The sequence below is a fragment of the Sebastes umbrosus genome, chromosome 1 (assembly GCF_015220745.1).
Source record: "Sebastes umbrosus isolate fSebUmb1 chromosome 1, fSebUmb1.pri, whole genome shotgun sequence".
In the NCBI taxonomy this organism is placed as follows: domain Eukaryota; kingdom Metazoa; phylum Chordata; class Actinopteri; order Perciformes; family Sebastidae; genus Sebastes; species Sebastes umbrosus.
Window position 1 is genome coordinate 16,521,927 of NC_051269.1, and position 144,179 is coordinate 16,666,105.

A 144,179-nucleotide genomic window follows, 5' to 3' on the forward strand; every position below is an offset into this window, starting at 1 on the left:
ATGGGATTTTCTTAACAGAGCCTGAAATTTGAATGAGCGAGGGAGGCTGGAAGTTACCCCGTACTACTGCAGTGATGTCATCTCAATGATGTGTGTGTGTGTGTGTGTGTGTGTGTGTGTGTGTGTGTGTGTGTGTGTGTGTGCGTGTGTGTGCGTGTGTGTGTGTGTGTGTGTGTGTGCATATGCATATGCAAGATTTTTATGGGAAGGCAGGAGATGGGACCTCTGCTGTATTTTCTATCCAAAGGCAGCACTGTATCTTTCTTCTACCAGAACATTTGTCAGACTAAACCACCAAACTGTTTGTGGTTTGGAAACTTGGTTTGGCTGAAAGGAAACTCCTTAGGGCTTGTTTTGTTTTTCTTTTTTTTACAGTCTATAGGAACATTCTTCCTAAAGTCATATGAAGAGGTTGTGTATTTTATGGTCCTAGTTCAGAGAAGGCTACAGAAAGTCAAACAACAGCTAAAATGTTACACGTGATACAGTGGATCATGTGGACAGCTTCTCCTATTTTTGCTTTGCCTTTGTAGGAACTCCCTAAAAACTTGGTGTTTCACCCGGATGGGCATGGTTTCACAGCACGTAGCAGTGCATGCTTCGGTGAGCCTCGGCCTTCAGCCCGTGCTCCGAGTGCACGTCCATGAGTTAGTTAGTTTTATATAAATGAAGTAGATTACTACTTCTAATTTGCAATATCCACTCATGCTCACATTGATGTCATAACATGTGCCCCATATCACGTGTCATGAAGATATTGGATGAAATGTGCTGGCTAGTTAGCTAACTGTTAACAAGCTCACATTAACAGGTTTCCTTTGTAAATAAGCCTCACATGCGGAGCGCTTGGTAATGTTAATATTTGCCCCATGGAGGAATGAAGTCACTCTAGTAGGCCTGTATTGTTAACATTAAATTAGTTAACCCTAACGTTAAATTATACAGTCACCAGTTTGTCGACAAATTATCTGCAAGTGTAGGAGAGTTGAGTCGTGTGTGAGAGTGAGTCAAGTAAAATCAGTGTGATCGGACAGTAACGTTAATCTCTGCTCTTCGGATTAACGTCTATCCTGGGCTGCCCTCATCTTTATTTTCCAGTAATGTTAAAACATTACAGTATGATAGTCAATTTGAGAATGTATCAGCAGTCAGGTAAAAGTTATTTGAAAATCTGCAGTGAAGTCTATAGCCACGGTTGCAGCAGTGCCAGCAACGTTAAAAAGAGCAAAATCTATAAATGTATCTTTGTAAATTGATGATCACAAAAAATAAAATATCATCTTGGTTTGAAGTTACAATGAAATACTCAGAGATCCATATTTTAGACTGTTATCCTCATCATCATATCCTCATAAACTCATCCAGAATTCAATCATTCTCGATTTTTACTTAAATTTAGTTCCTAACGTTTTTTTTTTTCTCTGTTGTTCAATGGATATATTCAATAAGCCACCGAGCCTGATTGCTAACAGGTTGGCCCTGCGCTCCTCCCTGCCTTGACAGTCTCTATACTTTATGGCGCGCTTCAGAAACCGCAAACAGACTATGAAAAACTGCACCGCCTGGAGGCATCCTCTCCAGTCATCATCACCACCCGGCCATCTCCAGCACACAATAACCTGGGTGGATCCATGTGGTTGCTGCTGGATTCACTGGGTCTCCATTTAATGACATATTGTGCACACCATTGTACAGATAAATGCCACTCGTCCACTCTCAGCTCTTCTTTGTCTCAGCCTGTGCTCTCTTTGTGTTGGCTTCAGGAGGTTACAGATCTAGATTCTCCATCCAAGCCTGAAGGATGACCTCATGGGGCTAACAGCTGCCATCACCATTCTCGCAGGAGTTAATAGGAACAGTATGTAGCCTCTGGAAAGGACTACCTCTCTCTCTTTCTCCCTCTTTCTTTCTCTTTCTGTCCCCACTATTTCAATGTTAGAGTCAACTAACATCATTTTGCCTTATTTCATTTATTTACTAATTTTAACAACGATAACCTGCAGAATTGTGTAGCCTAATGTTACAGCCCCTGAAAAGTTGGTTTATAATCTTTAAGCAACTATAATCAATATTTTTTTTATATTAACACACAGAGAATTATTACTTGAGTCTGCAGTTCTCAGCTCTTCGGAGCTTAATGGCATCTTTCATCTCATTGTTTTGGTTTTGCCAGCTTTTGTTTCAGTTTTTAGCACAAAAGCTATAAAAATAAATGACTGTACGATACCTGCCCAGTACCAATGGCATTTAGACAAAGTTAGCGACTAGCTTGTGAAAATATCGGAGCATTTAGCAGCTAAAGAGCCAAATATTCCCCTCAGGAGTCGGTGGAGACCAAAAATAGAGCTAAAAGTTGAGTGAATATTGGACTTAACTAGAAACATGACTCCAAATAAATGATGTTTCTCTGTGTCTGCTGGATGTGTTAATAAGCAACTGTTTGCTAATAATATATAACACTTATAAACAATCATAAGTAATCTGCTTTCATCACGGTTGGATAAGATTTGATTGACAGTTACCAAACAACCCACCAACTGTCATCAGAATTTGATCTGTCTCAATGCCGACTTTAAGTCAGAGAGAGGAAAAACAAAGAAATACAGAAATCTCTCGTGAAATAACAGAAACTGTTCGACAGATAATTCTGTGTTCATGTAGGATCCCGTTGATCTGTAAGAAAAAGTTTTTTGTTCCAACGTCGTTTTATGAAAAGAAAAAGAAGAAACACATTGAGGATTCTGTTTTTCATTCCTCACTGGTTCAAAACTACAGATTATTTGCATGTAAATTCAAAACATGTTGTAGCCTATATACACAGCTGATTTTGGGTGGTGATCTAAGTTGAGTTGAACTGCCTGCATGTCATTTTGAAAAAGCAGGTGTCATGATTTAACAAATGGAGGATCTTTTCCTCCGTGGAGCACTTGACTTGCTTCAGTCATAACACTGGAAATCTGGAGCTATATATATTCCTCTGTTGTCTCCTAACTGCTGCTCCTCTCGCCTCATTTATTGTCAGAGCGACTGCGAAATCTATTTTGTTGGCGGACGGCTGTTCATTCTCATGATACACTGTGCATCCAATCTGATATCCGTCTGTGTGTTTCCAGCGGTTGGGCCTGCGCTGGAATGCTTTGTGTAATGTGTGAGCCATATGACAGTTATTTATCAAACGGCAGTACGCTCACCCACACCCACTATCTGGGCTTTGAATCAGACCACAGAACACCAGAGAGAGGACAACATCCAGCTGATGCTACAGTCCAAATTTTCTGTTTGGTTATTGAAATAAAACAGCAGCTTTGGGACACATGAAACTTTAATTTTTACATGTGCAGGTCGGTCGGCCCACCACTTTATCTCAACAACTATTGGACGGATTGCCATGACATTTTGTGCAGACATTCATGGTCCCCAGAGGATGAATCCTAAGGACTTTTCATTAGCACCACCATGAGGTTGACCTTTGTGGTTTTGGCTGACTTGCCATGAAATTTGGTTCAGACTTTCACGTCCCTCTCAGAATATATTATAATAACTTTGATCCTCCTTTAACTTTTCACCAAGCGCCATCATCAGGTAAAAATTTGTCCAACTGTGTTATGCAGGTATTTAGTCATAAACCAAAAAGGTTGTAATTAACTTTCATGAACTGAAAACACACTGTGAAAGGGTTAAAGTTGTAAGACGAATGTATCTGTTTTTTACTAACTGCTGTCTGTTTTTTAATGTCTGTTGTTTTCTGTGTTTGGTGAGCCGAAGACAAATTTCCAACCCCGGTGGACAATAAAGTTATTGTATTGTATTGTATGTGATAACACGGACAACGCTGTGGTAGCGACCTGTCAATCACAAGGTAGCCACGCCCTAAAGCATCCCCTGCTTTATGGTCTATTTGACTCTAAATGGGATCATAATTTATTTAATGAACATCATGCTGTATTGAAGAAGACTTGAAACTAACGATTGAGACCATAATCTCATGTTTACAATGTTTACTGAGGTAATAAATCAAGTGAGAAGTAGGCTCATTTTCTCATATTCTTCTATACAATCAGACTTCTTTTTGCAACCAGAGGAGTCGCCCCCTGCTGGCTATTAGAAAGAATGCAAGTTTAAAGCACTTCCATGTTGGCTTCACTTTTCAGACGCGGAGGTTGCCGCCTGCTGTAGACTCTTGTTTTAAAGACTAATTGAACACAAGACGTTATGAAAAGCCATTTTTAATACACATAGAAAATAATCACTTCTTAAATGGCAAAACTAACTAAAATATTAGACCAAAATCTTTCTCTTATCAAAAAGTACAGTATAAATGGTTAAAATAAATATTCATTTGATTTGTTTAGATCGACTGCTGATAGAAAAGCAGACTAATACACAAGCTTTGACAGAGGATAGAGATAAAGCAACATTTCACACCACAGTGGCATTAGACCAATGAGGATGGCAATTATAGATTACACATTTTCCACTTTCCAGCTTCTTTTCTCTCCAGCATGTTGAGAAAACAATGTTCTGTACAAAGTGCATTAGTTATACTGCATCTTGGATGAAAATGAGCTCTTGTTTGAAGTTGTGGAAAGTCCATGGCTTTCAGTTTGGTGTGGAAATAAGCAATCCACATTTCTTTGATCTTGCTTTGTAATAATAGTGTGAAGAAAACTGCATTTACCCAGAAATGATCTGTGAAGTGAGAACATCTGATCATTATACAAAAGGAAGGACAGTATAAAAGAATATATATTTTTACATACTGAAATGATGGCATTTGTATATATTGGTGGTTTATATACAGATAGGTAGAAATGCAGCTGAAGTAAAGAGTCATTAAAGTGAACCTACAGGCAGCATCTGAAAGCCAGATATCAAAAATTATTCAGCTCTCCTGAGTGTCTCGTGATTTTCTTGACCATCTCACATGTTGGTCATCATCATATGGAGGAAGAGTGAAAGAAAGCTGCCAGAAAACAATGTCCATCAATGACTTCAGCTGTGTAACAGGCTTGATTCGTGAACAATGTCTCTAATAAACACAGAACCAGCTGCATAGCACAGATCCCAGCACCAGTAACACCAGCTGTGCCAGTCTCGCTGTCCCGCTGGCTGCTAACTGGACCTGCTTGCTGTTAAAACCTGAGCCATAGCGACGTGAAGGCTGTGTCCCCCCCCCACTGCAAAGCACCATGGGAGCCTGAAAGGAGGTGGGCCTCCTCTGCAGTCGGTCTGGACTGGACCCGTCAGCCGGCCTCTCTCCGATGAACAGCAGCGGGTGTTTCCTGTGATCCAGCTCAGTCTTGAAGAGCTCATACTCCTTATGTGGCAACTTGATTCCCAGCAGGGTGCACCCATCTGTGGGGGTCAAGTCCTGCTCCATCCCGACCTCCCAGCCTCCGGCCTGACCACACTTTCCAGGCCTCGACCCATTCAGCAACTTCGCTGTGGTCTCCTCCACGGCTGTGACTCTCACCTGGATGACCTTGAAGACGAACTCGGTGGCTCCTGAGACCTTGGCGGAGGGGTTTCCCTGAGCATAGTGGCCCGAGGCTCTCAGGGTGAAAGTGGGCTGAGAGCACGCAGGGTCCGAGTAGTGTCGGTAGACGCCCTCCCACGCGTGCTGGTCAGGATCGAAGGTGAAGTCTCGGGTGAGGAAGAGGACGTTGGGACGGGTTTCGCAGCGCTGGCTGACCCAGCGGCCGGCCAGAGACAGAGGAGCTGCAGGGCTGTGGGGCAACACCGGGGGGCGCTGCTCTGAGGAGCGGTACACCAGGGCGCACACAGGGCAGGGGTGGATGTGATGCTGCAAAGATTAAAGGAGAGGTGTTTTTTTTTGATTACTTGCTTAACCAATTACCAGTCACTTATAAAATGTGAGAAAATTGTGTTAAATTTAAATGTCAAGGACAAGAGAATGGCCTCAAATTGCTTATTTTGTTCAGGAAATAGTCCACAACCCCAAAATTTTTTTATTTAAAGTAGAAACAATTAGTCAACCAACAGAAAGTGTATAGTAATAGTTTAACTATTTATGTTTGTTTTTTTTAGCAAAAATTACAAACATTTGATGGTTTCAGCTTTTCAAATATGATGATTTGATGCTCTTATTTGTCATTATGATTCAGTAAACTGAACATTTTTAAATTAGTAAACTAAACAAAATGTCACCTTGGGCTCTGAGAAATTGTGATGGGCATTTGTCACTTTTTTTTGCATTTCATAAATAATCGCTACGTTAATTGATAAGGAAATGAATCATTAGTTGCAGACCTAGTTTCATTCACAAAGACAGAAAACGCAGCAAATCTTCATATTTGAGGTGCTGGAACAGCAATAACTTATCAATTATCAAAATAGTTGCTTATTGCGAGGAAAACTCAATATTTTTCAAACTCTCCAAAACAATATTTGAAGTTGTGTCTGAAGATTCGTTATTGACCTAATAGAGACAGATGAAGTGCTTTCTTGGGCAAGGCGCTGAAACTGCTTTACTGTTGAGCTGCTAACAGTACAAGATGTTTGTACCTCTACCTCTATAATTAATCTTCCACACTCCTCTGTTCATCTCTCTCTGGTAAATAAAAACGCAGTGATGTCTCACCATGGCATTCTGCAGAGGCTGTTGGTACCCTGTAGGTCTGTACTGAGTCCTTTGTGTCCAGTCAGTGTGAATTTCCCCTAAGAGCAGCTCCTGGACCTTCCCTCCATGGCTGTGGTGCTGCGTCTCCACCCGTATCAGTCCCATCTCCATCATGGAGAAGCCCAGCGCTGCCAGACATCCCCTCCCTGCCCGGGTGTTGTACAGCTCATACGGCTTCCCCGGCACCACTCGACCCAGGCTCAGACCCACGCAGGTCGGAGGCAGCCTGGAGGCCAGCCTCTGCTTGGCTGCCACGCTGTGGACCACGATGCCCACCTTGCTGAGGTGGTGTTCAGCTTCGGTGCCCCCGCGGGTGATCCAGGAGGCCTGGCGCAGACGGAGCTTCCCCCTAATCATCAGGGAGTAGGCCGGGTTCTCGCAGCCGCTGTCGGTGTAGTAGTGCTGCAGGGCCTGGAAGTGACGGCTGGAGTGGAAGGTGTAGGAGCGGGTAAGGAACTCTGGACCGGGACGAACCTCACACCTGAACACGGAGGAATGAAACGGTCAAAATGAAAAAGATGAAGTTGTGTCATGAATAGATTTCAGACAAAAGTGAGCAGAGGTTAGTTTTCTGCCACATCATGGGCCACAGCTCAGTCAAGTCTCAAGTTACAAGTCATCATAAGCAAAAAGCTGGATATATTTCAGGTCTCTGAACATTTTTCTTTTCAAAGTTGTTCATCTAATCAAAATCTAAATTTGTTGCCATGATTTTTAAGGGCAGCGGAAACACGCTGTGAACACAACATTGATATATTAGCACCTCAAAGAGTCGATATGACAAACGTATTAGCAAACAGTTGCTTTTTTACACATCCAGCAGTTATGGAGCAATATTCGTGTTTCTTTACTGACTCTCTTTTAGCTCTGTTTTTGGTCTCCACCAACTCCTCAGGCAAATATCCGTCTCTTTAGTCGCTAAATGCTCCACTATGTTCACCAGTTAGTCTCTAACTGTGTCTGTCTGTCGTTTGATGACTAGCAGGTCATGTACAGTGGGTTATTAGAGCTGAAAACAGCTTCCTGTTGCTGCTGGAAACAATTACTGATAAAAGCAGTGAGGGAATCAAAAAAGTTGTGGGCCCCGAAAAAAACAAAAACAATGAGGTGAAAAACTCATAGCTCAGCTTCAGAGAGAGTGAGTCTCTGTGGGTTTGTCACTACGAGCGACTCCTTTCACACAAAGGTAGTCATGTGATCCATTGTTGATAGAAAAATATAGATTATAGCTGCTTTAAATATTCAAGGTGTATGTATTTTTTTTAATTCTGCTTTCAGGATTTTACCAAAAGGTCTTGAATACCAAGTCAAGTCTCAAGTCCACATTTCTGTGCTTCAAGTCTGACTGAAGGCCACATCTCAAGTCTGCAAATCATGGGGATATCTGCTACGATGACTGTCTTTTAATACAGATATCATTAATCTACAAAGGATAAAACAATTTGAAAAGATGATAAATCAAAGAAAACAACAACATGAAGTGTCTTATTAAGCTTCCTTCTCTGTAACTCTTGCTTTGGCATGTCATCGCTACAATTCACCTTGTTGACACCCATGTGCCGTCCAGTCTTGGGGGGATGTCTGCTGTGATTCTCACTCGGTCCTGTAGGTGGCGGTACTGACAGTCTTGCTCCCACTGCAGGCTCTCACTGAGGTTGGAGGAGGAAGTGAAGGAGGCTGTGGGCACCTCCCATAGTTTACTCCCGGTCCCAGCCACAAACACGGCTACAGAGGAAGGGAAAGTCAGAAAACAGTGTGTAAATATTATCATATCAGATAAACACTGAGGCTCCATTACGCTTCGTTTAGATTTCAAGGCTGAGTTTGGGTGGATGTAGGAAATGAACACCACCAGATTATTAACGTCCTCCTCCATTTGAAAATGAAGGGAACAGATAATAGCCATGAGGGAGTATTCACATCTTCTCCCTGTTACATCTAAACACACTTCTGGTTGACTGCAAGCTGTTTGAGGGCTGTAATTTTGGTATATTTTCCGTGTAATGAGTGGTGAGTGGGTGCTATAGAAGCCATACATAGCTGTGAATCAGGACGTTGGCCACGGTGCAGACAGTTTTGGCTTGTCACTCCAATCAGCCTGCAGCTGCAACACACGGGCCTTGTTTTGGGGGTTTGCTTGGAGGCAGGAGGTGTGTGTGAGCACGAGTGCATGCTCTTTGTATGAGATAAACCAAACAGCGGGTCTCTGACAGCAGCAGGCCGGCCGAGCCAAACACATTCAAGAAACACTTACAATGATGAATGTTGTGGCTTGACTTTTCCCAAACACTGACAGTTCAGTTAATCCAAATGAAAGCATTATTCACACCATAACATTTATTGATCTGACACATGCACATCTGCATTCTGTCTGCCTGTCGCTGGTCATCATAACTGCACTTTCTGCTGTTGTTGTTGAACAGAGATGTGTGTGTCGACATGGCAAGGCCGAGCGCTCCGATCTGGTTTCAGTTGAGACAGAGAGGATTTTCTGATTGCACCCTCACGGCTGCAACGTGAGGAAACCCACTGGGCTTTGTCCGTGCAATGTGTTGTGAAAATGATGGCTTCAGTTTCATCCTCCCAAAACAAATGTCAAAAAGTGAAGGGGGATGAGTTCTCACAGACGCCTCCATCTCCTGTTTTCTCTCAGACTGTTTGACATGTTTTTCCTCTCACACTCGTCCAATCACTTTTATTCTTAAAGGTACAGTGTGTAGGATTTTGTTGGCATCTACTGGTTTGGTTGCAGATTGCATCTAACTGAGTACCCTTCCGCTCCGCTGCAGAGTGTAAAACCCCTGAAATGTTACACACTGTTCCTTTAATGGTGAATTGTTGTTTTTACATGCCAGTTTTTGTACCAATTAAATATAGCATGTTAAATAGTGAGCTTTAGAGGTGCTGCTAGATTTGTTACCTTTGGACAGAGTCAGGCTAGCTGTCTCCCCCTATTTCCAGTCTTTATGCTAAGCTACACTAACGAGCTGCTGGCTGCAGCCTTATATTTAACAGTCACACATGAGAGTGGTATCAATCTTCTCGTCTAACTCTCTGCCATGAGAGTATTTCTGAACTTTTGCTTTAAGTCAGAGTATCCAGCTTGATTTCTCCTCTATTTCCCTTTTCCCTTTTCTCTTATTCCCTGTTGCTCCCCTTTATCCTCACAGCTCTCACATTCTTACTCTCACTTTCTCAACTTTCCTGAGGGTCATCTGCGGTGGACAGCTTTATGGGTGAAATCTCTCTCCACTTTTCTCTCATTTGACTTGGGGGTGAACTTGGGGGTGAACATCACCTGTCGAGTTAGTTGTTGAGCCACAGATCAGCTTGTTCTCTTCTGACTGAGCTGAAGGAAAATGGGGACTTTGAATGGAAAGTGTGTGACGTTGGATTTCTTTTTTTTTTTCTTTAAAAGGGCTCCAAGATGGCGGCTGCTTGATCGGCGTTTATTAGCCTTGTTAGTGTCAGACGGAGGATATTTTTTGTTCCCTTCACTCTTGGAATGCTTCCCATATGCTGACCACAACCACAGACATGTGTGCAGCGCAGTCATTTCCTAGCATCCTTCCACCTGACACACACACATGGACACACACACACACACCCATATGTAGAGTTTGCCTAGTTTGAACTATAAAGTCACAGACCACAAAACCAGATTTAAGCTCAAGGCCCATTTCTACTCCTTCAAGCTGCCTGTCAATTTGTTGATTTGATTAATACTTCTTCTTTCCTGTCATATGCATTGAAACAATTTTCCTCATGTGCTGATGTGTTTGTTTATGCTCCATGTCACTGCAGCTGGCGAGGGAACCCAGTCAGTCGGACCCAGCTGCGCTCCCACGGGACAGCTCGGAGCAGAAATACTAATCAGGATTAATTAATTTCCACTGCTCCTTGCAAGTCGTCCAATCGGTCTGTTTTGTGTTATCCACCCTTTGTAGCTGCATGCAACATGTTGCCTCAGCGGTTACTCACACAGTGCAATGAATGGACAGAGAGGCAAGAGTCGCAGGATGTGATGTGGAGTCATTTTGGGTTTCTATATTTGAGATTCAGTTTTTTTGCCAAAACATTTCTATATAGTGTTTCTTGAGGTCACTTGTCATTCAGCCCCTCTCCCTCTCTTGGATCTCTTTCCAGTTGGGCATATGGTTGCATTTACTAAAAGAGTACTCATAAAAGCAGAGCTTAGTAAAACAAAATTGCTCATCGTGGGTTTTTAAGTATTCCTCTACAAAAGAGCCTATTCCAACCACAAGTGAGGCGATGTTGTAATACATATGATAATATCCAACCCCCATCTCAATTTGGAGGAGATGGGGGACTATTTTAGTTGATTCACTTCCTACACAGGCAGTCAGATGTCATTAGTTTTACCCTGCAATGGTTCCCACTGATTTATTGTTCCACTATGGCTCCTAAAACCTCCCCCCTGATGTAGTCTGCACCTCTCTGTCATGGTATAATGCTCGGTGCATCTTTCAGAGACAGATTTAATGTATTTTTACCAATAAAACTCACTGTAAAACTGACGTAACTGATGTGAACAGTTACATTTATGATTTATGTTGGATTATATGCTCAGCTGCCAGTTTTTCTGATGCAGTTTTAATACAACAGTACTGTAATAAATAAACTGGCAACTTAGTGTACATATGTGGGATTTAGGTTTTCCTAGAAAAAAAATTAAGCAAAATGTTGTTTATTGTAGTTATGTTGGTGTCAAATATGGAAGCTCATTATACAACAATAATCCAACTAATCAGTGAGCAACTATGGGCTTCCTACTGCCTCATAACTAAAAGATAACACAGGTCAAATTGATTAATTGCAACGCAAAACATTTATTAAAATTAACGTTGACTCTGATTTTACTGAAAGTCAAACTATGTCCCTAACATGACTTCATAGGGGTCAAAGGTCAACACATGTGATTAGTTCACTAAAGCACTACAGCCAATAAATAACAGGCTCTTCCCACATTAAAGGATATGTTCATATTTTTTTCAAGTCTGTCTTAAAACGACAGTCAAGTGCTTATGTGAACATTGAAACAGGTTGTGCTCGCTGTAAACGTTCCTCCTGTTGGTACTGGCAATTACAACATCTCTTTCCAATGTGCATCCAGTGTGAAGGCCGTTACACATGGGGAATTCTTTTCATGCCATTAATTCGCACATTAATATATTTTTTAAAACTGTTATTTTTGTCATTAATATATTCACACAAAACCCGAATATTACACAGCAAAAAAGCGTCATATTTTTTCTCGGAACAAGGTTGATTTTCTGAGCTTTCACACCGCAAATAAAGGCATCAACCAATCACGTTGTGTGAAACGGGTTGAGTTATATTTATGAAACAACAGCACAGAGGCTCCGTAGTCCAAGATAGGCAAACTTTATTACTCCTTTCACCTTGACAAATGTAGTGCACACCAGATCCACTCCTTCCGTTTTTACCTTTCACAATAAAAGCCCTAAACACATAATTTTCACAGGCGAGTATTTCGCATTTTAGTGTTGTTTATTTGTCACGCCCCGGTGTGTTAAGAGATGGCAGATAAAATCCACAGTTTTTGTGTTGTGCAAAATTGTGAAGCTAATATGAGGCTTCAGACGTCTGAGTTAATCAAATCAAATGGTCATTTTGAAGAGAAACACTGTTTGGGAAACACAAAGGGGAACTTTGTACTAAAATTACTTTGGAAGATACTCTCTTGATTTGCCTCATATTCAAACAAACATTTTTGCACAGAACGAGGACTGTGATTCACCATCACTCACATTGGGAGCTCATTAGGAAGGGGTCTCTTAATGGTCAGTATTAAGACGAGGAAAAGCCTGTTTCAGTGCTCATATAGGCACCTGACTGTTTTAAATGTGAACCTATCCTTTAAGGAGAATGAGACACAACCTTTGGATTGCCATAACATCACACAAAGAGAGGTTACAACCAATTGTGATAGCTCATTTTGTTCATACGGGTCAGGGCTGTTTATATGTTGACTGACAAGCGAGATAGGCTGATCTGTCTGTGTGCAAGCCTCATTTAAACAGTGTGTGAGAAACCGGTGTTCTGCTGTGGCTGATAGGGTTAAAGCCACTTCTCTCTCTCTCTGTGTTCCTGCCTTTCTGCACTGCTGCAGTAAACCTGATGTCATTGACAGCAGCTGGACAACACACTTCAGATGTTGAGTTACTGGCAGCCAGAGACAACGCTCGTCCCCCATGTGTCATCACGCAGTATCATGACTCCCCCACAAGGGGTCAGCGCAGCAGCCTGTGACCTGCGTGTGGTCTGGACGGTCAGTCTGTCATCACCACCAACACTGCTGCCGCCGCCACCGGCCCTCGCTTCAGCCGACTGATGAGCGGCCAAAGTAATCTACCTGTCTTTGAGCTCCCATATTCATCCTGTTTCCACACACACACGCATGCATGCATTTTCACAAAAGCACACTGCACACATTGATTTACAGCACACTGCAGAAGGGTTACCATTTATAAAAGACCTCCAGGCTGCACTCTGTTTGTTTGTTTGCACTTGTGATTACGGTTTGGCAGCCTTCGCTCTTCCTCTCTCATGTCCCATCCGCAGCGCCAAAGTCAAAATACAGTTTTATGTACTTCTTTATTTTGGAGCTATCCTGGAAAAACAAGAACCAGATCCTGGTACTTTTCATTCAGGGCTTGTAGCGGGAAATTAAGTGCTTGACGTTTAAGTCAACGTTGTGTCTCGTTCATTAGAGAGAGAGAGAGACACCTTTGTCTGCTTCATAGCTGCTTCTATTGAGGCTTTTAATGGAGAATCCAAAGTGGAGGCAGTCAAGGTGAAAGAAAAAAATGTTGGTGGTGCAGTGGAATGATGGCAGAGTAGGACCAATCCCTCCAAGTTCCAGTGTTTTATGTGTTTCCTACTTTTTTTTTTTTACTACATCCTCACCCCATTTCTTTCAGTGTGGTACTGTAAAGCCACTTTCTCATGTCTCTTTGCCTCAGTGCTGCAGGACAAAACCCTCCAAACTGTCCCTGAAGTGCCCGCTGCCCTCCTGGCCCACCTCCCCCTCCACTGATTACTGCCCAGCTCCCCTGATGAAAAAGCCATGATGTTTACGGCTCATTTCTCCTGGATGGATTTCAGATTCCTCCCTCCTTTTTTTCTCTCGTCTTTGTTTAATTTTTTTTTCCCCCTCCGTGTGTCTGTCAGTGGTTGATGAGGTGAATGAAGTTGGTCAGGAGGATGAAGGGGGGTTGAAGGAGGCTTCTTCATGAGCCAGGATGACAAGATTAGTGAGGTGCATGTGTGTGTTTTCCTGTGTGTGACGCTACAGTAGCTGAGAGATCCTGCTCATTCCACATATTTAGATGACTGCTGCACATTATTCACAGATCACAGCTGCTTTTTCAGTCACTGAGCTGTCCTCCAGATCTAGGTAGATAGGTGTTATGTGATGGTGATTCCCAACTTTATCTGTCCTGTGAGTTGGGAATCACTGTCTTCATTCGTCACAAGTTACAACGAAGGACTGTCTGCAGCCATTCGTCACAAGTTGCACATGTTGTTGCATTTGTTTTAACCGCTGGACAAAGTTTGGTACATAAGGACTATTCAGATTATTTCTCTCTCTTGTGATGGTGGACCAGCTCAGGAGCAGCTGTATTGTTCTACATAGTAAAAAGCACCTATCAGGTACCAATGTTGGGCAAGTTACTTGAAAAATGTTATCAATTCATATATTATTACTGAATTACTCAGCAGCAAAAGTAATTATGTAAAATTACTTTTTACTTTTACTAAACCAGCTCCATCTATTTGCCTTTGAACAGCTCCAAAGCCTCCACGTGTCTCATATTCTATACTTAACATGTATAGAAGTAGAAAACAACACATTGTGAATTGACAAGCTGCCAGCTTTCTGTTTTACTGTCCATCAACAGCTACTATTAGCCTAGCCCAGGTGACTAACCCCCAAGTCCTCTCCTTAACTGAATGTAGGCAAAGCTGCCGATGGCTACCTTGCAGCTAAGAATATACAACATGTAAATGAGACAACTTTTGAGGATCACTGCCTTCACACTCCTCCAGCCTCTGCGCAGGGCTAACATGTCTCACAGCATGTGGAAATTGATATAAACCCTCCAGCAAATGTTTTGTAAAGGCTCCATTACACTGTGTGATTTTGGGCTGTCTGAGATGAAAGTTGACAGTTGTGAGAGAAACATGCACGCTGTCAATCCAAAACGGTGGTCCCCTATAGATCATGATGTGAGACGCATCTACCGACTACTTTGGTGACCATAGACCAGAGATTTAGCAACCAAATTTTGTCAATGTGACTGCTGCAATGACTCACGTCTACAAACCAACCGATCCGAATATGACATGAAGTGACGCAGAATACACTGGCCGGTGCAACATTTAGTATGTGCCATTTTTTAATTAAATCAAGGGGAAATAAAACACACAGGCACACGCCCAAACCACAACAATGGACGCAAAAGACGTTTTTGGGACTTTGGTAAAGAAGAAAACCTGCATTGCTTCATTTGATGACATGTCTCTGCTGTGTGATATGCAATAAACTTACACAATCATTGCCTAAAGACATCAAACATGTCGAAGCACAAATTGTCAAAATAGTGTTACTAGGATATATAACCGTAATGTATTGAATTCAACATTGTTATCCCTTACACTACTCGTTGCTAAACAAAAGTAATCCCACTACTGTAGCACGTTTAATGAGTTACTGCCCAACACTGTGAAATCATTTGCTGCTGTACCCTACTTCTGTCTCTCTCCCTTCCCTCCTTCCTTGTCGCCAAAGTTAGGCCAAGTTCAGGTTGATTTAGAGGTCTTTCAAAGAACATGAGGTCTGTTGTGTTATTCTAACCCTGAGTCTCACCCTCTCTGTTTTATGGGCTTTAACCCCAGCATCTGAAAGCGGTCTCCTGGACCAGGAGTCTCCCTCTGTCCCCGGGGCAGCGCACAGACGACCGCTGTTGTCTTTTCATCACAGTGTAAGCCGGTTAATCCGTCAGCCTCGTTTATTTAGAGAAGGGATCTACAGAGGTTTGCCCAGTGGACGCCGCTGCCAGTTCCACTGCGGTTAACGAACTCTGGCTCCTGTTCACAACAACACACACATCGTCCTGCTGCATCTCACACCTTCATCATGAGTAAAACAGCTGCCGCGTCGAGCCAACACATCCACCTACTCCACCATTTTCTCAGCTTTGTGCTGTACCACTGGGTTTTGTGCTATTAGACAGAAGATTCCTGACATTGTGGTGTATCTTTTTGGTGGACAGCCGAGGCGGTCGATATGTAGATAGCAAAACAAGAGAAGTTGATGGTCCATTGATGTTTTCGAGCTGAGATTACATCGGTTTCACCTTAATCCAAAAGCTCGGTTTGGAGATGTTTTTGGGAGATCCGGCTGCTGGATGTTTCAAATACTTGGAGAGTTTCAAGCTGGAATGGGACTGTTAAAGGCCAAAACATGAACACTGCATCCAAGGTTTAATTTATATGAATATGATCAAGGGTTTCTGGGGTTTCCTATCCAGTCCAGTTCAGATCTTCACAACAAGAAATTCTTTTGTCCAAGAATCCACCAGACCTCATCCAAATATTCACTGTGGTCTCTTCCATGTGGCCACTTTCATCTTTCTCACTTCATCAAGGCAGAGAGCTAAGCGTTTGTAGCTTTAAAGTTAAAAGTTGGTGTTCAGTAAAAAAACAAGCAAACAGTCAGTATGAAGATCAATGGCTCGGGAAGCTTTCCACCCCTCACAGAAATGACATTACACCTGTCAAAATGCATCTGAATTTAAATTATATTGTCCAAACTTCCGCTTTGATATCAGTGTTGGCTCCTTAAATTAATTCTCTGCTCTGTTTTGGATTAAGAGCTGCTCAGCTCCTCCTGACATCTGGTCAGGGCCAGCGACTCAACCTCGCCTGTCTGCTCTGGACTTGAGCGGTGAAAAAGAAAACAATCCACAGGTACCAGTCTACCAGTGAAGCAGCGAGGGGTGGATGGAGAGAGTGGAGAGAGGGGTGGAGAGGTTTTTCAGGGTGATGATTATAACTGGGCAGATGCCTCCTCCTGTCTGTCCCATCACCCTAACCAACCCTGATGGCAAAAATGCTGCGATCGAGGTTGCGGCGGCTGGACAATCAGCTCTGCACAGCAGCCTGAGGTCAGTAATGGCTGTCTCCTGTTATTCTAACCATTAACATAATGGCAACATTAGTTCCAGGGCCACGCTTCCCCGCTCCGAGGGAGCCATTGTTTAAAGGCACCCGCCAAAGCTTTCTTTTAAAGACTCCTCCACTGGCCACAGATCCGACCGACGCTTTGAAGACACACAGAGGAGGAGAGGGGGAACACAGACCGGCTATTCATAAGCATAGGTTGTGTTTTTACTTTTCAAAGTGCTGATCCACATGTTGAACCCTGCAAATCATTTGAATTGTGACAAATTACATAATAGCTTCCTTGTAATTATGAGTTTTGTCTGTTATAATCTCTTCCTTTTTTGTCTCTGTGTCCTGCCATGTGTTCTTGAAGCTAAATCCACAAGTGTTCAGCTTATTTCTCACATGAGAGAGCGTTTATCTCGGGATTTTTTTTCTTTCATACTGCAGAAGCTTTGGATTACAGGCGGAAATCTGCTGCAATCTTTTAAGATCTGATTCTAAATGTGAGATTTACAACTTATTCCCATACCAAGCTTAAACTAATCTTTTGAAACAAGTTATTTTTTATCAAAATCTGGCAAAAAAATTAGGCTTTGCATGAATTTAATCAGGTGAAATCTGCACAAATCCACTGGTCAAAAAAGAGTTAGTAAATTAAGACAAACTTTAAAGCTGTTTAAACAGCTGGAAGGACTTAAAAATAGACACTATCATCCTGCAGACAGTGCCTTAACTCACCTTGCCACAGCCACAACAGCCAGACTGCCCTCAACAGGTGACTGAAACGTCCGTTTGACATGTTTCCTGCTTCCGCACACTTCATTCACACACTCCTCAGCTCAGAAAACAAACGTTGATCCTTGGGAAATCCAAGACAGAGGGGCTCCTGTCAACAAGAGACGATCATGTAGGATATCACCATGACACGAGCACATATATACCAAGAGTCCAGTAATCCCTCAGATGAAACTCTGGTCTCCTGTTCTTCTTCTTCTTCTTCTACCTCCACTTCTTGGCTTCCATGGTCTGATAAGAAAGTCCTCAGTTGGAACCACACGCTTCATGCAACTTCTCCACACTGCTGCTTTCCTTAAGTGGTGGAGGGTAAATGCTCTCTCTCTCTCTCTGTCTCTCTCTCTGTCTCTCTCTCTCTCTCCACCCCCCTCTCTCTCAATCACACACCATTGCCTCACTACTGTGCAGCTCTGTGGATCTGTTCCACTCCATGCATGTGCAGCGAGTGTGTGCGTGCATGTGAGCAGGAGTATTTTGTGTGTGTGCACTCCTGTCTGGCTCTTGTAGTTTTGAGCCGAGAGGAGGGAGTAGGAGAGAGAGAGATGGAGGGAGAGAAAGTTTCAGTGTGTGTGTGTGTGTGTGCGTGTGTGTGTGTGTGTGTGTGTGTGTGTGTGGAGGAGGGGGTTCCAGCTTCAGACTTCCTAAAGCGAAGGCTTCGGGGAGCTTTTAGAGCAAGGTGCAAAAGGGCAGCGGTGAGTAGGAGTTAACGCTGCAGTCACAATGCTACACCACATCTGATGCTACACCCAAAATATAACAACATGTTTTCTCACTCTATGGGTATCTAGCATGCAGATATTTTTGTGTTGGCTTGAAGATATTCAGAGATTTCCGCCTCCACCCTAATAAAACGGAGGTGAATGGAATTTTGTCTGTTATGATTACAGCATCAAAGCTGCAGTGGGTAGAAATGTAGCAAATATGATTAAAAAAAGTTATTTTTATAAAACGGTAACTATATCCTGACAGTAGTGGATGAGAAAAAGAATGTGCCTCTGTGTCTTCTGGTGATCCTAATGGCATCTGCAAGATTTCACAGGCCGGAGGAAAACAAGCAGTCAGAGCGGATCAGGAGTCTGCCGCCCAAGCTTCCATCTATGAGAGCCACGAGTCAATCACACGCGAACTCTGACCAAATATTCAATATTCAAGACATTCAATTGCATGGAAATATTTTATGTCTTGTGCATCACTTTATACACATTTCTCAGAAATTCAGCCTACTACTGTAAGACATTATTTGCTCTTTGGACCCTTTCTCCTCTAGAATTTAAAATAGAGTTTTGTTGGTTTGAACAATATTTGGTTGCACAGCGTGAGTCAACAGCGACGTGTCTAAATGTCCCAGTTACTCTGGATAAAAGTTTTCATTGGAACTTGGTTCTACCAAAGAAACAGTCCCAATAAAAACTGTTGACAGTGAGGTCTGTGGTTTAATGAGAGTAATGGAACACTGTTTCTGGAAAAAAGATGCTCCTGTTGATGTATTAAAACTTTTTTTTAACGGTCTGAAAACCACAATTAAAATTCCATTCGCAAAAATCTCATAGACGGATATCTCAAAACTTTTGTGCATTAAAGTAAAACTATCTGCATGGCTAGATATCACTGTAGGTGAGCGGGGAAATGGGTGAACCGACCCTTTAATTCAACTGCAAGAAATGTCTAAACTGAAACCTGCAGCAGCTGCACTCACACAGTTTGCACAAACTCATATCACATCCTATTAGAAAGGCTCAAGCACAAACAAACGCCCCAGTCACACTGATTCATATGTTCTGCGTACACATGTGGTCTGATGGAGCTGTTGACACTGTTGACCGCTGCAGAGGTAAAAAAGGATTTCAAAGAGCCTGCCAAGCGAGAGTTGGCAGCACATCTACGACGGGTGGGCTGACCAGAGCCCTGGCACGCAGTCAGGGGTGCGTGCACTCCCGACATGATTACACACACACACACACACACACACACACAGCCAATGGCCAATGCAATTGGGCTGAGTAATTGTACCACCAGCGCTGTGTTTTATATGGCAGATTTTTAATGCATCATCTTGCTTATATTAACATTTCTTTGCCAATTGTCAGTTCGCCTGAATCTGTTTCTTCCTGAGTCGTATAAAGTTTCTCACAGTCTTTATGCCACGTTCTCAAGGTCATGAAACACCACATGGATGGGTATTACCTAAGTGATGGCGATTCTCTTCTTTTTTATTTTACACTCATATCTGTAACACTAACATTGCATTCCCCACGTTCATTGCTGAGATCCGGGAACGTTGCAACATCTCTAAAAAGAAGTCAAGAAAAATGAGCGGTCAGACAATGTGAGAGTTTTTAAAACTAACAGCCACGTAAGTCAAACCTTGGAAGAGAAAATGACGGCAAATGATAATTATTACCAAAACAGTGTACAGACCAACCTCCGGCTTAAACTTGCTTAGTTGGGAACACATACAGTTTTCCTGTGCAATGAGGAATTCTTATGGACACTTCGGGTGCGCTCACCTTCAGTTTTACCAACATGCTTTATGTCACTGTGGACCTTTTCTGTATTAAAGACAATCTTTACCTAACCTTAACCAAATGCCTTGAGTGCCTAACCATAAACATAAAATAGATATAGGAAAACAAGAACATGTTGTCAGTGAACATTTTACTGACACGTTCAGTATGACATTTACAACTTGCCAGATATGTTAATTAACATTTCCTCATTATGTTGGTACAACCCTGGTGGCATTAGGTTTCCTCAAAACGTATTTACTGTTGCGAATTAGCAATATAGAAATGTAATTCTTAGAGACAGGGTTGCAAAAAAACAATATTTACATGCATTAGCTACATTTGTTTGTGTTTTTAAAAAGAAATAAGCAACAAACATTGAAATCATTATTTTAAAAATCCTGTTAAATCTGCAGTACTGCTGTAGCCAACAGTGGGGACATGACAGTTCTCCAAGAAATAGCAACTGTCAGAGTAAAGGCCTTTGCACACCAAGTCCGTATGTTTCATATGCGTTTTTTAATCCTTTATCCGATAAAAATCATTACACACAAGCTTGCACACAGCTCGAGTCCCAATGCGTTTTATTATTCAAAACTGAATTAATCTCAAATGAAGAACATTGGCAAGAAGCTATTGTTTAACTGTCTAGAGCACAATCACTACTGTCTAATCTTTGGTAATGTTACGTCCGTGTTTTGCGACCATCCACGATTCTGCAGGCCCACTATTTTTTAATTCTGCTTTGTGCTGGGAGACGAATGTATGATGTGAATCCAGTTTATCAGCCATTTTGGATGATGACGTTTGAATTTAAACAGCTTTGATGGATGAGAAAAAAGCAGAAATTAGAACCTGTTCCAAAAACTAATAACGGCCAAATGTTTTGGAGTCGGTGTGTAGCCTACGCAAAGTCGTATTTATTTTAAATGTGCGACAATTTCGGGCTTGGTGTATAAAGACCTTAAGTGCTGGAAACATCTGACAGGTAAAATTATGAAAGCAGATTATCTGAATCACTTCTTGAGATAATCTGGTTAAAATGTCAGCTTGTTTACAGTCTGATTGTTGTTGTTTTGCTCCGTCAGGCTACAAAAGTTGCAATGAACCAGAATTATCCTTTAAAGCTGAAACTAAGAAACAACAGCACTCCCTCTTCAGCATCTATTTCTCTGGCCGGTCCGATCCTCGCCGCCAGTCGTCACAGCTATTATTTCGGGAGAGCCTAATCTGATTGTTGATCGGTGCCTCTGGCCAAGTGCTAACTTGCTGTGACAGACCCCACAGAGAGCGAAGAGGAGGGAGGACAGACGCCGCTGATCTCTGATCCCAGATCTGACAGCTGGCTCCCTCAGGAGGACACTGCCTGGGGTGTCAGCGGCTTTGATCCACTCAGGGTCCTCACAGGAATGCGCACACACACCCTCACACACATCACTGAATGAACTCAGATATATGTAAATGCATGCATAGGCCTACACAAATTTTTAATCTCACCCTTACTAACCTTTTTCCCTTTCCTGTCCACACAGACTCATACATCCACACACTCCCACACTGGGCTCGGCCTGCTGGCACACACATTGAGGAGCTGGCATGAGTTGCCTAAGAACACACAGTCAACGCTATTTTATAATCAAATAATTTCTCAATCCTGTAACTAATACTCCTCTACCGAGCACGAGCTATCAACCACGGTGGGCTATGTGTGTGGTGTGTGTTTGCTTGGGCACATATCCTACACGTCAACACACACATATGCACACTTGAATAATCACATATACATACACATGGACTGCATATTCACACAGAACTTTAGACTGGGTTTATTCATGCTGGTCATTTTGTGGTCGGCTTGGTTGGATCGAGGCAGATCTCGGTCAATCTACGAGCTGATAGCGCCCCCAGTAGGACTGAAAGTCCATGTGCATCAAACAAATAAGTCTCTTTTCTTCTGTTCTCTGCTTTGTTCTGAACAGGAGAGGACAGGTAGGAACAGAGTAAAGAGGAGAACTGAATGAAGAAGAGAAGAAAGCTTCACAAAGATATGCTTTTACTGTGGCTTACATCAAACTAATAGTCAGACTTCAGATAGACCTGCTGCTCAAAGCTGTCTAGTTCTTGACTATCACAAGTAATGCTAATTTGCATGATTTAATGATTTAAATGAAGGCTTTTTTAAACTAACTGAGCAACCATGTCCACTCCCTTCAGTCCCTACAATTCAACAGTTACACAAACATTTTATGGGTAAACTTCAATAAAAAATGCTGAGCTGTTGCGGCTTCCTCTTAATGTGGCAGGTTCAGTTCATCTGATAACTTGTCAGTCAGGCTCAGGATACTTTATTTGGACATATATACTGACGATGTCACTGCTGTATGTTTCCAACAGGTAACTGCGGTCTCTAAAAACTGTCTAACCTTCTCTCATTTCTCGTTCAACAACATTTTTAGCAAATCAAGAAATTATGAGCCATGTTTTCCACTTTTTTTGGCATTTGGTGCCATTGGTTACCAGGTGTTGCTGATTGTTACCATGGAAACATTGTTCTCAGTCATGGATGTATTAAGGAAAACTGGATACTGCATTTCATAAATTCTTATGAAAGTTGCTCACTGAGCACATATACGTAAAAAAAAAAGAAGGCCTCCGCAGGCTTCTTCAATGAATCCACAATTTGGGCCCCTTGAGCAGTGGTTCTCAACCAGGGGTCCTTGAGGGAGTTCCAGTCGGCATTTAACAGTTTATTTTCATTATTTAATTCGCTATAGAAGTGAGCCCAATGTGAGCAAGAGTCATAAGAGTGACTATTCTGATCATAGGTTTCACTTCCTCTATGTCTCCTCAGTTGACAACTATAGAATTCTGGTCTTAATCATATCTAACAACCAAAATCTTTTCAGATGGAGTCCCGGGTCTCTGAAGCAGAAACTAATGTGTATAAATTTAGGGGTCCTTGACACTTGAAAAAGGTTGAAAACCACTGCCCTAGAGCATGCTCAGTAGAGTCCTTCTCCAGCTGAACCAGTTGAGAGCATGCACATCAGAGACTTCTGTTAGCTCCCTGCACACATGAATGGGATGAAATAATTTAAATATACAACTCTTCTAGACTTTCCAAATGTTATTGGATCAAATTCTGCTTGTAAAAGATTCATTTTGGGGCATTTGTGACACTCAGGGAAAATGATTCACCATTTTACCGCCGCTTCTTTCTTAAAGTGGCAGTAGGCAGTATATTTTTGGCATCATTGGACAAAATCTCCAGAATAACCTTTCAACATATTGTAATTCAAGTGTTCTGAGAGATAACTAGACTTCTGCTCCTCCTCATGGCTCTGTTTTCAGGATTTTAAAAAATCTAGCCCGTGATGGGAGACTTTGGCCAATCACAGGTCATTTCATTGAGAGAGCGTTCCTATTGGCTGTGCTCCGGTCATGTGACCAGAACTTGGCGTTCCTTCACCAGATTTCACAATGGTGGCGGCATCACAAACCTTCTCATTTTACAGCTAAACCGTGCACTACAAGATGATTCTGAAAACATTTGAGGCGAGAAATAAGCATTAACGTAACATAATGTTGATTCATATTTGATCAGCGCTGCCTAGTTTGACTGTTTGATTGGAGTTCGTGAGTGATTGACAGCTGCTCAGAGATGGCAGGCTACAGCTCGGCTCTGATTGGTTGTTTTCCTCCGATTTGGAAAATCTTGCAGATGGCGTTAGGAGCACCGGAGGATACCGGAGGACGCAGAAGCATATGATTTTTTTCAGGCTACCTGTACTACTGTCACGATATAGCGACCGTTTTATAAAAATTGAGTTTTAATCATATTTGCTCCAATATTGCCTACTTCTGCTTTAATGATTGTGTATGGAGAAAATGCGTTATGGGTCAGTGTGTGTCATATGATGATCCTGAAAGTTGCAATATCCAGTGTGGCCACTACACCAAAATCACTTCACAGCAGTAGTGCCTAGAAGGGAACCTGCAAGTTGGGGAAACTCTCGCAAGATGGTTAAGATTAGGCATTAATCTTGAATAGTTAAGGTCAGGATAGGTTGTTGTGCAGCGAGTCTCGCAAGAGTTTTTACAAGTTTTTGCAGATCTCAGATCATTTTCGCAATTTACGGGTAACGTTCTAGACATGACCCTTCACAGCCCAGCGCTATTCTTGGAGGCTTGGTCTAAGTTCTGGGTTAGCTTGGGGTTTTTAGGCTTAAAAGCCTTTATTTTTGTGAAACTGTCCACCTAGCATTAGACTAATTTAAGACCAATATTAAGACAGGCACTTCAGACCAGTCTTAAATATCTTTGTGAATCTGGCCCCTGTTCTGTTCAGTTCTGTTCTCTCGATCTGCTCTCTTCTTCTGGCCTAAAAAAAAATCAAATCCCACAGAACAACTTGCCTTTTACTTCTCCTACTGTTGGATGGGTAGTTCTGTGTGTGTGTGTGTGTGTGTGTGGTTAACAAACAGGATATGCGCCCGCCTTCCCGACACCCAGCCCCACACACCCTAAGCCTGCTTGAGATAGGACCCTGCTCTTTAATCATCACACATTCACATCCCTGCCTCTTATCTGCAAGATGCATAACTCCAAACACACAGCCAGAGAAAGAAAGACACCCACATCAATCTGCACATTATTCTTCACCGTTTGTCCATAAGATTTCACTCTGCTGATCAAAGTTTCACTGGTGTCCTGGTTTGCTCCAGCTGTTATCCATAGCTAAATCACATTCAGGGACTTTGTTGACAGTGCTGGGTGGTGTAGCCAGGTGAGGTCTGAGATACTGTGATGTTTTGATGTTTCCTCAATGTGCTGATGAAAAGATAGGCACCGAGTTGTAATCCCACCCTGCTGCTGCAGATGTCTAAACACGTTACAGCGCAGGCGAGAGGAGGAATGCCATAATGTCTGCCATCGTTACTTTGACCTGGGAGCACTCAAATACTCTGATGAAGCTGTTTCACACACAAAAACACAAAGGTGAGCGCTGTCATCTTTTACTACCTTTTACTTTACAGAGCAGCTGTGGCTCTGGAGGTAGAGCGGGTTGTTTTCTAATCATAAGGTTGGCAGTGTGATCTCCAGCTCCTCCTGTCCGTATGTCCAAGTGCGGCTTGAAGTGTCCGCCACCATCGGTGTATGAACGTTTGTGTGAATGGGTGAATGAGAGGCAAATTGTAAAGCGCTGTGTCCGGTAAGCTAAAAAGGCGCTATATAAATGCAGACCATTCACCATTTAATATACTGTCATAGTACTGTAGGTTTTTCAAGCAGTCATTGCTGGGTATAAACATCTATTTACATTCGTGACATATCTGTTCTTTAAGGATGATTTTGTTTTATTATAACTTTGGTCTTGTTTCTGTAGCCTCTAGAGTTACATCTTGCCCCTCTCAATGACGGCAGGCTTTTCCCGCCTTTTTTCCCCACCACTTTTGCCTTCAGTTGTAGTGGAGCAACCCATTGTACACACCAATTCATTTTTAAAACCTTCGGCCTTTTCTCTGGATGAGCTGGTCGACTTTTGTTGGTTCTCCACTCACATGAATTGCATACAAATAGTTTACTGATACGACTCTTTAATACAGATTTTACCTAATGGCTCTCATTTTGACATGATGAAGACTAATTTTGTCTTGGTAAACTCTAAAGGATGTTTATAATTGATGTCTTTTTGTCAGGGCGAGAGTTCAGGCGTATGGCCTGCTGGATATAAGCCAGGTTTTTGTATTCATTCCAGACAACAAACAGATGCTCTAAACTCTCAAGCCAGTGGCGCCGCTCTCCCAAGGCCAATTTCACCACCAGAAGCTCTTTGTTCTCAACGTCAAAATTTCTCTTGGCGGGCAGAAAACGCAGAGAGATGAAGGCGTATGGGTGAAGCTTCTGGTCCTGAAGAAAACGTTGGGACAGAACTGCCCAGACTCCCACATCAGAGGCATCACCGTCAACAACAAAGGGTAGAGAGGGGTCCAGGTGAATGAGGACAGGCGTGGTGGTAAACCTCTTCTTCAGCTCAGTGAAAGCCCACTCAGCTGGCGGCTCAGCCAACTGAACTGTGAGGAGGCACCTTTAGTCAAGGCCGAGATGGAGGTTCAGGAGATCGATGGCACAATCATAAGACCTAGAGGGAGGTAGGACAGATGCCTTCTGTTTACTGAATACTTGAATACTAAGTTCAGCGTACTCTATGGGGACTCTAGTGGGAGTAACCATACCACTAGAGGTAGTACCAGAAGAGTTGAACTGAGTCAGGCATGAAACAGTGAGATGCACACTCAGGAACCTAACCTCAAAGAGGTGTCCCAAAATGAGTGGTACATTAGGTCAAAAGGAAAACTGCCTATTTTGTTATGTGTATGTCAATGCGAGTTGCGAGTACCACACTATACCCAAAGGTTGCCCATCCACTGCCGTGATGGCAAGTGGATGAGAGTCGAGTCAATACAACTACTAGCCACACCTGAATCCACAAACGTGGGGAGGTTGTATTTGTTATTACCCCATGACAACTCAACTGACAGAAAGGTGTGATTATTGACTGCCAGGATTATTTAGACTCGGCGGAACCTCCCCATGTTCAGACGAGTCTACTTGGTTCTCTGCACTTTTCTTTTCTGCGTTACTGGGCACGTCTCTCACAATGAGACAATGAGTCAGCATCTGAGCTCTGGAAACCAGGGGTAGATATCGGCTTCACACACCTGATGCTCATTAGGGACAATTAGGCTCCACAGCTGCCGATCCTCACAGATAATTAACCCAACCAGCCTGTTGAGTGGCAAGTGTGAAGTTTTATAGTTGAGTTTTCATGACATTTTAGATAACTCCTGCTTTAATTCTGATGGTAGTGTGGCCTAAGACCTTAGTTAAAGAAGTACTTCGATTGTTATTAATATTAAAGAGACACAAAAACTGGAAACTGGATCCATAAACGTGGGGAGGTTGTATTTGTTAAACCCCACTGACAGAGAGGTGTGTTATTGACTGCTGGGAGGGGATTATTTGGACTCGTGGAACCTCCCCATGTTCTGAAGAGTCTACTTGTTACTCCGGACTTCTCTTTTCTGCATTACTGGGCATGTACCAATGAAGTGTCCTGCCTTTCCAAGGTACATACAGGACCCACTGCTCATACGCTTCACCCTGTCTACCAGAGAGAGCTACATGTGCCCTATCTGAATGGGATCATCACTGTTTGGAGGCAAGCGGAACGGTTTGGGCATTTCCTGAGAGACGCTAAACTCCACCCCAAACATGGGGCGGGGCTAAACAGGGTTTCTCTCTCTGTTGCGTTCACGGAGAGGGGAAAACACCAAATAAAAAATGAGTCTAAAGAAGAAAGGCTCCCGACCCTCACTAAGATATTTAGATTAGTGGACAGTAAACTATAACCCCACTGCCGAGCAGCTGACTAGAGGATAAACTCTGGAAAACAGAGTGAAGTCGACACTGGCAGCAATGCCAGGTCAAAACTGAAGCCGCACAGACCGACACCACCCTAACAGACTAAGCTTGAAGAGCAAACAGAAAATGGTGAGCAAATCATGCAGATAGGTTCACGTGGTAACTTCTGCCGATACACACATCTCTACACAGCTAGAGCAAGCAACAGAGTGAAGCTCTCTCTGTCTCTCACAAAGAGACATGAGTCAGCATCTGAGCTCTGGAAACCAGCGGTAGATATATGGCTTCACACACCTGATGCTCATCAGGAACAATTAGGATCCACAGCTGCCTCTCCTCACAGATAATGAACCCAACCAGCCTGCTGAGTGGCAAGTGTAGTCTGATTGTCAGCTTGTGTTTCTTGCAAAGTTGCTGTCTTTTCAGATATGAGCAGTTAATGATGGCCAAAACTCTGATAAAAAAGACCCCAGTTGTACGAAACCTGAATTTCCCCTTATGTACTGTAAGTGATATCATGTTGCTGACTGGTTTGATTTGATGAAGAGTTCTATATTTTCTCAGCTGCATGTATGAAGTTACATCAGCCTCTCTTGACATTATTGCCAAGCTTTATAAAGCTTTTTCTTTGGCTGTCAGTCTTTCTGCAATACATCAACAGTGTGAACTAGTAACAAATTGCAGTAGATAATAAAAAGAAAAAACCTTCACAGAGTTTTCACGTCATTTTACATAACTCCTGCTTTAATTTTGATGGTCGTATTGGCTCAGAGTGGTTTAAGAACTTAGTTAAAGAATAACCTTTAAAACAAAAATAACACAAAAATTAGGATCAGCCCACATCAGCCTGAATGTCAAGTGTTTTGCCACAAATGATCCGCCACTGAATGGCTGTGTGACAGTACTGAAGGACAATGAGAGGATAATAAAGATGTCAGTCATGCAGCTGCTGATAAAAACCTTGTTTGTGGCAGAGTTGTTCTTTGTGCTGTTGTGCTGCTTTGCCAAACAATCGCCCACACAAATACCCACCACTGGGGCTCCAGAGGTTGGCATGTGGAGCAGCTGTGAGAGCTATGTGTTGCTTTTACACACTGATCTGTCATCACATGGATTTGGAGGTCACAGTCAACCTTAATGACCAGCTAACTGGATTCCTCAGAGGTTTATCCACAATATTCCCGGTTGTTGACGTACACAAAAGGCCAAGAAACATACATGCATGCATGCATTCAGACTTCTCCTTAAATAAAGGACAGTTCACACATCGACACCGACACACACACACACACACACACACACACATACCACAAACACTGATTCAAAGAGGAACACTGGCAGCTGAGACACAGATAGGGTGGTTAAGTGTTGCATGTTGAAGTAAAGTGTCCCATGACACTGACAGTGTGAGCCAGATGGAGCGTCTCTGGCAGATATGTACACTCGGGGAAAAGTTGAGCAAATATTCAGAAGCACTGATCGCTAACAGATGATAATCAGCCACAGGCTTATTTATTCCCAGGCTGCAGGTTGCCACAACTGCTTCACTGTCACTCCAATACTGCAAAGTTTCCATCTCCATTAGTGAAATGAAACGTATCAAGATGGTTTTGCACTGTTCGCATGTTGACTAAATCTTGCTTTTAACACTTGAACGGTTGAACCACCGTGGGACCAAAACCTCTCCCCCAAACAGATCTCTCCGCGTGCTAAAATGGTGTGTAAGGGGCTCTAATAAGAATGATTATCTAATGTTTTCTTATATTAAAGCTGGGGTAGGCAACTTTGGAGAAACCAGCAAGAATAAGATAGATTTTGAAAGTATCCAACCGAAAATAAATTCCAGCCCCTCCCTTCAGGTCTCAGCCAGTCCCCCAAAACACATGAACGCGCTCTGCCTTATACTGCTGGAGGACCTTCATTTCATTCGGGCAAAATTAAATGATTGGACGGGCTTATTACAGTCCTGCGACAGCCACCGATATCGTATTTTTTTTTTTTTTGTCAGAGCATTTGATTGACTGATTGCTGTTGTGATGTAACGAGAATTTTAAACTAATATTACAAACATGCCTTTAAAATAAATTGCCTACCTTAGCGTGGAATCTAAAATGGGTTACTTGTGGTGACAAACATTCAGAGAATAATCATCTGACCTTGCTGACCCACATGGCTTTTTAGCCTCTTTTAAGTCTTTGTTTTGGTTTTATGGGACACAAATTTACTGGAGCTGCACTCTTCAACCCCTCTAAGCAGCCATTTCCAGCAAAAAAGATATAACAGTAGAGAAAGTTAGCAACTACAGTAGCTGCAACATAGCGGAGCTTCTAGAAGCCAAATAGCAGCTAATTACCCAAATAACAATAAAACAGAACTGAAAAGAGAGTGAATATTGAACTTGCAGGCCAAACATGACTCACAATTTGCTAATACCTTATAACTATTTCCATGTGTTTTCCTAAGTTGCAGTGCATTAAGCTCAGCCAGACGTCTTATTTCTGAAGTTAAAATGGTGCAAAGGACTTAGAAGGACTTTGTGATGGATTTGTGAAGCGCTGGTGCGCCTCAGTCCAGTTCTATTAGGAAACCTTGTTGGGTATTATTGCTTATTTACTGAAACATTATTTAAGTAACACTTAAGCCCTGTACAGTATGGGTGCATATACTGTATGTTCCGTATGGGTGGCCCCAGTGGAAATCAAAAGTCTTCCAAAACCAAAAACGTTTGGCTTGTGTTACTGTTATAAGTTCCTTCTTCTCAGTCTACTGTATATAGCAGTAAATCTATAACAGCATGTAATGACAGTATAGAGAGGATGAGGAGGTGGAAACTTTACACTTCACTTGCTCTATTGCTATCTTTACTTCTTAAGAGTTGGATCACATCACGGCATGTGACATATCTCGGCTTTTACTTGTCGTATCTTCTCAGTTGGAAGAGAGATTATAGATAGCAAAGTCCTCCTCTTGTTCAAGAATGTGCTACCTAAAACAAAATGTGACCACCCCTCTTCTAAATTGTCTCCACAGAGCCTCCCAGATTGATGTTCTTCCACATATAATCATCATATCTCAAATTGCATTAAGCCCCTGTGAAATAGCTGAGATACATTATCATGTGTGCGGCGCTCTGTAACTGAATACAAGTGTTTCTTGTTAGTTTAATGTTTAAATGAGCCTGTGCCTGCAACGAACATGTGTTTCAATTTATGCTATGTGAGGTTTTCTTGATTTATGCTGCTTTGCGCGCACACTTCGCAATGTCATCGTCCCCCCAAAAATGGAAAATCAAGTCAAGTTTTCACGAAGCGCGTCCAAGCTGTAATTTAGAGAGGGCCTTTCAGCAAAAGTAATTGAATTATGGGAAAATACTGTACGATTCACTGCTGCTATTTTAGGGGCTTGTGTGGCGGGCGACTGTGAAGGTGAAAAAATGTGTGTGTAAGCGATGAGTAGCTAAACATTCCCGTCTATTAACAGCTAAATGGCTAATAATGTCTTATTTTAAAACTAAATAGGTGAATTAAAATCAGACCCAAACCCGGGTGAGGGTGAGGGGTCAAGGCTGTGACAGATGTGGGCAGGAGTCACATCTGGTTGGTGTAGCGTATAAAATGGAGCTAATGGGGTGAGAGGGTGAGGGTTTGAGGCTGGCAGATGTCAGCGGAGGCCGCGCCTGTTATTGACATAGCTGCCATCTCAGGTCTTAGCCGGAATTGACCGAGGATCCCCACTGCTTTGTAATATGACCCAGATGATGGATCTCCTGCTACAGGGAGTGTGCAGGCACACAGACACGTATAGAGGAAGCACTTGAACAAACACACATCTCTCTCTCTCTCTTTGGACACATGCACAAACACACACATTAGCGCTCAGCTCTGTTGCCGCTGTCATCTGCCATTTGGATCCGTATCAGTTCCCTTCCCAAATCTGCCCACATATTATTTTACTCGACCTCAGCCGGCAGAAGAGGTTTGGTCCCGGGGCTGTAAATGGGATCCTGACATGCAAAAGTCATGTTGGATTAAATCCACAGGCCGAGCGAGACCCTTTTTACAGCCTAACTTGAGATGTTGACACCACCCCCCCACTGCCGCTGATGATTTATGAGCGATGTTACACGTAATCATCACCTCCCATGAAATAGCAGATCATTATGTAATGTGTGCAGCACATTTTTGAATATTAAAAAATAGTCCCATTCCTGTATTGAACATGTGTTTCGATTTATAGCATGTGAGGTTCTCTTGATTTATTCTGCCTGGCATGCAGACATTCCAGTTGCACTGCAATGCCATTGTACCTTGTGTGGTAAATCAAACACACCTCGGGTATTTCAAGTGACCCAGGTCAGCTACTATTGTGTCTCATATCCTCCGGTTTATAACTGTGCTCTGCACCGTCTGTGCATGAAGGAGGGAGCGAAACAGAGCAGGAGGGAGGGGATGCAGCGGTGGCGGTCTCATGACTTGTCACATTCCAGTGGAGGTCTCTGCAGGGAGCTGCTGGTCCCAGTATATGGGAGATTAGAGAGAGACATGAGGAGGCCGGCTGAGGTGAGAGCTGATCCCGACCACAGATAGCACCTCCAGGGGCAGTTTCACTACCTACGATGGTGGTCTACTGTTGGGAAGCTTCAGGCACCGTTTTCTGCCCCTGAATCATTGAGCTAATCTTTATTAAAAAAGTGGGAATTGAAGAAATAAAGCAGCCATGTGAGTGTTTCATTAAGTCTGCGCTAATGAACATTTTTATATCGACGATGGTGTGTATATGAAAGGGGGTCTCTCGTAAAGAAGAACCCACAGAGAATTATCGCCGATTGTCGTGTTTTTATACGGCGTTACTGGTTTGTTTCACCCTCACTCAGGATTTGAATTACACTGTGGCTTTCGGCTGCATGGTTCGTTTCGGGTCTTTAAACCAACACACAAATAAAAACAGCAATATACCGATAGGCCAATATAGCTCAAATATTGCATTTTATTAGAAATAAGAGATAAGCTTATTCCACGTTCAGATCAGATCTCCAGTTTTTGAGGAAATACATAAATCATCTGTCAGAACTATAAACTGTATATAAAATTAGACGACATGACAGCTCCACAAAAGTGAAACCAAAATGTCTCGATTGCCCCCTGGTGGCTGGCTGCAGTATAGGTCATTAATCCCGCCCCTTCAGATGAGACATGGGCCAAATTAAAAAGTCAAAGTACACGTCAATAAAATTTTTTCCCAAAGATAGTTTCTGTCATTTTAGGTAGTTCTTATCACGCTGATGTATGTTCAAGAGTTCATTTTTATGATAAGTTTGGTTTAATTAGTGATTTGATGCTATAAAAAGGGGGTGGACGTCATGATTGACAGCTGCGATTGACAGATGCTCTGAGTGAAGCAGTTAATAGAGGAGATGTGACTTTAACTTTCCATAACTGTCACGAGTCTGTGTAATAGAACATGTCAATTTGAACATAAATGTAGTTATAGAGATATTATCGTTATAGAGATATTATGTTATGGCCAAAAGGCTACCGTGCTGCTAACGTTGCAGATAGGTGGCTCACACTAGCAAGCTGTGGCCGTGCTCAGCTTGTGATTGGCTCGGTGTGTGGGCGGGCCCTTGATACTGCGGCTCCAGTCCCCCAATCACCACTGCACAGACTCTAGCTCCAAATGATGTCAAAATCTGAAGATGATGCTCCCATATCCGGGATATTTTGGCTTCACTTCTGTACAGCTGGAGGAAGCGGAGACGTGTCGTCCATCCATGGTCTGAACTGTGGACAGCTTCAAGGGGGGAGAAAGACAGAGAGACTTTATTAATCTATCGGCTATATTAAATATTACAAAGAAAATAAAAGGCTCACCACTTAATGAGAAATATAGGCCTGTCGCTCCTTGTTAAAGACCATTATGAATTAATGTACAAGCATTTAAAGGAGATTTTTTTTTTATTATTTTCAAGTATAAATCTGACCATGTTGGCTCGTATGGAGCATTTTGTGACTCTGTTCATGGTATTACATAAGCACAGAGTGCATTTATGCAAGAGAGACCCTATGAATGCTCTGTTTCTCTATGATTGCAGGGTAGTAGAGTCCAACCATCAGAGTTAAATTATTCTAGGAGTGGACAAGCATAATCTTCAGTCCACATCAATTCCAACAAAACTTCACTGAACAATCTATCAAACAAAATTTCCAGTGTAGCATGGATTTTCCCTGATCTTGAAAATCAGCAGTGGAGTGGAAATGTGGCTTTAATTAGCCTAAACATCAGCACTGTCAAACGTGATAAATAAACCTTGATATGTTTAGATTTGTCTAAACACTGGCATGGCTTTATCTTGATATTAACACTGACAATTTTTCTTTTAAAGCGCCCACGGACTCATCCCACTTCTTGTTGAATTTTGTCAACAGCTTTCTTCTTTCAGCTACAACCAGCAGTAACTCCTCAGTTGACTGTCAAAACAAAGCCTCTCCATCCTCTGGAGTTTCTTCATACTCAGCAGGTGATAAGGAGCTGAAGAAAAAGTGTTGTTGAGCATGAACAACTGCCTGGTTTTCAGAAGAGAAGGTCATTATTTCTTTTCATTTTTAGAAAAGAGGGGAGTGTGCGTTTGGTTTTAAGCACCTCTGAATTGTAGATCCTCTTGTCTGATTGTAATCATCATTGCCTCCATTTTGCGCCACTCCAAGTCTGTAATTTAGTTTGAGATATGGATGCTGACAGATGTGGTGAGAGCTGATAAGGATGGAGAGATAAGGGGGAGGCAAGGATGAGGACAGGCAGGTGAGACCAGAGGAGACATTGTGTGCAGGCAAATGCCCTGAATGTCTTTCTCTCTAATTTCATACCTGCAGACAGGTGCTTGGCAGGGCAGAACATGCACGTAAGAGGTGGAGGAGGCGGACAGAGGGAGGGTGGGAATGAGGAAGACCTTCAGAGGGGGATCAAAGAAGGTCACGCTATTCCTCCCACTAACCCCCCCCCCCCCCCCGTCTCGCTCTCCCTCCTCCACTGATCTGGAAACGATAGATTTCATTCCTGCTTTCGCTCCTAAAGGGAAGAAGTGGTGTCGTGTTACCAGGGTGGGGCCTGAGGATGTGATGTGGAACTAAGACCAAAATGCAGGACTTGTTTGGATCGTCACGACGATCAAAATCAGATGTGTCACGTCTGCAGACCTGGATTCAACGAACGCCACAGTCTCTCAAAAAGATTAAACTCAAAGATGTTTATCCTCTTTGCATAAAATGCAAGAAGGAAACCAGGAACATATGTTCATTATCTATGATTGTGTTCATTTATTAAAAGAATATATGAAAGGAACAGCAATGCTCCATGGAAAGCGATGTCAGTCAGTCCACTTTGGTCAAAATTGAAATATCTAACAACTATTGAATGGATTGCCATTACAATTTTGTGCAGACATTCATGGTCCCAAGAGGATGAATCCTGGTAGTCTTTGGACTTTCACTCCAGCACAACCATGAGGTTGACGTTCTTGAGTTTTATGGAAATGTCTCAACAGCTATTGGACGGATCGCCATGAAATTTGGTACAGACGCCCATATTCCCCTCAGGATAAGTCATAATAACTTTATGTATATATAATAATATATATATATATCTTTAATAAAGGGTCTCAAGATAACTTCTGTTATGATTTGACGCTATATTGAATTGAATTGAATTTAGTGATCTCTTGACTTTTCAACTAGCACCCTCAACAGGTCAAAATTTTAATTTGTCCAATAATTTGGTTTATGACCAAATTCCTGCAAACCTAATGACATTCTCATCAGCCAGTACTCTGTGCTAATTAGTAAATGTTAGCATGATAACTTGAAAAACTAAGAGTGCGCACATGTCAAACATACCTCTTAAATGTCAGAATGTTAGCATTGTCATTGTGAGCATATTAGCAGACTGATGTTAGCATTTAGCTCAAAGCACCGCCACAATCGCCTCAAGCATTGCTGTTGCCGAGTTCAAGGCCCCGGTAAGTTGGCACGCTGGTCTGTCACCGAGAACTGAGTCGAGTACATTGAAATGGGGATTTGTCCGTGGCTGACCATCGCCGCTTTAGTTCGTTGTTTATTTATTTGACGGTTCTGTCGTACCCTTGATGTTGCCATCTCGTGCTGTATTTTTCGAACACCGGTTTCGTTCTTGAAGCTCCCTCGAGTTTACCCTTAAATTCTGTCAAGGACCACAATGCAAGTAGACAGTGTGTCTGCTCCATGGACCACTGATGCTTCAATTTCAAATTCATACTGAATCTCTGATTTGTTTTTTTAAATGGTGGTCACAATGTTTTAGTTGGTCTTGTTGGTGATGATCATGATAACCTCACCCCCAGCCCCTGATGGAAGACCAGCAAAGTGTTGGTGCCGCCGAGTTTCCTGGCCGAGAGCCTTTTCTTTGGCTGTCGAAACGTGAAGAAGTGGTTGGAGATTAGGCACCGGCTCCGAACCGGCCCTTGAACTGCTTTGGTGGAAAAGGGGTATTAGTGCCTAAGTACAGCCTCACAGTCACTAGCATGGCTGCAGACTCTTATTTGTGTCTACTCACTGTCTAATTTACTTTAAAGTTGAGTCTTTAAAAGATGTCTGGATCTTAACTTTCAAGATCTTCAGTTGATCTTCCTCTCTGTGTTTTTCCCTGTTAAAGGTTTTTGTTGCTCTTATCTGAATCAACGGTTTTAGCATTGAGGGTGTCAGATAGTGTTTTCGGATTGTAAAGCCTTATAACACTAATTTGTGATTTAGGACTATAAAAAGAAAACTGATACGACTTTATGTTCATTTAACATTCATCCTATGTAACTTATTGATTAGCATTTGTCATAAGTTTTTAGGATTGCCTGCACGTTCATAAGCAAGTGTGTCTTCTGCTTTGCCCACTGCTCTTGTCTTCAACAGAACTCTTTCTAGTCCATACTCGATTGTTGCAGCCATCTAACTGTGCAATGGTATACCTCACTCTAACAATAGGCATCCTATTTCAAGGCTTTATGGTATTCAATTTATGCAGACGCCTCTGCACGTCCATGATTCCCATCTGTGGAGTCTTTATAGAGCTGTTGGACGATGTATATTTATGACTGCAGTCCCTTTATGATTTCTCTACTGTAAAGGAATAACAGCCTGGCAAGTAGAGGTGGAGCCCCCGGCCATTATTTACTGTGGTGTTGTACAGTACCTCGGAGACACGCAGCCGCGATACGGGACAGGAGGCATGCAGGAATTAAATTACACCAGAAATTTAGTGATCCTTCAATAGAATGGGCTCCCTTGTTGGATAGGTTTACCTATGTTTCGCCAATGGAGTTCCCCCTTTGGAAATGTCTGCAGGAGTAAATGGCAAAAACAGGTCGGAGGGAGCAAGTGAAGAATTCCAAATTAAGTGTCGAGGTGGTTTGTGGGAGCAGCGTGCGGTTGACATGTTGGCTCCTGCGTTTCGGTCTCCAAAAAAGACCCCGCTGTACGTTCGGTTAGAGAGGCAACGGCTGATGTCTAATTACCTGTTGAGATGTGGTTTGGATTGAAGCAGCTCTTGTGACAGTATGTCTTTCTTCTTGATGAGGAAATTATAGTCTACAGCCGCGGCTCACATTCTCTTGATTTGCATCTTGAGGTCTCCACCTGCTCCCATGCTTTTCTGTAAGTTTGAATTATGCGGTGGAAGAAATTCCCCCTCATCAGAAGTGAAGTGGGGTTTATTTTCTCTGCTGCCTCGAGGAGGTGGAGGTTTCTGAACCTCAGATTCACACATGGGAAATGTTTTGATTGCGTTTGATAATAACACCCTGCAATAGAAATGGATCACAAACGCAGACCGACTGCAAAGATAATCACGTTTTATCATCTGCAGTGTGTTTTCCAGAGCTGAGTTATAGTGCTACTTTGGGCAGGAGTGTGTTGAGGAGTAAACCAGTGATGCGAGATCAAACAGCATGTACGTCTGTGTGTTTTTAGTGTGTGTGTGTGTGTGTGTGGAGGCAGAGGGCAGTTACAGGGCAGCGAGGATTATCAGGCTGCCCTTGATAACACACAGGTGGCTGATCTTGGAGCATAGGGTCTGACGCTGTTCCTCAATCCACCACTTCCTACTCTGTACACACACACACACACACGCACACACACACACACACACACACACACAGCTATAAACACAACTCCTGTCCGGGGAGTTTCAATATCGTGGCAGAGCTCAGGTTACTGTCCGTGTGCACCGCTCTGGGTTGTGGAGAGTTAGGAATGGGATGAAATAGATAGTCAATGTAATATTGTGCCAGTTCGCGCAGAGGTGAGGGGTTATTGATGGAGGCTTTGTTGTTTGAGGGATACGTCTGACTGCCTCAGGATCCCTGTTTGATTTACAGTTTAACGGCCTGTTGCTGGAGGAATGAACAACGCCATTACGGGAGAAAAAGTGGAGGAAAAAAAAAGAATTTTATTGCACAAACAAAATAAGCGATCACTCTCTGCACCTCTCTGCTGCTACATTCTTAAGTGACGACAATTCATCTTTCACACCAGAGTTTTTGCCGTGTAAGACCCCCATAAAGTGCTTGAGTGGACTAAAACTCTCCATGGTTGCTGTTGGTCTTAGCGGTGGGGGCTAGAGAGAGAGAGCGAAGGCTTGACATTTATGGATGAGGCTTTCCACCATCTCTACTATCAGGTTTTAAGAGTTGTTGCATGGAGCCCCTCTGCGTGCTGCGTTAAGAGCTGCAGCGCCGGGACTCAGCTGACAGGATCTGGGGTGGCTGCACTGTATTCACGGAGGCTTTGTAAACTGCGGCTGTGATGTGCACATCCATCACGGCCCGGCGGCATGCTGGGTTTCAGGATGGGGGTGCATTCATTATACTGACACGGCCAGAGGGAGGGGGGCGGCTGAGCAGGGCTGGGGTCAAGATTAGGGTGTTGGGGTATAGAGTGGACAATGAAGACGTGGTGGGGCGGGGGCTGCTTCAAGATAAGGAGATTTTTGAGGGGTTTTAGGGGGATAAGGCTCCATGGTAGCAGTCTAGGCGCCCAAGAAATCTCACTTGTTCTTTTACAGGTCTTTGCATTATTACAAGGGGATTTGGGGAACAAGGGTTTCTGTGGAATTTCATTAACAAAACGACTTACAGAGGGGAGGCTAAATGAGGAAAACACTTCAGGACTTTAAGACCATCACTGCAAATATTGCTCCGTGTATCCCTTTTGGTTAGTTTAAACTTCACTGTTTCTCTTTGTCTTTTCCAGTGAAGTTGTCTGTGTTTGGAAAATGTTTGGTAGGTTGCTGTTTGATATCTGTTAAAAAAAACACGTTTTGACTGATGCACCTGCATGTAGGGTGATTCAGCCCTTTTGCAGCTCTGTTGTCTGATGTTTCTCAGAAAACCTCTTTTATAGCTGGTGATACTACTAAACTTGTATAACCTATAATTTGCAGCAGTGTAAGGTTTCTTCGTAGGTAAAGGAATAAGGCTGAAAATATCCGAATTGCTGAAAATAGCTTTTTTCTTATTGTCGACGATTCCCCAAAGACCAAAATCAATAATGTAATAATCTTTTCAATCGAATCAATCATTGTAAGAAAAAATATATTATATCACCGGACTTATCCTTGAAAGTGCCTTTCCTGTACACCATTTTGTGTACACCTTGAATCGACTATGCAGGGCCGGCATCGGCAATATAGGCGGTCGCCTAGGGCGCCACCTTCTGGAGGGCACTGGTCACCCTCTAAAAAAAATATATAATAATAATAAATAACATAATTTTTTTATTAAATGCCGGTGGGTGTCCTTCCTCATTTTCTGTATTTTGGTAACAAATTAACAAATAAATACAAAAAGAAAGAAAGAAATACACTTACAGTAGCTACCCTTATATACCCCTGTACCTCTCATTATAGTGGAACTGACTAAACACTTTTAAGTCATCAATATCAGGAGCTGATTGTTTATTTATATTATAATAAATACAGTTATTCATGAAAATAAAAATCTTAATTTTTGTCTTAAAACCATTGTGATGTCCGATGTGTGTTGCGGTTTATGGGGCAATGGTTAGTGTTCTAGGGGGCTCCAAAACCCAATTTCGTCTTGGGCACCAAAAGGGCTAGCCGGCCCTGCCACTATGAGAAACATCTAATTCTCTTAAATGACAAAAGTAAGTAAGTGGTAAGTAACTTTCATTATTTAGCACCTTTCAGGAGCAGAACATAACACAGTGCTTCACAACTAAATAAGGCAACCGACATAAATATAAACAGACTTACACATTTTTACAATACCTTTAGGAAGAAGGCAGACATTTAAACAATCAGTAAAACTGAATGACAAAATGAAAAACAGAGACACACTCCAGTGAGTCAACTTTCCACCGCTTCATTTCCTGTCCCCACTTGCTACCGAATCTCACCCTGTGTGACCTTTTCACCCTCAACTGGTGACTCTCTGTTCACAGCTGTGTACACCACCAGCTCCAATCATCCATGTTATTTATCACCCTGTTTGAAGGGAACTATTTCTTTGGCAGAATGTGAAGAGCGTTCTCAAGGTGTTTGGCGAGTTATCCAGAGTAATGTATAATGTTAATGTGTTGGAGTGGCGGCAGACATCTCCGAGATGGATATCTCAAAACCAGAATTATCTGCAAGGCTATTTTATTGTAATTTGGGTGAACCAGCCCTTTAAACACATGAAGACACACGAGTCAGTATTTTCATGTATTGACAACAACAGAAAAATGATTGTTTTGTGTGGCTGCTTCCCTCCACCGCCCTGTAATCTGGGCTAACCAGGGTGTCTGGTGTTGGGGGGTTGGACAGGGAGGAGTGATGCTGACATGGAACATCAAAGCAGAGAGGGGGGAGGAGATGAGGAGGAGATGAAGAGCGAGGGGAAACAGAGATTAGGCTGATGGAGGAGAATGAGAGAAAGTATAGGTCAGGAGCAGGACTGCATGACAAGAAAACAACAGGTTTGAGCTAATTATCTTGTTTTCAGACCTTATCACACTCTGGCATGTAGACGTTACTGTCTGCACGATGGGAATCATCTTCGGCGTGAACACAAGGCATCGCTGCATTTTGGGATAAATACAGATACATCTCCGCCAAACACAAAACTGAAACTTAACAGCGATCCAGGTTGATGAGATCGGTTGCTTTATCACAGATTCCATCTGAGAGCCGGTGGTAGAGTCCAGAGTGTCAGTCACAGAGACAGTCGGGCCTTTTCTCCGGCAGCCAAACCCTCCAATCACACATAATGATTTCCATTTGCTAGCTGCAGGCGGAGGGAGGATTCCTGTCTATCTCAACATAAATCATTTCCACAGACTTGACCCGAAATAACTTAAGCCCTCAATTCAATGATAACCGGTCTCAAACTTTATATTTTGTTGTTGCTCTAATCAATAAACAAACATGTAGCAGATTTACAACCCAGATATGTAATAATATGCAGTTGTTTTAGCAACGAGAGAAGATTCTGCACCGCAAAAAAGATTATAGGAAAAACATGAGAGACTTGTAATTTCTGCAGCCACTAATGGAGGATCAGAGAGGAGAGGAAGATAAGGAGGAGGAGGAGGAGGGAGAGGAGAAGAAAAGGATAAGGAGAGGAGAGGAGAGGAAGAGGAAGAGGAGATGAGAAGTGGAAGATAAGGGGAGGAGATGAGGAGGAAGAGGAGAAGAAGAGATGAGGAGAGGAGGAGGAAGAGAAAGAAAGAAAGAAAATAAAAGGAGAAAACGGGAGAGAAGAGGAGAGGAGAGGAGAGGGGAGGAGGAAAGAAAAGGGAAGGGAGGAGAAAACAGGAAGTGGAGAGGAGGAGGAAGAGGAAGAAAGGAAATAAAAGGAGAGGGGGAGGAAGAGGAGCGGAAGAGAAGAGGAGAGGAGGAAGAAGAGAAAGAAAAGAAAAGGAGAGGAGAGAAAAGGGGAGGAGACGAGAGGAGAGGAGGAGGAAGAAAGGAAAGGAAAGAAGAGCGAAGTAGTGAAGAGGAGAATAGGACGAAGAAGAGAGGAGGATGAAGAGGAAAGAAATGAAAGGAGAGGAAGAGGAGGAGGAGAGGAGTGCATGCTGTAAATCACATTGAGATCTTTCTGTTTCACACCCCTCTGCAGCTGAAACCAAACGTCCATAGCCGAACATCTGTTGTGTTTGGCCGCGGCAGCCGTCCCTCCTCTCCTCTGTTCTCCTCTCCATCCGACCTCTCTGACAAACCATTTGACTCTCCCTCCCACGAACAAATTTGTATCCATCTCTTGCATATCCTTGACCTGGGAGGAGGACGAAGAGGAGGAATTGGAGGCCTGGGGGGGCCTGAATGCGAAGAGGAGGTTACGAATATATGAGCTTCTCTGTGAGAAGAGGCTGCCCCGCGGAAACGAGAGCATTGGCTCGTCACATATTCCTCCAAACACAACAGCGTCTGGCGGTAATATGTGGTTATTATGGATCAGAGCTTTGCTGATTCAGTTGTGATCTCATGCTCCTCTGGCAGCAGATTATCTTCCAGTCGTCCTAAACAGCATCTCAGATTCTTGTTTTTCTGGACATGTGAAAGCACAGAAAGAATTAACTGTGTGTCCAGTGAAAACAATTTAAAGATTACATTTTTGAAAAGGCATTTAAATGGGGCTTTAATGAAAATACTTTCCCTGTGTTTTCTCTTTCCGTCTCTTTCTTTCTGTGTGATATTGGCTTGTCTTGTCGCTGTAAAGGAGCTCGCCGTCCTGCTGTCTGTCTCAAGCATCTTGCATATCAGCTTCACAGTTGCTGTTTGTCTCTCGTCTCCTGTCAGGCATGTGGTCCAATAATAGCTCGGCCAGGTAGCTCAGCCATGTGGAATTTGACATTACGGGCCCCCGGCGGGAGAGTGTGAGTGGACGGGAGACAGCCAGTGTCAGGGTTTTCCAGAGTCAGTTGAACAGTCTTGAATGAGTTTAATTAAGAGTATCTGCAGATAGTTTAAAGGACAAGGCTGGCATATTTTAATCATTATCAACAAATCTCATGAACAGACCAAAACATCAGTGGAGTTATCTCAACTCTATAAACAGGTTCTGCATCGGCAGCGTTCAGGTTTCCATTTGTTGTCCGAGTAGTAGGCTATTGACCAATCCCGTTTCAGCAGGCTCTGGTTGAATGCAGGTAAACAGTGCATGTGGCGTGCAAAAGAGGTTGAACGCATTGGCCGAAATGCAATCTGGGAACGCATCGGGTATCGTCTGATGAGGATTTAGCTTTTTATTGGTTTAAAATTAGCTTGTAAACTGGCTACTTCACTAACAATCCGGTACACGTTGTCTCTCAACTCCAGTCTCACCATCTCAAGTTGCTAATCGGACTGTAAACGATGAGGAGCGCACAGAAGAGGAAGTCTTGGCCTGGATATCTGCTGGCTACAATGGAACCCCAGAAATATAGCCCCTTGGACCCAGAGACTTATCCGTCATCACACCAATAGCTGATGGGCTCAAACAGTTATCAAATCTTAGAACAGATTACTATCAGATTATACAGCATAGAGCGGTGCAGAGGCAGAAACAGGCAGTCTCCCTTTAAAAAAATGATATGCAACTACTTTGTACGGTCCTTGCATTCAATGAAAATTGGTAATTGCATGTGAGATCAGAAAACAGATTGGAAAAACAAGAAAAAATCAAGTAGGCAGTTAGAGAATGCCAGCCACAGGTACTTGTATTGAGTCTTTTCTTTTCATGCCACTTTGTACTTCTACACCACTACATTTCAGGGACAAATATTGTACTTTTAACTTCATTACCTATAGAATTTTTTTTTTTAATCCTGCTTTTACATTAATACATTAGTAATAATAATCTAATGATATAAGAATAGTATAACAGTCGGGCCATTTTCTGCATTGAGAGCTTTTACTTTTAATACTTTAAGTAGCTACACTTACCTGATTATACTTACATAATTCTATTTGAGTAACATTTGCAGGACTTTTTACAGTGTGGTACTATTACCTTTACTTAAGTAAAGGATCTTAAAGGGACTGTTTGTAACTTTTTACACGTATAAATCTACCGGGTCGGGATCCCATGCGCGCTCGCATATGCGTGCTTACGTGTGGCTGTACTCTGCTCCTCTGCCTGCCTGCCTGCCTGCCTTCACTCACACACCGCGCGCATTCTCGCTGTCTCGTTCCACCTCTAGACGTGCATGCGCGCTCACTCCACACTGCAGAAGAGTTAGTTTATCTCTGAGAATATCTAGTGAATGTACAGTGGACATTTGTGCAGAAAAAATGCTGCAGCTCCTCCAGACCAGAAGTGACGGGGCTCCGCAACGAGTTACCTTATTGTCTCCGATCGGGTGCCGGTGTCTCGCTGTGGGCGCAGTCGGGAGACGATAACATTTCTCTTCCTGCTTCGGCCCCGACACGACCCGCTTTTCCTGTTTCAGCCCCGGAGGCTGAAGCAGCAAAAGCCAACACTAGGATCAGCATTGATTCATGGAGTGACCTTCGTCTGATCAGCTAACATTACTGCCAAGCAGCTGAAATATAGAGTGATATTGTGGTTTTAGCTGACGTGTGTCGCCTCACTGTTTTGAGCGATGCTCGTTGAAATACTTCTGCCTTTATAAACTGAGGATGTGACTGAAAATAGACGCCTGCCAGCCTGGTCCCGTGGACAGTTGTGCCCTTTTCACAATATGATCAGACAGGAAGTGTGCTGGGTTATTCCGGGTTGGATCAAATAAAAATAATTAAGAAAAAAAAAAAAACATGTATACTTGTAACTGCTGGAAACAAATGTGAGAGAAAAGGAAGACGAACCAGACTCAAAGAGTGAGGTTCAATCAGCTCTGCAGCTTTAAATACAGGATACTGTGCTAGTAGAGATGATGGGGAGCTCATCTATGAACTGTCTACCTTCCTGTATTCACATGCAGAAACACACGACTAGAAGAGCTGTGGCCACACTGCAGTTATTAAGGGAAAAAAATAAGATTCACACCTCCTTCTTCTTCTTCACCAGAGTCCGTCTCTCATCTTTAAACAACCCACCACGAGTTCGACTCAAAAACACCACAGAACATCAGACCCACATCCAAGTCAGTCTGCACGAGTTCCGTTTCAAAATGATATATTCACAATTTAAATCCTATTGTTTTACAGCTGCAAAATGACTACTGGTAAGAAAATCAGACTAATTGCTGAGCATTGGAGAGTGTGCATATGCATTGTGAGCTTGGAAAGTCTTTGTCTTGTCATTTTACTTATCGCCATGCATACTGTGTCACAAAAGTCAGTTGACATAGGACTTTTGCCTTTTACTCTGTGGCCACCTTTCTGAATAATGTACTATCCTTCCCAATGCCCACCCTTCTATTTAAAGAGGTTCGTAAGGGGAAAAGACTTGAAAGATTACGGCTTTTATTGTGACGACCTTTCACGGTATGTAAGTGCTCAGATGGTTCTTGCTATGTCAAATTGATCCCGTTTGATCAATTTCAGTCTCTTGTTGTTGACAGCAATGCGATTCTGCGCTCTCGGCTGTTTTAATTTAAACGGCTAGGTTGCTGTTGCGTTCTGTCATGGGAAACCAGACTTCGGCGTAAGAAGTGAGTGCATGAATGCTGAGAATCTGTGTACAACATACTACCTAGTGCTGCTCTTCTCTATGTGGACACCTGCTTTAAGATGTGGTGTATATCTCTTTACCTGTCTGTGCTTAACACTCTGTGCTCTTCATCGTCGTAGCCTTCCGTGTTATCTCCAGTTTGGTTGATTCTGATGAAATGGCTATGAATGAGCAGCCCATTTTAATCTCTATTGGTTGTTCATACTTCCCTCCTGTATCATCGGTCGTCCCCGTGGCCCTGCCCCTTCTTGCCCGCCTGCCCACTATGTAAAGCGAGCAAGCACGAGCCCGACGCTGACTTTCGTTGACTTAACGGCCACAGGTGTCGCTGTTAACAAGCATTTCTGAAAGTCACAAATAGTCCCTTTAATAGAGCCTCAAACATACTGCAGGTATGCATGTTTTTATACAGTATATCTCACTAATCAGATTGTTCTTTCTTCATCCTTCACAGATAAACCTTTCCTCTAATGAAATCTGTATAATGACATGTATCAAAGCAGTGAACCTACACCCAGATAAGCAGAGATAGCACACATACTGTACATATATAATGCATTTACACTCGACATACTTCAGCCTCCTACACTTCTCCTCATTCGCCCTCCCATCCCTCCTCATCTCTCTCCAAGGACCCGGAGCCGGTGGCTGGCTGCAGAGGTGGGGGCAGAGTGATTCATGAGCGGGGCGGAAGGAATGTGTATGAGCACCACATGTCTTTTCAGTTACATGCTTCACACACATGCACACGCATGGCGACAGGTGCGGCGCTGCAGGAGAGTGCGTGGCACTGAAGGAGGCCCTTGTTATCGTTGGCACCGGACTCTCAGCTGTGCCCTGTCGCACCACTGGAGGCTGTGTGGTCACGGGCTGATATATGGGCTGCTGTATGGGAACAGACATGCCATCACATTCAGTCATTGCAGAGTAATAGCGCAGCAGCGAGCACAGGCAAACTCTGTATTCCGTCCGAGTGTCAAAAGAAAGTACTGACCCCGATATGTCACCATATGCAGAATATTTAATCTAATGATTATTCGAAGAAAGTGTGTTTGACACCTCTGTTGTATGCATAGTTTTAGTTTCACTTGTCCAGGATTAAGATGTATTTGAGCTTTCTGCCTCCTCCCACAAGTAACAAGGGACACTGTTTCTGGAAAGAGATGTTGCTGCTCATTAAAGTTTTTATTGCTGTGAGCGCCACAAAACACGCAATCGACAATTTTCACAGGGACTGTTTCTTCAGCACAAAAACTGTTCACAGCGAGGTCTGGGGATTCTCCAAAAATAATGGGGTCAGTGTTTCTAAAAAGAGGTGTTGAATTTTTAAATGTTATTATTAATTGAATGAATCATCCATTTACTATTTTACCGAACAGAGCGACGACAAAAATCCCCCAAAGGGGAAAGTTCATTCTTGACCTTGGAAACAGCGGTTGACAATCATATCACACAATCCTCCTCTGGAGAATGAGCCAACAGGCTGAAGCCAACTTGGACAAAAAGTCCTTAAGTGCTGTGAAAAAAACAGAAATCTGGACATCTGTAATTCAAATGACTCCATCTGCTGAGGCAGCCCGTTCGCAAGAAAAAAGGCTTATGAATGACACGATAATGCGCAAAGCATTTAGCGTGTAATAAGGACGCCTTTCTTGCTTTTGGCATGTCATTTTCACGCTTTTGTCTATACTGAATGAATGCATCCACGTAAATATGCTCCACTTAGACGTAGAATAAAAAGTGAGAAAGACTGCTTATGGCAGGCAGGTGACCAGGAGATCGGTGTTTTGTTTTGCAAGTTATGTTAGTGACATTTGTTACGTGTTCCTTATGTACCTTAAGTGGTTTTGTCGCCTCAACTTAACTGCGGACGTTACTGTAGTTGTGTTGCTTGCCGTACAAATGACACGGGAAAAGCATCGTACAAATGACACTCAAAAAGCTTAAAATGCGTCCTCATGACACACGAAATGTCCTTGTAATGTCTTGCGATTTATACTCCTTCTTGTGAGACCGGTTTGGCTGAGGAAGAGCGTCTGATACAATCAAAAGCTTCAGAATTTGTGGTTCTACATCCTCACATACCACTAGACATAAGTGAGAATATGCTTTCTTGTAATTTGGGTGAACCAACCCTTATAATTCAAAGATATCACCAAGAGTTGAAACTTTGTAAATATTAATATGGAGTTGACAGCTGTGGCCTCATTTGGTAATCACAGAAACATATCACTTGTCGTTGGAGAAAAAAACATTGTGCGCCTCCTAAATGTGTGTGCAGAGAAGAATGACAGCGTTTTTATCTTCACATCCACACTTTAAAAAAAAATCTAATTGGTTATGAAAAGGTTTAATAAACCCGGGAGTTAAAGAATTTTGGCGACCTTCAGGGACGACCAGCTTTAACTGAAGGTAAATAATAAAAATATTCAAAATGAGTTCATGTGGAGGTAAGAAATGTTTAAGCTGGTGGTGATGATGTGAAACCCAATTTCCAGAATGACGTATGTGTGCACATTTCTCTGTCCGTCCTTCGTCCGTGCTCTCTGGGGGGCAGAAGGTTTAGCTGGCGAGAACAAGGAGAGGACAGCGACTGGCAAATGAGCCCGTTTGTCAGAGACTAAAGACAGCTGCGTCCTCTGAGAGCGGCGGTGTTAATAGATGCATAAAAATGTTCACACTTTAATTAATATCACCTGGAGATATTAGGCTCGTTTACATTCTGTCCATGTGTGTGTAGCATGTGAAACTGGGAGCCGGGTCCACCTCCTCTAATAGTTTCAGTTGTTGTGTGTGTGTGTGTGTGTGTGTGTGTGTGTACACTTGTACAGCTATTTTTGTGAGGACCAATTTGTCAATGAATGTCCTCACAAAAATAGAAGCACACGGTGGTGTGTGTGTGTGTGTGTGCTTGAAGAGGTGTGTGTGTACCCTCAAAAAGACCCTGAACCTCTGTATCTGTGCCAGTATGTGTGTGTTTTTGTGTTTGGGCTCAGCATGTGCAAACATTTATGTGTAACCAGAGGAATGCAGCTGTGCCTCATTCAGAGGTCTGCCTTTCTGTCCATGTCAGAATAGTGTGTGTGTGTGTGTGTGTATGTGTATGTGTGTATTAGTGATTTGATGGTTTTCAGTCAGGATGGGTCTCAACTGATCCAGTAGCTTCCATAAAACTTCTCTGCAGACTATAGTAGACCCTTTTACAGCCGACATCATCAAAAATCTGCATGTGCATGTTGACAACGGTTACCAGCATCAAAACGTCTGGTTGTTGCATGTTGAATTTACAGCGGACTCACCTTCTATAGAGTTCCGACAGGATCACGACAGTTTCAGAGCAACGGGAGTTTTGGTTTAACGAGTGACCGTGTTAACTGGTGACTTTCAGCCGAATGCGTCTGTGGTTGCTCGTAGTAACTTACGTAAGATGATAAACACTGATGTGTTTCAAATTGATTGAAGGCTTTTACGAGGACACCTACCTGTTTTGTTCGCGTTTTCAACAGCTGCCGTCACTACGAGCAACCACGCATTCGGCTGAGAGTCACCAGTTAACACGGTCACTCACCAAAACACCAGCTCTCCATCGCTAGTTTCAAGTCTTCTTCAATACAGCATGATGTTCATTTAGTAAATGATGATACCATTTAGAGTCAAATAGACCATAAAGCAGGGTATGCTTTAGGGCGTGACTACCTTGTGATTGACAGGTCGCTACCACGGCGTTGTCTGGGTGATGTACGCATTTTCGTCTTACAGATTTAACTATTAAACAGTGTGTTTTCAGTTCATAAAAGTTAAATGTAACATTTTGGTTGCCTAAAAATGTCTTAATCAGAGTTCGGTTGTTCTTAGCTCCACCCTCTTGTGTCACTTCTGGTTGCAAAAAAAACAAGTTGGCAACGGCCAAAATGCCAAATTCTAGGCTTCAAGACGGCAGTCCACAAAACAATGACGGCACTGTGACTACATCCACTTGAAGACAGTCTACCCCAGTTAATGTCTCTCCTGCATTACTGTAGTGTAACAGTTAAGTCAAAAATTGTTTTCGTCGTACAGGAATACCTCGCACCAGTGTCTTAAACCACTTGAACGCTGGGCTTACTGTGTATTTGACTCTGCATGTCAAAAATTCGACCTCACTAGTCGGATTTGAATTCAGCATATGTTTGAGGTGTTCTGTGATATGATTTTAACAGATGCCTGGCAGCCAATCACAAGTATTTTTTGGCAGCCATGGTATAAATACAGATACATTCACACCACCCAGTGTTACACTCACATTCATGTTGGCTTCAGGGAAATGCACGGAAGGTTCTTTCTATCTGACAAACTCATCAGCCACGTAACACACGTGAAAGCACGGAAACACATTCGTCAGTGTCACGACTACTAGAGTTTCACGCTTGTTTTCTTTATCAGACTACTATTTCAAAAATATTGAGTACTTTATAATAGACTCCATCAAAAGGAGAGGAGAGGAGCCTCTGGGAAAATTTCCCAGGATGCTTACTGCACAGTTTCAAGTGCCGTGCAACATTAGGGACCAAACTCTGAGCCTATGCATTCCTGGGCCTGTGAGCCGGTTGCTGTCTGCAGCTGCGGGGCTGCTGGCTGGTTGATGAATGAACCAATAGCGTCCCGACTACGTGATGAATGGACCAATAGAGGATGATGGATAACAGTGGAGGGAGCCGGCGAGAGGCGGTTGAGGCTCGAAACATGAATGTAGCAGCAAGATGTTAAAATGAAGGTAAAGAGAGGGAGAAAGAGATAAAGACAGATAGAAGAGACAGGTAGAGGGAGAGTGATAAGTGAGGGGGAAAGGGAGTGAGAGAGCGGATGAGCAATGAGACAAAGTGTTAGCAAGGGGAGGAGAGCTAACAGAGGGAGGGAGGATTTATGAGCAGGGAGAAGAGTGGACAGAGAAAGTGGAAAGAAACAAGAAATAAAGAAACGAGACTAGTCTGCAACCATGCTGGCAGCTCTGTGAGGCTTTACATAGGCATATTGCTGCTTACAGCTAAATACTAACGTCAGCATGCCATCATGCTCACAATGACACTAACATGCTGATGTTCAGCCATAGACTGTATATTAAAATGTAACCCATTGGTTTATAAACTGTCGTTTTGTAGCTTCAAGTTTGGCATTTTGACGTTTGCCATCTCGTTTTATTGCAACCAGAAGTGACACGAGAGGGTGGAGCTAAGTACAACCGAACTCTGATTAAGACATTTTTAGGCAACCAAAAGGTTATAGTTGACATTCATGAACTGAAAACAGACTGTGAAAGGGTAAAAGTTGTAAGACGAAAACGCCACATCTCCCAGACCGGACAACGGCGTGGTAGCGAACTGTCAATCACAAGGTAGCCACGCCCTAAAGCATCCCCTGCTTTATGGTCTATTTGACTCTAAATGGGATCATAATTTACTAAATGAACATCATGCTGTATTGAAGAAGACTTGAAACTAGAGATTGAGACCATAAACTCATGTTCACAATGTTTACTGAGGTAATAAATCAAGTGAGAAGTAGGCTCATTTTCTCATAGACTTCTATACAATCAGACTTCTTTTTGCAACCGGAGGAGTCGCCCCCTGCTGGCTATTAGAGATAATGCAAGTTTAAGGCACTTCCATGTTGGCTTCACACCTGGAGTTGCCCACTGTGTTTAGCAGGTATAAAGTTTACCATGTTCATGTTATTTTAGTTTGTGAGCATGCTTACATTTGCTAATTTGTAATAAACACAAAGTGTAGCTGAGACTGATGGGAAAGTCATTAGTCTTGTGAGTCATGAAGCAAAGTATTTAAAAAAGTGAAATTGTGACTTAATGTTGGTGATCGATGAAGGGTTACAGCTTCACCAGAGTTTGTAAAATTCCTCCTGAGGGGGACATGGATGTGTGTCCTACATTTTACTGCAATCCATCCAATAGTTGTTGAGACATTTCATTGAAAACCACAAATTTCAACCTCATGGTAGTGCAAGATGAAAAGTCAGGGGATCAGAAATGTCGTTAGGATTCCTCCTCTGGCTGCTACGACCATCCATCCAATAGGCATTGAGATATTTCAAGTGGTGGACCGACCAAGTCCCCAGAAGAGTGTTGGGCTTTAAAGAAAATTTTACATAGTGGCCAAACAGTGGAATAAGAACTTCTGTGTCAGTCACGTGATGCCATTGGGCCCAAAATGACTTTTTCCTATAGACTTACATTGGGAAAGAAAGGTCCGTAAATCAGCGGGTCATTTTTTTTTTCTTCCCAGTACAAACATTTGAATAGCCCTTATTTAAATCATTAGGTCCTAAAAGTTGTAAAATGCACTAATAGCTGAATCCAGAGTTATTTCCCTTCCTCTGTTAAAGTTATGGTTAAAGAAAACCTTACTGCTCCTGCTCTATGGGCCCAATGGATGCGGGAGATCACCAGAAGATCAGGTACTGTATCACTCGGCATTCAAACTTTTTGCTTCATGCGCTACTGCGCAACTTTCATAGGATTGAACGGGGCCCGCCTCCAACGCTGTATCCAGTTCTCTTTATACCTACATGGGACCAACTGACCAACGTTGCCATCAATAGATGTGCCTTTAGCATGGCTAAAAAAAAAGAAAGAAAGAATGCAGAATAGAGGGAGTGGAGACTTGTGTTATTTATTGTATTCAAGTGTGTGCATGTATATAAATCCATCTTCTGTATGCTATGATACCACAAAGCATGCTGCAAAGAATAGCATGAAATAAAAGCAGGCACATTTGCCTGGCAACCCTGCAAACAGATTATCACAAACAATTTTGTGTTCATCCAGGACCCCAAACCACTAAAAACAAACCAATGAAACATAATGAAAAGGTGTGAGATAACTCCACAATGAATCTCACACTGAAGAAAGATTAAATCTTCTGCTCCTTCCGACATCAAAACAGTGGATTATTCTCCATTACGGGGCATTTTTTCAGGTCTCTTGAAGCGTGTGCACAGGTTTTCATGCATATCAAAACTGTCCCAACGCAGTTCTCGCTGGCAAGTCTTAACTGAGCCGCAGGCGTACTTTCTCCCGCCAAGGCGACTGATATCAGTAATAGCTACAGGGTGCAACTTCATGCCACAAAGAGCCCCCGCGGCAACTTGGCAGGTAGCTTGTAAAGCAGTCATGCAGGTCGGGCTCCAAACAGCTCTGTCAACACAGCACGACGACAAAGGAAGACTGATTAAAGTTTGGGGGGCGTCTGCACACCTGCTCATCCTCTGATATCAAAAAGAATCTCCTGTTTTTATCCACAGGCTGAACACTGTATCCTTCAGAGTCTGTGATAGTCATTGGGAGCAGTCGAGCACAGAGGAAACCGAAGGGATTGTTCGTACACGTCGCCGAGTGATCTTCCCGGTGTTTGAAGTCAGTTGATGATGGAGAACATGTGGGTCAGTTTTCAGCTCCTGGAGTAAGACTTACCTTCAAACAGAATGAATAAGTGTGCAAAGAGACACAGAGGAGAGGAAGATGAAGGACGATTAGGAGGTAGAGATCAGAAGTTTGAGTGAAGAAGTGAAAAGAAAAAAAAAACTATGACATTACAGTTAAAAATTCATGAAAAATAGACGGTAATGGTAGTTATTCTCGTTCATGTTCGTTTGCCCAGCCCAGGCAGTGTGGCATCTTTTACCAGCATCAGTGGTTGACCTATAAAGACAGGTCTTCTTTACATTCAGGGGTCAAAGAAGAATTTAGATAATTTGCTTAAGCTAAGTAAAAGTAGAAATGCCACGTTATAGAAATAGTCTTGCATTCAAAATGAATAAAAGGTGCTAAATGCCAGCCCGTTCTCATTCTCAGGGCATCAAATACAGAGGCTTTGTCACGGCAGTCGGCGTTCAGCACCCTTTAGCGCTGGTATGAAACACACTGGGCTTTCCATTACCTACAATATAAACCCATCCGCGGCAACAGTCAATGCTCTGAGAAAGTGCACAGGGAGTGTGGTGACGTAGTTTAAAGAGCAAAAAGACAACACACACATTGCGAACGGGAGGGGAGGTGGATGGGTCCAACAAACACAGAGGGTGAGTGCTACACTTCCACAACTGTGCCATCGGTGCCTTATTTTATTTTTCTGCCAATCATTTTGCATTTAATTATCTTTTCTAATTTTATGTTCTATTGCATTTTCACATAAAATGTCAGAGTCATAAACTACCGTTCTATCAATATTCACTAAATGAAGATCAGTCTGTAAGGCAACACAGAGTTTGCAGAGTGGTACATCTTCATTTGTTCATGTGTGTTGCGACCTTAACTTTATGTCTGTGGGAACACAAGGAGTTACATAAAAAGTTTGTCCAACCTTTGCAAAGAAAATGGAACTAAAAAGCATTTTACGTGTAACGAGTGACATTTATTTGTATGAAGATGATTAACAGAGAAACAGAAGCAAATAAGGTCTCAGGGCGTCCATCCCCAAAATAACAAACAAAAGTATCGACACCAACTACAAAACAAAAACTCCATTATTCTACTGAATCAAATAAAAAGACAATACTAATCTCCCTAACTAGCCACAAAACAGGAGTAAAAGAAGAAGCAAAAATAAATAGCAGAGAACCCTTACACAGTGTTATCAGTTAAACAGCAGAACAGCTCAAGAGGCGAGAGGTTAAGTTCTGGGATCAGATATACAGCTCCACTGATTGTCGGATTATATTCAGGTGTGGGTGATGAGGCACTGAGAGAGGGGCGTGGCAGACCCCAAACACACCGAGACTCTCCTCCAACAAAAGGCAAAAAATACGTAAATGTAACAAGAGTGTCAGATGATTGACGTGTTATCACTGTAATGGATCATGTTGCAACAAAGGGCTCTGGTATCTTCATGCACACTAACTGTATGCAGACAAACCAGGGATCATTTAAAGAGAGAGGAGGAGGCAACCCCGACCATTAGTGGAGAAAAACAAAACACCACTATTATCCAGCTTCTCTCTGGGGTTGCCATGCTCCTGTCACTGTAATGAGATGAAAACAAACAGTAACTGTAGCCCAATGTGTGTGTGTGTGTGTGTGTGTGTGTGTGTGTGCGTGCGTGTGTGTGCGTGTGTGTGTGTGTGTGCAGACATACTATATCCTTGTGTGTATCCGCAGTGCTCTCTTGTCTGGTATCAATGGCAGTCACTTAGAGAGTGTGAGTCAGTGTGTTTACTGTTTTCACAGATGGAGCTCTGACACTGTCTGGATAACTGAGATAAATGACTCGCACTACGGCTCAGCAGATGGGAAAAACAACAGCCAGTTACACACACACACACACAAACACACACACACACACACACACGCATACACACACACACACACACACAGATATACTGCATGTTAGAAATGAAGCACTTTATCAACTGATATATTTTTGCTCCTAATCACAGCAGCGTAGGAAAGAGTAGCTGCTCATTAGTGGGGAAACGTCAGCTGCCGATTGGCTCAATGTGGCCGCTAATTCAAGCCAATATAATGGAGAGCTCATCTGTAGTCAATTAACAGCTGCGGATACTTTCAGAGGATTTTGACAAAAAGCAAACGAGGAGAAGTGTGTGCCAATGAGGTCTCTGCATAAACTACATTATGGTGCCGTAAGAGAGATCTTTGAGAAAAATGTGTCTCTGGCCGTCATCCATCACGCCGCCTATAATGACTACCAAAGGTTAATGTTGTTTAGCGGAGGCCAACACAGCAGGTGGGTTTACAATCTGCTGCTGGTCTGCAGCTCAGTGTGTCCTGCTGCTCCTCGTCCACTGAGTGTCCTTGATACTCCTGACAAACACTGCCCCTGTGTGGACAAAAACACTTCAGACGCTCTGAGAGAAGCCGGGGTCGACTGTCACACCCAGAAGTAACCTGAACCTCCACAGTGAAGAAATTATTCTACATTAAAAATTTTTTACTTACATAAAAATACAAAAGTATTAACATGAAAATATAATTAAAGTTCCAAAATTACTCATTATGCAGAATAAAATACAGTATATTATTGGATTAAAGTCTTTGATAGATTAATGTACATATCACTTGATCACTTGGTGAAGGCTACTTAATTTTAATACTGCTGTGTAGCTTACTCTATAATAATATATCACATTTTATTTGTTGATATTTTGTATTAATAATCTGAATCTTTAAAGTAACTAAATTTATCAAATAAATCAGTATCTTTTATTCGCTGTTGCTGTGAATAAAAGGGTTCTGTGAGGGCAAACAGAAGTTAAATATCTACTGTTACACATTACATAAGTTACAATAACTTCTCATCTCATTGTAAGTTTGATTTAGATCTTTAAATTAGGTCTTTATAATTCTCACAACATGACACCACCACAAGTCAATAAATAAACTAATGTAAAATATGTATTACCTTTATTTCATTTCATTCACAAAATCAACTCTTAACTTAAATGTCCTGGTAATTTGAACTAATGATCCTCATATCATATGTTCACTGACACCTAACACTTCAACTCCTTTCAATGCACTTCGACTGACAGTTCAAATCCTTTCATGTCTCAGATCTTCATCATAGAACAAAAAACTTCCTCAGCTCTTCTAAGTCCCACAATTTCCACTGCTCGAAAATAATTAGCTCCAACTGCTTTCAGTGCTTCCACTTCAACTGATATCGTTGTTAAGTTTATGCTCTTGAACTGGCACCAACTTCCACTTCCAGGTCAATTATCACTTGCGCTTCGATTGACATTTAATTTCCTCTCAGAAGTTCACACGGCATTTACACTTATTTTGACACTTCCACTTCATTCAGTGCTTACACTTAAGACTTAACTTCTTTCTGCACTTGCGTTTTAACTGCTACTTTAGCTTCTTTCATTTTTTTTTTTAGTTTTACTGCCACTTCAACTGAAACAATTTTTCAATTAATTAATTTTCAGCAGCGAGCACATTTTCTACAGAAAATGTTTGCCTTTTCGTTACACTTCATTTCATTCAGGAAATTCTCTTTACGCTTCCTCTTCCTGACCCAGAAATTCTGGCAACACTGACCTGGTGACCCTCCCATCACATGCTCACTTTTCTAAACATTTGACACACATCACTTTAGTTAGAGGTCACTGAGTCACGCCAAAACAGTGTGATATTTATATAAACATGTAGGTCAAAGGACAGCACGCACACCAGCACACACTCTTATCAAAACACATTTGAAATATAATTTATTGCACATTTAAAGATCAACATAAAGTGGCACGATACCCATTTCAATCCTGTTACATCAGAAACAAAAACAAAAAGAGAAGTCCTTACAAAATGCTCACACCTTCGGTTTATGATCATTGATTTTGACTTTAGAACAAAATGGCCATGAAGTTGCAGGAATGCCAGACCCAAACTGCATAGATTCATAAAAAAAATTAAATATAAAAAAAAGACAACAGACACTTCTTTAATATGGCACAGAAAAATCCAATCAGACCTTGGCGTTACTCATATTAGTCATGAGCCCATCAACTTCCACATTGTCCCAGTGACTTACAGGCGGTTCAGTGCGTCAGAACAAACGGGGGATTTCCAATTCTTAAAGAGGAAAGCACTGAGAAGATGTTCCTCGGAAATATATATATATATACATATATATATATATATAAATAAATATAAATATGTCAAGCCCAATTTTAAATTGTCGTTTGCAGAAATATGTCAAATATTAAAAAAAGAAAACATTCCTTAAGCCCCAATTACAGTAGCGTCTTAATATTAAAACATTTTGGGAGCAGGCGTGCGTCACTGTAAAAACCTCAAAAATGGAGGTGCAATTAAAGAAAAACTATACAAAAACAAATTACATGATAGTCACAGTCATTTGTTTAAGATACTATTTACATCTTTGACCTCATTTTTTCATTTCACAACCCAAACTCCTTTTTTCATTGGTTTCAGAATCGTCCACATTATTGATTAATTTAGCCGTCATAATCATCGAATGATAATTTCATGGTTTTAGAGGGCATGGACCATCTCTTATTGCTGCATGGCTCTTATTTTGCTAATTGGTTTCATAGTATTTGTTGGCAACAATCTATAACTTTATATCTACTGTTGCTGCATCGACTAAAACTAAACCACTGTGAAATGCGTGACACCCAACATAAATACCTGCCATTTCAAAGTGGCTTACATGATACAAAACCAACCCTAAAGAGCTACAGTATGTACAGTATGATAGTGAGAACTGGCAGCAGTGGGTAAGATATATATATTAAAAAATAATTATAGGTTGATGGCACAAATGTTCAGAAGTTTATGATCCCCTCGTCAAACTTTGAGTAAACATACACATGTTGATGTACAGTACAGCATAAATACAAACCCAGCCAATGGTCAAGAGAAGAACGGCACAAAAGCATGCTAACTGGTTTCAAAATCAACTCTTATAGTAAGTCATAAACACAGTTTTATTAGAGTTACCTGATCAAAGTTTTACAGTTTCATTAGGGCCGCCTGGTTGCATATTTTTATGGACACAACAGCTGTGAAGTGGATGAAAACCTTTTGAATCTTCACAGGTTTATCTGTCCAGTTTACTCACTAACATGATGTTCACTGGGGGAAATGATGCAACGTTTTATTGTCAAATTTACGTAAACAGTTGCCTGTTTGAGAACTAACCCCCCCCCCAAGTAAGCCCCTTGATAATAAAACATTATATACATGGACAGCAGTAAAGAAACGTGATTTGTTTGTTTCACAACATAGGCTTTTACACCCGAGCTGTGTTGAATATTAAACAGTAATATGATTGGTCTGGTAGCCATATTAGCCTCTTAGTAGGTCACATAAATGTTTGATGAAAGTTACCCAATTTATGCCTCAGAGGAAATGAGCTGACTACTATTAAAACTGCTCTTTAGTGCCACCATAACAGTGCTGTTTATTTTCAATGTAACTTTCCAGTTAAATCAAGGTCAATCAAAACAACAAGCATTTAAACACTACCTGCATCAAAATCATTTTTAATTGTCGAGGTTGGATCCAGCTGACCGCTATGGCCGTTCAGCGTATGTCAAGAAATACGGCTAGAAAAGAGACAGAGGGTTACATGAGAGAGAAAGGCCTCAAATTTGAATTGACATAATTTCCAGTGTTACAGAACCTGCCTGTTGAGTACATTTTACCCTGGCACTACCATGAAATGTTTTCACTACCAGAAAAATCAGAGAAATCAGGAACTTTTTTTGTCTGCCACTGAACAAAACCTTAAACCACAGGACGCATATTGTCCGAGTAAACATAAATAAAGATGCAAAGTAGAGTTCCAGAGCTGAGTTATTTGGAGACACTTTGAAGAAGCAGCACTTGAGAAAAACTGGAGGGAGATACTGAAATAGAGAAAAGAGAGGAGAGAGGCAGAAGGGAGATAAAAGGACGTTAAGAGAGACAGACTTTCCTTTGGCACCTGAGCCACAGTGGCAGTGCTCTTCTGTGGGCGGAAAAGGTGCCAGGCGAGGGTAAAGAGACACGACAAGAAGAGGGAAAGAGGGAGGTTTTTGCTAAACAACTCATGCCCGAAATATCCTCCCTTGACCTTCTCTCTTCGACAGGAGGTTTGTTCTTTTCCCCCCTCGCTCCTGATTCGGTTCCTCCCACATCAGTCGCACCTCTCACAAAACATCAGATCAGAGCCAGAGTCTGTCCACCAGGAGTTGTCCTTTACAGCCTTGAGCCTCACTTCAGCAGGAAAACCTTCAGTAAAACAGTGAGTGCTTGCAGAGAGGAGGTTCTTCAGGTTCTTCTGTAGCGGTTTCTTTATGGCACATGATGGGGAATTTCTATCTCGGTTTTGCTTCCACAGAAGAATCTCAAGTTCCTCCCAGATGAGTTTCACAGGCTCAGATCCTCCCACAGGTGCTCCTCTGAGGTCGGTTAGTGCAGATCGTTCTGTGTTGAGGTGTTTTCCCCCCTGGGTTCGGTTCAGTGTGTGGTTCTATAGGTTCTCCCCCGGCTGATACTGGGGTTCTGTGGAGGTGAAGTAGTCCTCTAGGAAGCCCTGCAGGTACTCAAACGTAGGCCTCTCCTCTGGGTCCTTCCTCCAGCAGGAGAGCATGAGCTCGTGCAAAGAGCTGGGGCACTCTGCCGGACAGGGCATCCTGTAGCCGCGCTCCACCTGGTCCAGCACCTCGCGGTTAACCATACCTGCCGAGCGAAACAGAAAGTTAGATTTAGGGAAGACAAAGACGTTCTTCCTAAAAAAAAAAATCCCCAAAAAATCAGTAACTTTAATAAAGCAAATCTGACGAATGAAATTATTTAATTTGCAAAACATCAAAAATATTTTTGTGATACTTTAAGAGCAAATTTTTTATTTAAATTCCTAAAATATGAAACAATCCAGTCTATAGTTTTAGCGTTTTTAGAGCTAGATTTTGACTCTGATTTTTACATCTCTCTTGATGTACTTGCACAGGAATAGAAATAAAAGCTAGGGACAAGGACAATAAAGTTGGACAAATAATAGTAAAGAATAGGCAGGACTATTATGTACACAAGTAGTGGAAAAAATAGGTGTTTCCATAAATATTAAGGCTGTCAAAGTTAATGCAAAAAAATTGTTCCAATGCCACTAATTTCTTTAGTGCATTAACGTAAATTGCGATTTTGTAGCGGGCTCAGTTTTAAAGCTAGAGTGAAGATACTGGTATCATATGAAACTACAAAACCTAAGGACCAACCATGTCATACTAGTTTGCAGTGAAGGAGGTTTAATAATGCTCCAAACTAATGCAAACTTTTGGTGGGGAAAAACAGGCATGACCATTTTCAAAGGGGTCCCTTGACCTCTGACCTCAAGATATGTGAATGTAAATGGGTTCTATGGGTACCCACGAGTCTCCCCTTTACAGACATGCCCACTATATGATAATCACATGCAGTTTGGGGCAAGTCATAGTCAAGTCAGCACACTGACAGCTGTTGTTGCCTGTTGGGCTGCAGTTTAACATGTTATGATTTGAGCATATTGTTTTATGTTAAATGCAGTACCTGTGAGGGTTTCTGGACAATATTTGTCATTGTTTTGTGTTGTTAATTGATTTCCAATAACAAATACTGTATATACATGCATTTGCATACTTAACAAATCTCCCTTTAAGGTACATTTTGAACAGATAAAAAAATGTGTGATTAATTTGCGATTAATCGTGATTAACTATTGTAAACTATTGACAGCCCTAATAAAAAGCACCAATGACCTACAATAAAGTAAGAAAAAAATGTCTCTCTGTAGAATGTCAAAGAATTGTGAAAAATGTCCATCATAATATCCCAGAGAACAAGAGGACGTCCTCAAATAGCTAGTTTTGTCTGATCAACAGTTGAAAACCCAAAGATATTCAATTTACTATCACATAAGACAAGTAACAGCACAAAAGCCTCACATTGAGAAGCTGGATCGCGAATTTTTGGCATTTTTGCTTGAAAAAAAAAAAAAGAAAAGGTATGCGATTATCGAAATAGTCGATAAAATGATTAGACCATCGACTGAAAATGAATCAGCAACTAATTGTTTCATCTCTTGTCATCCAGCATGATAATTGTTTAAGAACGTTGCTTGTTTGAAAGGGGAATTGTTCAGGTGCTGATACATGATGTGAGTCTCTACCTGGATAGGGGACTCTGCCTTTAGTAGCCAGCTCTGTGAGCAGCACACCGAAGGACCAGACATCTGACTTGATGGTGAAGCGACCGTACAGAGCTGCCTCCGGTGCCGTCCATTTGATTGGGAACTTGGCTCCTGAGGAACCATGGGTTATTAAAAAAAAAAAACAGTTATGCGTGAGTAAAATTTTGTAGTTCCAACATCATGTCTGTCCAGTTTCACGTTAATGGAAATGAAAGAATAATCTGTTGTGGAAAGAGGAAGTGTGGACTCACCCTGCCTCGCAGTGTACTCATTGTCTTCGATGAGTCTTGCCAGGCCGAAGTCAGCTACTTTGCACACCAGGCTTTCTCCCACCAGGATGTTGGCAGCGCGCAGGTCTCTGTGGACGTAGTTCATCCTCTCCACATAGGCCATGCCTGCTGCAATCTGGAGGAAGGGACAGGAATGTTAATATAAATAGAAATATTGTGTTGTTTTTAGTGGAGCTGAACCGAAAATAATATTACCTGAGCAGACATGTCTACTAGCTGAGGCAGACGAAGCATCTTTCCTGCGTCGCCTTTAAGGAAGTCCAGTAAGCTGCCTGTGAGTGCAAGAGAAAAAATGGACAGTTGTAGATAATGACAGATAACCACCAAATAAACAACTGGTTGTCCATTATAGGTGTGTTTGTGAGCAAACCAATGTTATAAGCAGTAATATATATTAGGGCTGTCAAAGTTGACGCGATATCGTGTTAAACGCAAATTTGTTTCAATGTGACCAATTTCTTTTACGCATTAACGGAATCAGTGTTTCAGAGATTGTAGCGGACTCAGTTTTAAAGCTAGAGTGAAGATACTGGCATCATATGAAACTAGAAAAACCTAAAGAATCCATTGGTACCAATGGCCTTTGACCTCAAGATATGTGAATGAAAATGTGTTCTATGGGTACCCACGAGTCTCCCCTTTACAGACATGCCCACTTTATGATAATCACATGCAGTTTGGGGCAAGTCATAGTCAAGTCAGCACACTGACACACTGACAGCTGTTGTTGCCTGTTGGGCTGCAGTCTGACATGTTATGATTTGAGCATATTTTTATACTAAATGCAGTACCTGTGAGGGTTTCTGGACAATATTTTTCATTGTTTTGTGTTGCTGATTAGATTGATTTCCAATAATAAATATATACATACATTTGCATAAAGTAAGCACATTTGTCCACTCTCATAAGACTATTAAATACTTAACAAATCTCCCTTTAAGGTACATTTTGAACATATAAAAAATGTGTGATTAATTTGTAATTAATCACGATTAACTATGGACAATCATGTGATTAATTGCGATTAAATATTTTAATCGATTGACAGCCCTGATATATATATATTGTTAAAAATAGTGTGATACCAGTGCCAATACAATACCCGGATTTCAACACCAAAACAATCCTCTTTTGATTTTTCATATTTTATTTTGAGAAATATAAATCAGCCCTCTTCAGAAGTATTTAGATTTCAGTACCAAAAAACGTTTTGATAACCATCACTTGTTACAATCTGTGTCCTGTATTACCTTGGCTCATATATTCTGTCACAATGTAGATCGGCTCCTCAGACACAACAGCATAGAGCTGGACCAGCTTCTCATGCCTCAGCTTCTTCATGACCTGTGCTTCCTGAAGAAAGGCCTCTGGAGACATGGTGCCAGGCTTTAGGGTCTTAATGGCTACCCGTGTTGTACCGTTCCACGTGCCTGTCAGAAAACACAGAAAAATAACATCACTGTATTACTTCTTTAATAAAGTGCTAGATCTCCTCCTGATATAATGTAGACCATAGACTTTATATAAAGATGGATGACATGACAGCTGCTCCAAAAGTGAAGCGAAAAAACATCTTGATCTGGCTGCAGTATAGGTCATAAAATTGTGGTATCACTTCTGTACAGTGGGAGGAAGTGGAGACGTGTCATCCATCTTTATATACGGTCTATGATGTAGACTTAAAGGGATAATTTTACATTTTTGGTTAATGTGCATATTTGCTTTCCCATATTTTGTATATTCAATGTATAACCTGTCTATCTGCCATGGTGTGAGACGAATTCAATCAATTCCACTAAAATGGAGCGATGTGTAGTTCTTACCCATCCAGACCTCTCCAAAGCAGCCCTGTCCCAGTTTAAGGTCGAGGCGGAGGGACTCTCGGGGGATCTCCCAGGCGTCCCTGGCCAGTCCCTGGGTCTGAGGTTTGGCCACAGGACACACGTCTGATAGAGCGTGGCACAGCCCGTCAGAGTGCTCTGAACAAAGGAACAGAAGGGAGAGTGGACGGGCAGGTTAGGGGCAACAGTGTTGTGAGAGGTATTACAATAGGTACTATCAGAGAGCAGGTGTGTGTTTGAGGACTCACTGCGGTAGTGGAAGACTAGCTGCTGTAGGCTGGTGAACTGGGTGCGGGAGGTGATGTAGAAACCTCCGCTATCCAGCTTCCTGATCTTGTAATGTTTAACATTCAGGCCTTTGGTGTTGTCGTAATCCAGCACTGACAGGCAATATGCCCCTGTGAACATGACGAAACGACAGACAGAGACAGGTTAGAACAATAAAAGCAGGCGTATGTGGGCCTATGTGACAGCTGCTCTGTGGAGTTTCCTAGCAGCTGTGCTGGGCAAATCCCTGATGGCCCCTTCAAGGGTCCTGGAAATTCCACTAAACCTTTTTGTCCATGGCCCACCAGTAAGTAAAGTTTCATCTTTTGGAGTAAAACAGTGATAATTATTGACTTGTTTTGTACAGCCTCTTATCAGAAAACTACATTCACAAACAAGAAATATTAAGAGAAAACCATTAAAGCAATAGATTATTAGGTCAAACATAACAATAGAAATTAAAAAAACAAGACGTTTTTCCAGGGACACAAACACGAGTGCTGACAAAAGCTGAGAAGTTTAAGGATTTGGAGTGTCTTCTAGCCTGAGCCTTACAAATGATCAGATGTATCCTGACCAGTCTGACATGATTAAACAATATGCAACATACATTATGAGCGACATCCTTCTGCTAATCCGTGCCTCACACGTGACATAAAATACACATACCCAGAGGCTAACACACCCCCTGCCAGAGCTCCTCCTACCCTCCCTGACCCTCCTCCTTTCCTACAACTCTCCCCCTCTCCATGCCTCTCTCTCTCAATGTGTGTGTATGTTGGGAGAACAGAGACTTATATAGCCAGGAGGAAATCCAGCACCCTCCTAGGTTGACCTAGTTCTGGCAGAGTGATTCACCCCAATCCATTCACAAGGCCCACTCCACCACTCTACTGTGCTCTTTTCCTTAATCCCCTCCCCTTCCTCCGTAACAACCCCCTAAAGATCCCACTGACGTCACAAGGACGAGATCTGACTGCAGAGTTTCAGAGAAAGAAGCGAAACTCCAGAGAACAAAGATATAGCGCTGTAGGCCTGCGTGAAAGTTGAAAAAAAAGTGACTTAATTGCAAGGTTCTGTCTCTTTCAAATTGAGTCCCTAAAGCTCTACTTATTTCAAAGTGAGATCACATCTGCTGAGTGGAGTAACCTCCAGGGACACAGAGAAAGTGTCATCACCTCCTTTTTTCACAGAAGTTTCATGAAGCATGTTTAATAGTCAGGACTTTCTCTTTCTTGTCTGTTGTTAGGTTACAATCTTTGGTCATTTTAAAACTTGTGTTATTGATGTAATGCTGTAATTCTCAGCTTCTTCTCATAATATCTGACTATAGATCTCAAATACACAATGTCATAGCTGTGTTTTTACATGTTTGAAGCAACTGCCTTTATCTTGAGAAACAGGTTTATGTGCAGGTAGGGCTGCAACTAACCATTATTTTCATTATTAATTAATCTCCCTATTTTCACGATGAATTGTTTAGTGTATAAAATGTCTGCTCAGGTTGACATATTCAAACTGCCTGTTTACTGCTGTTATAAAAGACTAAGAAAAAACAGAAAACATTTACATTTGAGAGTCTGTGATCGACTAATTGATTAATCATGTCAGCTATACATTGAGGCCTCAAGGCTTATTCCTGGTAATACAACCTGAAATGTAGGGGTTGGGGAAAAAAGGATACAGCGTAGTATTGTGATATTTTGCGTAGCAATATTTTATCAATACACAGACGTCAAGTATCAATCTTTCATAAAGTATTAACCTCCGCCCTCCTGTAATTTCTGTATAACAGACCGTTGCTATGCATAACAGACCGTTGCTATGGGCGCAGCTCTGATGTCGGACTCTGGTGGACTGTTTGTGTAAAAATATTGATTTCTTCAGTAAGTATCCGTGTAATAAGCGAGATAATGTACAGATAGAGGGTCATTGTTGTGAAGGAATCCCCTTCGGGGTGATGAGAGACCCCTCCACTTTGCATCGGGGTCGCCCTGTCGGGGATTCTTTCACAACAATGACCGGCTCGCTGTACGTTATCCCACACATATTAGCTTGTCGGGAAGAACGTTAACTAATGCTCCAAAGTAACGTACATTTTGGCGAGCAAAAAACTGGCATGGCCATTTTCAAATAGGTCCCTTGACCTCTGACCTCAAGATATGTGAATGAAAACTCTGAGATTAACAGAGTGAAAACTGTATATTTTCAGATAAAACAGATGTTGACAAATTGCATAATTTTTAATTGAATTTTATTTGGTAATAAATCACAATACTCAGCATATTGCAAAATGTTTAAAATCGCAATAAGATCGTATTGTGACTTAAGTATCGTATCGTGGGGCCTCTGGTGATTCCCACCCCTAATGAAATTGCATATTATAATGAATATTAAAATAACAATATCATGGTAAAGTTAAACTGATCTTATACATTTAAAAGATCTCAAAGATGCCGTAGAAAGGCAGATTTAATACATCATTATAAGCAGACACAGAGAAAAGCAGAAGAGCTAATTGGACCGTCTTGATAATGACTGTAGCCTCTGGAGTGACTGCTCTCTCACCTTTCGTCGTCTCGCTCTCCCTCACCAAGAAGGTTCCTCGTCTGTTCTGCAGGTTCAGAAGGAGCCTCTCCGAGTCACGCCGAGTGATCTTCCCAAAATACCACCTGCCAAAGTGGGCCACGGAGAATAAGATCAGAAAGAAGCTACTACTGAGCGTCTGGAGCAGGCAGGCAGAAATATGTTTTGACTGGAAATACAGACAACTGTGCTGGATAGTATATTGGCAAATATTCTCTCTATACTCTTTGCAGAAGATATAGCACAGAGAATAATGCTGCGTTCAGGCTTTGCACTAAGGAAGAAATGCTTTGAATCTCTGTAGGAAAGAAACTGCAACAAGCAAGGAGAGGATAACTTACTCTTCTGCTTGGATGGAGTCGGACGGAGCCACATAGTTGCTGGGGATATAACCACTCTCTCCTGTCGTCAGGGAGCGAGCGAGCCACCAGTCCCCTTCTCTGTGACAGAGAGAGAGAGAAAGAGAGACAGAGAGAGCAAGAGAGTCAACAATAAACAGAAAACTGACCAAGGCAACCATTACATTTCTTGGTTTAATGATCTTTTACTTTATTCCCAATTAAGAGACACAATATTTGATGGAGGAAGAACACTTGAAGAATAATGAAGAATAGAATAATATTAATCTGTATTTTTCTTATAGTCAACAAATGCCATGAAAAAAAATACCAAAACCAACAATGCAACCTGTCTGTGGCTCACAACCCAAAGCTTATTGGTTCCCACTGGAGATGTAAATATTTAAAAGGTGCTCTATATGATATCCATAGCATTAATATGAGAATGTGAACATAACACTCCCCCCCAGCTCCTCCTGAGGTTAACACTGTTAGCTCTGTCAGCATTGTTGCTGTTTTCAATGTTAACATTGTTAGCTACAAGCTGCTGGCTCAGCCGTCAGGATGTTGAGAGCTGTGTGGAGGCAATAGAAATGCTCCCAATCTCACATTTAGCACCTTTAAAAACGAGACACAAATATATACAGTAGTTTCATGTTTCAAAAAGGCTAAATGAGGACTATTTTCAGCTGCGGATGTATACATTTTATATGCTAGAGGGTATTTATGGCCCAAGGAAGGTGTATGTTAACTCAAAATAAACTACAGTGCCCACATTCATCATAATGAAGGAACATATCAACCAGTGCAACAGAGTGGCTTATTTATATGTTTTTAATAATATAGAAGTTGAATCAGGCTTTGGCGCCAGAGGAAATACTTTTTAATTGGATAAATCTATTGTTGGTTTTGGTCTTTTCATGGTATACTTTCCCAATTGGAAAAATATACCAGACTAAACAATTAAATATTACAATATCTGCAGCACAGGTAAGAACTTCTGATACAAGTTGAAAGTTCCACATTGTTTGACTTATGATCCATGATGTCTTTTATAAAGCAAGAGAAAACCTAAAGATTGAGGTTTAACAAATTATACATCTCATCCCACACCGAAGTGCACAGAGTGAAGAAAGACACATTGTTAAGAGAGGAAATTGACAACTGCAACCTTTTGTTCCACTTGTAGTCCCTTGGTTTACATTTTTAACATTTAAAAAGGTATTGTTTGTAACTTCTTACACGTATAAATCATTGAGGGTTGGTGTCCCATGCACGCTCGCGTGTGGCTACGCTGTTCAGACTCAGACTCCAACACAAACTACACGGAAGCACCAAAGTTATATCTAGTGAAGCCCGTCTTGCAAAACAGTGTTAACTCTTCCTGCTTCAGCCTCCCGACCGTGGTCAGAAGACAAGGATCAGCATCGATGCATGGAGAGAGACCTTCGTCTGGTCAGCTGACATTACTACCGAACAGGTGAAATATAGAGTGATATTGTGTTTTAGCTGACGTGTGTCGCCTCACTGTTTTGACCGATGCTCGTTCATGACTATGTAGAGCGAGCACAAGCGCTAGCAACAGGACGCTGACTCCGTTGACTTAACCGCCACAGGTGTCGCTGTTAACAAGCAATTTTTGATTTCTTACATAGAGTCCCTTTAACTGTTGTTTTATATAGAGAGACGTACAATATGTTACCTACCAAGCATGTTAGAGCACCAAATCACTCTACATCTCTAATATTTACTAATTCATTGCAGTTACGCTGCGAGCTTGATCAGACAAATCCGTGCAGCAGCAAAGGGACAGTGAACAAAAGGTTGCGTGAGATTTTTTTTTATTGCATTAAGTATTACTGACCTGAAGCTGTACTTTTTCCTAGGAGAAACCATGAAGCATGAGAGAGAAAAGAGAGAGGGAGAGATAACAGACACAGCAGACACATCAAAAACACAGCGAGGAGACACAGCAAGGCAAGCAGCACAGCACAGACACATAGCAGAGGAGCCGAATATGCTGTGGGACTACACAGTGGGGTTACACCAGCTGCAGTGGTATTAAAGTTTTAAGCTCCACTTTTCATTTCACTGCAGTTTGTAACATTTTTAATAATTCTATGAGAGGAATAAAGAAATATCTGCTCATTTATTATCCATAAATGATCAGATCCTCATATCCCATGGGATTTCTGGATTCACTTTATAGTCTCACTACTTTTTATTCAGTATTTGCATTAAAAATGTTGATAGAAACTCCCATGCACCAAATACTGGTTTGTAAAGTAGGTATATTGGAACTGTAATATTAATGTTAAGTATGAATGAATTCTATTTTTCAGCCCTACTATGTAGCACCAGACTTAAGATAAAGAAAAGCAGACCAGACTCATGACAGGAAGTTATGGAAAGAGCTCATAAGAAAAGAAAAGAAAAATCATTGTTCTGATATTAAAAGGTACAGTGTGTAGGATTTGGCAACATCTAGTGGTGTGGTTGCAGACTGCAACCAACTGAGCACCCCTCTGCTCACTGGTAACATGAGCCGCCCAGTACAAAACCGCGGTAACACAGTTCGCCTCGCTCAGAGGTCATCCTTACCGTAATAACACTACTTTAGGAGCAACGGAAGTCAGACAGCGGCTGGCGGTACCACGGTTTTACACTCTGCGGCTCACGTTAACGTAGTTTCACAAGCGTGTCGGAGAACTATGGTGACCTTGAGCTACCTGCGTAGGAATCATGCTCCAGATGATTTTAAATACACATATCATTTCTCACTTCCTGCAACTGAAATACACATTCTATCTAAATCACACCACATGGCAGACAAACTTCAACATGTGCCAGCAGGAAAGCACATTATTTAGGTGTTATCTGTGTGGAGGAAAGATATGCGAGTGTAGCGACCTTGCTATGACAGGCTCTCTCAGTGTCTTAAAGACGAGGATGATGACAAGTTGCCCAAGAGAGAACAGGATGCATTAGTAAAGTGCTGCTCTGCTCCGTTTTAGTCACCAGATGGAGAGGATCAGACTCGGCTGTCTGGATCGCTCCACAGTCACCAGCTCTGACTGCGTTCATTCATTTACACATTTGTGCGCAATCATGTGTGCGTCTACAAATCTGTTCATTTAGATTTTTGTGAAGTTGTGGCATCAGAGAGAGAGAGAGATAGAGAGGCTTGATTCTTACGTGTTGTTGACAATCTGCAGCCTGTCGCCTTTCCTAAAGGTCAGATCAGACGCTGTCCGTGACTCATAGTCATACAGCGCCACAAATGTAGTGACACCTCCTGCAAGAAACACATATTTAGGGAACAATGTAATTAAGGTACTTTCTGTTAAGATCTTTTCACATTCACTTCCATAATCTAACTTCAATAATACAGGGCTTGCTCCATCCACTGTTAAGCTGATATATTTCGCCTCTGCTCCATTTTTTTAGAAAACAATTTACCAAGGCTTAATGAGAAATATCGACATTCAGACTGCTTGTGGCTGATCGTCCGTGAAGGACAAAGCCATCATACCGATGGCATTCTATTTTCTTTGTAGCTTTCTACGCCTTCCTTTTAATGAACCAGTGATCTAAACCCGGGAGCTCGCCAGCCAATCATCGATCGGCTCATTAGATGCACAGGAGGAGGCGGCCAGCAGATACACTCTGGATGGAGCAACATTAACCTAACCATCTGGCTGGTCTCGACACATTACAGCTTAATGTCAAGTCTGGACGGCGCTGCGCGATGAGCTTCAAAGTCAAAGACAAGTTTTAAGTCTGTTTGACAGCCGATGGTGGGAAAAGGAAAATATTTTTCTGTGGACATATGACTCACTGTGAATCTGTTTTTAGAGATTTTTCTCAGGACTTTTGTGATGTCAAACTGAAAGCAAGTCGGGGCTGACTGGGCTGACTCATAGATAAGTCAAAGTTATCATCAGATCTTATTCAATCTGTTTGCATGCTGCAGTTCTGCTCAGCTTCACAAATTATTCACACTAAAAACATAGCATTTCTCTTTTGTAGACTCTTATGTATATCCTGGTCATGGGCATGAAGGATTACTTTGGCTCTACTGTGTCACAAATACACGAGTAGGCTTGCCGCGGTAGTCGGTATTACTGATGTTACACGGTGGTCGGACACACACCGATTACATTACGTACCCACCGCCCCCACCGCCGTTTAGCTTTTTTTTACAGAAATATATCCGTTTTGTTTATTTTTGCGGATCAGCGCCGTGTTATCAATAGATAGTCGGACAACAGACGCTACAAACTGAAAGTGAATGTCTGCTCCATACAGAGTCTCAGCACAGAGTAGCAGGTGTCATATTTCACACACATGGAAGAGAGTTGACAGACAAGACGATGGCGGAGGACTTGGTGTTGAAGAGATAAGCAAAAGCGCCTATTCGCCAGGTGGAAACCTGTGGCCCCGCAGCGAAAGCTCAACCAGAGAGGCAGAAGTAAAGAGCAAAGTAAGACATATTGACTGTCATCTTTTCTTGTAAAATGTCCGGTGTAATCGGTAACACAGGTGTTGTCACAAGTTTATTAAAAGCTCCACATTTCACATCCCTAGCCACGAGTTCGATAAGATCGATACCACTCTCATAACTGTCCGTTCACTATTAAGCTGGAGCCAAGAAAAAGCACAAAGACTGGAAACAACTAAATCTGCCTACCTCTAAAACTCACGAATTATACGGAAGGGTATGTGCAGGACTATTTCTTGGCCGGGCACAGTGACTTACTGGAGTCTTGTCACAGTGAGGTTGCAAGGCAACCAGCAGAGACTCCTGGAAGTCACTGCACGGCCAAGAAATAGTCTGGTACATATACCCCCCCGTAAAACCTCAACTTGTGGTTTTTACACTTGTTGATTAGTGAGGTCAAGAGGTGCAGGTAGGCGGATTTTCTTACTTTTGGACAGAGTCAGGCTGTAGCATATCACATTGAACGTACAGACATGACAGTGGTATCGATCTTCTCATCCAAGTCTCAGCAAGAAAGCGAATAACCATTTTTTCCCTAAGATTTCCTACTTTTTTTTTTTTTTTTTACTGTTTTACAACACTTTTGACAAAATGACAATTAGTTTAGGTCACTACCTGAAACTAACTAAACTATCTCCTGTAATCGGTAACAATTTGCAACATTTGCACACCTAACCCCTCTCTCAAATGTTACCTACCTGACAGGGGTCCTCTCTGAGGCGAGGTGATGGTGCCCGTGTGGTCCACCCCTCCAAAGAGAGCCAGCTCTGGCGTGTTTGTCGGGGCGAGCTGGTGCTGCCCTTGATGCCCCCGCCTGCCCGTCCCGACTGCGGGGCTCCTGTTTGGGGTTTGGGTCTGCTGGGCAGGCCCCAGGTGGTGGAAGTGCCCGCTGTCGGAGCCTGTACCGATGGTGCCGTCCAAGCTCATGGAGCGCTGGCCCGGCTCCTTGGGCTTGCTCTTGCCCGCCCCCATGTGCAGACCTGGGAAGAGAGCCAATGATGAGTAAGTATGCAGCACTTTACGTCCCAAGAGATTAAAAAAAAGCTCTCTTTGTGGTTGTTATCTCTATTTCTTGTTATATGCCAAACAGCACTAAAACGATTAATCAATTAGTCAAACGACAGAAAAATCACTTAAACAATTGTAATAATCGTTTCATTGATTAAACAATCGAATCAGTCGTCGGGGAAAAACATTCTCTGGTTTCAACTCCTCCAATGTAAGGATTTGCTGCTTTTCACTGTTTTATGTCACTGTAAACAAAATATCTTTTGGTTTTGGACTGTTGGTCAGACAAAACAAGCCATCTAAAAACGTCATCCTGGACTATTGTATTTTTCGCAATTTTCTGGCATTTTACATACAAAACAATTTGATTGATCACAAAAATAATCAACAGATTCATCAATAATTAAAATAATTCTTAGTTGTAGCCCTGATGTCAAACAAGGTTTTTATGTGAATTTTTATATCACTTTTCCAATTCAATTATATTTTATTGAGTGATGCATTTTATTCTTTTAATTTCTTCAAATTAAATGTGGTTCTAGATTCTGAGAAAACTCAGCTCAACTCTGCCATCATATAAAACTCAGGTCCTGGCAGCAGTAACATGGCTCAGAGGAGGGCATCTGGATGTCAGTTTACTTTTAAACTCTTTTTAATATTGAAATCAAGACACACACATCCTGTTCCATGAGGAAACATTATGTCAAACCACCGAAAAAAACCCCCATTCAGCTTCTAATCATTAACCTTTCTCAAACAAATAATTCTCATCAGTGTGTGCTGTGCGCATCACATTCATCTTTGCTCACCACAGAGTATCCTTGGAGCTGTTAAAACCGTTTAGCATGCAAATACTCTGAGAACAGGACACCTTGAAACAGCCAACACGCATACATTCAAGGTCATCCCTCTCTGTTGATTCAATCTGTTCTGAATCAATAAGCATCTACAAAGAAAACAAACAAAGGAGCAGCGGGCTGTAATGAAACCAAGTGCGAACACATGAGTTGACAAGGGCAGAAACAGTTTCACCTCCTACAGGTAATCTAACACCACTTCTCCTTTCTATCCTGATGCAGAATACATATTACGGCCTCATAAATGCAACAAAAAGCGCGCTGTCATCATGAGTGCCGACAAAGACAAACATGCTCAGACAATCAAGTGCACCCACAGAAAGTTGTAGGGCCGTGTTCACACACCAAGTTCAACCCTCGAGGCATTTCAGAGTGACTCACTGCGAGATCGGCTATTTCAGGCCGGCTGAAACAGAGACAGTCATACACACATGAAACAGCCTTGTTCCTTTTTCAATAGGAGGCACTCTCAGTTCCAGACAGAGTGTATGCACCGTGTGTGTGTGTATGTGTGCGTGAGCAGCTGTTCCTTGGTCTCTGGGAAACAGGGCTCTATCGCACACTAACACCCTACCCACGGTTGCATCTCACATCCTTTTTCCAACACATGTGTGTGTGTCCGTGTGAGTGTTTCCAGCACAGTTGTGAGAGTGTGATAGACAGGACAGAGAGGGTTATTAACAGACAAGGAGGAAGGAACTGGCAGTGGCTGTAAAAAGAACGCGTAGGCGGTTGTTGTATACTGCATGGACAGCTGAGGCTTAGTGGGTGTTTTTAAGTGTAATGTGCGAGCATAACATAATTACACAGGTATGGGAAATCTCAAAGATATGGAAGGATCTCACTGCGGAGTTGTGTGTGGGCGCCTAAGCTGCAGAGTATGTGCACGAGCGCGAGCGATTTCAAGCACACACACGTACGGTCATGCAAGCTTTGATTCAACTCCTGCCAGGATGTAATCTGGCGCACTGGGGGGTTAACGTATCCCACGGTGCGACACTGAGTCACACAGAGATAGGCCCGTGGGCCTGCGGGAGACGCGGACAGGACCGTGTGAATTGTATGAAGAATAAAACCGCTCGATTTTGCCAACTGCTCTGGATATCAGTAATGGACTTTGTGGCCGGATGCTGCTTCCTCAAACATCTACCGGCTCACTGAGGATCAGAAACAAGCAGATGTTTGAAAAGGACAAAACGTAAGCAGAACGGACAGACAGGACCGCGACTGATCAGTCTTAGATTATAAAGAATAATGAAGGCACTTATGCAACAGATATATATTTAGCAGTCCACGTAGTCAATAGACGCAAACAGGCATTTACTTGAGGTGCTTGAATTCATGCAAAAACAACTGTGAGATGATCGCCTTGAAAGAGCCAGCGCTACTTAAAAACTAGTTGGTGATCTATATTTTAGGTCTAAGTATCAAATGGCAACATCTTCACATGCTCCAGTCCTACACGTACAATATACAAAAAGCAGATTTCTAACTGAATGTCAAGTTACTTCAGCTTGTCCCTCACTGACCGCAGACAAGAGGCCTTCCAGAAGGGTTTCTCAAGCTCTAACTGAGGATTTCAGTCCTGACTCCTGTCATCAATGGTCCAAAGCTTGAGCACCTGAACTACAGCACAGCAGCACAATGCTTTGAGTTAGAAAGTGACTCAATGAGATGATGGGGGATTCAATATCTGTACCTAAATTGATGGTAATTCTACAAAGTTAAAGTATTCAGTGAGTGCTACATACTATAATTAAATACAACTTTAAAACTAAAGTTGAATGTACTGCAGTATGCACTGTGTATTATGTAAGATCGGACTTTCTATTAGGAAAACTGAGGATTAAGCATACACTGATAAAGGGAGGTAATGATCCTCGACCAGCACTGCAAACATATCCCAATGCGGTGATGGCAGAAGCCATGTCCTACAGTATGAGAGTCACTTTCCCCTGGTTCTCTCCAGGATGCTGCAAACACCAGAGTACCCTTGAAAGCCTCTGAGCCTGCCTATGTAAACAACAGAGATAGCACTGAAGCCAAGCCTCACGCCTTTTCGTAATATGGTGTCAGAGTGCCCTAATATCAAGAAGTGGCAACAACATGAGACAGCTTCCAACATTATGATATAAGATGGAGGAGAGGAGATGGAGGAGACAAACATATACTGGACAAAAGCACAAACGGGCAGAAAATAAGATTTTGTGAAGTCTTACACAGATAGAAGACGAGGAGAACTAAAGAGATGGTAAAAAATGATGAGGAATGGGAAATGAGGAGAGATTTCAGTCCCTTGTGAGCTTTTCCATTCAACAGGAGCAAAGAGGAATGTAGGAGAGCCAGATTGCACCGCACTGCTGTGACTGCCAGCGACTGCAACAAGAACAGGCACCTGAGCAGTGGGAGGGCTGGATGGGAGGAAGGAAGCAAGGACGGAGATGAGGTGTGGGGGGTGACAAAGACGCTCTATTTTCCCTTTTTCCCAGGACACAAATCAAAATCTTATTCCAAAAGAAACTCTTGTTGCCTTGCAGCTGGCTAATTTTAATTTTAAAAATCAAACTCAACACAATTTTTCTCCTTTCTTTTTTTTTTTTTTTACTTTTGGCATGAGTATGTTTGTTAAAAAGTGTAAGTTGATTTTCTTTTAATTCAAAGCAGTACGAGCTGCAAATCTGGTATGAATGTGCTGTAAAACAGGGTTCCTACACATTTTCCATTTCAAAATTCCATACTTTTCCAGACCATATTTGACTTTGTGACTCTGGGTGGAGAGGATGCTTTGACAAGACTACATTGTTTTTGCTCTTGCATATGGTTTACAATTGCCGCCTCCCCCATGTTGGAGATGTCAAACGATTTTACACAAAGTTTGCATGTAGCTTTCTTTTCCCATTTGGAATCCTAAACCAACCATGTTTTAGATTTGGGATTGTCAAGCCAGCCCTCAGAAAACTTGCATTTACCCATCGTGGACGTTCAGTCCACAGTCCTACGCAGAAAGTTGAACGACGTTTTACTGTCAAACATCTTGCACTTGGGGCAGAGCTGTTTAGAAGGCTGTGACATACAGACGTAGAGGCAGCTCTGTGTAGGAGTTTGCGTTCAGTTGCACGCCATACTTCTTGCCTTGCTTTCGACGTCACCAGTCTTGCTCTAGCCCGCGCTCTCTCACAACACTTTGGCTGCACTGGCTGCCTGCTTCAATGCCATGAGAAATTCTAAATTTTATATTTTAGAAAACAGAATAAGGGCAATAGTCTCAAAACACAAATATTTTTCCAAACTGTTTTTTTTTCCATACGTAACCTGTAAATGAATAAAATCAAATTCCATACTGCGTGGGAACCCTGTAAAGTTATGTAACACGTGATTTAATAATGTCAGAAAAGCGGCAATAAACAAACAGACATGCTGACTGTGTGAATAAAGCTGTGCCTGGTTGTGTTGTGGGAAAGGAGATTTGAAAGATTAGATTTGAATCACTGCAAATAAAGGCTTCGTTCAAAGGTGGATCTCTGAGGGATATTTACCTCAGAACCATGATTGAGTTCAAGAGCACTTCAATTTCCGCAGTACATTTATCACTAGGCTGTGTCTCTCTGTCAAAGTCTCGATGTTGACCTAGTCTCACAAAATCTATAAAACCGTCTCTGTACATGGACTGAATAATGTAGGGAAAGCAAAGCTCAGGTGCCTACAAGGAATATATAAGTTAATAAAGCAGGCTAGTCCAAACACCTAAAACTGAATCACATCAGGGTTGACAAGGTCAGTATTTTCATTATGTGTCATTTGAACATGTGCTCCAATCTGCCTTGGAAAATAACATAAAGCCACGCGGTCATTTCAAATCGGAGTCCTTGATCAAAGGATAGTTTTCACATTTTTTCAAGTCTGTTTTAAAAAAACACTCACGTGCCTACATGCACATCGAAACAGTTTTTGGTTGCTGTGATTGTTCCTCCTATCCATACCGGCCGTTGAGAGATTGCACATAATTCCAATGTAAGTGATGGAGGTCAAAATCCACACATATTGGATGGATTGCCATGAAATGTTGCACAGACATTGATGGCTCCCAGATGATGAATCCTACTGGCTACCATGATATTTGTTGTTTTGACCGAAAATTAACTTTTGGATCGATTGCCATAAAATTTGGTACAGACATTCATGTTCCCATCAGGATGAGTTGAACTTTGGTGATCCCCGACTTTTTATGTAGAGCCATTATCAAGTCAAATTTTATATTTGTCCAAAACTTTGGTTTATGACCAAATAACTATCATAAACTAAAGATCAGCATTTGTCTTTACTGCTAACTATCAGATATTAGCAGGCTGATATGCTTAACTACGATGGTGAACATGGTAAATGGACTGCATTTATTGAGGCGAAGTCCTGCCCCTTCCGGTGGGCCACCATGGAGACGACAAGCTTTATTGATCCAGTTAGAATTGCGCCATGAATCACACATATGATGTTTGTCAGTTTAAAAGAAAATTTTGCAAGTCAAGAAAGTCACAGTTTGTTTTAAAACTATTGAAGTATAAGACTGAAAATACGTAATCAGAAAGACTACACACCCAGAAGTCGCGGAAGTGACGTCATTCTGGCTGAAGCTACGATGCCTGTGTGTTTCGTACTAGGATGTACTCACAAGAGCAACGTGTCTCGCTCGTTCGTTCTCTTCCTGGCTGATAAAAAGACCAGGAGTCGCTGGATAAAACACATCAGGTAAGATAACGTTTAATTTCCTTTGTGCGTGGAACATGGCTAAATTAGCTAAATAGCTATTGTGTTGGTGACGTATATTGTGCAAGACGAGAGATGTAGTTCACTGAGCGGGTTCAAACAAAACTAAATAATACTACTATGACAAACTGAGACTTTCTTGACTTGAAAAACGATCTTTTAAATTGACAATCATCATATGTGTGATTCATGGTGTAATTCAAACAGTATCAAAAAACGTTGACGTACACATTTTTTCCAAAATAAGGTTTCATGAGGTCCACCGGAAGGGGAGGGACTTCGCCTCTATATATAGTGCTTTTTTAGTCTTAGCAATCACTTAAAAGCGCTTCATATCACAAGCCAGCATTCACCCACACAATCACACACTGGTGGCAGACAAGGTGCCACCTGCTCATCAGGAGCAATAAACATTCACACTCACACACCAATGGCTCAGCCATCTGGAGCAATTTGGGGTTCAGCATCTTACATCTTGCCTAAGGACACTTTGGCATGTAGATTACAGGGGCCAAGGATCAAACCTCCGCCCTTCTGATTAGTGGATGACCGCTCTACCTCCTGTGCCACAGCTGTAGATTCATAGTCCCTCTTTTTCATACTGTTCCTCCACCACAGCTCAACAAGGAACCATTGTTGGAGGATACAATGAGGGAATTTGGCACTAAAATGACTGTAACTGTAGAGGATACCCACTTGATTAGACTATCTCAGGCTGCTGGCTTCAGACGAACTTAAGAAAGAAAGAGGACTGGGGATTTAGTCTCTTACATTGGAGTCGTGTCAGGAAGGAATCACTTCATGGCCAGTATGGACAGGACTGACCAAAGGTTAGGGTTAGCATGTGAGTGTTGTATTAAGAAAGAACAAATATGAACCTATCTTTTAAATCCTTGTCCTCCAGGGCACAATGTCTTTACTTCAGACCTTCCAATTATCTGATGAATTATGTGCACATTGTAGTCTTGTGGAAATACTTGCTGGTTTCTATCTATAATTTCATCGTATAATATAAACTGAATGATCAATTAGCCTCAATGCTAAGATACTATGCAGCAATTTGTTGCAGAAGATAATGTTTCAAAGTGCTGCGTTTCAGTACAACTTACATTTGATTTTACACAGGTTCCAACTGCGCAAAGAATGTAACTCTCTCTCTCAAGTTTCCTCTGTCTAATCAGCATTTGTAAATCCTCTATCTGAAGCTGAGCACACAAGCTGTACATTTCTGGTCAGGCACATAAGCACTTTTGGCCATGACGAACCTAACTGAGTCACAACAGACGGTAACAGTTGCCACTGTGCTGCAGAGAGTGAAGGAGCTCGAGCCAATGTTTCAGTCGAATGGGAAAATTACAGTTTGCCCTGGGGAGGACCAGCGAGGGAGGGAGGGGAGGGACAATGATGGTTCCTCAAGATCAAAACAAGCGGAAATGTGCACATTAGCGCAACTGTCCTGTCCTGCTCCTATTATGCTGGATGATAACAGTGCAGTCCACATACATAATACACAGATTAACTATATATAGTGCGGGTTGGAGAGAGAGAGAGAGCGGGCAATTGCTTTAAAGCGAGCTAAAGAAGAGCCAATGCAGTCACATAGCTATTAAGCCTTGTCCCATTTCTGTACCGCGGAAGCCTCGATCAGATATTTTCTGTTATCTTTTCCCCAAATCTTTTGTTGACCCCGCTCACTTTGCAAAGTGTGAGCCTGTGTCTAGCTGTCCCATCCCATCTCCCCTCTTAATCTGTGACAAAGGCAAAGAGGAGAGGCGAAAAGGAGAAGAAGAGGAAGAGGAGGAGAGGGGGGATTGTTGCACTCAGCTGATAAAACACACTTCCGTTTTCTGTCCATCTTCAACTGGAGGCTCTGGCTACAAGTGATCCAGGCTATGAGGAATAGCTGTTACAGCATGCCTGACAATATAAGGGTGGTAAGGGTGGTAGGACATTTATTAATGACTGTCCGTAATCTCAAAGTAATGTACTGACAGCCACTCTTTGTGATTCATAAAATATTAAAATAAACTCAGGGTAATATTTGTTCTAGGCCAAAAAGCGTATTTTTTCCCCACGTGTTAATAAGCCTGTTTGAGTATTAAAAGGCAACTGGAGCTGCAACAATCAGGAGATTAATCAATTAGTCGATCGACAGACAAATAATCAGCACCAATTTTGATAAACGATTAATTGCTCAAGTCATTTTTTTAAGCAAAAATAGCAAAGAATTCAGCTTCTCTAATGGGAATATATTCTAGTTTTCTTTGTCTTTTGTGACAGAAGATTAAATAGGCTATATTAGTGTTTTGAATTGTTGACCAGACAAAACAATATGAAGACTAACCTTGGGCTTAGGGAATATTTTTCAAAATCTGCTGATATCTATAAACAGAACGATTGATCGATAAAACACTTAGTAGATTAATCAAAAATGAAAATAATCTTAAATCACAGTCCAATAAATCAGGACCAACGTCGCCTCTCTTTGTGATTCACAGGATATTAAAATAAACTCAATTAATATCTAGTTATACCCCCAAGTAATATTATGTTCTATCTAGGTGGTATTTGTTCTACCCCAACAATGTATACATTATTTTAATGTTATTATTAGTTATTATTTTTTAATCAATTAGTCGATCGGCAGACAAATAATAAGCAAAAATTTTGATAAACGATTAATTGCTCAAGTCATTTTTTAGGCAAAAATAACAAAGAATTAAGTTCCTCAAATGAGAACATCTTCTAGTTGTCTTTGTCTTTTGTGACAGTAAATCAAATAGGCTAATAACCTGACAAAACAAGACATATGAAGATTAACTTTGGGCTTTGGGAATATTTTTCAATATCTGCTCATATGTATAAACCAAACGACTGGAAAACACTAAGTAATCAATTTTGGAAATAATCTTAAATCACAGCCCAGTAAATCCTACTGCCCTGTGAAGGGGAACATTGTGTGTATGTATACTCTCTCAGCTTGTAAAACAGTATTTGAGAGAAAGTCAGTAGGTATTTTGATGTTATTTCTCATGCTTTGCTAGCCTCCTGTTTATCAGAGGAGGCTAGAGCATATTATATTTCATCTCCTAAAGGTTGTCCAGTGTTCAAATCCAACGTGGAGCTTTTCCCATGATTCATATATCTCATCATGTTTTTAACAAACCTGAATCCACTGCCTCATGGAAATTAGCTGGAACTTCTCCAAAACCCCCCTAAAAACCGACTGTAAATAAATAGATTAGCCACATAATTAAAATTCTATTTCCTCGGGATTAAAACACCAGTTGTCAGCAAAGCTGCTTTCAAAGAAACAAGGGGTGGGGTAGTATAGCATGCTGTCAACATGATAACGTCTTTGCTTTGGGAGGAGGGAATAAAAGAAGAAGAAGAAATCCAAAAACATCAGTGTTTGCCAAACTGATCCCACATCATACACGTAAACAGTGGATTTGTGAATGGGAACCGGGATATAAAAGGCGACAATGCTGCTGTGGCTGCGTGGTGGCTCACATACAGCGCATATGCGGCCTGATGAATCAAAACAGGTGCTGGTACAGCTCCATTTTGAATTTCCATGGATTTGTTGACTCTTTAATTTCTGTGCGCAGTCGATTTACTGCGTTTTCTTTGAAGAAAACGCAGTAAATCGTCAGAAATATGACATTTTGCACATGCATTTTGTCTGGAGGGAGGGGTGTAGTAAAATCGTCAACAACAACGGAGCCCTGGCTGGCACAGACAGACTGAGAGAGTGGCACTGAGCAAAATGTGCGAGCAGCACTGACTGAATGGCCCTGTGTGCAACAATGAAACATACAAGTCAGTGTGCAGAGAGAGGGGTGTAAAACACTAGGAAAATAAGCAGCAAGAAACCCAAAAACCCTGCATGTAAATCCAAAAAATAATCTCGTATTGAAACGCCACACGCTCTAATTAACTCACCTTTGACGCGTCTGGAGATTCAGCCCAAAACCCAGACACGCGCAGCAGCGGCAGCAGCAGCAGCAGCAGCAGCGAGGAACGGTGTTAGTTAGATCCTGATGGCTGTCCTCATTAGAGAGATAATAATGGAAGCAGTTGCTGTGGAAACCTCGGGACCAGCCACGAATCCCATTTAGTGAATATCAGCCGAGTAGTAGCAGAGAGAGGAGGTCATGACGGTGGACTAGCTGCCTTCGGGAGCAGAGCAGAGGGCACAGCTGCCGGTGGTGGTGGTGCGGCCGGACAATAAACACACCGCCGCGGTGATATAGTGGTAGTTCAGCTGGGAAGAGTCGGCGGCGGCGCGGTGGAGTCATGCGAGGAAGCAGCAGGAGGAGGAGGAGGAGTGGTGCGGTGTGGTGGAGGAGACATGCCTCGTTAAGGCACGGACAGATAGTGCATCACTGACGAAACACGAGAGCGCAAAGATATATGATGATGAGCCTGGATTTTACGTTTTTGTTACGCAGCTAGATTCACGTCGTGTTGCGTAACTCGACGCCGTGATGGTTGAAGTCACTGAGGCGTTACAGTGACAAAGACAGTAATGCATTTTTTCTTATTAAAGGTCCCATATCATGCTCATTTTCAGGTTCATACTTGTATTTTGTGTTTCTACCAGAACATGTTTACATGCTGTAATGTTCAAACAAATTTTTATTTTCCTCATACTTTCAGCCTGAATATACCTGTATTTACCGTCTGTCTGAAACGCTCCGTTTTAGCTCATTTTGACAGAATTGCAACAGAACTGCGTTGCTAGGCAACAGCTTGGGTCCATGTGTACTTCCTGTCAGCTGATGACATTCACATACACTGCAACCAGGAATAAACTGTGACACATTTAGAATGGTTACGTTTAAAATTGTGTCAAGGGTCTAAATATTGTATATTTGTGACATCACAAATGGGCAGAAATCCTAACAGCTTGTTTCAAATGCAGAGTTTCTGAATACGGGCTGTGTGTATATTTCCCTGTGGATTGAGTGTTTCGATACTTTCACAGTATTTATTTAGGACTTAAAGGGACTATTTGTAACTTTCAGAAATGCTTGTTAACAGCGACACCTGTGGCCTTGAAATCAACGAAAGTCAGCGTCGAGCTCGCGCTTGCTCGCTCTAAATAGACATGGACGAGCATCGCTCAAAACAGTGAGGCGACACACGTCAGCTAAAACCACAATATCACTCTATATTTCAGCTGCTTGGCAGTAATGTTAGCTGACCAGACAAAGGTCTCTACATGAATCACTGCTGATCCTAGTGTTGGCTTTTCGTGCCTCAGCGCAGGCTCAGGCAGCGGGGCTCCTCAACAAGTTACGTTATCGCCTCCTGACCGCAGCCGGCAGCCGCAGGGAGACACCAGCACCCGGTCGGTAACGAGATGTCAACACATGGAGGAGCCCCGTCAATTCACAAGACACGGAAAACCTCTGTTGGTCTGGAGGAGCTGCAGCATTTATTTCTGCACAAACGTCCACTGTACATTCACTAGATATTCTCAGAGCTAAACTAACTCTTCTGCAGTGTGGAGTGAGCGCGCGTTCACGTCTAGTAGAGGTGGAGCGAGTACGCGAGCACGCGCGCTCTGTCTGAGTGAAGGTAAGCAGGCAGCGGAGATGAGGCTCCGGCCACACGCGAGCGCGCATATGCGAACGCGCATGTGTGGCGACCCGCTACATTTATACGCTTAAAAAGTTACAAACAGTCCCTTTAAACCTGCTTTATAATAAAAAAACATGAAAATCTCACTTTTTTATAATATGGGACCTTTAATTTAATTTTAATATTCGCGAAGTGTAAATTTACCAAAAAAAGGCCTCATTTCTTTGTATTTATGAACAATTTCTTCCTCACATAACAAAAAAGCAATGAAAACAATGAATGTATGCAATATCTTTAATGTTTTTAAGTGAAATTATTGTCATACTCTCGCGTGGTCTTTTTTTTATTATTATCTACTTATTTATTTATTTGTATTGTGTTTTTTTTTTATTATTTTATGTTTGTTTTGTTTCATTTCTGTTGTCCTTTTATGTCTGGCACAGTTCTTTGTTTATGTTTTCGCTATGCTTCTTCTGTATGTAAATGTTTTTGATGTTGTCTGCTGTTACTATGGATACTGTCATTTTGAAATAAAAAAGGCACGACAACAAAACACCCCCGTTTAGCTTCTCTAATAAATACTAGTGGAGTCACGACTGAGAGGCTTTTTTTATAAATGAAAGTAGTTACAATAACACGACACATATATACTTACATCTCACGTATCGTCCAGTTAGTACCACATTATAGCTTCGTTGCTATGGCTAGCAGCAGAACCGGTTGCTAAGCGACACACACTTTACTATGGTAACCTTAAGGTCGGCGCATTGATATTAAACTTAGGTTAACGGTTATGCGGCCTCACAGGTGTTCTGTAATTACTAGGGATGAGGACCGGAACTACTTGATGGCAACAACTTTGGAAATTGCTTAGGAAGTACTGAGTACTTGATATTGCTCAAATTAAAATGTTAAGATATACAGTATATATATTCAGTTTTAACAGTTTTCTTCATCTCCTTGTATTTTTATATCTGGTATATTGTTTTGTACTTTGTACTTTACTAACATGTTTTGCACTATGGAACTGTGATGCTGGAAATCGGGATCAATAAAGTTACTATCTATCTATCTATCTATCTATCTATCTATCTATCCATCTATCCATCTATCTATCTATCTATCCATCTATCTATCTATATATCTATCTATATTAGTAGTACTGAGTATTTGATATTGCTCAAATATAATGTTAAGATATACATTAATACATACATATTAAACATGCACTATCTGCAACCATCTTGGACTCTAACCACTGGCGGACTTTACATATGTACATATTACATTTATTTATTGTACATATATTTTTTTTTATTGATGGACTGTACACACTATGTTCACCTATTCACTCTGTATCTTTTATATCTCTATTTATTGTTTTTATAATTTCTGTATACCTTTACTCCTCCTGTGTTTCACTCTGTTTGCTGATGTTGCTGCTTTGACACCTAAATTTCCCTCCAGGGATTAATAAAGGTTCATCTTATCTTGTATTCAGTGTGAATATATTGAACAAAACTGGCCAGGTGCTCCACATCCATTAGGCACAAATATAGTGTTTTCTTTGTTCAGTCTTTTTGAGGCCTATATTGCTGTGAGAGTTTTAAATTCCTTAAATGTGTTTATTAAATGAAACTATGCCCTACTTATCTGGCTTAATCTTCCCTTATGACGTATCTTTTTTTTATTTTGGATTCTACAACCACTGCGGGTATCATCAATGGTGTCTGAATATCATGTAAATGTTTAAAAAAACAAAGATCCTGCAGCAAATCTGTAGCTTTATAAGGAAGTCATGATGTATTCTTCCACACAAAAAAAAGTAAAGACAGGACATGATCTCATTCTGACTCATTTAAACCAAACAGAAATGTAGCAATGAATATAAACAGCTGAGGTGAATGACTACATCATGAATTTATTCGTATGTTGAAATCCAAACACAATTCAATCAATGATATTCATAAAATAAAATAAATGCAAAACAATTTGTCCAATAAAATTTGTAGCTGCATGAATAATAAGCAAACGTCAGGCCAATTTGCTCTTAGTAATAGTGTTTGTTGACTGTGAAGGACACATGGTTAAAGGTCATTCTCAAGTGTATCAAATTAAATGCACATCATTTTGTATTGTCGTAATACGACATTAGTGTTTCATATACCTGTGGTGATAATTGTATTGGTAACTGCCAATGATGACTCACTGATGACTTCACACACGCATTCACACAAACCGGAAACACGCACACGCACACACACAGCAGTGTCTATCGCTTCTTTTTGCTCTCTTTCTTTGGTTTCTGTCGAATCTGTGGAGCCAGTCCTTTAGGTTTCTTCATCTGCTCAGTCCCCCTGCCATCGGTGGACTCGGTCTCCTCCTGTAGAGCAAACACAGGAAATGTTAACCACCCTGTAATCTCAAAAGAAATCCTCTGAGTCATTTTAAATATGGTGTGAAAATACACGACTGCTAAGCATGATTATATAACTGTGAAGATGTATTTGGATGATGCTTGTGCTGTCTGACACTCACACATACAGTATTTGCCATGTTATTATTTTCCAAGTAAATCTTTTAATGACACAGTGTGCTTTATACAATATTCTGTGCATAGGGGGGTTAGTAATTTTTCATCACTCCAGATTGCTCAGACTCTGTGTAAATTTGTCTCAATTAAATGGACGGTTGAATTTAATTACCTGAGATTTTTTTGGAGCACAAATACACACAAACATCAAACAAAAGAAATTCAGACGTGTTTCAACACCATCCCTCTGTCAGCACTGTTTCTGTCTTTTGTATGGCAATGCTGGCTGCTGTAAAGGATGAAATGGCGACATACTGTGGAGAGTAATCGGTGCATCTGATAACAGTGTCTGAAAATAGAATAATTAGAGAGTGAATTTAATTGCTCTTGTCTATAAATAATCTCTCCTGACAGCAGTTAGTATGGGGATTGTAGGAGTAGCTCTCAGTGGCTCCGGCTTCACGGACATTCAAAACTAAGATTTGTGTGCACTACTCTTTCTAACTGATGTCTGGTTTCTCTTTATTACAGGAAGATTGTCTGAATGCTAAGATTCTGCAAGATTTATTCTACAACATGGTGTTATTGCAGAACCTGCAGATCTGTCAAGCAAGATGGAAAAACATAAAGGAAATTAAACTATTTTCCTAGTCATGCTATCAGCAGCTGTTCCACACTGCAAATGTTTCTGACTGTATTATTTTGACTTCAGATGTAGCCACCATAGAGTACTGTGTTGCACCCCTTTTGAAGTGAAAACCATTACATAACAGAACATTCAATCTTTCAGTGATATATTACTTACATGTCAACTACTCCTGAAAACTTGGAAAAATGTAATTCTTACATTTCAGGTATTTTGTGAGAAATACTTGTGTAATTGTATACTCATTGTCATTTGTTGTGAAAAATAATATTTAGCTGCATACCAAAATGTTTTTTTTTTACTGTCACATTGATAATCAATTCAAACTTTTTTTTTTTACTGAGAAAAAACCCCTCACAAGAAGTCTGAATAAGGCTTGAGATAGATAACAGATAAGAAATCTGAGTGGGATTATTCCTTGAGTATAACCAAGCCATTCATTTGAGCTAATGGCTGACACTAACCTGGTTCCAGACGAAATTACTGCACGCATCTAGATTCAACGTTTCAAATACAATAATAAGGTGATTCAGTGTGATTAGAATAAGAAAGGCACTTTTTTAATCCCGAGGGGAAATACATTTTTTTCACTCTGTTATATTTACATAGTACATAGGACACACAGGCCCGAAATACACACATGCACAAACAGGACCTCATGCATTAATGGAGAGATTTCAGAGCGAGGGGCCTGCCCCAGCAGTTGGGTGTTTGGTGCCTTGCTCAAGGGCACCTTGGCAGTGGTGCCCTTGAGCTGGCATCTCTCCAGCGACCAGTTCACACTCAGTACTTGGTCCATACAGGGACTTGAATCAGCGACCCTCCGGGGTCCCAAGCCAAGTCCCTATGGACTGAGATACTGCCGCCCACACGTAGAAATGACAATATGGGTCCTGATAGCAAAGTGGATTAAAATCTGCAGAATGTAGATGTGACATTTTGGGTTCAACATATGTTACATATGAATCCCTTATTTCTCAACATTATTTCTTGTTAATAAAAAAGAAAATCTCATGAAAAAGTGCATGTGAAAGTAAATGATTCAAATCATCAGGTGAAGAATATTGTGTACAGTGATGTTTTTATCACTGTAAGTGTGGTGTCGGTTTCCATATTGATTTGTGTTTCCCCTGAACCCAAAACGTATCCCTAATCCCTGAATACTTATCTCTATGGCACCATAACCTAACCTACACCCTAGCCACAACATCACGGGAAACACTGTTTCGAACGGGAGGGAGACAGACTTCAACACAAGACCTGCTCCTCTCCTTCCTTTGGTGTCTACCCACCTGTTCATATCCCTTAGATGTGGGGATGAGGACAGCCAGGATGCAGATGAGCTGGAAGATGGCACCCAGAAACAGTCCATAGCGCAGTAGGCTTTCTAGGAAGGTGGGCTCAGGGACCTCTGGAGGGGACAGGTCCAGATCTACAGACATGCTGCTGCTGATTGGCTGTTTGGTCTGTTATTCTTCAGTGCACCTATCTGTGCAAACACCAGGGCTACGGTTAGCAGGAAGATAACATATATAAATATATATATATAAAACAAAATATACAATCATTTTTTTATTGAACACACACTAAAGAACATACTAGATATTGCAGAGAATGCATACTTTTTAATATAATGCAATAAATGGTGTCAAAATAAATTAAAATAAGATAAGGGGGATTTATGTAAAATGATGTATAGAAATTAAAAAATAAACAGTAATTTCTAAATCACTAAGCATAGATAAGAACAAAAAAAAGGAGGAGCAAGAACTTAAAAAATAAGGGGCATAAAACAAAACATTAGGAAACGAGATATTTCCCCACGACTTCATCTTTTAAAGTGAAGAAAACAAATATTTGAGATAATTTATAAACCAAACAAAGGAGGTCTTACTTTTTCTCCACTTGCTACAATTAAAACAATATTTACCCATAATAATGATCGTATGAATCATGTCAGAAATGGATGATTGTAAACTATCCATATAAAAAATAATATGAGAAATGTCAAAAGTCGGAATGTCATTTACCTTAAGAGATAAACATTTAATCTTTATATCTATGTTACACAGGGCATGATGAGGAACACCTGCTCTAAAAGGGTACAACGGTCCACTTCAAATCTGAAACTGTTCTAAAAAAATTCTGCAACCGGGTATAACTTATAAAGATTTAGAAATATATATATATATACTGTATGTCAGTGATCCCAAAAAGTGTTGTGTGTGTGTGTGTATATATCCCCCACCCACACTATGCACTATACACATTTTTAACAGTCTCTTCTGCACTATATTCACTTGTTTAATAGTCCTGTATCAGCTGTTACCCTGCACTATATTCACTTGTTTAATAGTCCTGTATCAGCTGTTACTCTGCACTATATTCACTTGTTTAATAGTCCTGTATCAGCTGTTACCCTGCACTATATTCACTTGTTTAATAGTCCTGTATCTGCTGTTACCCTGCACTATATTCACTTGTTTAATAGTCCTGTATCTGCTGTTACTCTGCACTATATTCACTTGTTTAATAGTCCTGTATCAGCTGTTACTCTGCACTATATTCACTTGTTTAATAGTCCTGTATCAGCTGTTACCCTGCACTATATTCACTTGTTTAATAGTCCTGTATCTGCTGTTACCCTGCACTATATTCACTTGTTTAATAGTCCTGTATCTGCTGTTACCCTGCACTATATTCACTTGTTTAATAGTCCTGTATCTGCTGTTACTCTGCACTATATTCACTTGTTTAATAGTCCTGTATCACAGCTGTTACTCTGCACTATATTCACTTGTTTAATAGTCCTGTATCAGCTGTTTCCCTGCACTATATTCACTTGTTTAATAGTCCTGTATCAGCTGTTACCCTGCACTATATTCACTTGTTTAATAGTCCTGTATCACAGCTGTTACTCTGCACTATATTCACTTGTTTAATAGTCCTGTATCTGCTGTTACTCTGCACTATATTCACTTGTTTAATAGTCCTGTATCACAGCTGTTACTCTGCACTATATTCACTTGTTTAATAGTCCTGTATCAGCTGTTTCCCTGCACTATATTCACTTGTTTAATAGTCCTGTATCAGCTGTTACCCTGCACTATATTCACTTGTTTAATAGTCCTGTATCAGCTGTTACTCTGCACTATATTCACTTGTTTAATAGTCCTGTATCACAGCTGTTACTCTGCACTATATTCACTTGTTTAATAGTCCTGTATCAGCTGTTACCCTGCACTATATTCAGTTTTAACAGTTTTCTTCATCTCCTTGTATTTTTATATCTGGTATATTTTTGTGCACTTTGCACTACTAACTTTTTTACTGTCTTTTTACTAACATGTTTTGCACTATGGAACTGTGATGCTGGAAACTTTAATTTCCCTCAAGATCAATAAAGTTACTATCTATCCATCTATCTATCCATCTATCTATGTGGTGTATGGGTGTGTGTATATATATATATATATATATATATATATATATATATATATATATATATCCCCCACTAACACTATAAACAGTTAGTTAACTTATAGCAAAAGACACATGGAAATGCAATCAAATGATATATTGTGCTGTCATATAGTCATGCCGATAAAATGAAACATTTAACTTTCCTGTACATGCTGATTGATAGACACAACTAGGACACATTGCCATGCAGCTACGGATCGTTTACAAGGTAGCACAGCAGTGCAGATAACCTACATGATTAACTCAGAGCACAGATTTAAGATCACTCTGTGCATGAGCTGAGTTTGTGGAAGAAGAAGCTTACCAGTGCCGGGAACACTTCACTCTTCTCTTGTCTTTACCAGGATAATAACATTCACATATTGAGCTCACAAAGGGAGGAAAAAGAAACATCAGTTTACCGGAAGTGACGAAATTAATCTGTGGTCCACTTCCGACACGGTGTGTGATTGTTTTGAAGATGTCGCCCTCTAGTGTTTTATTATATATAGCTTTACATCATTAGGCAAGTGTTCAATACATACAAATAGGTTACTTTATTTATGGTTTTATTTATTTATTTAACCTTTTATGGTATTTATCTTTAATGAATGAATGAAAGACTTTATTTCGAACATAAAAATAAATAAAAACAGATACAAAATAATAACAAACAAAACAAGAGTAATTGCGTCCGAAAAGGAGTAGGTGGAAGTGAAACTTATATTTCCCTACCCCTTTCTCACTTCTCCTCTAATAACTCATATATCATAGAATGATAATATAATATAATATATACACTATCACAGATTTATTTACATCCCAAATTAAATATATGAACAGCATCACAAGTTTATTTACAACCCACTTATCCATCCGGAGTTAAAAATAAGATATAAACCAACCCTTAACGCAACCCTTAACACAACTCTCCCTCAACCATATACCTCCCAAAAATATCTTTTTTGTAAAGCTTTTTAAAGTGATTTATATTTTTTTACTCCGCTTCAACCCATCACCTAACCCATTCCACAAATCCACCCCATAGACGGAAATACACATACTCTTACAATCTCACAGTTATAGCTAGTAGCCTGGTTACCAGTGTTGGCCTATATTTACTGAAGTTGTAGGCCTACTTCCGTTTCAATATTAAAGTACTTGAACTTTACTTGAGCATCTCCATTTTATGCTACTCCACTACATCTTAGAGGCAAATATTGTACTTTTTTACTCCACTACATTTGTCTGACAGCTTTAGTTACTTTTCAGATTATATTTTCTTTCATAGCCTTCCTGTTCAGTGAAAACCGCATCTCCAAATTTGGTGATTTGAATTTTTTTCTTATAAACTGAAGGACTTTGTGTTCCTTTTAATTGATCAAATTCTCCTACTTAAATAAACTATTTAAAAATTATCTTAGATCAGCTGGAAAATGCATCGTCACCTAAAACCTAAAAACAGGGCTGTTTTTCTGAGCTCATGAAAAGTTGACATTTTAGAGAACAGCGACGCTACAAACATATGATGCTCTTATAGAATATGATGCATTGCTGTAGATTAAACTACTGAACAGTGTATAAAGGAGTTAAAATTAGCACAACCTTAAACATCTACAGCAGTAAAATGCATCATACACATTAATGCAGCAGTAATATTAATCACAAAACATCATATATATAATAGTGAAACACTGACAGGGAACATTTTACTGCATAATGAATTCTTTTACTTTTCATACTTTAAGTTCATTCTTGGCTTTGAATGCAGGACTTTTACTTGTAGTGGAGTATTTTCAGTGAGGTATTGCTACTTTTACTAAAGGATCAGAATAATTCTTCCAAAGCTGAGGTATTTAGACATTAAACGGATGCTAACACAGTGTTGCATCAACAATTTGATTCTTCAGTGTCAGTACTTTCTAAGTAAGTTTCAATTTTAATATTTAGCTTTGTGTAATACACTAAGTATTTCTGTATTATTGATTTGACCTATTTTGTTAGACCTCAGTTTGTTAGTCATCATAAGACAAACTGCTTCTACAGAAGTGAGATTTTTTTCAGAAAATAGATTATATTTTTCACCTTAGAAATTATATATTAAATAAACTTGATAATGGTAGCAGAAATTTTGCTTCATTTCAAGAAATGCAATTTAAAAAACAAAAGGAGTTTTTGTGTGTTAATTGAAAATATTTGTTCAACTCTTCAGTCCATTCCTGCTCTTAATGCAAAACACACTGATTCATATAAACAGAATTTATTTAATATAAAATATTTTATACATGCCTACAAAGAGCAATTGTACAAATATATGAATAATTAGAAGTGAAACAGGTTAAAATAAAAACACAATAGATACACAGTATAAGTATGACACATGCTAAGGCTAAAAAGTCTTAAGTCAAAATATAAGCCTAAAGTGGATCAGTTTCTATTGTTTGCCTTAAATGTCTACCACCAATCCAGTTTTCTTTATTGCAAATACAAGAAAGTAAGTAAGTACAATCTTCCTTCGAGACAATCAGGATTTTATATTTTACATATTATGCTCAATCTGATGGACGTGGCCTCCAGGATCACTCTCCATCGTGGCCTGTCATGTCTCTTCTTATGATGTCATTCACTGAAAAACATTACAAACGAGGGTGAGCAAATTTAGTATTCACAACTACGCTGCAATAAACCAAGACGAGATGCTTATTTTATGTAAATGAATTCATCTTGTATTCTTAATGTTACATATTAATACTGTGAACTTTTGTACGTCCATGTCCATTTATTGCATATTCCTGCACAAAAATCTACAGTTCTTTCACTTTAAAAAAACATGATTTTACTCATTTCCCAATATTTTCTATTGTTATTTCTTCTATTTTATGGTCTGTCTCTTGACTTTTGCACTGTGTTTATTGTTATGCACCAGATCAATAAGACAAATTCCTTGTACAGTATGTGCAAACCTTCTTGGCAATAAAACCGTTTCTGATTCTGATATTAATTTGTTTTGTATTTTAAGCCCCCTGGTGTAGATTTCTTTTTAATTATGATTGTGAAAAAATAAAAGACAAATCCTGTCATAACTGGGGTCACCTCATTCATCGTCAAGTTACTTGTTTAACTTGCTGGAGGATCCGGGGATTATGCTGTTTTGTTTTTAATACTACCAGCAGGTGTCGCCAAAGTCAGATATTTGGGGTCATTTTATGCTTTTATTAGAGAGCAGGAAAAGAAGGAGGAGAGCAACAAAGCCCCCCTGTCAGGACTTGAACCGGGGACGTTGTGGTTTGTGGTTTAAGACCCCAGAGAGTCCCCAGAAATATTCTAATTTCATACATCCAGTCCAGTGATGACTTGCAATCTCTGAAGTGATGACGTGATGATTTATCTACAACGGTTTCTGGACTGATTAATGATCTCTTTCCTGATAAAAAAATAAGCACGGTTGTTGCACATGACTCTTTTGACAGAAAGAATAAGAATACTATCCATATTAAATATAATCTCAAGAAACAATAACAAATATAAATAACACAAACACAGTAGTGTATTTTGGTTAATATGCTGCTGATCAAACAGTAACACAGATTGTTGTAGTTACCTAAACTTTCCGTCTGTATGTATAGACCAGAACAAAGGGCATTGCTGTTTTTTTTTTCAAACCACAGGTGTGTCTGCATGTATTTGCCTATACAATGAACTTCCTGTTTCTGTATACAGAAACTTTACCCCACAGCAAACAAGGTCAGGGTACGTGACTTATTCTCTCTTTAGTTCATGATGGAATTGCTTATTTCTCCCTCATCATGCTCTAATACATCAGGAATCATAAACAAGTTGTATTCGATTTATTCAAATTGAAACTGAGCATGCGCAGGAGGCTTTGACAAGTGTAGCGTGTATTCTCGGTTGTGTGTGAGTGAGAGTGAGACTGAAACAGAAGACAGGAAAGTGGAAAGAAAGGCCCGACACAAACCACAATGCAGGATTTGCAAGCGTTGCAATGTGCTTGTATGTATTTGCAGACCAGACCACAATTACCCCTCCCTCAGTTTGCATGTTATATTCCCCGTTTACTAATTAGTTTGGCTGAAGCAAATAATGCAATAATGCAGTATCTACAACTCATCTAAACGTGTCAGCGATAGTTTGGCTCGTCAAGGAAACCCCAAAAGCTGAAGCAGAGATAGACACAGATCTGTTAGCGTCCAAACAGACGAGGCTCAGACCCTGAGTTACTGATTAATTGAGAGATAATGTAAATGTGTCACCAATGTTCCCTCAACACAGTTATATGCGCAAAATATTCCACTTTGAAATACAGAACATAAAGACTCACTGATTAATGCTGGGGTACGTTTGAAACAAACTAGTTAATACAACCTGTTATCCGAAAATTTTAGCTGTTCAGAACAACCAAAGAGAGGCGCAAGATGTGATTATTGTTCAAATGGGGATAACAACATACACTTTTGATCAGTTGCTCCTCAAAGGCATTCGTAGTGTTGCACTCATTTGTGTACACGAAACATGACAAAAGTAATCATTTGAAGAGTGAAAAACAAGTGCTTAAAGGTACAGTTTGTAGGATTTGGTGACATCTACTGGTGTGGTTGCAGATTGCAACCAACTGAGTACCCCTCCGCTCACCCCTCCCTTTTCAAAACTGCGGTAAAGTGAGTCGCAGAGTGCAAAACCGTGATAACGCCGTTCGCCTCACTCAGATGCCATCCTTACGATAATAACACTACTTAAGGAGCAACGGAAGTGGCGGTACCACGGTTTTGCACTCTGTGACTCATGTTACTGCAGTTTCACAAGCGTGTCGGAGAACTATGGTGACCTTCAGGTAATGTAAAAACGCAAAAGACTCTCTCTACAGCCAGTGTTTGGTTTGTCCGTTCTGGGCTACTGTAGAAACATGGTGGAACAACATGGCTGACTGTGAAGAGAACCCGCTCCCTATGTAGATACGAAGGGCTCATTCGAAGCTAACGAAAACACACCGATTGTTAGTTTTAGGCGATTACACACGTAAGATCCCCCAAAATGTTACACACTGTTCCTTTAAGAGAGACGTTTAAACTAGGGGTGGGCGGTACCATAAAATTTGGTTTCCGATACCAAGTAATACAGGGCCAAAATCGCCGCTATTGATACCACTACCAATACTTTTTATAATTAAAAGCGGCTTATGTACATTAATGTTGTATGTACAAAAATATGTTTTTTTATTATTGTAAATTGAATGTGCAAACATGAAAAATAGCTCCAAACATGCTCCTCTTTCTTCAGCAATCATGTGTCTGTCGGACTCAGAGTGTCTAGTCACTCTAGGGGTGCGTGCTGCGGTAAGCTGCGTGCAGTGAGAAGCAAACGGTGCAACTGAACACTGTTTGCACAGACAGGTCTACTCCTTGATGAAATACAAATGGGTGTAGAAGAGAGAAACTGATCCCTTTTCTGTATCGATCTCATTGGCGCTAGAATTGATCTTCAAAGCGACACGTAGGTATCGCCAGTGTCGACATTTTCTGATCGATCTGCCCACTCCTAGTTTAAACCCTGCAAAGATCTGAGAATAGGGGAGGATTCAGGAACTGTTCAACAATCCGACCAGCACTTCATTGGAAGCATATTGACTCCTTTAAGAAAACAGTATTTAAAAGAAATACTCACCATCCTCCAGGTAAGCATAACGGAGGTTCTCTTGTTTGACTGTGACCCTCTCTGGAGCTCGTTCCTCATGGTTTCCTCTACCAGAGCTGATCTGGGTCAGAGGCTCCACTCGGCTTCCAGCCTTTCCTTGAGCTTCACCTTGGATGTATCTTGAGGGTGGTGACTTTCCCAGTGGCAGTGCTGTCTGCACAAAATCCTGATGTCTTGACACCAAACAGGCCTTGTACGAATCACCACCCTGAGGACCTTCGCCCAGTTTGCCCACAGGGGTCCTGGCACTGACGCACTGGCTGGGAGTGGAGGTCGGGTGGGAGGTCATCGGGGAACCACCGAGGAGGGCAGTGCCACAGTTGCTGTAACGTTGGTTTGCAGCATGGTACAGCATGGGGTTGTTGATCAGAGTGCTGGCCCTGGCCTGGTAATAAACTGGTTGGTCGTCCAGTGGATCCGGGATTAGCACATGGGATCTGGGGTCTACAGTGGTTAGGTGGTACATTGATGGAGAAACATTCAAGGCTTGAAGATTGCCCTCCTGCTCCAGGTGATGGTAGAGTGACTTCATTGACAGGCCAGACAGGGACTGATTGTCTGAGTAGATGTACGAATTCAACTGGTAGTCATCCAGTGGTTCTGCTTTAATGGCTAATAAAAAAAGAAAAGAAAAGGTGAGAGGAATCAATGTAGGTCATTCATTAGCTCACTGAGAAGAGTACAAGTACAGAACATAGACTATATATAAAGATGGACGACATGACAGCTCCCCAAAAGTGAAGCCAAAACATCTTGATTGCCCCCTGGTGGCTGGCTGCAGTATATCGGTCACAAAGCACATTTGTGTAAAGTGAGGATCATAGAAAGAAGCATAGTGCATAGTGGTTAGATCTAATCTGATTTAAGTGTTGCTATTTCCTGTTTGTAAGTTTGATTTAAGCAAGGGATGGCTGACCTGATTAATATTTGCTTTATGTTTTTGTCTTCATTAAAGGAACAGTGCGCAAGAATTAAGGGGATCTATTGCCAGAAATGGAATATAATATTAATAACTATGTTTTCTTTAGTGTATAATCACCTGAAAATAAGAATCAACGTGTTTTCGTTAGCTTAGAATGAGCCCCTCGTATCTACATATGACCATGTTTCTACAGTAGCCCAGAACGGACAAACCAAACACTGGCTCTAGGGAGAGCCATTCGTGTTTCCACATTTTTGTGTCGGCCACCACAGTTCTTCTACACGCTTGGCACACGGGAGAAGTTTCAGTTGGTTGCAATTTGCAACCTCATCGCTAGATGCCGCCAAATCCTACACAGTGCACTTATAACTGATATCAGTGTAAAAGCAAAGGTCTAAATGCACGTTAAGTGTGTGTGTCTTTCAGCGTGAGGTTTGTTTGTGTGTGTGATGTTTGTCCGATAGAGGTGAGAGCGACAACAATGATGACCTTTCAGTCCCCTTACGTTGAACATTCAAGGTACCCTTCTTCTTCCTGTAATGACAGAGCTGAGATGTCTGACAGATTTACAGTATATACCTGTCACAGGAGTGTAGAGGAAGTGCTGAGGCTGACTGCGTTTCTTCTTCCCATTGATGACGTAGAAGTTGACTTTGGCCGGGTGTGAAATGGTCCGGTTTCGATACGGAGGGACCTCGACAAAAAGCATGTTCTAGAAACACAACAGAAAAAAAGATCACTCTTCTGATAAACTATCATGTTGAAACAGAGACGCGTGGGCTGCCCCAAAACTCTCGCTTGTGTGTTTCAAATCAAAGTCAGTATCAGAATTAAAACTCTTTGAAACATATGCGTAGCAGCATGTCATGTGTGGTCATAGGCTTTGTGTTTTGCTTTCTGTTTATGTGAATTTGTAACAGACAATGTTGGTTTAATGTATCTACAAAAAGTACATCGCATATGCTACAGCCTTATTGCATGTGTCCATGCAGATACATAGAAGTTAACTCACAGCTTGTGTTTTGTCTCTGTCCACAGTGGCCTCCACCTCCCAGATTTGCTGTCCATCTGAAAGCAGAGGGAGTAAAGTGTACATGCATTAAAGCAGAGGAGCGGTGGTTTGACATTTTTGGGAAATACCCTTAACAGCTTTCTTGACAAGAGTTAGATGAGAAGGTCGATACCACTCTCATGTCTGTGTAGGAAATATGTAGCTGCAGACAGCGGCTAGTTAGTTTATCCATCCATTATCTGTTACCGCTTATCCTATTCAGGGTCACGGGGGGTCTGGAGCCGATGCCAGCAGACATTGGGTGAACGCGCCCTAGACAGGTCGCCAGACTATCACAGGGCTGACACAAAGAGACGCACAACCATTCACGCTCACATTCACACCTACTGGCAGTTTAGAGTCAACAATTAACCTAACCTGCATGTCTTTAGACTATGAGAGGAAGCCGGAGAACCCGGCGAAAACCCACGCTAACACCGGGAGGACATCAGAAGGGCCCCAAGCCAAGTCTGAACCTGCGACCCTCCTGCTGTTAGGCGGCAGTGCTAACCAAATTTAGCTTAGCATAAAAACTAGAAATGGCTCACACAAAAAAAACAATGTGTAAAAATAACAAATTTTGTTTTTTATGGGGGCTCTGGGCTTTAGAGGTGCTGGTAGGCCAATTTTGTTTCCTTTGGCTAGCTGTTTCCCCTTGTTTCCAGTCTTTGTGCTAAGCTAAGCTAACTGGCTGCAGGCTTATATTTGCCTGACAGATATGAGTGGTACTGATTTTCATATCTAACTCTCAGATGAAAGCAAATTTACCACAATGTTACTACTATATATGAAAAGATACATTTAGAAGAAATGAGATGATGTCGATCATTTCTTTAATTTAAAATAGACAGACAGTGGAAAGCAGGTTTCTCTCTTACAGTAGGCCAATGTCTGCTTTAGTGTTCTTTCCCACCTCAGTTTTACCTGCTGTTTCTGTTTTCTACCCACGCATTGAACAAGAAAAAAAAAACACAAAGCCTCTGCTCTGGGTCTGAATCTTTATCAGTCTGTCAAACCACATCCTGTTACATAAAACCCCACGCCAAGCAACAGGGAGGCTTTACATGCAGTCAACTGTACCCATCCCGCTCTCACACCACGTAACCCAATGTCAAATGTTGTGTGGGCAGGGGGAGCAGTAACGAGGTGAGACATTTCCATTTAGAAATAAATAAAAGTTGTCACCTCCAGTAAAAGTTTAAAACCAAAGGCTCATTTTGTCAGCGTTAAAAGTGGGGGCTGAAGGAAGATGTGCGTCACTGAAAGTTGATGTTTCCCGGGCGATATGCAAATACTCTGAAAATACAAATACTATACGAGTAGGTGGATACGCCCAAGCAGGATATCGGGAGGCGGCCACAGACGAAACAATCACAAGTTAACATAACACACAAATCAAGAGTGTTCATAATGACTAGACACACAACAGGATGTGTTAAAGGAGTAGTTCAACATTTGGGAATTTATTTGCATATGTGCTACCACTCTCAATTTTCTCATCTAACTCTCAGCAAGAAAGTGAATAAGCCCATTTCACAGATTCTTTTAAGTGCAATCCTGTATTACTATATGTCGCGGCTCATCTTTAGTACCTCTTAAAATGGATTAGAGGCTACTTAACATCATATGATTACTGATTAAAAAATGTGTCTTCCTCACCTTGTGTCTTCTCTGAGAATATCACTTTGGAGTCGGATGTGAAATTCTGTCCAGTGAGGACCATTTGTTGACCGCCAAGTACTGAGCATCGGTCCAGGTCCTGTCTCTCGACTGCAGGGAGCTCCTGAGCTGAGCGTTGGGCTGAGGAAACAGGGAGACACAGCTCTATGAAAGACCAGACAGAGATCAGATAACATCTGGTGGAAAGATGGCAGTTGGCTAGTAAGATATCTGATAATCAAAATCCAGAATTACAATATTGACTACTAGCGAACATTCAAATTAAAGCCAGCCTACGTAACCTTGCATGAGTGACAGTTGGGTGGTAACACTGAATGATCAAACATACTGTAACAGTTGCACAAGTTATGAAGAGTCATAAAGTTAGTAAACTTGACAGCAACACTTCAATAACGATCTAACATTAATCCCCATCAGCTACTGGTCATACCAGACCAAGTACAGCTATAGCGCATTGAATTAATTGAAGGTTTGTTTTATTGCTTATGAATTCTATTTGTAAAAAGATGTATACACATCTATAAGTTGTTTAAAAAGGCATTATGTTTACACATAAACAGTTGTTTTAATGATTAAAGATAAAGTACTACAATACAAGATGTCAGGACCCAGCGATAGGAAGCTAAATTCAGCTTATCAGGAATGAAACGCTCCTTACAGCATTCAATAGCATGAGAGGCAGCTTGAAGAGACAGGAGCTGTCCACCAGGTTGAGGAATGTGGACACGGAACACCAGGCGCACACGTGTGTTTTTTCGTCCAATGTCCGTCTCGCCGTTCCTCAGCTCAATGTCGGCATTTCTCAACTTCAGGATTCCTACACAGTCAATTCTGTGAAATGTTAGAAAAGACAGATGAGATGAAAAAGAAAGTGTTCTGAAATTGGGCCAAAATGCTCGTGACTGTGCAAAGTTTCTGTTCACACAGACAAACTATGGTTAGTTTCAATTATTCAGTTATAACGTAGTTCTGTGTCATTTTGATAAAAAAAAATCCCCCCTTTTTCAGTGATTCATCATACGTCAAGTTCATCAAAGCTGGGTTTTGTTGTTGCTGTGAACACGCTGTGTGGTAGGCTTTCTTGGAAAAACTCTCTGGCACACAGGAAATGATGCGTTTTATGTTTCCGCCACTTGTTGGGAGCAAAAAATTTAAAAAAAACTTGCAGCTAGCATGAGCAGCAATAGCCACCATGTGTGAGGTTATAAAGAAAAGAGCAATTAGCACACAAAACATCTAAACTTTATCAATAGAAAACCCCAAAACAACAGATGGCTCCGTCCTGGCAACTCATTTTAATGTATCTCTGCATCTGTAACTCTGGGAGAGGAAACACAGAACCACCACAGAAGATTGCTTAATAAGATGTGTGCCACAGTGTGTCTGTGCTACTCACACCACTCTCATGTGGTTCTTTGGCTCCAAAGGGATCTCCAACACTTTGGTGCCGTTCATCATCCTCTCCATGCTGGGTGTGGTGACGGTCTTCCCGGTGATGCGGTGCACCTGGTAGAAGGCGTGGGGTTTCAGGATCCTCTCGTCGGCTGTTCCTATGAAGACCTGCAGCCCCAGTGGAGCTGTGCCTTGGTACCCGTGGAGCTAGTGAGGGCAACAAAGGCGATTAAATGCATGCTTCACACTGAATTAAATGAACCATAATACCATTAACGTCCATGGTTTGCAAATTTACAATGCACAATAAATCTATTTTCCCTGCGGGGATGATTTCACAGGTCACCGTCTAACTGGCATAGCAAGAACACTGATTTGCATAGTCCGTTTGTGCATCACTGCCAGGAAAACCAACAGTAGGGGCTTATTAATTAACACACCAGAGCAGTAAATGAAGCAGAACCATGAACCAATAGTGGCATGATATATCAATGCACCTGATATTAGTGTATCTTTTAGCAATTTGAAACAGAGCGTGTCCTAATCATTTTCCATGTGGGAGTCGTGACGTGAGGCTCTTTCATTCATTTGCATGGCTGTCGGCTTTACATAAACACATCATCCAGGAAATACCACCCTGTATTTACAATCTCTCCTCCTACTTCATTTATCTTTTTCAAAACCAGCAGTGACACAGATGGGAAGTGTGTGATCGTTTTTTTGTTTGGCTTGCTTTTCCGTCTTTGCACACCCCACCCCAAAAAAGTACCTGAACTTCCGGATGCCCTCCGTTAGGTGTCTTTACAGCTCCGCGGCTGCCCTCCGTCTCATAGTGAGCTCTGTGGTGAGATCTGGGCTCTTGCTGGATGAGAAGCTCGTACTGACCGGACTGACTGGGCAGCGGCCACTCTAAAGACGGGAGTGGAGCCACGGAGAGACCACTAGAGAGAGAGAGAGAGAAGGACAATAAGAGGGGAATGTGTAACCGAAGACAAACCATTAAAATCCCCAAATGTCAAAAACTTGTTCACATTTTATCTCATCATTGTCAAATAATGCTTCCATTAAGAAAGAGATAAAGTATCTGTAAGTATTAACAAGGGACAAACAACACACCCGAGTGCTCCGTGATGGACTGGATGAGGCCACACGGGGAGCATATAGAAGGTTTCGGGCTTGACTTCGGCTCCTGCCCTGCCCATCCTCTCCTGCTCCAAGGCCCAGTCATACCCCTCTCCATACACACAGTCCTGTCTCTGCGAATGCCCGTGTGCATCTCGCACCACTGCAGAAGGCATCGCTCTGGGCAGACTGGAGCTGAGACTGTTCAGCACCTCCTCCAGGCCCGGGGAAGAGGCCTGAGCTTGGGGATGGAACTCCGCTTGGGCCTGGTATTGGTGGAGGTAGTAGGGCCCCTGCTGCTCATGGAGCGAGGGGATGATGGGGATGGGGATGGGGATGGGGCTGGGGCTCCGGGAGCGCTGCTTGATAGGAGTACCCCCCTGACAGGAGTGGGTCTGGTCATAGGAGCGCTTTCCATGCGGCGAGACAGAGCGGGAGCGTTGGTGGGGGAGCGGTGAGGCGGTGTGCTGGTGCTGGGGCAGGAGATAGGTCTCGTCCGTGATGCTGTTGCGAGGCGAGGCTCCTGGAGAGGAGTGGGCAGAAGACGTGTGGATGCCCTGGAGGTCCAAGTTGGACAACCCAATGCCACAGCCGCTTCCATTAGAAGGGGAGACACACGGCGAAGCCAAAGGAGAGTATGAATCTACAGGCCAGCCCGTGGAGGAGTTGCTGCTGGCAGGGCTCACACACTCCCTGTAGCCCCCCAGAGCTTTGGTGCCAGGGCTCGGCTCCAGGGTCTGAGAGCTGAGGGAGTCCCCCGACGGAGTGATCTCAATCCTGGGGCTAGGAGCAGGGATGGTCCCCGGTCTCGACGCCAGCCCCAGGGACTCGAACACAGCCCCTGACAGGTTTTCTGTGGTGGGGCTGTGAGAGGAGGGGTCCTGACTGGAGGCAGGCTGGTTGGAGCTGGAGATGTACGCAGCGTGATGGTCGACCACCAGCAGAGGAGGCTGGATGTCGTCCTGGAGGAGAGCACCTGAGTCATCTGTCAATAACCAAAGAAAGGATTAATTTGTGCACACACGTCCAAAGACTACTACAATACTATAACTATAGATAACGTATAGATCCCATGTTTTAAGTAAACATGCTCCTTCATGTCATAATAATTTGTGTCAGATAAGTTTTTGTTGCACAAAAACATTCAATTAACTCATTAAAAATTCTTAAAATGACATCCACGCCTTCTTAACCCTCCTGTTGTCTTCGGGTCAATTTGACCCGAAGACAACAGGAGGGATACATCATTCTGCACAGTGAAGCTCAAACCTCCAGGTGAAGTAACAAGAAGGAAAACACATTTTTGTGTGAATTTTAACTCCATTAAACCGTGATAAAGACACTTTCTGTGTTTCAAAGGTTAATAGTTTAAACAAAAAGAAGGGTGTAGTTGGTTTCCCCTCTTCCTAATGACAGTGAAAGAGGAGGATTACAGAATAACATCAGTACTTGACAGCAGTACTCACTGATGGAAATCCCACTTCAGTTTAGCCTACTTCACTGCTAAATACAAACTGCAAAAAAACATTTTTATACGATAATAATAAAAAAACATACTAAGAAAAGAACATAATGTAAATGGAAAGGAGATATTATGTTAAGTCTCTGTAAAAGCAGAACAATACTGCATACACACCTTTATCACAGCCGACAGGGAAGTCCTCCCCAGGTGGATTATACAGAAACAGGTCGGAGAAGTCCAACTCCTCCTGGCTGATGTCTTGACCTAGGCCCTCTGTGAAGCCCAAACCTCCAGAAGTCATTTCCAGCTCTGAAAAATTAAATATTCTTTTGACAAGTTTATCTTTTGTAATAACTCTTCAAACACACCAACTAACAGAGGTTGTACGCATGAGATAAACAATTAAATAAACCGTCAGCGTTACAGTTTTTCTCTTCTTCTAAGAAGTACGATTAAAACATTTGGCAGCTGCTCAAATAAAACATTCAACACCACGACATGAAAAACGAGCAGCGACAGACGCTTCCTGTCACTGCTGATGATGACAAGCAGACAGGACCTGCCTCTCTCTCTCTCTCTCTGTGTGTGTGGGTGTGTGTGTGTGCGTGCGTGTGTGTGTATGTGCCTCCAAACACAGGCCTCATTTCCTCCTGTGTGAGTCAAGTAGTCACAGTATTATATATAGTGGGAGGCTAAAAACACAGCAGTCTGTAATGGTGTAGGTTAATATTGAAAAGTCATAAAGGTCAAAAAGGTCACATTGTTATTATTTCCAATTATAGTTTTATAAACTTAAAGCCTTCCACTGTTTGTTTTTTAGCTTTGTCATAACAGTGTTTTTCTTTCTTCTTCTGCTGTATCTATTATGTGTGTTGACGAGTGGTGAGCTGCTGCAGGAATACATATAGTTGTATTAAATTGAATTCCTGTTCATGTTGCACTGGATGAATATAGGCTATTTAAAGAAAAAGGAGGATTTTATTCTGAAAGAATACATTTAAAAAACGAAAATCACAGTAACCCAAAATCATGATACATTAGGCTATCTAGATTAGTAAATTTAAAACCAATAAACTAACAGGTTCCAATAAACATAAAAAGGCGTATAGACCTAGCTTAATAAAACATTAGAGACTATTAATTCTAATAGCCTATACATACCTATATCAAAAAGTGTTAAAACTTGATCTACAATTCAACAATTAAACTAATTATATGTTTACTAACTACTAAAATTGGGCATTTTGTGAAAAATAAAAATTAATCTAATCTGTATTTACAACGTTGCTTGATTCTGTAATCTATTTACATGACTGTGTACATGGCTATGCATATATAACTACTGAATATTTTAGCTAGTTTAGCTTGATTATCATAACAACAGTCTCCCATAAAATTACTATCTGGCATATTTAAACAAAGTCATCAACAGTTACCAATCGTCATAGTCCTTAAACCATCACAATTAAAAAAATATTATTATTATACAATTATTATTGTTATGTCACAATTGTGAAAATAACAGTCTCAATCTCAGAGGAGCTAGCTTTGGTGACAACAAAACGGGTGATTTAAACTACTTATAGAATTTTCATTTACATATCTGAAGTTTGACATTTTGAGGACGTATTGAGCTGCTGTGAAGGGGAGTGACATGTAGCTCAATGTTTCGCTCAAAGATACTTTAAAGGTCCCATATCATGCTAATTTTCAGGTTCATAATTGTATTTTGTGTTTCTACTAGAACATATGTACATGCTGTAATGTTCAAAAAACTATTTATTTTCCTCATACTGTCAGCCTGAATATACCTGTATTTACCATCTGTCTGAAACGCTCCGTTTTAGCGCATTTTGACGGATTTGCAACAGAATTGCGTTGCTAGGCAACAGCTTGGGTCCATGTGTACTTCCTGTCAGCTGATGACATTCACATACACTGCAACAGGAATAAACTGGGACACATTGAGAATGTTTATGTTTAAAATCATGTCAAGGGTCTAAATATTGTATATTTGTGACATCACAAATGGGCAGAAATCCTGACAGCTTGTTTCAAATGCAGAGTTTCTGAATACGGGCTGTGTGTATTTACCTGTGGATTGAGTGTTTCGATACTTTCAGAGTATTTATATAGGACTTTAGCCTGCTTTATAATAAAAAAAACATGAAAATCTCACTTTTTTATAATATGGGACTTTTAACATGTTGGGAGTGGTAACCGGGAATCAACCCACCAACCTTCTACTTAAGGGACTGCTGGTCTTTTTATCAGCTTAAGCTCTTTCATAAAATATGAAGGTGCCTATGACATATATACCCACCTGAAAGATGTGTGATAAGTGTGTTGACTGGTCTTCAGCGGTAGCTAGTCAACAACCGAGGAAATTAAATCGGGTGTCTGTAAACCTGCTAAATAAAGTGAAAACATATAAAATAAAACATATAAGTAAGGGCAATTAGGCCTAAATTCAGGTGTTGCAGCACAAGGATAGAAATAATTACAGATAAATACAGAAAGTAAAAAATAAATAATTAGAAGAAGGCTATATAAAATAAAAAGAACATATACAAGAGCAATTAAAGTCAAAATAACAAGGCAAGAGAGACATAGTGGTGTGATTAGAAGCAGCATAGTTTGCAAGTAGGCTTTATGTAGAGTGTACACCAGAATAATATTTAATATGATGCTAGTGTTTGTCTGTATTAATATATGGTAGAAATATAATATAATGTATAGTGTAATAAAATACTATAACATTAACATAATATTGTAAAATATAGTACAGTATGATATGGTGGGATATAAAATATAATCATCATATATATGCTTAATTTGTGTCTCAACAAAATCTATTTAAAGATGAATACATTCCTTGAAAATATAACTCAAGAAACTTGTTTTCAGTCACAGTTAATACATAAATAAACTGATAAATTAAAACAAACGTTGTAAAAAAGTAAAATAACATAAAAAGCCGGTGAAAGCAGCTTTTGGCCACTGAGTGGTAGTATTGTTCAATTATCATCCTACTTACTTTACGAGTCAGTTCATCCAAATGTTTTAAAAATACATATACTTCACGTATATTTTTCTCACTCCCCTCCTGTAGTAGTTGTGGTTTTGAGATATCTGTCTATAAATCCTGGTGAGTGAGGAGTCACTTTTAGTACTTTTCACAGTCTACAAGACAATATAAAGTATTGTATAAATTAGTAAAGTCATTAAATATTAATTAAGTAAAATGTTTATTCACGTGGTCTGTAGTAAATGTGTGGATTATAAAGATCTTGTACTTGAATGTCTCATTTTTGTTTTCGACACAGACCAGATGTTAAACATCTGCGGCTCTATAGCTCAGTGGTAGAGCACTGGTCTTGTAAACCAGGGGTCGTGAGTTCGATCCTCACTAGGGCCTCACTTTCGTTTAAGCTTTCCCCACTGAGTACAGCACACTTCATTTGAATTAATGAAGTACCATGCAACACTGAAGAATTGTAACAATAACTTTCATTTCAGTAGTGTTGCTCTCTGTAATCAACAAGTCTCACTATGAACAGCTTTAATTGGAGTTATTTCTTTGGTAGAAAGTAGTTTTTTATAAAAAAAAAAATAATAATAATAAACTAAACTCAAACCATACATTCCTGGTGGTGAGTGATTTGGACAAGTGTTTGCTGTTTGCTATGGCTGTAATGTAATGTTACTATCTACATGCCTATACCACTACCACTAGTTATAGGTGAAAATATGTTCTTTGTAAATTTGGTTGAACTGACCCTTAATATAATAAGTAACCCTTATAATTGGCATTAACAGAAACGTTATTCCCATTCACATCTGGACTCTTGAAGGGTCAGTACACATCGTAACATTACAGTTTTCTTATATAATTAAAGATATTTCAGACATTTAAATTACACATTCCTCCTGACTGGTGAAGCTTTTTGAAGGCATGTTTTTTACCTCTTCTGGCTGGTTCACATGTTGATGTCACCTGAGGTCACATGTGAGGCTTCAGGCCTCACGGCAGTCATGCGAGTCACATGAATCGAGGGTGAAGTGGTGTGAAACTGCCATGGAGGGGATGTCAGGACAACAATTGTGAGAGGCTGATAAGTGGTGTCACTCATCTCTTCAGGCTGTCCTTAACACTGAGGTAGACTGAGCGTTGCTGGAAGAAGTACGCTACACAGATCCTTTACTTTAAGTGAAAGTATCAGGACCACAATGTAAATTTAGACAATGACAAGAAAAGGCTCTAAAAATCCTTCAAATGAACCAGTCTCATAACTCATGTCCACACTGAGGCCTGAACTTGTGACGAGGAGGTGCACAAGCAGACATCTCCTCTTTTTAAGGAGTCACAAGCCAACAAGGTCCGGGATCCACACAGAAAATACATTATGCTAAAAACACATGTGACAAATAAACTTTGTCTGAAAGTATTTAATCAAATGTTTTTCTTCATCTGAAAAGGATTTAGATGTACAAAATGTACAGAGTAGTTTGAATTATCCTGTAATGATTTAAATCTTGCATTGGACCAAGCTCTAAAGAAAACAGCTTGTCTAATAATGAAAAGGGAAGCATGCATACATACTTAGCTCTAAAAAAACTAAGCTTTTTAAATATTTATTTAGCTCTGTTACTCAAGCTGTAAAGACTCCAAATCACCCAAAGACTTTAATACCAAGTCTCGACAATGCACCACTTTGAGAAATAAACACAGGCGTGGCTTTAATACATTCATGAATGCTTTTATTTCAGTGAATAAAATATGTCTCTACATAAAACAATGTACAATATCACAATATTATAATGGCACTTTATATACACAATGAAAAATAAACATATGCATGACTTATATATATATATATATAGTTATATAGATAGTTATTAAACAAGGAAAAGCAACAGTTAGACATTTACATACACAGCTGCCTTGGTACAACATTCAATTTGTACATAACAACTGGTATTTCGGTCAGTCATTATCAGTCATAAGTAATAGTTTTAAATAAGTCTGAGGTATTCATGGCATGATTACATGTATAATAATTTCTGTTTCTTTTTTTCTATTTACAGAGCAGCAATACAAGGAGTCACTGGACCATCAGGGCCAAGGCAACAGAGGTATCATCTTTCTGTCACTACGTCCACAAGAGGTGAATATGCAGCCTGAGAGCGGAGGGAAAGAAGACATAATGAATTAGTATGAATGCCACAGTATCTCTCATGTCTGAGAGTGGTATCAATCTTCTCATCTAACGCTTGGAAAGAAAGAAATAGGCTAGGCGTATTTCCCCCCTAAAAAATTAAAAAGCAAAAATCCAAGTAGAGAGATTAACTCACCTCATCTCTTGATGAAGGCAACGGGAAGTTCTCTGTTGGGGACCAAAAGTCCTGAATGGATCATGTCGAGCGGCTCATTATCTGTTGCCACGATCTCATAATCTCTGACCAACTGTGAGAAACACAATGAGAGTTGAATTCGATCAGTCAATTAAACTTCGAGAGAGTCATGTGACAAAACAATCAGTCTGTAGTGGCCCACTTGTAACCTGCTTTAATGTGACTGATAATCTTACCCAGCACATGGCCAGCTGTAGCTGCAGCTCTGCCAGCCGTCTGCCGATGCACATCCTCTTCCCGATACCGAAGGGAACGTGGGCGAAGGGGTTGATGGTGTTGTTCTCCCGCAGCCAGCGCTCAGGTTTGAACTGCTTCCCGTTGTCAAAGTACTCCTCGTTGGAGCCCAGTGCGTGGCTGTTTATCATTAATACTGTCTGGAAATGAACAAAAATAACAATTAAAGCATGATTATACAGTAGATTACAAGAGTAAAAAATCCAATAAAGACCTTAATGGTTACTGTAAATTAATACAGGAATGTAATGTGCTCACGTCAGGTGTATGGAAACAAGAACTAAGCCACTTACTCCTTTGGGAATGGCATAATCTCCCAACACAGTGTCTTTGTCCAGAGTCCTGCTGGTGAACGGGACTGACGGCGATAACCTGTAAGAATTAGAAAAAGAAAAAAAACAGCGCATGAGAATACGGCCTCAGTGAAGCTCTATGGCATGGCATGACACACATATCTAAGCTGTTCAACGGGAGCTAAACAAATTCCTGATGTTTTCCACAGTGTAAATTGAGGTGAGATATAATCTCATATACATTCCCAGTGTGATGCGGTTACGGCATTAGCCTTAAATAACATGTTAGGCAACTTGTGACTGCACGAAACGATGGGGGGAAAGTGGGCTCTAAAGGGGGTTAGGCAATGATTTGAACGAGACCATGGGGTTTAAGCCGGGACCACCGGTTGTTGCCGCTCATACCTCCGTATCTCAAGTCTTTGAGGCAGTCATGTGTGTGAGTTTTGCCCCTTAATCTCCGTGGTACTGGGTGAAATCATGATGCAGACAGTGTGTCTGATTGGGAATTCATCGGTGGATGTTATGTCATGTCACATGTAGCTACAGCCATTTTTTAACTTGACCCTGAGCTGTATAGCGTAGGTATGTATGGAGTATTCACTTAATAACAATGTGCTATGATCTTCTACAGAGGTGTCTTTCAACCCTGTGCTGCATGGTGTTCAATGTGTCATATCACCATTTTATTAACTTGTAACTGCATCTTTTAACATTTTTATCAAGATCTCCATCATGATTGTTGTATTTTATTTATGTCCTTTTGCTTATTGCTGCTCTGCATGTGTTAAGAAATGACTATAAGCAGTATTGCTTGGCTGTGCTGCATGGTTACGTGTACTGAATAATGATATTGTTGATGTATTACTGTACTACTGTTTTGCTGCTTCCTGATGCTCTGCATGGCTTCTGTACATTATTTCTTGAGAATGTTTATTTTGTTGCTGTCTTTATGTTGTCTTGTTGTCTTCTGTCTGTAAATTTTAACGTTTACCTCACCGGTTTCAAAACATCTCGCTACAGGACTGCAGTTGAAAATTAGCCAGCTCGCATTTACAGAAATGTTAATTAAGGTGTTTTCCTTGGAAAATAGTCTCTGCAGTGTATTGCCTGTTAATTATTTCTCATAATGTAGCCACAGTAGCAGCCAGCAGTGTTATGTAGCTCTTCTATTTCCTGTTGTACTGTACCTCATGGACTCCTTGAGGCAGGCCTTGAGGTAGGGCATGGTCTTGATGTGCTCTCCACACGGGTCCTGGTCGGGAGCCACCACCGCTCTAATCTCCTCCAGCAACTTCCTCTGAGCTCCGGGGTTACGTGACAGGTTGAAAATAGCCCACAGCATACTGTTGGCAGTCTGAGAAACGTAAACACAACGAGGGAGAGAGAGAGAGAGAGAGAGAGAGAGAGAGAGAGAGAGGAGATGTCACTTAGTGAGTGCATTCCTCAGTGGGGTCCTGAGGGGAGCAGAGGAATGTTTGGGGTCCCTCAAAGGCTCCTCAGTTACATCCACATCACATTCATTTTCTACTTTTGAAGCACTGTAACTGTTTGTTTTAGAGGCTGAACAGTTTTTTTTCTTTCCCTCCTCAAAGGAAAACAGGCGAAAGGTAAAACGTTTAAAAGGTTAACATTCATAAATATATGGTGCTGTGCCGCAGCTATGTGATGATCTATTTTTCTTTAAGAGCACAAACTGTAAATAAACACTAGAAACCATCTTGCATTCATCAGCCGCGATGCCAAATCAGTAGTAGTAGTAGTAGTAGTAGTAGTGCTACTGTAGTTCTCCTACACGCTTGTCAAATGGGAAAAGTTTCAGTTGTTTGCAATCTGCAACCTCACCGCTAGAGACCAGCAGATCCTACACACTGCATCTTTAAAACAGTAGTTTGACATTTGGGGAAATAGCCTATACGTTTATTTGCTTTCCTGCTGAGAGATAAATGAGATGATTGATATGAAACTGGCATTGAGCTTCTCATCTAACTTCAAGCAACTCAGCAAGAAAGCGATTAAGTGTATTTCTGAAAATATCGAACCATTCCTGTAACTTAAATGCATGTCTTTGTAGTACAAAATGTTGCTCACCGTCTCAACTCCTCCGATCTGCAGCTCTGTGATGGCGGCGTACAGCTCCTTCTTAGAGAGACAGCTTTGGTGTAAGATGTCACCGATGAGGTCGTCCGGAGCTCTTTCGGCGTTTCTCTTCAGCTTCTTGTCTATGTAGACTTTGGCTGAGGAAACACAAAGCAGTAAAGATGTAATCATTCCCATTTCCACTGGGTTAAATTTCACATTTGCCTCAAAGTGATTTGGTGTATTCAGTGTGTGTATCTGTCATGTCCCGGGCTACTTTTTGATGTGTGACCAGTGCTCCTCTTTGTTAATTATACGCCAAACACAGACAGTTTTCTCTGCTTCTTATATTAAATACCACCTGCATTGAGAAATCTGATCATTTGTTTGGAGTGGATTTTCAGACCTTCTGACTTTTATAGCTGACCACTAGAGCTGGAGCAAGAAGCTGATTAGCTGATTGACAGAAGATTAATCTGCAACTATTTTGATGATCTATGGATTGATAAAAAGTCATTTATCAAGGAAAAATGCCAAATATTTGCTGAGTCCAGCTTCTCCAACATGAGGATTTGCTTCTTTTCTCTCTTTTGCATCATTGTAAAGAACATATTTGGCTTTTTGACTGTTGGGTCGTACTATTTTCTGACATTTTATAGAATGACTAATGTGATAGTAGTAACATGCCCCACCTTTGCTGCAGTGTTTGTAATGTGGATCAAGTTATGTCAGCGTTAAAGTCCTTTTTCTTTGGTTTTGTCTTTCCCATGTATGATCTATGTAAGGGAGCATGGCAAGTCGAAGAATGTATAATGTGTGAAATTAAATGTCCACTTTGAAATGGTCTGATGTTTTGTCCTTACATAACATATGATCTGAGTCATATGGATGACCGGCAATGCCTCTCTGTTTCTGTACTTGTTTGATCCCTGACTGTTCATGTGAGCCGTAAGCTTATAAGGGCTGAGCATCATTTCAAAATCACATGACACAGAAACAAACTAATGTCTGACTAACAGTCCAACCAGCATCACCATCATCTTCCTGCACTGTGCCGTCCCTCCCACCTCCTGCTACTACAAATATTTGGCAGATTTCTCCCTCTTAGGTCATGCGGTTTACTACGACTCTGGCAGCCGTTTACCCAGAGTACCAAGTACACAAAAAACACTGAGGCACTCAGTTCAAACCCACCCGCCCTCCCTCTGTTCCTCTCTATCTGACCTCTGAGCTCAAGCTGGTTTGTACATCACGGAGCGGTGAAGACAAACTGTACTACAACTTTGTTTGTGTTAAAGTGTATGTATGTGGGTGTGTTTGTACCTGTGCTGAAGATGCGGTCCCATGCTGCTGTGTGGTCCTGCCACGTTTTGGTGTTGAGGCTCTTGTGGAGCTCTACCGGCGTGACCATCATCATGCCAAACGTGCTCATCATCTACACAGAAACACAAAGAGGTGTTAAATCTAATCATCGCCCCACTCACACTGAAAACCTTCGTTGCAATCTTTTATCAAGGTCCTCTGTTGTTTCTTGCACCCTCTGCCCTGTGAGACCTTTGTCACTGTGTCACTGTGTCTTATCTTCTCCTGGACTGTGGATGATATTGGTTTGCCCCAGTAAATCCCAGTAAAATCTCAGTAAATACAGTGAGAGTGAACAGCTTCAGCACTGCAGGCTGACCTCAGGCTGAGGTGAACCTGATGAACTATACAATGTTTCCACAGCATATCACAGATCATCCCAGGCGTCCCCTCCGAGCAAACAGCAGGCGTACTCACTGTTTTCACGGCGGTGATGAAGTTCATGGCTTCCTCGTTGACTTTCTCCTGCAGGAGACCGAATCTCTTGTCGTAGAGGACGAGGCAGATGGCTGCACGACAAAAGAACAGCAAAGAGTGAGATTCAGAACTGAACGTATACATATTAAGAAAGACTTTTAATTTGAAAATAACTGAATATTCCTATCTACATACTTGTAAATCACAACTACTGATCTGTTTTTATATAGTTAGAGGTCAAAAAAATAACATATGTATAAATGATTATAGATCCAAATGATTTGGACAAACAAGAATAGAGCTGATTCATTGATTGGTCAATCAACAAAGAATTACAACTATTTTGGTAATCAATGAATCGTTTCAGTCAAACTTTCTCTTGTTCCAGCTTCTCAAGTGAGGATTTTTCTGCTTTTACTTCTCTTATGCAAGCTGAACTATTTTTTGGACTAAACAATACATCAAAAAAATATAATCAACAGATTAATTGATGATTAACCTGACAAAAAAGCACTGAGCCTAGAGTGTCAGCTATCACATATTATAACAGCTAGATCTCTCCATTAATGTGAGAATATACACATCAATGTGGATGCCACTGTTTTGTAACACAGCATGCATAAACCCACAACATTAAGTTTAACATCAATCACTACAAAAAAATACCATCAAGTGTGTTACAACCAGTTGTGTTGCACTGCATTGAAAACTACAATCTGTGCAAAATCACTCTGATGATAATCACCAGTCGATATGACAAAAAAACATGCATAACATTCAAGTATTTCTGACAAGAAATTCATTTGCAGCCCAAATGAATAACTAAAGGGGAAAAAAATAGTTGAACTTACTCTCAAACGACCATTTGTTCAGTTCGAAGTACAAGTCTTCAATCTTTCCACTGACGTTTATTTGTCCAATTCTGCCAACGAAGTCCATCAACACCTGCATTTACAGACAACATCTGTCAACATCTGTCACGAATAAACACATAGGCTATAAAACAAACTGATATATCTGAATCTTTACCTCATTTATTTTGCGATCAAGCTTCACCACCTCTGTGGGCTTCATGAGTTTCTGCTGAAAGGCGCTCCTCACTCTCTGCCAGTCTTTACCCTCTCTGCAACATACACACAAACAAGCTTTAAAACATCCAAGCTGCTAATCCTGACCAATTACACACACTTTCCATATACAAAGTATGAATAAAGGAGAAGTGTAAAGTGTACTTACAGAATGAGGAGTCCGTACGCCTCGTCTCTCATGTCTCTGTATGCTGTCCAGGGTTTGATCTCCAGCCTCTGAGGGTAGTTTCCCTCCTTCCTATAGAGCGCCTCCAGAAGGCAAGGTGCGCCAATGTGCACCGACTCAAAGGAGCCCAGCTTCATCCGGAAAATCTTGCCGAATTTCTTATGATAATCAACCTAAAAATAGAGAGAGAATTAATCAGTCGGAGTAGTGCAATTTAAAATGAAATATTTGAAATATTCTCTTTTTGAATGTTTATTATAATTGCACATATAGCCTTTTTTTTTATTATTATCAATATTTTTGAAAATCTTCTAAAATAGAGTACAAGTTTGTTTGAGTTTGGCAGGTTGCTGCCTCATAATAGTCCTCTCAAACATCCTCAGTATTGATTGTCATTTAATACGTTATCCAGATCTTTCCATGTGGCCTCTAATTAATGTTAAAATCTAATTGGCATTGTTTTTTTTAAACATTTTTTGTTGTGGCAATGATTTAAAAAAAATAAGATGTATTTTTTTTTTTTTTTAATTTCTTAAGATAATCAACCTAAAACAGAGAGATAATTAATCAGTCGGAGTAATGCAATTTAAAAATGAAATACTTTCAACATTTAAAAAAAACAAAAACATTTTTGTTGTGGCAATGATTAAAAAAAAAAAATAGGCTGTATTTCCTTGGAAACAATAGACAAAAGTTATTCATTTGACTGTACCAGTGCCTCGTGTTGTCTCGTCAGACCTCCTTTCCGGAGGAGTTGAACCAGACTGCCCACGAGCGGCCAGTTGGTGGGTCCGGGTATCTCGTCCAGGCCGCGCGCTCCTCTGGAGGCAGCGTGAGGACAGCGCGCAGCCTCCACACTCACAGCATCCTTCTCCTCCAGCACGCACACTGACGAGGTGGGCTTGAAGTGCTGCAGCCCGACTGACTTCTTCTTCAGCAACTCAACAATCTGAGGAACTTTTTGGATCTGAGCCCTCATCCTCAAAATTGTATTGAAAAAAAAATAATCTAATGTTCAACAGCTTTTCCTGAAAGTTTCTCGTTTTCTTAGAAGTGTCACACCTTACCGCAATATATATACCCTGACAGTGTTTATTCCTCCAGCGCACTGAGCCAATCAGAGGCTGGTCCTGCATGGTGTGGCAGTCGAGCCCACTATTCAGTTATCCTCCACGTTGGGAGGGTCGTATGTGACCCCAGATAGACCGAGGAAGTCCTCAACCCCCCCTCCTCGCTTTATAAATAAACACACAGGACACATCGGAGGTGACGCGGTTCAGAGCGGCCCGCGATGAGAAGAAACGAAACTTTGGCAGAGCAAATACTACTGCCACACTTCTGCATCGTGGGCAAATATTTGACCGATTGCAGGTTGTGTGTTTGTGTTTTGGAGTGTGTTCTTTGTGGAGGGGAGAAGAGGGGGGTGTAATGGGGCATTTTCAGAGCAATTCTCTTTCTGAATGTTTATTATAATTGCACATATTATAACCTATTATTATTATTATCAATATTTTTTGAGAATCTTCTAAAATAGAGTATACAAGTTTGTTTGAGTTTGGCAGGTTGCTGCCTCATAATAGTCCTCTCAAACATGGTAATCCTCAGTATTGACTGTCATTCAATACGTTTTCCAGATCTTTCCATGTGGCCTCTAATTAATGTTAGAATCTTATTTTGATTTTCCAAACTGTTCCAAGGGTGCACAACTTTCTTTTTTTTTATACTTTATTTTTTCCTCTTTTTAGGCGGTTTTCATATATGCAATCCATTGTTTGTAATTACAACAGTCTATAAACTAACTTTTAATGAGCTTACAGACAAACCCATCAAATACACTAGAGAAAACAACTTCAACATTCAAAACCAAAACAAAACCAAGAAAAGAAATAACAATAATAATAATGACAAAAACAAGGAGTAGAGTTAAAAAAAACAAAACAACAAAGCAAACAAAAAAAACAAAAAAAACACGGGTAACAAAAAAAAAGAGAAAGGGTGCACAACTTTCTAATATAAGTGCATGTAACGTGTAACGCAAAGTAAGTAAATACAAATGCTTCATTTGATTTGATTAATCAGCTGTTTGATATCCGCTCTGTGAGTTGATGGGCTTGCCTGCAGTGTGTGTGTGTGTGTGCACTCCCATGCACACACACACACACACACACACACGCACACACATACATGTCATACACACACCGCCCCCTCAGAGCTGGCATGACTTACGGTAAGTAACATGTGCCGGGCCGGTGTTATTGCCCTTTAAAAGTGCTCATTGACACACTCTCAGGTGACCTCAGAACAACCTTGAACCTTGACTGGACAAGAGCCACTCCAGGTGTAACACACACACAGAGACATCAAGTTACACGCGCACACACACACACACTCACACTCACACACACACACACACACTCACGTACATCAATCAGCCCCATTTTGTTAGTTTAATCTGTACTGTGACTTCCTTTTGTGGTTTTGTAAGGATTAAACAAACAAGATATAAAGTATTGATTAGCGAGCTTTAGAGCTGCTGATCAACACATTTTGTTCCCTTTGAACGGAGCCAGGCTCTTCCACCTGTTTCCAGTCTTTATGCTAAGCTAGACTAGCTGGCTGCTGGTGGTTGCTTCATATTTGGCGTACAGACCAAGCGGCAACTTCAAGGTGCTGAAAAATTGAAGTCAGTGCGGCAGTGCCAAAAGCTGCATGTCATCGAATGGCCACTTGAGGCTCCCCATAGACCCCCCATGTTAAAATGCCTGACTTTACAGCAGAAATAAACATGTTTACGGCCTGGTACAAAAAATGTTTTTTTGGCAGAGGCTAAAAGATCTGACTATTAGTACTCTGTAGTACGGGTCATACTTCAAAAACACTAAATCCTACAGTTCTCAGAATGTGAGACTATCCTCAAGAAGAACGACAGCATCAGTTGCTTCCGGCAGTGCCCAAGCCACTGTCGTAGTAATCATGATGGGAGTAAAGGAGGAAATCAGGTAAACCCGTCAAATACCGCCGTTTGGTAAGTGCCCCTCAGCATCGAAAACCGACGCACGGAGGCACCCTTTACCATAGTACATGACGAACCAGGCTTTCAACTAACTCCAATGTAAGCCCATCCGTGGCGTTATTCGACAGCCGGAGCAAGTGACGCAGTATTAATAGCGTGAAGGCAGTTGGGAGGGGTGTTGGATGTGTCAAACAAACGCAAGACTTTCAACCAGGAGACCGTTGTTCGTGTCCCGTGTGAAACTAAAAGTAATGTTGACTTATTATGTCACGTCAGTCTTTAGTCATGTGACTCGTTATCATCAGCCCTGTGAGTCACGTGAGTCGCTAGTCCTGTGAGTCGCTAATCAGTGAGTTAACGTCAACCACGACCGTTTCTTAACCCTAACTAAGTGGTTGTGTTGCCTAAACCTTACTTCCTGAAAACGGAAGTTTCTTTTGAAAGGACACTATGCATGTGACAAGCGTATATTGACACACTGTCTCCAGTCCGTCCAAAAGTAACGCAACCCTGTGCGTCTACGATGCCAAGCGCAGGTATTTGACGAGTTGAGGGTAATGTGAGGGAACATGTCGGAGTGAATGGTTGGATCGAGAAAACCTCAGGCTTTAATACAGGAGACCGCTGTTCGTATCCTGTTTCCAACTGACAGTCAGTATTGTTTTTTTTTAGATACATTACCATGTACCCAAACATTAACCAAGTGTTTATTATTGTTACCCTGATAATGGTTATGATAATGAAGGTCAGGGGCGGAGACAGACGTATTCGGGGCTCATCTCAAACTGGGGGGTCTTGGGACATCGGGGAGATTTCTTTCCCCTTTACAGCAGGTATATGCACTATTTTTCAAGCTATTTGAGTTAAAGGGACTATTTGTAACTTTGTACGCGCATAAATGTAGCGGGTCGTCACACATGCGCGTTCGCATATGCGCGCTCGCGTGTGGCTGGAGCCTCGTCTCCGCTGCATGCTCTCCTTCACTCAGAATGCGCGCACGTCCTCGCTGTCTCGCTCCACCTCTAGACGTGAACGTGTGCTCACTACACACTGCAGAAGAGTTAGTTTAGCTCTGAGAATATCTAGTGAATGCACAGGGGACGTTTGTGCAGAAATAAATTCTGCAGTTCCTCCAGACCAACAGAGGTTTCCCGTGTCTTGTGAAGTGACGGAGCTTTTCAGAGAGTTATGTTACCCTCTCGTTACCGACCGGGTGCCGGTGTCTCCTCTGCTCTCTCCCGCTGCGGGCGGAGAGAGCAGAGGAGACATGCTACAGAGCCCCACTGCTTCAGCCTGCACTTAGGCAGGAAAAGCCAACACTAGGATCAGATCTAAATCATGTTCATGGAGAGACCTTTGTCTGGTCAGCTGACATTACTGCCAAGCAGCTGAAATATAGAGTGATATTGTGCTTTTAGCTGACGTGTGTCGCCTCACTGTTTTGAGCGATGCTCGTTCAGGTATATTTAGAGCGAGCAAGCTGACTTTCGTTGATTTCACGGCCACAGGTGTCGCTGTTAAGAAGCATTTCTGAAAGTTACAAATAGTCCCTTTAATAGAGTGCTTAAAAATCTGTACATTATTTGGGATTAACATAGACTTCTATAAAATCAGACTTCTTTTTGCAACCAGAGGAGTCGCCCCCTGCTGGCTATTAGAGAGAATGCAAGTTTAAGGCACTTCCGCATTGGCTGCACTTTCCGACCCGGAGGTTGCCCACTGGAGGGAACAGACAGATGATGTCGTCAGATCAGAAAACATTTGCTGTTTTCGAGGGCACGGACAAATTACGTATTTTGTCATTTCATTGGAGGACTTGTTGCATACTGTAGCTGAAAAGCATTCTACCTTTCCTGCCTGGTAAATGTCCATGTCTTTCATAATTTATCTGTCCAGCTTGTGACAGGATGTCTGTTAAAAAGTCCAAAAGCCGAAGCTGTGCTAACCCCTGATGACATCACAAGGGTTATTTTCATAGACTTTAAAAAGCTCCTCTAGAGAGCCACGGAAGAAATAATTCAACTGTGTTCAGAAGCTGAGCAGCACTTCCCAGTAAAGTAAACTGGTCTCTGTCAGAAAAACACTGTGGAGTGCTCCTTTTCTTCTGTATAATAATATTTCTTCTGTTTCCAAGTACTGTACAATTTCGATCATGGCCTTAAAGTGGTAAATTATTATTAGAGCAACGACAAAGAGCTGAAACATTTAGACAACTGACAGAAAGTTACTTTTATTGATGAAGGATTAATTGTTTCTGTCATTTCTTACAGCAATAAGACCAAAAGGTTCTCTGTGCAGTAAATTGAGTATGTTTGCGTTTGGGACTGCTAAGTCAAATGAAAATGGGTAATTTTTTACTATTTTCTGACATTGTATAGAAAAGAGATGAAAATATTTATCAGTTTGTGAAGAAAATGTTCAACAGATAAAGAAAATAATAGTTATAATAGAGCTGTATCATTACAAAATCATCCAGTTGAAAAAATAAATATGGTACCACTTTTAAAAAAGAAATATGAGTAACACTTCATTTTACAGGTCCATAAATGTCATGGTAATTAGGTGATAATTAGCAAATAACATATATATATTTTTTTAATTATTGCCAAATTACCGTAATATTTACCTTAAGAATGATCAAAAATGACTTTATTATAAACATTATTTAATAATATTATACTAAAATAGCATATAATGGTTTAAAAAGGGCCCTTAGGCTTGAGAAGCGGCTGTGCGCTGCTCTTCGTCGGAGGTGGAAAACCAAAACTAATAGAAGACACTTCTGATCAGGTACAAATCTCACCATTTTGTGACTTATTGTCTAAAATAAAGCATATCAATACATCAAATGGAAATGTATTAAATAAATGACCAGCTATTTATTACTGCTCATTGTGAAATAGCGGAATATAATTATTAAATTATATTCATAATAGATATAAAATAATATTAATAAAAGTCCAGAGTCAAGTCCCAAGTCAAGACAGCCAAACAAAGTATCTTTCGATCAATTTTGAGATAAATATTTGGGGTATTTGGCAGTAATTCAGAAGAAATTTCGAATAGGTTATTTGCTAATTATCACCTAACTACCATGAAATGATGTGTTACTGATATATGGTACCACTTAAAAAAAAAACTGAAATATCGATGGAAATATTCAATATTACTAAAGATAGCATTTATTTAGTTACAGAAATAACAACTAACCATTTATTTAGAGCCAGTTACAGAATAATAACATGTTAAAAATACATTAGTGGATCATGTTTGGGCATAACGGGGAGAGAAAACGAAGCGAGAGCAGCAGGTTGTTGAGCAAGGCCTTGCTTTTAACACAAGGTAACACTGGCAGTGTCACTGACAGCTGGCACTGCGCAGGGTGCAAGTCATAGAAAACATGTTTTCTCGTGATGTTCTCTTGTGGGCAAATAGTGCTACGCAATACCCTCCTCTCTGACCTTGTATAGAATAAGTGACTGAAAATGATTTGTTTTTATCGTAATAAATGTGTAAATGTAGGATGTGTGTTTGTGCTATTTGTTCATCAAAAGGACTTTTTTGTAATTTCATTTTAGATTTCAGCTGGAATACAAGCACAAGCTCTGTTGTTTTCAGTGTGTGTGTGTGTGTGTGTGTGTGTGTGTGTGTGTGAACAAATAAGGTTTTCAAGGCAATTTGTGAAAAATTATTCATTTTGGAAGAAATTGCAGTTGTGTAATTTTACAAAAACAAAATGTATTGCACAGTAAACTCAATTAATTTGACGGATTGTTCCATCTAGTTTGATGAGGACACAGGAATGTAACACACAAAAGAGACTAAATGTACTCAGTCAGGGAACATAAACACCATAATTAAATACATGCATACAGCCTCACCTAAACGCAGACAAGCTGTATCAACACCTCTGCCTCAGGGTTTTAAAGAATATGAAATAACAACATAAAAAAAAACTTTATGCCCTCTGACGACCGAAAAGAAAGCGTTAATAAGTAAACAAAATAAATAAATTGAAAGCATTATCAAGTTGTGCGTATCAAACATTTTTTATGACAGATTTGTGTTTTTTCAGATTCTCTAGTGTTAAATATACCGATCTCTTTAGTGCTGGCTGGATGATTTGTTTTAAGTGTAACTGAAGCCTTCTGAATTGACTGAATCAGCCTCAGATAGAAATCCTGCTTTCTTGACCCACTGAACACTTTCGTCATCTGGTCTTTCAGATATCACCTTGATTGGCTGCTGCTGCAATTTTCTCTGTTCCTTCCACTCAAATCAGCGAGGGCTTTGTAGTTGGGACATCAGCAGGCAGAGAGATAAGTGATGAACTGAGATAGGAGGCCAGCTGACCTTCTCAGGCAGCAGCAGAGTCATCAGCACACAGTGCAGGCAAACCTGATGACTCAAACTGTCCAAATTGACTGACAGGTCAGTGGGTTCGGTGATTGGGTTTGAAGTGGAGGCTGCTCTGTATAACGCAAAGGGTGCAGGCACATGTAAAGGAGAAACGCAAGCATGCATGCACACAAAGATGCACATTCATACATGAGAAGACCACCGTGCTCCTGGAAAAATAATAATGCGGAGGCCACAGAGGAGGAGATTAGTCGGGATCCATAGTAGAGATGGAAATGCTTCGTACAGTCACCCGCCTGACCTAGAATGTGAGGTGCCCCATTCCCAAAAGCCAACACTAAGAATGAAAATATTTACAACAGAGCAGGAGTGGAGTTATGCAAGGAGCACCCCACCACCACCACATCCTCCACCCTGTAGCTGCGTGTTTTGCCCCACATCACTCTAACTGCCCCGCGAAGCAGCGAGGCTCTCACAGAGTTGACAGAGACGCTCCTAAACGGTGTCGACAGTGCAGGCAAAAGATTTCCAAGCTCACTGTTTTTCAATGCGTCCCGATTCGTTGCACAATCTGTGTGGCCTTGATTGAGCATTAAAATTCTTGACATCGAGCCAATGTTAATATCATGACACATAAAGATTTGTGACGCTGACAAACAAGGGTTTTATTTATTTGATGGGTCTCACAAAAGCCTACAGATTATTGACTCTGGCCAGAAAGTAGGTCGTTTCTATTGGTAGAGATGATGGGGAAGAGTTAGAGCTGGAGCTTGGTAAGGAAGGAGATCTCCGTGAACTTGCTGACCTCCTCCTATACACACTGAGGCTGCTGTTGCCTCAGTATTTGGGTCAGGATTCCCTGGATGGAGAAGGGCCTCCCTCCCTCCTCTCTGACAGCAGCGAGCTGAAGGAATGGAAAGTGTTGGCGTAGAAGTGAGGCCACATGCCTGTTGCTTGGAAAGGGGGAAATGTCAATAGGCAACAGCAAACTCATAAATGTAGGGTCAAAAATGTGTCACAGTAAAATGTTTCCTCACAACAACCGGTATTGTTGTTCCCCCAAAATGTTGTGCATTGTTGATTTTAGCACCGCATCGCTCCTTTTGAAAAGATTAGTCAGTTGAGGCAGGGGTGACCGAGGTGAACTTAGTGAGCATGCAGAGTTACAGAGAGAGAGTAGAGTACAGTTAACAGACGTATGTGAACTAAGTGAACTGCGTGTCCTGGAAAACTCATGGTAGCACTCCAGAGAAAATGAGGACAGCGTCTCTAACTCTATGATCATCTCAACAGAATGAATATTGTGTTATTCTCTTGATAAATGTTGTCAATAGCTATCAAATATATCCTCCTTCTGCATACTATGCCCTACATACCCAATATGTGTACTGTTGTTCAACATACTTTTGTGTGAATAAACAGTAGCTTGTATCTTTTCGGATGCTCTGAATTGTAATGACTTCTTGAGAGCCTCCTTGCCGGTTGGAGACATGTAACCATGGTAACCCGTGCCAACCTCATGTGCCCAAAACGACGATTTGAGAGAATCATGAAGTCTGAATTAATTTAAAATATGTGTTACGCCGAGCAAAGTAAGATCTGATACTTACACTAAAATTGAAGTGTTATTGATGTTACAAAGCTGTCCGCCAACGTCTGTTATGATCATTGTCGTTACTACCACATTGTGTTGTGGGATATTTATTCGAGCGTAGTGTCCAGCGTTGCATATTGTAATATTTCACAAATAGTACTGTATTCAATTTGCGTACTATTGGTTTCATACTAAGGTTTCGGACATACTAAAAAATCTCACATACCATTTCAGCGTGCTAAACAGCATGTTAGTGTGGAATTTCGGACGCACCTTTTCATTGGCATTCTGTTGCCAGGGCAACAGCTTTGGTCTGAGTTGGAGAGAGAAGATGTAACTTTAACTTTCCATAGCCGTCACGAGTCTGTGTAATAGAACGTGTGGTGGCAATTTCTGTTAAAACAAGACACAAACCAACGTAACAACTTGTCTTTCAGTGAATTTAATAAAAAGGCATACATTAATAACTAAAACATCTGCAGATGGACTCACGAGCACAGCCACCTGTTGTGGACTGTGGCAAGTGAGCCCCGAATACAAAGAGTAGTCAGTATTTATACATTTAAAGCATAACACGAAGATAAGTGCAAAGAAGAAAAGAAGAGAAGGATAGAAAGTGTATCAATGCGTCAGCACACAGCAGACAACAGAGCATCACAAGACATAACAAGTATTCCAGCAATCTGTTGTTTGCAGTTACATAGATCTAAAATGTCAGGTCACTGTCCTATGGTGACGAAGATGAACATGTGAGGCCCTGAGATTATCTAAAGGTACAGTGTTAAACTGCAGATATGAAAATTGCCATTACAAACGTGTGTCGATTTGATCATGAATGTAGTTATAGAGAAAGTGTGCCGGTCGCTGATCCCAATTTTCATAGTGGCCAAACGGCGGTACTACAACTTCCCTGTCCGTCACGTGATGCCATTGGGACATTGGGAAAGAGACGTCTGTAGCTCAGCGGATAATATTTTTTTTAGGTGTTTTTTTTAGTTTTTTTTCTGCACCTGCTCTATAGACCCATTGGATGCGGAAGATCACAGAAATATCCGGGTACTTTTCCAGTCAGACGTCGAGCAATTTTGGCATCATGCGCCACTGAGCAACTTTCATTGGAATGAACGGGGCCCCGCCTCCAACGCTGTATCCAGTTCTCTTAATATATCCGTGGTTGCACTGCTCACGCGGGCTGTGTGGCTGCTCTAACCTGTTAACATGGGCTCCGAAATAAAAAGCAAAAAGGTTCTGCGACGCACACGCGCTGCTCACGTGTCCAGTGTGTCCCGGCCTTTATGAGAGCTTTCACACAGAACGCGGCAACGGCACAACCGCGCACTGAAACCCATTATTTCCGATGGCTGGCGTGGTGCAACAACGGCTTTTTGATCAATTGTCACTTAAAGCTGCACTAAAAAGTCTATGGCCCGTTGTACCCTGATATTTAAAAAGTACGCCAACAAGCATGAAATGGATCCAGACATAAAGGAGCATCCACACACATATTTTTGTGAGACCTTTTTATGAGGTCAATGGTTACTAAGAAGCACTTTTGTGTGATGTTTATTACTGAAGATGTTTTCTGTTTGTATTGTCAACAACATGACCCATTCAGCAAAGATTTCAAATATAAAATAGATAACTCTGCAGTAGTTATGTCACCATCACTGCCATGGCCTCAAATCAACTCGTTGACTACATCGTTGGCACACTCCGGTACACTTTGACCTCTCCACTGACCTGAGCCTCAGAGGTATATTTGTCAAAGTGTTGACCCCCAGATACAGCGTACCCCCATGGCCCCATCAACTCATCGCCCTGCCTCTGTTATCTTATCATTATAAACAGGAGCTCTTTGGTGGATGTCATCATGCACCGATGTCCTGTCAGCCTGCCTGCTGGTGGGCATTCAAAGGAGGCCGTGCAAGGCAGAACACGGATAGGTTTGCACAACAATATTTGCCTCAAATTGCCTCATTTGAGCTTCATGGTGGTATAATGACCAAAGAAACCATCCTTCAGCTGGCCCTTATTGCCACTGACAAAACAATGAACCTATAGGAGCACCACAAACTATTTGTACTGTAGCTGAGTCCTCAGAGGGCAACAGAAAGGGAATCTAACTGTAAATTAACCTGTGAAAAGAGTCTAAATTAATCTGTATGTTCAATAAATTCATTCAACAGACCAGTGGTTCCCTTACCTTTTTATGCACCCTGGCATGGCAAAAATGTTTCTGGTGTATGAAGCACTACAAGCACTTTGATAAAGGAGAAGATCATTGTTTAATTTATATGTTAATATGTCAAGTCACTTTTAACTTTTTCAATATTTGACAAAGACCACGATTTCACCAGGTTTCTAAACATAACCATGAAAAAGTTTAATCCTGCTTTTGTTGCTGCTAGCGAATATTGTGGGAAAACAAATGAAACAGAACATTTGGCTGGCAATTACGTTGATTAACCATGTTTCCTCATTATGTTGAGGAAAAAAAAACACATCCTGTCTTTCAAAATGTATTTGATGTTACAAATTAGCAGAACAGAAACATTATTTCTAGTAGACAGGGTTGGAAGCTGAGAAAATAAACCAGAGCCCTAAAGAAACATTTGAGTAATTCAACTGCATTCCACCATTAGTTTGACATTTCCAAGTAAATATTTAAAAAGTAAGTTATACTATGTAGATGCTCTGTATCATATAAGCTGTCATCATCAGTGATGCAAAGTCTGAATGTGATATAACCAAGCTGTAAGGAGTGGAAAGAATGAAAAACAACACTTCGATGCACATGCAAAGTGGGAAAGGGCCCTGAAAACTTAGTTTAGAGCCTCGTTTAGATCCACAAAGTGATTTGTGGATGCCAGATCTTATATAATTGTGTAGAGTGGATCTAGATATCCATGCAGTATAACGATTACATGGTCCTGGATCAGGGATAACGTCCTCCTTCTTTGTGGTGATTGTTTGGAATCCATATTGTACCAAACTTCAGCCTCTGGTCAAAGATACTGTATATTGGCTTTAAGGATGTATTGTTTGTATTGTTTGGCACACAGCCCATCTAAATTATGATTTATTATTACACGGCTGGTTTTGAATACTCGATTCTGATTGGTCAATCATGGCGTTCTGCGGCCTGTAAATTCTTTATAGCAGACGGTTGCCATGTATAGCAGACCTACCGAGGATTCTTTCACAACAATGACCGGCTCGCTGTGCATCATTATTAATTATATTATCACATATTAATTTAAACAGCTGAGCTTCTGTTCTCCAGTTCATGTTGCTACTACACCAATTTTTTCCCTTAAGCTCTTGCCCATGTACTACTGGTCATCTGCTGCTTGTCAAGTAAGTTAATAATTATTTGCTGCAAAAATATGTATCTTAATGTATATCAACTTGCTGGGTTTTGATGAATTAATCCCTGCAATTGCTCAAAATATAGTACATGTATTTTGGTGGGGAATGGTCACATGGTGGCTGATATCTGGCCCACACACACAATAATCTACTGTACATCCCACATAATAGCTGGTGTGAGGGCTGGATATCCTTTGAGATTGTTCAATATCACAGCCAATACGATGCAAAAAAGTGAAGTTATGATTTAGGTCAAAATGGGTTGAAAGCCGTGGAAAGGAAAAATGTCCAGTAAAAACACCTTGTGCATTTGATTTGATCATATTCAGTGTCATTTTTTTGATACTTGTGATACTACGTCACTTTATTTTTGGCATTAAAACCTCTTACCCATGGCGTCACTTTAGGATTAGGCAACAAAACCACTATAGTTAGGTTGAGGAAAAAAACTACATGGTTGGGCTTAAAACTGCTGTTTGTGAAGTGAAAATGAAATTGAACGCTGTGAACACGGGACACGAACAAACAGCTGATTGTAACGTGACGTACGGGACACGAACAGCGGTCTCCTGGATTAAAGCCTTGTGTTTGTTGGACCCATCCACCTCCCCTCCCACCCGACCTGAGTGTCTCTTTCGCTCTTTAAACTACGTGACCACACTCCCGGCGCACTTTCTCAGAGCATCTACTGGGTTTACATTGTAGTTAATGGAACGCCCGGTGTGTTTCATTCCGCCGCTAAAGAGTGCCGTGTGCGGCGGTATCAAGCGGCGATGGCGTGAGAAAGCCACGGTATTTGACATCCCTGGGAATGAGAACGGGCTGGAACAGTTTATGCAGAAGTCTGTTCCCCCATCGAATAGTGTTTCCCATAATGCTGGTGTGGGTCTTATGTTTAGTTTAATGGTCAGGTGACGCAGAGATGACTGATGGGGGTCTAGTTGAACTTCGGGGAAACAGACTCCTACACAACCAGCGCTGCATCTAATGTGGTTTTGGGGGTGAAGAGTTTACTGTACTATCGTCACTCCCCAATGTCTTCTTGTGTACGGGAAGTGACAAGGTCAGAGCCGAGATGCCAAATAACTTCTCTGTACATAGTGTACATACAAAGACGTCTGTTCCACATGACTAAACTGACGGGAATACTTCAGATATGATTCCCCTCCACCATCTGCTCAACAAAAAAAGGCAGCGATGGAGTTACCACGTTGGTTTATTTAGAGCGAGTATTGAAACAGTATCAAGCATAAGAGCATAACACCTCCTTGTTGGATAACAGTGTTTACTACAGAATGGTGGACATCTGTTACAACTGTAACCAGAGCACTGGGTTGCCCTTACACACACTTCCAGGAAATGTTATGCGTTCATTCTTGCATGACATGTGGCATGTGTTACTTCTCATTCATAAAGAGAGCGTGAGCAAACAGTGGAGCCTCAAGGGAGGCTTTTCAGGAACGAGCAAAGAGAGGGGAACACACCCTGCCACTTACCAGGTAAAAAACATTCCTGAGAGTACAGTAACAATATCAGGTTTCATTGGGAACAGAACTACATTACTCAATGACGTAGTAAGCACGAGGAGAGGAACTCGGAAATGGGGATGAAAACCATCAAAACAAGCGTGTTGAGACACTGCTGTGGCTCAACATAACCTCCCTCTTAATGAAAAAGTGTGTTTGTGTTTTTTCGTGTGTGTGAGGTGTTCACATGTGGGCAAAGATGAAGGCAGAACAAGTTATTGCAACTACTTTTTCCATTGTGCAAATGAGTTGCACAAGTCATGTTTTGCTCACTCTTCATGCAAATTTATTGTACTCATTAGGCCAAATGCTGGGGGAGGGAAAAGAAAAAAACAACGTATCCATACTTGCTCATTGCGTAGGCAATAGATGATGTTTACTTCCAACTGCTCAGACCACATAGAACGCAATTTTCAAAGCTGAGGCAAATCACAAGAGAAAAATGATCCTTTCAGTTGAGTTTACAGGTCTACGACTGGTTCTTACCAACGATGTTGGCCACGACTGATTGTAAGAATATATAAAGTTCTTCATCTGTTCAATACCAGAAGTCATCAGCCGCAGGAATGTGTGTGTTGCATCTGCATTTCCAGATGTTGCTAAGGGCGCCGACAAGGCGAGAGCCAGCAGTGGTAGTAATACTTTATTTAGTCATGTTAGCGCCGTGGCTGTATGGGTGGCAATGCCAGTCTGTTGATCATAATATCAACAACTACTAACAACCTACAACTGTTGGATGGATTGGCATGGAATTTGGTGCAGACATTTAAGTTCCCCTTAGGTTGAAATGTAATAAATTTGATCATCCCTTGACTTTTTATCCTGCTCCATCATCAGTTCAAAATTATAAACCAATACTAAATAAGATACTAAACCTAATATCTGCAAAACTGATGACATTCCCATCAGCCTCAGCTGTAATTTGTGTTGAGTGCTAATTAGCAAATGTTGGCATGCAAACACACTAAACTAAGATTGTGAACATGGTAAACATACCTGCTAATCAGCATGTTAGCATTGCCTCTTTTAGCATGCTGAAGTGAGCATTTACCTTAAAGCACTGTTTTTACAACAGCCTTAACATTTCGTGGGATCTATTGGCAGAAATGGAATATAATATTAATAAGTATGTTTTCTTTAGTTTATAATCATCTGAAAATTAGAATTGTTGTGTTTTCGTTACTTTATAATGAGCCGTTTATATCAACCTCTTCACGTTGTTTCCACAGTAGCCCAGAACAGACAATCCAAACACTGTCTCTAGAGAGGGTCATTCGCGTTTTCATATTTTCACGTTGGCCACCATGGTTCTTCTACACGCTTTGCACACGGGAGAAGTTTCTGTTGGTCTGCAACCTCACCAAATCCTACACACTGCACCTTTAAGCGTGATTTATGCTTCATTTATGCCGCAGGGGGCGTGAATGTCCACTCGGCCAAAGTGACACGACACCATGAGACATGACCCTTCGCGGGGGTTCCGTTCGGCAGGTTTTCGCCTGTCCGTGCACATCTAAAATCTTCAAACTACGTGGACGCGGATGGGTGGAGAATATGAGGAACTTTGAGGAGCTTTGAGAATGTCGGTTTGCCGTGAGGAGAAACCAGCAAGGACTATAAAAGATCCAAACGTTTCCTCGTCACAATTCTGTCAGCTCGTGTGTGTGCGACCGTCTTTGTGGAAAGTAGCCTATAACCGAGGCTTTACACACCCACTAGCATGGCTGAAGACTCTTGTTAAGGCCAACGCTGACTCAAATTTGGTTTTACTCACTTGTAAAATACAATGAAATGAGTTACAGTAATATTGGAGGGTTTTATATATGACTTCTTTGGCAATTATTTTGAGGTGATTAGTGTGGACTGGAGTGTTTTTGTGCAGTAGCTGTAACTAAAAAAGTGTTAAATCAGCTCTTTTTGGTGCAGACATATAAGCACTGTTGCAGTATTGACAGTTACACTCTTAAAATTAAACTATTCTTGGCTTTTCCTGAAACTATCTCAATAGGAAAATACGCTTATCTGCTCTCTTGCCAAGAATTAGATGGGAAGATCGATACAGTAAGCTACAGCCAGCAGTTAACTTAGCTTAGCATAAAGACTGGAAACAGGGGGAGACAGCTAGCCTGGCTCTGTCCAGAGGTAACACAATCTGCTTACCAGCACCTCAAATAGTCACTAATATCTCATTTGATAATCCTTTAAAGAAACTTAAGTGCAAAAAAAAAACATGTTGTTTTTACGGAGGATTATGTGCTGGTCTCTTGGGCTCATCTAACCTCAGCAAGAACACAAATAAGCGTCAGACTTTTTCCTGAAGAAAAGAAAAGTGTCCTTAAAACCTGAGTTACAGTAATATGACCATCAAATAATTTACAAGAACTATATTGAAATGGTTAATCATTAAATTTTTCATCAGCCAGTTTTAATGTATTGCTGTTTTTAATATGTTGGCTTTGTATGATTATTCTATGACCTTTTTTTAATTATTTTTTTTACATATGTGTCATTATTTATATATTCTTGAAACGTAACATGTAGAGGAACCACACACCCATGTTCCAATATGTGTGCAAGGGGCCCTTTGCGTGATTGTGCACCATTTCCAGGCTTTCACCTCTTGTTTTTTCCATGTCTCTGTTTTATCGTCTTCATTCGTGTTTACAAAGTCTGATGTGGTTTCAACCAGCTCATCACTCACGCTGGTTGTAACAACATCTGTCTGGCTTTGGTGCCACGGCGCGGGCCATGCCCACGCTGTGTGTGTTGACGTCGTAGAGCAACGAGGCCCCGAGGTCATCCAGCCTGATCAAAAGAGGGTTTTTAAATGCTGTTCGGTACACTCGCCCAGGGCTAACCCAGTTGTTTTGAAAACACAGCAGTATATTAACCAGTTTTTACGGGTGCGTGTGTGTGTACAAGGTAAGGAGGGCACGGAGACTCGGCTCTGTTATGAGCTGTGCAACTGAGGTGAGATATTCGCTGGAAGGGAGCCAACTTGTTGAGTTCAGAGGGGTCCTTGTGTACCCTGCTCTGAACTCTTACAACCTCAGTGTGCGTGTGTGTGTGTGTGTGTGTGTGTGTGTGTGTGTGTGTGTGCGTGTGTGTGCGTGTGTGTGTGCGTGTGTAAGGGGTGAAAGGGGTGGTAAGTAAATGAGTGAATGAGCTAAAAAACATGCACCGGTCGACCTCGCCTGTGCCAACGGGGTGGAAAGGGATGCCTCTTCCCCAGCACTTATTTGCGTGGATGTGACAGTGATAACATGCAGTATACCCCCCGCTTTGAAACACCCTCATACCCTCAATAAACCCATCAGGAGAGCGCACATATATATCTGAGTTATCATGTTTCCTGTAGATCCAGGCGTGACAGGCAGCAGCCATTTATTTTATGTCTGTTACACGGTCTGACAGCTCACGTGTGACACATACAAGAGCTGGTATTTTCTTTTATTACATTTATTTTTACAGGAAAAGATAAACCCTCATCAAGAGATCTCCAAATAATTAAGTTGACATTGTCACAGTAGCACAATGAACAAACTAGCTTAGCACAAAAAACATTTTAGAGACAGAGTGAGGGAAAGAGACAAATAAGCCAGGAGAGAAAGAGTGAGCTTTTATTCTCATTTACACTCATAATCATTTGATGAAATGTTCTTTGTTTGCAAGAGTTTGATGAATTCACGCAGGCACACAATGGTCAAACTAACATGACATTGCATATGTGACATTATATGATTAAAGGGATTAATATAAATATATATTGCTACATAAAATGATGTTGTTGTGTTATGCTTATATATGATGCAGTATTATACTACTAATTTAATTAATTAATAATAATAATAATAATAATTAATTAAATTTAATTCTGCTAAGTTGCTGCTCAGAGAACAACCTGCATCTCAACAGTGCAAAGTCAAAAGAGCTAATTGTGGACTTCAGGATGTCCTGAACTGACGAGTACGCTCCGATCTACATCAACGAAGACAGAGTGGAAAATGTGTCGAGCTTCAGGTTCCTCGGTATTCAAATCTCAGATGATCTCACATGGTCCAATAACACCACTGCACTTGTTAAGAAAACACAACAAAGGCTGTTTTTCTTGAGGACGCTGAGAAAAGCTGGTCTGCCCCAACAACTGCCAGTGACTTTCTATGGTTGCACCATGGAGAGTATCATCACAAACTGCATCTCTGTGTGGTACATCAGCTGCACAGCAGCCGACAGGAAAGCACACCAGCGTGTCATCTCCAGAGCACAGAAGATCATCGGAACACAGCTCCCAGCCCTGGAGGACGTCTACAACTCACGCTGCCAAAAGAAAGCAGTCAACATCTGCAAGGACGTCACACACCCACACCATCATCTGTTTGAGCCTCTACCATCCGGCAGGCGCTACAGGGCCTTCTCCGCCCGCACCTCCAGGTTGAGGAACAGCTTCATCCCACCCCCCCACCCCACCAACCCCCCCTTCCATAACTACATGGACTAGATGCACTTTATTTTGTTGTATTTTACCATGCACTTTAACCTTGACTGCAATTGCACTTTGAACTGCATTTGTTTATGATATTGCACATGCCGACTGATTATACAATTTACTATGTATTTAATTATTTATTATAATCATTGTCTTTTATATTGTTTTAGATTCTGTACTTACTTTTACTGCCCTTTATGACAGTTTGCACATACAACACTGGGTACTAACCTCATAGCTGTCTTTATGCAGTACCCTATATTTATAGACTGTCTTTTAATGCATCATGTACGTGATGGGGAGTTGCAAACTCAATTTCGTTGTACCTGTACAATGACAATAAAGGAAATCTAATCTAATCTAATCTAAAATCGAATTAGTTCATCATTGAGTCCAACTGGATATCTGTGCCAAATTTGAAGAAATTCCCTCCAGGCGTTCTGAGATATCACGAGATTGGGACGGACGTGAGGACACAGTGACCTTGACCTTTGACCTCCAAAATCTAATCGGTTCATCCTTGAGTGGACTCTATGTATTCTGAGCTATCGCGTCCACAAGAATGGAACGAACAACCTGAAAACATAATGCCTCCGGCCACGGCTGTCGCCGACACAGAGGCAAGAGACGGGATGCAAATACAAAGATGCTAGAATGGGTGCAATGGGTGCTCTCCTTCACTTGGTTTTGTTAAATGTTGATATTTGATCTGTGTGGGAGCACCAGCTGGGCATCGGCTGTATGGATGAGTGGTGAAAAGGGGTCAAAAGGGGCCGTGGATAAGACCCATATAAGCTCTTCTTCTACCGACTTACAGTTCAAGGTCCTAGAGTTCACTTCTCTAAAGCCTGACTATCTGAAATGTATCTAGATTTATTACACGGCTTTGTTGAATACTCGATTCTGATTGGTCAATCAGGACGCTCTACAGTCTGTTATTTCTTTATAGCAGACCGTTATCATGTATAACAGACCGTTGCTATGGGCGCAGTTCTGATGTCGGACTCTGGCGGACCATTTTTGTGTCAAATTATTGATTTCTTAAGTAAGTAGCCGTGTAATAAGCGGGATAATTCAATATTATCCCTTACGTAGAGGACATGCTTCTTTATGCAATGTAATGTTTTATTTGTGCTCAATGCTTTGTAAGTTTTCGCAAGACTATTTTGAGATCATGTCCAAAACATTTAGTAATAAAATGAAAAACTGTCCTCTTACACTGGAACCCGTCCACTTCTAAACATTTAGATATTTTAGACTTTCTATCTTTATTTTCTTTCTAAAACTGCAATGATCTGATACTATATGAGCTCTGAGAAATCCTAATATAACTTACTTCAACTCACTAAACTTCTTACCATCAGACAAAACCCACTGTCCTTCTTTCTATTCAAATTATTCCCCCTTTCCCCCCTTTTTGTTCTGTCTTTGTTTCTGTTTTGCTTTGTTTTATCATTACTCTACTGTCAGGGAGAGTTTGTGTGCTGTTTGAGGGGATTTGACTGTTAACATTGTTCCACTTCCTTTGAGGGGAATATTGAAAAATACATAAAAGAAGGGGAATATTGGAATTATTTCCCTTGGTGCTACTATGGACTGTATGTCGAGGAATACGGTGATGTGATGGGATCTCAGTGTTAAACCTGTATTCCTCAATAAAGAAATTAAAGGAAAATATAAGCCACATGTGTACAGCTGTTTGCGTGTGTGCAGCAGGCTCACTCTGTGTCCATGTCGGGGGCCAGCGGGGCCACAGAGTGACTGACCTCTCCACAGATGTTATTACACATTAATGAGACCGCCCATCTGATCAATAACCCCTCACTGCGTAATCACACCAACATATGTGTGTGTGTGTGTGTGTTTGCCCCCTCTCTGTCTCCCTCCTTCTCCCTGTTTTTGCTACTGTATTTCATCTAACCGCATCGATTTCTCCCTGAACCACCTCCTCAAGGTCTCCTGCCGGAGGACTCTGATCTGTCGCTGGAAACTTGTTGTGCTCTTTTTGTTTTATAACTGTGGACAAAAAGTTGAAAAACAAGCTGGAGTTTCACGTCTCTGTGGCCGGAGCGTTTGATAATCAGGAGAATATTTAGAGCAGTTTTGCTGCTGGTAAAAGTTTCTTGTAAAAGTTGTGAGGTGTAGTTACTCTTAATAATGCATCAGTGACAGTTTATTGGGTGATAAATATTATTTCACCGTAGCGGAAGTCATTTTCTCAGAGAGAGCACTGTAAAACTTTAATTGCCTCTGTTCAGCATTAAGTTAAGCCTCTGTGGGATTTCACTGCTGTCATTTGTGTCCGGTTGTGTAGCTGGCAGAACGAAACAAAGTGTATTAAAGAGTTAAAAGTACATTTTTTGTATATAAAAAAGGTTACAGAGACGAGTTTTCATCGACAAAACAACCTCAACTCAAGGTCTTTTGACTGTATCACATGGTCTTCATCAGCAGATTGAGTTCACTCAGTTGACATGAAACTGTAGATGTTCAAACCTTCTCGATGTTAGCTGAAAAAATGTATATAAATGTGCTCAGAGAAAGAGGTTTAAACATCTAAAGATCCACCACAACTGAACAAACTGCAACTGCTGAAGTTTACTTGTGTAGCACCTTTAAACAACAAGGCAATTCAGAGTGCTTTACATGAAACATAAACACTTTGAGACAAGGTATAAAAGAAACACAAGACACGATAGAAAGTTACATACACACAAGTAAGTGGACCTTGAGTTGAAATTGTTCTGTCAAAATGCTGTTTCCAAGGTCCCAAATCAAAAGTTGTCAAGCTCAAAAGTTTCATTATTTATTTTTTTCTGCAAGAGATTTGTGAGATTGTAGAGTTAAATATCATATAAGACAATAAACTGCATAACTACATAAATGAATGTATGTTTTGTTACATTCACAATAATCTAAATATTTTTTGTGGTCAGTCATTCCCTTTGTTTTCCTCTTTCTGGAAAATTGGGATTAGCATGATATTATTTAACAACGTCAATATACAATGGCTTCAATTCATATTTTTTTGCACACTTTATTGGTAAAACAATGTAATTTAAAATAGACTAAATTTATTTTTTTGGCAATTAATTCTACAAACAATATAATAATAATAATAATAATAATAATAATAATAATAATAATAATAATAATAATAATAATAATAATAATAATGCAATGACAAAGAGAAGACATATTTTGACAATTATTTGAAAAAACTAATCATGTTTTTGCCATATGATAAGGATTTCTGTTAAATTTGTAAAACAAATTGCAAATTTGTAAAAAAAAAATCCAAAAATTAAATTTTTCAAATTTGCTTATGAATTTGTAAAAAAAACGTTTTTTTTAAAAAGTGATTTAAAGTGTTTTAGCCAATATGAGTTGAGCGGTGTTATTGTGTGCAGAAGTAATTGACCAATAGTAAATGCAATCAATTTTTAATTAAATTAATAACACAATACATTATGCAAAAAGTGAATAATTTCTGAAGCCACTGTATCAATCAATATATAGTTTGAATATGTTATGTCCTACATACAAATTAACAGACTATTACAATCATGTTTTTTTCTTTTTACAGTAAATCTGTCATACAGAAGCTTAGCACTACTTGTTGAACTGGCCCTTTTTTAAATTGACTAATGCCTTATCAAGCTTTGACTCAGAGGGTTACGGGGTCAGAAAAACATTTTGTTCGTGCCGTCCATTTACGGTACAAGTGATAAAGTTGGGGATGGGAGGTTTGAGTGCGTCGCCAGCAGCATGTTTATTTGTTTGACCCGAGCTGTGTTCTCTATTAACGGTCTGCAGAGGAAGTCAGGGCCCTGCGGTCTGCTGCCTCCCGGAGAGCATAGAGGAGATGTCCGTCTGTTTATCATTAAAGGGTCAATCTGTCAACACGACCTGATCAAATAACTATTACACATTTTGGCAGCTGTGTGTGTGTGTGTACTTGGGCATTTGTCCTCTGGTTTTGTGCAATTGGGGGATTTTTGCCAGGCGTCGAGCAGCTTGTTGTGAACCCGCTGTTCCATTTGTTAGACACATGCGTGTGTGTGTGTGTGTGTGCATGTGCGTGCGTGTGTTGTGTAAGATAATGCAACTGTTGCATAACATTGATCAACATGGGATATTCACACATACGAGGTTTCTTTTGCTGAATTAAATTCTTGACCCTCTCAATTTCAAGTTTTCCTCATTTCAACTGTATGAGGCTGGAAGCTAAAATTATTTTCTTTTTGGTTTCTGTCAACCTGCAGACATCAGATGATGAAGCAAATGTGCTGCTTACTTGCAGATGAGACAATGAAGGGGGAGCTCTTATTCTCCTTATTCTTATTCTCTAAAAACATCAACAGATTACCAGCAACGGAAAGTAACCAAGTACATTGACTCAAGTACTGTACTTAAGTACAATTTTGAGGTATTTGTACTTTACTTGAGAAATTCCCTTCTATGTTACTTCGTACTTATAGTCCACTACATGTATCTGACAACTGTGGTAAGTAGCTTGTTACTTTTTAGATTAAGAATTTACAAACAAAACAAAAATGATAAACTTATCCAATACATTTTAATATTAAACCAGTGGTACCCCCTGACAAAAAAGTATACTGTCTAGACATGTTCAGATATCTAGGAGTTGTTAGTGGCTCCACCAAGGAAACATTTCCTCTCTAAACTTCTCAGATGGTTTCATTTCTATAATTTAATAGTATGAATATATCTTCAAATTATCCAATAGTTTGTCTTCTTTCCTCTCCCATGAATCATCTCCTGATCCCTCACATTTATATTGTGACTCTTTGTGACCCCTAGGTTGGGAGACACTGGATGAAACTACCAACAGTAACGATATTGTATGTAAACCAGATACAACTTAAAATACTACTTACACATTAATGCATCGGATTAACAATCTAATCATGTAATATATAATGATAATAATAATGCATCATCCACACATAGACTGTATATAGTGATGTGTGTGGGCGGTATCTTGATACCACAGCTCCACCCCCAGATCACTACTGCACAGTCTCTGGCTCCAAATTAATTCAAAATTTCAAATGGCAGCTCCCGTAGCCAGGATAATTTGGCTTCACTTTTGTACAGTAGGAGGAAGTGGAGACGTCGTCCGTCTTTATATACAGTCTATGCTTCTACAAGCACCCTTTCTTGAAGAAAAAATACTTTCGACACTTTAAAGGGACTGTTTGTAAGAATCAGAAATGCTTGTTAACAGCGACACCTGTGGCCTCTCCACGAAATAGCGAGAACGAGCGCGGCGTGTGTGTGAAGGCAAGCAGGTAGCGGAGCAGAGTACAGCAGGGACTCCGGTCCTGGAGACCAAAGCTACGGTCTCCCCCACGTCCTCCGACCGCGGCCAACACTGCTTTGCAAGACGGGCTTCACTAGATATAACTTTGCGGTTTTGGTGCTTCCGTGTAGTTTGTGTTGGAGTCTTGTCTGAACAACGTAGCCACACGCGAGCGGGCATGGGACAGCGACCCGGATTGATTTATACACTTTTGCTGATAATACTTGTACTGCACGTTGAATTAAGTAGGGTTTTGAATGCAGGACTTGTATTTTTAGATTGATGTATTGATACTTTTACTTGAGTAAAGGATCTGAGTACCTCTTCGACCACAGCAGGACACTGGCAGGACATCCTGTCACACGATTTTGAAATGATGAGATGAGTATGTAGGGCAGGGACATTAGTTTGAGGTGGACACATTTATGGTTATATTCTAGCCCGTTCTCATTCCCAGGGCGTCAAATACCAAGGAGGTGGACGGGTCCAATAAACGCAAGGCTTTCATCCAGGAGACCACTGTTCGTGTCCTGTGCATCACGTTACAATCAGCTGTTCGTTCGTTACTCCTGTTCACAACGTTCCGTGTCATTTTCACTGTACAAACGTAGTAGTTTTAAGTCCAACCATGTAGTTCTTACCTAAACCTACCTATAGTGGTTTTGTTGCCGAAACCTAAAGTGACGCCAAGGGGCGTGAAAAAGCGGGGGTATGTGACGAGTTGGGATGAGAACGTGTTATATAGTCGGGGCATCCTGGTGACCCAGTGGTTCAGATGCATATATAGTCCCTTGTTCAAATCCGGCCAGGGTCCTTTGCTCAATGTCACGTCCCTCTCTCTCCTCTTTTGTATCATATATCATTGTGTATGTAATTATACAGTGTTGTCTAAGGAGGATAAAAAAAATCTCCTTCCTTTCAGTGTTATCATCTTTGTGTTTCTCGTCATCTTTGTAAGTCATCTTGTGGAGATAACTTACAATGTCTATAAAAAGGCTCACAGGAGTATTTCAAAGATTTATCAGTAATACATAACCCTTCACTAGTATCTCCAAGACAGAGAGGGGAATGTTACAGCAGTGGCCAAAGCCAATATCTTTGAAATGAAACATCACGGAAGGACTAGATGTATGCGTATGGACTTGAGCAAGGTCCGTCGTTATTGATGTCTGTCAAGCAAACGCATGCACTGAGACACAGAAAACATTTGATTTCTGCTTCTATTTCCATTTTCCAGTCCTTGCTTTACTTAAAGGGACTCTATGTAAGAATCAGAAATTGCTTGTTAACAGCGACACCTGCGGCCGTTAAGTCAACAAAAGTCAGCGTCCTGTTGCTCGCGCTCGCGCTTGTGCTCGCTCTACATAGACATGAACGAGACAAACAGTACCTTTAATTTGTTGTTGATTTACTTAATCAAATTGTTGTTTGGTGTATTTTACAGAAAAGCTCGTTTGTGATTCAGTAGTTAAAAGCATCAATAAATAAAGCATCTGATTAAATGATTGCAGATGCACAAACCACAGTGTAGAAAATACTCTGTTACAAGTAAAGTACAAAAGTATTGCCATCAAAATATACATATACCAAAAGTTAAAGTACTCATCATGCAGAATCTCCCACATTAGAATAATGTGCATTATATTATTGGATTATAATTATTGATAGATTAATGTAAGTATCACTTTATTCCTACAGCTTTTAAAGTTGGGGATCATTTGAATTACTTTATATCCTGCTGTAGCTTAATCTATAATAATACATCATGTTTTATTTGTTGAACATATTTTTGTATTAATAATCTGAATCTGTAAAGTAACAAGTAACTAAATTTATCCAATAGATGTAGTGGAGTACAACGTACAATATTTCCCTCTGAGATGTAAAGTACAAGTACCGACAATTGTACTTAAGTACAGTACTTGAGTAAATGTACTGTTTCCATCTTCTTTAACAGAGCAGTTTTAGTTCTTTAGTTCTTCCCTCTGAGGAAAGCTTTGAATGCATCTCACAGTATAACAGAGTTGATTTCTTCACTGTCACTATACTCAAGGAACATATTCAACTCTTGCATCCCAGCTTTGAATGTGGCTATGTTCAGCATTCACCTTAAGGCTTCATAGTTAGTTACTGTGTACAGTAAATTTGCTCTTACAGTGTTCTTGGCATTTAAACATTAAATGCTTAAATTAACTTATAATACAATAAGTGTGGAAACAGTGAGGAGTCACCAACAGGTGTCTGCATTACCTGCACAGAGAGAAATAATCCCATCTGAGGGACTTTAATGAAAAACTAGAGATGATAGGCTATTTATCCTGCCACAAAATATTTGAGGTAAATGTTTCCCTATGAGGAAATCTATATTCCTCTTTAACTCCTTGAATATTTGTGTTAAATTATATCTCAAATTGCATTAATACCAGCCACGACGGTGCTGGTATTGTTTACACTTTGTGTGAGTCTGTGTGCGTCATCATGTGGTCCTGAAGGCGCCTACAGTAGCACGATCTACCACAGAGGTGGTTCTGAGTTCTTTGCCAGGTGTTAATATTTCTGTCTGTGGACAGATTTTGTCACTGCGATAGCATCACAACCGAGCAAGATGCAGCCACGAAACTTTAAAGGTGTGTAGTTGGGATCAAAATGAAGCTTGCGTTTGAAGATGGGTGTGGTCTGAGCAAGGACGGCGGAAATAGGGGGGTTGGAATTGGGGAAGGAGCCATTGGCCCCTCCACTTTACACTCGATTTGGCGCTGCGGCTGGTGTGATCCGCGAAGATTGCCTCTAGCTGTCAACATATTAATTATCATGGGTAGATATAATAAAAGCTTTCCTCTTCCATGCTTTAATGTAATGATGCACATGTAACGTTGGATAAAATCTGTGAATAGGCTTTCTAAATGTTTAATGATGCAGCCCTGGTGTAAAGCCTCTGGAGGACTGCTATTGGTTGTTACAGAGTCTGAGGGAGAGCATTTTCAGTATTGTCATAACTTCTTTCTCAAACTCAAAGCTCCTGAGTGCTATTTTTGCTGTTTTGACTCTTAAGTCAAAGTTTACGACCATCTAGGAAGTTTTTTGACACACCAGCCGACTCTTAAGGATCATATTGATGTCTCATTATCTGGGATGTTGAGTTGAAGACGTACCCTCCTAATTTAACACAGATGAATACATGAGCTTTGTTTTATTATGTTTTGTCTTTTAGTTGTGTGACAAATATTTAAAAAAAAAAGCTCAGCATTTGTCAGATCCAAAGATCCCAAAATAAATCTGTTTTAATTTGACACGTAAGTTTCATTATTATATCATTCACTTACAGAGCCTTATCTTTTTGTCATTTTTATTATTACATATTTTTCCATGTTTATGCTGCTCATTATGGCTCCTAGCATCGTTGTTTCTTCTTCTGTGTTCTGTGAGGGGTTTTTTTCTCACTCTGGTGTCATCTTCATTAGGTATTTAGAATTTTGAGTAACCTGTTTGTTTTTGTTAATTATTTAGAAAACTTTAAAAAATGCCACATAAATAGTTTATTATTAATAATAATCAGAAGATGTTTGTATGAAGTATGTTTTCCTCTCTTTGGGTTATATCACACAGTGTTCACATGCTGTTTGTTGACTTGCATGTGAAGCCTTTTAACAGAACAAACCTTGATATGTTTGTCTCTTCAGCCTGTCCAACACCTGACACAGATTCACTATTGCAAGTGTTGAACTCAGAGCCTTTGACGGACCGATAGAGCACACAAAAACACTGCCAAGTGTTATAACACAGGCCGGCAGGAGTTTACCTTTGGTTTCTCAATCACACTCTTTGCTTTGGAGAGCTGCCAAGTGTCATTCACCTGAAATGTGTGTGGAGGTGAACTCAAAACAAGTGTCATGTGTTTGTGGGTACAAGGATGTGAAGAAGGGGAACGAGAAGGATCAGAGAGATGAACTGGAGATGCACTGAGAGAAAGGGACGCCTAGAGAATCAACAAACTCTTTATGAAGGTCAAGATTTCTGCCTGTGTGGAGAATGTAGAATAAACACTCTACTAATATTTATTAATTTATTTTTAACATAAAGCACATAAAATCAGTTGAAAATGACAACGCAGACCTATATAAATAAAGACATTTATCAAGTGTTCCTGCAGAAATTTTGTAAACAAAGTAGGAAAATTGTTGGCTGCATTTAAAGGAAAAGTTCAACACTTTGGGAAAATACGCTTAACATATAATTTTTTATTACACGGCTTTGCTGAATACTTGATTCTGATTGGTCAATCGCGGCGTTCTATGGTCTGTTATTTCTTTATAGCAGACCATTGCTATGTATAACAGACCGTTGCTATGTATAACAGACCGTTGCTATGTATAACAGACCGTTGCTATGGGTGCAGTTCTGATGTCGGACTCTGGTGGACCATTTTTGCGTCAAATTATTGATTTGTTAAGTAAGTAGCCTTGTAATAAGAGGGATAATATAAAGCTAGCGGACTATTGTTGTGAAATAAACCCCTTCAGGGCGATGCAAGACCTGTCGGGGTTTATTTCACAATAATGACCGGCTCACTGTACATTATCCCTTACATAATACATATTTCTGACAATATCTACAGAAAATGAACATTATAGACTTCGTAAAGATAGATTTCATGGCAGAACTGTTGTATTGAATTGCATCAGATTGTACAGGTGTACCTAATAAAGTGGCCACTGAGTGTACGCACATCACTCTCATGTCTGTACGGTCTGTCTGTATTAGCTTAGCTTAGCACAAAGACTGGAAACGGGGGAACAGCTAGCCTGGCTCTGTCCAAGGGTATACACAACACCTAATGAAACCACAACGTGTCTTTTTAATACTTTGGTCTTTATACGGGTTAAACAAATGAGACATAACATGTTTATTTGTTAGATTTAGTAAGCAGATTTTGTTACTTTAATAGTTTAACGTTCAGCTTATCTGCTTCATCGGACCTAAACTAAGTAAATGTTGCTTATTCCTGATGGGTGCAAAGAAGTATGTGACATCCAACCCAGTAGCCAGAATAAAATTTTGACATTGTACGTTACTGCAAACCATGGATATGTTGAATCTCCACGTTTCTGAACCAAAAATATATTTCATATCAACCAGTTTTTTAACCGCTCGTGGCACTTTTGCCGTTTCGAAACTGCTTTCTCAATTACGTTTAGGTTTAGGCAACAAAACTACTTGGTTAGTTTTAGTAAAACATCATGGTTTGGGTTGAAATAAGTACAATACATGGTTTCACACAGGACACAAACAGCGGTCTCCTGGGTGAAAGTCCCGTGTATGACCCATCCTGCAGCCACCTCAACCTCCCCCCTACGCAGTCTTTGATTAAACTTTTGTGATCCATCAAAAACAAAAATAATCCGGGAAAAAATAGGTTCTCTCGAAATGTAATAGACAATGCAGTTTTTTTGTATGGGAACGTAATTTTTAGGACACCAGGCTGGTGACATCACCTTTTTCTAAATGAGCCCCGCCCACTTCAAACCAGTAAAAAGAGCTCAGAGAAACAAAGAAATACAGAAATCCCTCACGTGAACTAACCAAACCTTTAGCAGAAAACAGTGTGTTCAACAAGGCTGATGAAGAAAATAAGTTCACAGTAAAAGCAAAAACATTTTGAACTACAAATGAAACATCAATAATAATAGGTTAATAATAATTATAGTTATTGCAGCACAGTTATGTTGTTTCAGTGGAGCCAGCAGTCATCTGTGCTGCTGAATGACTTGTCGATTGGTCTTCTGCTGGTTGAATCCATCAGCACAAAAACACACGTGGGAGAGGTATGTGTGTGTGTGTGTGTGTGCGTGTGTGTGTGTGTGTGTGTGTGTGTGTGTGTTTCCAGCTAGAACCTACGGGGCGCTTTGGGAGGTAGTCACTTGTTTTTCTCCCCCAAAAATTAACTGTTTTAACAGGAAATGTGTAGTTACAAAAAAACATGTTGGTGAAAAGTATTAAGATCTGTTACTAAAGTAAAAGTAACTATACTACGGTATAAAAATACGACATTACAAGTAAGAGTCCTGCATTGAAAATGTCACTTATAAGTAAAAACACAGAAGAATTATCACCAAAATGTATTAAAAGTTTTATAAGTAAAAGCACTCACCTGCCCCTGTCACAGTGTTATTACATTATTGGATGATTATTATTATTACTGATGCATTAACTTGACCAGCCTAGATGGGAATCATCATTATTAACTGCTTTATATACTGCTGGGTATGTAAATCTACAACAATGCAACATATTTTATAAACGGATCCTTTTAAACTTAACCTCATTATATAATTTGGGTGTAAAATCATCACTAGTAAAGTAACTTGTCACTGTAGCTGTCAAATAAATGTATGGACCAGAAGTATAAAGTGGCATAAAATGGAAGTACTCAAGTAAAATACCTAAAAACATATATATCTCTAAAAATCTAAAAAAAATCTTAATGTGACTCATTGAACTTCCTGACCTTTTATACTGACATTATAGCAGGTGTGTTTATTTT

General features: G+C 41.0%; 5 protein-coding genes and 1 non-coding gene across 10 annotated transcripts; 1 reads left to right on the forward strand and 5 right to left on the reverse strand.

Annotated features, from left to right (window-relative positions):
- Positions 1-4,211: 4,211 nt before the first annotated feature.
- apcdd1l (adenomatosis polyposis coli down-regulated 1-like) lies at positions 4,212-18,117 on the reverse strand. 3 transcript variants are annotated; one of them, XR_005208883.1, is made up of 5 exons: positions 8,677-9,054; positions 8,182-8,365; positions 6,602-7,121; positions 4,849-5,803; positions 4,212-4,689 (listed from the first exon to the last, which is right to left on the reverse strand). XR_005208883.1 is itself a non-coding variant. In XM_037785143.1 (4 exons), exons 1-4 carry the CDS (start codon positions 17,676-17,678, stop codon positions 5,030-5,032), a joined length of 1,563 nt encoding a protein of 520 aa, XP_037641071.1. In that variant the 5' UTR covers positions 17,679-18,117; the 3' UTR covers positions 4,212-5,029. The 3 variants fall into 3 exon arrangements, 2 of the variants coding, with proteins under 2 accessions (XP_037641071.1, XP_037641059.1); XM_037785143.1 differs by lacking the exon at positions 8,677-9,054 and adding an exon at positions 17,594-18,117 and having other exon boundaries at positions 4,212-5,803; XM_037785131.1 differs by having other exon boundaries at positions 4,212-5,803.
- Positions 18,118-56,414: 38,297 nt separating this feature from the next.
- On the reverse strand, positions 56,415-81,752 carry LOC119497163 (proto-oncogene tyrosine-protein kinase Src-like). Of its 2 annotated transcripts, XM_037785074.1 has the most exons (13): positions 81,290-81,751; positions 71,416-71,699; positions 69,412-69,511; positions 68,081-68,098; positions 66,220-66,318; positions 65,861-65,964; positions 63,274-63,423; positions 63,008-63,163; positions 62,435-62,614; positions 61,380-61,456; positions 61,146-61,299; positions 60,874-61,005; positions 56,415-59,408 (listed from the first exon to the last, which is right to left on the reverse strand). In XM_037785074.1, the coding sequence occupies exons 2-13, from the start codon at positions 71,687-71,689 to the stop codon at positions 59,200-59,202; spliced, it is 1,653 nt and encodes a 550-aa protein (XP_037641002.1). In that variant the 5' UTR covers positions 71,690-71,699; positions 81,290-81,751; the 3' UTR covers positions 56,415-59,199. The 2 variants fall into 2 exon arrangements, with proteins under 2 accessions (XP_037641002.1, XP_037641012.1); XM_037785084.1 differs by lacking the exon at positions 68,081-68,098 and having other exon boundaries at positions 81,290-81,752.
- A 3,076-nt stretch (positions 81,753-84,828) lies between these two features.
- Positions 84,829-90,037, reverse strand: manbal (mannosidase beta like). Of its 2 annotated transcripts, none has more exons than XM_037785476.1 (3): positions 89,899-90,037; positions 87,404-87,600; positions 84,829-85,315 (listed from the first exon to the last, which is right to left on the reverse strand). In XM_037785476.1, the coding sequence occupies exons 2-3, from the start codon at positions 87,551-87,553 to the stop codon at positions 85,205-85,207; spliced, it is 261 nt and encodes an 86-aa protein (XP_037641404.1). In that variant the 5' UTR covers positions 87,554-87,600; positions 89,899-90,037; the 3' UTR covers positions 84,829-85,204. The 2 variants fall into 2 exon arrangements, with proteins under 2 accessions (XP_037641404.1, XP_037641413.1); XM_037785485.1 differs by having other exon boundaries at positions 87,404-87,617; positions 89,899-90,006.
- Positions 90,038-91,817: 1,780 nt separating this feature from the next.
- Positions 91,818-103,534, reverse strand: LOC119497150 (nuclear factor of activated T-cells, cytoplasmic 2). The gene is made up of 10 exons (XM_037785050.1): positions 103,086-103,534; positions 101,444-102,434; positions 101,097-101,268; positions 100,332-100,534; positions 99,594-99,766; positions 98,915-99,055; positions 97,217-97,272; positions 96,784-96,916; positions 95,253-95,894; positions 91,818-92,199 (listed from the first exon to the last, which is right to left on the reverse strand). Exons 1-10 carry the CDS (start codon positions 103,210-103,212, stop codon positions 92,153-92,155), a joined length of 2,685 nt encoding a protein of 894 aa, XP_037640978.1. The 5' UTR covers positions 103,213-103,534; the 3' UTR covers positions 91,818-92,152.
- Positions 103,535-106,257: 2,723 nt separating this feature from the next.
- On the forward strand, positions 106,258-106,329 carry trnat-ugu. The gene has a single exon. It is a non-coding gene; the product is annotated as a tRNA-Thr (tRNA).
- Positions 106,330-107,654: 1,325 nt separating this feature from the next.
- Positions 107,655-115,041, reverse strand: LOC119497206 (1,25-dihydroxyvitamin D(3) 24-hydroxylase, mitochondrial). The gene is made up of 12 exons (XM_037785156.1): positions 114,678-115,041; positions 113,948-114,138; positions 113,741-113,834; positions 113,563-113,656; positions 112,712-112,803; positions 112,256-112,367; positions 110,945-111,090; positions 110,044-110,210; positions 108,854-108,932; positions 108,503-108,700; positions 108,267-108,378; positions 107,655-108,092 (listed from the first exon to the last, which is right to left on the reverse strand). The coding sequence occupies exons 1-11, from the start codon at positions 114,942-114,944 to the stop codon at positions 108,268-108,270; spliced, it is 1,551 nt and encodes a 516-aa protein (XP_037641084.1). The 5' UTR covers positions 114,945-115,041; the 3' UTR covers positions 107,655-108,092; position 108,267.
- Between the last annotated feature and the right edge of the window lie 29,138 nt (positions 115,042-144,179).

Bases quoted from the DNA above. Each gene is read 5' to 3' on its own strand.
- apcdd1l (XM_037785131.1), bottom strand. From the start codon at position 8,812: ATGCACTCGTGCTCACACACACCTCCTGCCTCCAAGCAAACCCCCAAA. The intron at 8,366-8,676 runs GTATGGCTTCTA...CTTCCTCTGTAG, and splicing joins ACGTCCTGATTCACAGCTAT to CCGTGTTTGTGGCTGGGACC. The intron at 5,804-6,601 runs GTGAGACATCAC...TAATCTTTGCAG, and splicing joins AGCCTCTGCAGAATGCCATG to CATCACATCCACCCCTGCCC.
- LOC119497163 (XM_037785074.1), bottom strand. From the start codon at position 71,689: ATGGGGGCGGGCAAGAGCAAGCCCAAGGAGCCGGGCCAGCGCTCCATG. The intron at 69,512-71,415 runs GTAGGTAACATT...TGTTTCTTGCAG, and splicing joins TCAGAGAGGACCCCTGTCAG to GAGGTGTCACTACATTTGTG. The intron at 65,965-66,219 runs GTAAGTTATCCT...CCACTTTGGCAG, and splicing joins GACTCCATCCAAGCAGAAGA to GTGGTATTTTGGGAAGATCA.
- manbal (XM_037785476.1), bottom strand. From the start codon at position 87,553: ATGTCTGTAGATCTGGACCTGTCCCCTCCAGAGGTCCCTGAGCCCACC. The intron at 85,316-87,403 runs GTGGGTAGACAC...TTTGCTCTACAG, and splicing joins CATCTAAGGGATATGAACAG to GAGGAGACCGAGTCCACCGA.
- LOC119497150 (XM_037785050.1), bottom strand. From the start codon at position 103,212: ATGACTTCTGGAGGTTTGGGCTTCACAGAGGGCCTAGGTCAAGACATC. The intron at 102,435-103,085 runs GTGTGTATGCAG...GGTTATTGACAG, and splicing joins CCCTGTCGGCTGTGATAAAG to ATGACTCAGGTGCTCTCCTC. The intron at 97,273-98,914 runs GTGAGGAAGACA...CTCTGCTTTCAG, and splicing joins ATTCTCAGAGAAGACACAAG to ATGGACAGCAAATCTGGGAG.
- LOC119497206 (XM_037785156.1), bottom strand. From the start codon at position 114,944: ATGAGGGCTCAGATCCAAAAAGTTCCTCAGATTGTTGAGTTGCTGAAG. The intron at 114,139-114,677 runs GTACAGTCAAAT...CTCTATTTTTAG, and splicing joins CGAGACAACACGAGGCACTG to GTTGATTATCATAAGAAATT. The intron at 110,211-110,944 runs GTGAGCAACATT...TACGTTTCTCAG, and splicing joins AGATCGGAGGAGTTGAGACG to ACTGCCAACAGTATGCTGTG.